The sequence below is a fragment of the Sphaerodactylus townsendi genome, linkage group LG07 (assembly GCF_021028975.2).
Source record: "Sphaerodactylus townsendi isolate TG3544 linkage group LG07, MPM_Stown_v2.3, whole genome shotgun sequence".
NCBI lineage: Eukaryota > Metazoa > Chordata > Lepidosauria > Squamata > Sphaerodactylidae > Sphaerodactylus > Sphaerodactylus townsendi.
Window position 1 is genome coordinate 94,667,171 of NC_059431.1, and position 121,896 is coordinate 94,789,066.

At 46.0% G+C, this 121,896-nt stretch overlaps 5 protein-coding genes across 6 annotated transcripts; 2 read left to right on the forward strand and 3 right to left on the reverse strand.

The window, feature by feature from the left end:
* Positions 1–1,856: 1,856 nt before the first annotated feature.
* Positions 1,857–16,775, reverse strand: LOC125436095 (NACHT, LRR and PYD domains-containing protein 3-like). The gene is made up of 7 exons (XM_048502714.1): positions 16,550–16,775; positions 14,033–14,448; positions 9,461–11,129; positions 6,911–7,081; positions 5,380–5,550; positions 3,359–3,529; positions 1,857–2,592 (listed from the first exon to the last, which is right to left on the reverse strand). Exons 2-7 carry the CDS (start codon positions 14,313–14,315, stop codon positions 2,463–2,465), a joined length of 2,595 nt encoding a protein of 864 aa, XP_048358671.1. The 5' UTR covers positions 14,316–14,448; positions 16,550–16,775; the 3' UTR covers positions 1,857–2,462.
* A 3,890-nt stretch (positions 16,776–20,665) lies between these two features.
* On the reverse strand, positions 20,666–27,585 carry DCTN3 (dynactin subunit 3). The gene is made up of 7 exons (XM_048504651.1): positions 27,418–27,585; positions 26,823–26,907; positions 24,911–24,997; positions 23,503–23,586; positions 22,149–22,207; positions 21,399–21,458; positions 20,666–21,116 (listed from the first exon to the last, which is right to left on the reverse strand). The coding sequence occupies exons 1-7, from the start codon at positions 27,514–27,516 to the stop codon at positions 21,027–21,029; spliced, it is 564 nt and encodes a 187-aa protein (XP_048360608.1). The 5' UTR covers positions 27,517–27,585; the 3' UTR covers positions 20,666–21,026.
* Positions 27,586–31,395: 3,810 nt separating this feature from the next.
* On the forward strand, positions 31,396–51,840 carry LOC125436105 (solute carrier family 25 member 36-like). The gene is made up of 7 exons (XM_048502734.1): positions 31,396–31,637; positions 44,174–44,350; positions 46,692–46,769; positions 47,205–47,305; positions 48,952–49,018; positions 50,076–50,359; positions 50,490–51,840. Exons 1-7 carry the CDS (start codon positions 31,597–31,599, stop codon positions 50,684–50,686), a joined length of 945 nt encoding a protein of 314 aa, XP_048358691.1. The 5' UTR covers positions 31,396–31,596; the 3' UTR covers positions 50,687–51,840.
* A 1,383-nt stretch (positions 51,841–53,223) lies between these two features.
* On the reverse strand, positions 53,224–94,375 carry CLSTN3 (calsyntenin 3). Of its 2 annotated transcripts, XM_048503234.1 has the most exons (18): positions 94,079–94,375; positions 87,223–87,345; positions 78,304–78,499; positions 76,859–77,067; positions 72,887–73,036; positions 71,102–71,287; positions 69,195–69,464; positions 66,803–66,915; positions 66,256–66,418; positions 63,651–63,707; positions 62,983–63,140; positions 62,648–62,796; positions 61,382–61,608; positions 59,718–59,888; positions 58,491–58,636; positions 58,250–58,385; positions 55,078–55,295; positions 53,224–54,470 (listed from the first exon to the last, which is right to left on the reverse strand). In XM_048503234.1, exons 1-18 carry the CDS (start codon positions 94,149–94,151, stop codon positions 54,303–54,305), a joined length of 2,913 nt encoding a protein of 970 aa, XP_048359191.1. In that variant the 5' UTR covers positions 94,152–94,375; the 3' UTR covers positions 53,224–54,302. The 2 variants fall into 2 exon arrangements, with proteins under 2 accessions (XP_048359191.1, XP_048359192.1); XM_048503235.1 differs by lacking the exon at positions 63,651–63,707.
* Positions 94,376–103,830: 9,455 nt separating this feature from the next.
* On the forward strand, positions 103,831–116,383 carry RBP5 (retinol binding protein 5). Its single transcript, XM_048503684.1, has 4 exons — positions 103,831–104,150; positions 105,415–105,593; positions 113,659–113,760; positions 116,186–116,383. The coding sequence occupies exons 1-4, from the start codon at positions 104,078–104,080 to the stop codon at positions 116,237–116,239; spliced, it is 408 nt and encodes a 135-aa protein (XP_048359641.1). The 5' UTR covers positions 103,831–104,077; the 3' UTR covers positions 116,240–116,383.
* The last annotated feature ends 5,513 nt before the right edge of the window (positions 116,384–121,896 follow it).

Sequence of the window (121,896 nt, forward strand, 5' to 3'; positions counted from 1 at the left end):
TGCGAAAGGCCCCATTCTTATTCAATTTCTTTATAAATGACTGTGTACAATTTATGGGAGACTCCTACTTTTTTTCCCTCCAGTTCTGGAAGGGAGACAGATACCAATACTCTTTTATATGCCTACCTACATGGCTGTCATGTCAATCACCAAAGTTAGAATGAAACGCACGCTGTCTAGATTAGCAATGTACTGCAACATCAATAAACTAAAATTAATGGCAGCAAGACAAAATAGTTGTCTTTGGAAGCAGAAATAAGAAACAAAACTGGAAAAATAGAGCACCAGCTGGTCGAAAGCAAACCTCTCCCATATAAATATTTAGGACTAACCTCTTCCAGGATTCTTTTATCCTGGAGGGCCCAAATAGGGAAAAAATTTTAGCGAACTCTGCCCGGTCCAATGGCTACTCATAGATTCGGTGTTCTCCAATTCTTAAAAGTGTTTCAGAGTAAAGTGCTGGCTAGGTACTGTAACGTGAGCAGAAATTCGGGGTTGGGGACATCGCCACAGTAGGAAAACTGGAACAGTCCAAAAACATCTTTCTGAGAAAGATTTTGGCCCTACTTCACCTCCACCTCACCCTCTGCTGTTCAATGGAAGTAGGATCATCCTCCATCAGGACTAGAATCCATGTAAGGATACTCTGTACTATAAAAAACCCTGGCAACCCTAAAGCCCAACCAATTAGTAAATCTGAGTTACAGACATGATGAGAGAACAATAGGTGGAAGGACCAAATTTCTCCCATACTAGCTCTCTATGAAATTCCTGACCTGGAAACTATTCATATATGGACGCCAGCAAAATTCATGGACTGGCTCTTATAGTAAAGGATGCTCATTAAGATAAACTAACTTGCTGCCATCCAGAAACATTCCCATGGTTCTCTCGTTAAAAAAGAACAAATATTATGCACAATATCTATCAAATCTCAAGGAAGCAAACCTAAGAAAATCATTCACTTCCCTGAGATATCAGACGTTTAAATCAGAACATTTACTGGGAGATTTGCTACAATTCAAGAGAGCTCCTCGGCATGTAGATGTAGCTTAAATCAGTGAGGACATAATACACTACACACTTCATTGTCCATTTTATTCTGCTATCCGTAACAAATATATCAATGATATCCTGTCAGGCCTGACAGGCAGTGAGGAGGAGAAAGTTTGCTTTCTGATGGCTGATGTGTATGCTGAGGTTACATCCAAAGTAGCAATATTTATGTTTCTACCCTGTTTCCCCGAATATAAGACATCCCCGGAAAATAAGACGTAGTAGAGATTTTGCTGAAGTGCAAAATATAAGGCATCCCCCAAAAGTAAGACGTGGCAAAGTTTTTGTTTGGAAGCATGCCTGACAAACAGAATACAGAAATATAAGACATCCCCTGAAAATAAGACACAGCACATCTTTGGGAGCAAAAATTAATATAAGACACTGTCTTATATTCGGGGAAACACGGTAGCAGCAAAAATCAGAGAAAGTTCAACTGATGTTCAAACCACAAAAGCTAAGTTGTAATAAAGGTGGTTAAAGATTCCTAAAATTATAATCCTGTTTTAACTAAATTTATGATATTCCGTTTAATGTTATATAACTGCATTGCTTCTGTACTCTAATGCTTGAAACTCTCATAACATGTTTTATACTTTTGTAATCTGAGGGGAGGAGGGCTTTGGCTGATGTATCTTTGTATGTGTATATGGCCTAAGGCTAATAAACACTGATTTGATTGATTGAACTCATTATTATTATGCTGTGTGGAATCAACCTCTGCCTGCCTAGTTCCAGGCAGAATAATAATCGTGTCAACCCTTAGGGCTTTTTCCATACAGGCAGTACATCATGCTATATTTTTAATTTAATTTTTAATTTAATCTCAGAATTGGAAGAGACCACTGTAGTCATCAAGTTGAACCACCTGCTAAAGCAGGAACTACAACTATAACTATCCCTTAGAAGTAGGTATCTTGTTGATGGTTAAAAACGCCCAACGATGAAAAAATCTACCACCTCACAAGGAATACTGTTCCAGTGTTAAGCGAACCTCTTCGTCAGGAAGTTCTTCCTCAAATTTAGACAAAATTGCCATTGCTGTACTTATATCCATTAGCCCGAGTCTTGTCATCCAACATGGCCATCCCATTCTTCGCATGGCATCCTTTTAGGTACTGGAAGTTGGTGATTCTATCGCCTTCCAAGCATCTCTTCCCCATCGTACAGATTCCTGGCTCCTTCAGCCTTTCCTAGTAGAACATCGTCTCCAAACCTCTCGTCAGCTTCATTGCCCTACACTGGACTCATTACAGCTTACTGACATCCTTCCTAAACGATGGTGCCCCTCATGTGAAAGAAGCAAATTGCCTCCTTTGTGCTTTTGGGAGGGTCAGAGATCACAGAAGACACCAGAACTGGTCCTTAGCTGCTATCAAGGGATCAGTAACACTTATGAATTCACCCTAGGAGTCTTCTCCTGGGAAAACTGGGAAACCAGGTGGGTAGTAGGAGACCAAGAGGAGCTCAGGATGTGTGGCACAAGCTGCCTGAAGCTTTTTCTTCGTGGTTTGATTGAGGAACTTCATTGTAAGCCTGGAAAGAAGAAACACCAATAGTAGGAAGCAGACATTCAACAACTTCCTAATGCCAAAAAGAGGCTGCAACTGGTTGCTACTTGTGCTACATAATTTTCCACACCAAGCATGATGCAAGTCAACTGTTGGCCATGCTCTTCAGGGGGAAATCTCCAAGGGCATTCACTGACACTATTTTCCAGAGACCTGGAAGTCCCCAGGAATATGCCCATAAGCAGAGGTGGGATCCAGCAGGTTCTCACAGGTTCCCGAGAGTAGGTTACTAATTATTTGTGTGTGCCGAGAGTGGGTTACTAATTGGTGATTTTGCCACGTGATTTTTGCCTTAGTTACGCCCCTCCTCTCAGCAGTAGCGCACAGAACTTGAAGCAATCTAGTAGGAGGTGCACCGGCGTGCATGGCAGCCTGTGCCTGCGTGCATTCGTTTCCCACCCAAGGACCGGCGCAGTGGCTGCGTCCTTGCCACAGCTCCGCCCAGGAATGCCCCACCCCTGGAATGCCCAGCCACACCCCCGTCGTGCCTCACCCAGCCCTACTGGCGCTATGCCACAGTTTGAATCCCACCACCATGGGAACCTGTTACTAAAATTTTTGGATCCCACCAAAAATTGGGCTGGCTGCCAGGCACGTCTGGGATTTCAACTGCCCTCAATGGACATGCCTTCCTAACAAGATGGGGCAGAGAGCAAACAAGGCCGCAGAGTCCTTTGCATAAGCAAAATGTAATCCACGTTACTATTAATATTAAGTGATACCACACTCACTCCAGTCTCTTCAGCCTGCAGCTCGGCTTCTTCAGTGCCGCACTCAGCTGCCTGACACCCTCGTCTCCCAGCTGGTTTTCACCCAGGCCCAGATCTGTCAGGGACTCACTGGTTCCCACGACGGAGGCCAAGCCCTCGCATACAGCATCTGTGAGCCCGCAGCTGTGCAACCTGCCAAGGAGGACTAGGACATGAGTGACCCTTCAGTGTTCACTGATTTCGGCTGGTGTGTTTGCAGATTGAGCACCTTCGATGGATGCTGGAAGGGCGCATGCCATCTGTGGGCCATGAAGGCTCGCCCCAGCATGAGCTGCTTGGAGATATTAATGCTGACCTACCAGAGAGGGTATCTTGACCTGGTTGACCCAGGCTAGCCTGAACTCATCAGATCATGGAAGCTAAGTAGGTTGGTCCTGGTTAGGACTTGGATAGAGAACCAGCAAGGAAGTCCACAGTTGCTGTGGAGAGGCAGACAAACTACCTGTCTCTTGCCTTCAAAACCATAAATTTGCTGTGACTGACAGTACTTTCCATCACCACCACCTGAAAGGGTAGTTGGGATGTTTACTGTTAAAGATCAAGTGGATGAAACAGGTGGAAATACCTACATAGCGGGAATCTCCTGTTACCATCCAGGAAGCAGAGACAAGCTCAGGGGCAGTGAAGGAGGAGAGATCAACCCTCGGCCCACTTGCATTTTGGGCCAAGCTTGCTAGTTGCGTTGGTAGCCTGCCTGTCTTCCATCACAGAATTTGAGGCAGATAACATCAGGGATGTCTGGCAAGCCTCCCCACAAAGCACTGACCAGACTCACAGTGCTTCATCTGACCCTGCTCTGAGATACGACAGCAAGTGACCTCATAAATAGATGCCACAGTACTTTTGAAAGGTGGAATTGCAAACACAGAGAGGCCACGGACCAGATACAGAGGCAGGGGAGGAGGGCATACCTGCTTCTCATGGGCCATTGTCCCTCAGTCTGAATTCTTGCTGGCTTGTAGGTTTTATTTGCTCACAAGGAAAAACAAATGGCATCTCCCTGGGTACCGATACGTTTCCCCACCAGTGGACAAATTACAGACCTGGCCAGTGAGTCTCTAAAGGTGAGCATTGATCTATCAGTCTAATGTCCAGTTTGGCCCTTGGTGTTGCCAACTTCTCAACTTGTCCTGCTCGTGTGCCTTCCACAGGGGAAGCTTTTCCCGAATATTTTTGCTCCTGAAGCTCTGGCAGGCAAGGTTGCTCTTCAAGGCTCAAGAGCAGCACAAAGCAGCTGACAACCTGGTGAGAAAGGTCTGGCACGCTGAGCAAAGGCGCATCTATACCAAGTTGCTTACATGGAAGCCCTCCACTGGATGGCACTAGGGCATCAGTTGAAGGGTTTGCAGAGCAGGTTGGTACCCCCATCCCGATTGTGGCTTTTGAGAGTGGACATATGCATTGCTAAGGCCTTTTCCGCACAGCACAGCATAGTATATGCCGATGCACCCCCGTGGGACCATTCGCATGGACGGTCCTGCTGGGTGCACCGCCCGTGGCGCAGCCTTTGCATAGGCTGCGCCACCCCCAAATGTCGCTTACCTCCTGTCATCTGCCATCACATTGTGGAGGCCAGGGGACACATACCCCTGGCCAGAGTGACACCGCTGGTGTTGGAGGCCAGGAGGCGTGTCCCCTGGCCTTCACAACGTGATATTCGGTGACAGGAGGGGAGAGGGCCAGGGAGGGAACGCCTGCTTCCACCCGGTGCCATTCACCCAGCACTGAATGGAAGCCATAGTTTGCAAAACATGGTTTGAAAGCACCGTTTCGGGGGGGGAGCGCTGCTGCATCGATTTGGCAGCGGCGCCTGTGCAAAGGCTCCCCTCCAAAACGGTGTTTTACCAGGCCGAAATCAACGGAAAGGGCCAAAGTGTCTTCTGGCTCTCACTCCAGGCCCTGTTCAATCAAGCAGACTGTATTTAACCCTCACTGCCCCCACCCCACAACCCCAAGAAGCCAGAAATGAGCAAGCCACATACAAGAGTCTTTGAAGCCTGGATTGTGGGCACTTCAGTCCTTCGCACAGTTGCCAGACTCCCAGATCTTCCAGGTGATTCCCTACCAGCTCCAGCTCCGTTAGGCACTGATTAAATACCAGAAACCGTGACAGGGACTCACATGCTGCAGCTGTAAGATTGCAACAATTCATCCTGCAAGAGACAAAGAACAGGTCAGGAAGGACACTTTGGCATTGGTAGCAAGTTGCTGTCAGGGAGCTGGGAAGAGCTAAGCCAGCTATAGAGCCCCATGGCGCAGAGTGATAAGCTGCAGTATTACTGTCAAAGCTCTACTGAGTTCGATCCCGATGAAACTTGGTTTCAGGTAGCAGGCTCAAGGTTGACTCAGCCCTTCAGCCTTCCGAGGTTGGTAAAAGGAGGACCCAGCTTGATAGAAGTAAAGTGCAGATGACTGGGGAAGGCCATGGCAACCCACTGTGTATACCTAGTCTGCCTAGTAAACATTGTGGTGTGACATCACCCCATAGGCCAGTAGTGACCCAGTGCTTGCACAAAGGATGTTATCTTTTTAAGCCAGCCCAATCTCATCACAGCTTGGAAGCTAAGCAGGATTGGCCCTGGTTAGCATTTGGATAGGAAACCATCCAGGGTTGCCACTCAGAGGCAGGCAACGGCCCTTTCTGCACAACCAAAATAAAACACTTTGAGGCAGGAAATAAAAGATTTCCTCCAAGGAGTTCTGCAATGTTTTTAACCCAGAACATTTTATTTCAAGCCTGAAAGTGTTTTATATGCATCCTCAACTTTAGTGATTCTTTTTCTGAAAACGTATTTAAAATGTTTTCACTTGCTGAGCGATCTCTTTAAAACGTTTCGTACGCTTCTCTGCAGTCCCTGGACTTCCTCCTCCCTACCATTTACAACACCACTGTAAGGTTGGACATATTCTAAATGGGTAGACAAATGATTTGCCTAAGGGCACATGGTAAATTTGTGGCGATGCTGAACTATGGAACTCCAAGATCAGGAAACCAGGAACATTGTGTAGCTGTTCATGTCTCCAGTACCCATGGGGATTTTCAGAGAGAGGAGACTGCTGTTATGTTTAATCTCTTTTTAAAAGGAGGTGCTTTTCAAGTGGGAAGTGAAAAGAAGCAGAACAAGACACAGTATCCCACGAAGTCTCCATGTCCAGAATCTGATAACACCCCCCCGCCCCGGAGTGTTTCATTGCTAAACTTTTTCAGGGGCATTTTATTTATATTCTTCATTCACAGTCTGCCTTTCCATGCTGAGTCTCAAGGCAGATTATGAAATATGAAACACAATCCCATAAAACAGCACAAGGCATCCAATTGACAGTGCAGCGTGACTAGAACAAACAGAAAACAATCCAAATAAACCAACCCCTGTCAAAGACATGGCATCCTATTATGCACAGAGGGGGATTGCAAAAGTAGAAGGCAACTCAGTACAAGCTAGGTGATTCTTTACAATTCAGACTGGGATAGATGACAATTTTCCTCTTTGATAGAAGCGACCGGTCACTTACCGGAGACTCTGAAGCTGACTACATGAGTGCATCAATCTGTCACACAAGCAAATCACACCCGAGTCACCCAAAGGATTGTCACCCAAGTCCAAAGTGGTCAGGCCCTGGTTTGTCTCCATAACTGAGGCAAGAGTTTCACATGCGGCAGTCGACAGTCCACAGCGATTTAGACTGGAAAAGTAGAAATGGGGCAGGGATAATACAAAAAGGGTAGCTTACTTATTGACACACTTAATTTACACCCTGCCTTTCTCTTCAACAGGGACGCAAATTGCTTACATCCTCCTTCATTTTATCCTCCCAGCAATCCTGTCAGGTAGCTTAGGCTATGAGTGCAGAACTGGCCCATAGTCACCTGGCTTACACGGGATCAGATTGACAAGTCTTTAAGGTACTTATCAAAGCAGCAAGAGTGTAGGCCTCTTCATCTATTTCCACCCAAAGGAATGCCCAGGTCTTATCAGAAGGGGGCAGTGGAAAGAACTGCTGTCATTCACCCCATTTTATAAAATATAAGCAATGCAGGAATGAAAAACACCTGGTTTATCTCCATCCTCAATGACACCCAAAGGTTTTCCTAGAGGCAACAAAGAAAAAGAGGTGGAGATTTGCAATCCTTCACACGCTTAGTTGAGAGGAAGTCGTACTCAACATAGTGCAGAGGTGGCCAACCTGTGGCACTCCAGATGTTCATGGACTACAACTCCCATCAGCCCCTGCCAGCATGGCCAATTGGCAGGGGCTGGTGGGAATTGCAGTCCATGAACATCTGGAGTGCCATAGGTTGGCCACCCCTGGCATAGTGGAAGTGACCTCTGAGCAGGCCTGCATAGAATTCTACTGCAATTCTCACTGATGGAGCAAAATGGCTTTAAACCTGCTGTTTTTGCATAGTCAGGGGAGAAGATGGATTCCCGTTTCAGTGAAAGTGGCCAAGCCACTTGGATTCCCAGTAGATTCAGCACATGTCAATCCAGTTGTACGCTTGTGACTGTCTGGCAGCCCCGCACACACTATGCACCTGCCTGTGCCAAAGGAGCTGGAGGTTAGCATGGATGGCCTTTTTCCTTCCAAGTGCTGAAGCCCTTGTGTCAGCCAATCTTGAGAGGTTATGTTGGAAACATTTACAGAAAATGGACATTTCCAACTCATGGATGCAAGCAAGAAACAATTTTAGCAGATTGAGATGAACCAGCCCACTGAGAGCAGAGCAGATCAGAGCAGGGTGGTAGTGGCGGGTGGAGTAATCTGGATTTCTATTTACAACACTGACTGGTTAGACACTCACAAACTGGCCTTAAAGCTGCAGCCCTCTTTTAATGCTTGTTCCTCTACAACTGGAAATAACAGCTACATTGCATCTGAAGATGGGGTTTTTTTACCTATAATGGCTCATAGCTATGGATAGACACGTGTTCTAATTCAACAAGTCTCTGAAACCTTCTAATCTACTAACGTCCTTTTTTTAAAAAAAGAAAAAGGAGCCATAGGCGGATTCCGCATGGCCAAAAACAGCGATGTGCGAACGGTATAAAACGGTTTAAAACAGTGTAAAAGGTTTTAAACGTTTTTAAATGGTGTAAAACGCTTTCACACTGTTTTTACACACTGTTTTTGGCCCATTCGGAATCTGCCATAGAGATGTAAAGGCCCAGGGACAAACAATCTATTCTGATTTTTCCATGAGGTATTTTTTTCAATTTTTCTGATGGGAAAAATAGGAAATTTGGGGGATCACTGCGAAAAACTGAGAGGATTTTTCTCTCATTGAAATGAGTGAAATGCATGTTAAGACAAAGTTTTATTCACTGAAAGGCCATTTACATGCTTGGGGTCTCCTTCACATTGAGCATACATTTCCTCCTGTTTGATTCTTGATTATGCACATGCTGTGCTCTCCATAGTTTTTGAAAGCTCTGAAAGTGTGACTTTTCCTCTCCCCTCGCAGGGAGAGTGAAGGGAGTCAGCATACATTTTTCCTTCTTCAGGTTTTCTTGTTCCTCCTTGCTTTCCCCCACCCACACCACAGCAGTTCCTCTTTGTGCCACCATTTCAGACAGATCAGAAGGGCTTTCTTTTTTCTTTGACAAAATTAACAAAAAATTGACAGGATCTAGCAAACTAACACTAGACCAAAGATGAGAGGGTAAAAAACCCAAATGGAGAAACAGCAAGGAAGCAGGGTGTCAGGGGCAAAATGGTGGATCACCTTGGCTAGGGAAACTTCACAAGCGAAGAACACCTGTGCAAATAAGAAACTGGAAAACCCCACTGTGAAGCAAACCGTGCATGCATAAATGACCAAAATATGCAGCAAGAAAAAACAATTTCCTCAATTTTAACAATGAAAATTTGGGGGATCACTAAAAAAAGTTTGTTTTTTTAAGGATGATTTTTATTTTCATGGTTTCAATATTTCTGGAAATCTTACATCTCTGGGCCAAAAGTACACTGATGAAAAATAGATAACCACTCATTCTGGACAGAAGGCACCATTCTGTCCCTAGAGACACCAAGAGGTTGCTGTGTGAATTTCCCCAACATACTTACTGAATGTCAGAAGATGTCAGCAGTCCGGGTAAAAGATGCTCAAGTCCTGCAGGGCCCAATAGATAGCCAGAGAGCCAAAGAGAGTGGGGAACGTCAGAAGCTGTCAGGCAAAAGCAAAGAGCTTCAAAATCCAGCTTGGTAGAGAGCTGATCTCGAAGATCCAGACTGTGAATGTGTCCCATCACCCTCTTGGCAAACTCAGTGTCCTCAGTTTCATACACACAGTGACACAATTCCATCAGGTTCTGCGGCCTCTTGAAATAATGATGCTTGGCTTCCTCTTCCACCCACCTCAACAATTCTGGCAAGAGTCCCTTCCTGTCTGCCTGACAGCTCCATGTTTTCTGAAGGGCACTCAGCCTCTTTGTGTTAGAGAGGCCAAAGAGGAAACGCAACAACATGAAGTAGTCACTGTGCTGCTGCTGCTTCCTGTGTCCCAAAACCTTATTCAGGTCTGTCAGAGGTGATGCAGGGTCCTCATCTTTCTCCAGAAGAAAGAACAAGGCTGCAAAGAATTCATGGAAACCTAAGTGAGTAAACTTATACATGGCTGTGCCGAAGACAGCTTGGTGGAGAACCCTGCCACTAGCAGAAAGGGCTTCCCATTCTGGGTGACTCAGGCCATGTGCTTTCAGCGTTTCTTCATCGAAGACCATCATCTTGTGGAGGATCCCGTCTTTGGCCAGGGAGCACAGGGCTTCCAGGTTGCTCGGTCTAAAGCAACCCTCAAGGCAATTAAACAGGAGCAGCATGTGAATTTCAGTGAGTGTTGCTGTCTCTGGGATAACGTTGAAGAGGCCGCTTTGCAGTTTCTTTCTGAAGATGGAACAGATAATCCAACAGACCACAGGAAGGCAGCACATGCTGAAAAGGGTTTCATTTCTCTGCATGATTTCGAAGGCTCCGGTGGCTTCTTCCTGGTTTCTGAAGTGGTGGTGGAAATACTCCTTCCTCTTAGATGGGCAAAACCCCAGAACTTCCACAAACTGTGGCTGCTTCAGGCTCAGCTGGAGGGATCTGAGAGCTGTGGGTCTTGAGGTCACGAGGAGGTGGCTCTTGGCGAGGAGTTTTTTCCCAAGCAGACCCAACAACAAGTCCTTGGGGGCCTGCTTTTTGTGCAGATCACTGCTCAGCGTCTCACTTGGGAGACTGGGATGCTTCAGTCCATCAAAACCATCCAGAATGACCAGGAGGCTCTCTTGGTTCATGAAGACGTCCTCTGTGAGAATTCCTGGAGGGCAGCTGCCAAGTATCAGGTCAACCACACTCATGGGCTGGCCAGTACAGTCTATTGCTCCACAAGGGATGTAGAAGACATAGTCAAACCTTTCCTGCCAAAGCTTGTCAAACGCCCAGTCCAGCATTATCTTCCACATGACTGTAGTTTTCCCCACTCCAGCAGGTCCCAGCAATACGACAGTTCGGGAGCTTTGACTCTGGGCATCCGAGACAAACAGACTTTCTAGGCTGACCTCAAGGAAGTCTTTGGGGTGAGCCTCCATCTCCTGGTGCTTCTGCTCATGTGCTGTCCCCTGTGGGCATGGAGTCCTTGTCAGAAGCAACTCTGTGTAGCTTTGGCGGAGACTCACCATTATGCCTCGGTGGATCGGCTGGTCCCATCTGCTCCCAAACGACTCCTGGATATGCTGTTTGTATTTCTTCCTGCAGTCTAGCAGAACCACACAGAAGAGGCAGTCGGGCACCTTTCCTCAGTCTTTCTGCTTCAGAGTAGCAAATTTAAGAGAGCTGGAGTGGTGCAGGTGAACTCTAATCTGGAGAACCAGTTTCCCCACTCCTCCACATCAGCAGCAGACTCTTATCTGGTGAACTGGATTTGTTTCCCCACTCCTACACATGAAGCCTGCTGGGTGACCATGGGCTACTCACAGTTCTCTCAGAACTCTCTCATCCCCACCTATTTCACAAGATGGCTGTTAATGGGGAGAGGAAGGAAAGTCAATTGTAAGCCACTTTGTGTTTCCTTAGAGGAGAGGAAGGGGAGTATAAATTGGTATAAATCCAAACTCTTCTTCTTAATATGTAAAGGTCAATTCTGCCAAGGAGTTCCAGGTGACATATGTGGTCTTTTCTTTCTAATTTATTCCTACAACAACCCTGTGAGGTAGATTAGGCTGGAAGAGAGAAAGAGTGTGTGTAACTGGCTTGACAAAAATGCTCATTAAAAGCTTACATTTCTGCAGCAAAGAAACCTATATTATTTGAAAAGAAGAAACTACTTAAGACTTGGATGTGTCTCTTTAATATGAATTTTTGCAAAATTTGGGACTTGGAGAAGGAAAGAAGAAGAAGAGGAGGAGGAGGAGTTTGGATTTATACCCCTCTTCCTCTCCTGAAAGGAGTCTCTAAGCGGCTTAGAATCACCTTCCTTTGCTCTCCCCACAACAAACACCTTATGAGGTTGGTGGGGCTGAGAGAGTTTGAAGAGAACTGTCACTGGCCCAAGCAGGCTTCATGTGGAGAAGCAGGGAATCAAATCAAAGTTCACCAGATAAGAGCCTGCCACTCACGAGAAGGAGTGGGGAATCAAACCTGGTTCTCCAGATTAGAATCCACTGCTCTTAACTACTACACCACGCTGGTTGGAAAGGAATTATTAGTTACTGGAGGCATTCTCTCTCTCTCTCAAAATTTCTGCATGTGTGTGTACTCTCTCATCTAGAGAAAGGACCATCAGACAAGCTCCAGAAGTTATATTTATACCGCTTTTTCTGTGGCTAATTTCATAAAAAGAAAAACATTGCCATCAGGCCTATGTGAAAGTCATACCCCTCAATATGATTGTTTCCTTCTTTCTTCTGGCATGACATGCAGAAGACAAGAGGCAAAGCATTTCCAGCAGAGATGGAACAACACCTGTTGAATTTCAACCTACCAGGCAACTGACTAAAAACAACAATCCTATTTAAATATCTGCATTCCTCCAACTGCACTAAAGTTCTTGAAGTAGTTAACAATCACAAAAGACCAGTAGCAGCCTGAGTATAATATACTTGGTAGTCAAATACACCCAACCCATTATTACCAATTCCTAACACAACCTCATGACACAACTATAATAACTGAACCACTAGCGCTGCCATCTTCCAGGAGGGGCCTGGAGTTTTCCTAAAATTATCTCCTTTGGAGAGATTTAGACTCCTTCAAAAACAACCTGCTGTTGGTCCCTGGTTCAAAAAGTATCCTGCCGTCCTCAGCTAGAGCCAGGGCCTTTTCCTCTTTGATTCCGGCCTGGTGGAACTCTCTGTCAAATGAGACCAGGGCCCTGCGGCACTTATCTTAATTCCACAGGGCCTATATGATGGAGCTATTCTGCAGGCCTACAGTTGAGGGCAGCAACAAGGAGTAATAGGTCTATCAGTGGCTCAGCTTCCACAGTGCAGGGTGGGAATAGACAGCCTGGGTGGCCGCCATTGGGGTCATGTGGGGCAGAAAATCACCCACACACTCCTCCTCCTTCCCCCCTTGCCCCACCTGGCCAGGCCTGGTGGAGGCTGCTGCGCGCATCCCTGCCCAGCCCCGCCAGGGCCAGCAGAGGCAGCTGTGTGCGCCCCTGCTCTGCCCCGCCCCGCCAGGGCTGGCAGAGACCACTGCACATGCCCCTGCCTGTCCCTACCTTCCAGAGCCGGCAGAGGCTGCTGCGCACACTTCCTCCCCACCCCGCCAGGCCCCGCCACCAGCTAAGGTAAGTGGGGTGTGGAGGGGCACGGGGGCCCTTGGGGGGGGGGCAGAAAACTCGGAGTCTGTCCTGGGCTCCATTTTCCCCAGCTATGCCCCTGAGGCCCATCTTGGCTTGCCCCTTCTCCTTTTTTTCCTTCTATTTTATTAAATTGGGGAGGGGGGGTCAGCACCATCTCTTTTTTGTTTATTAGATTATATTATTATTTTATATATTTTAAGAAATTGAATGGTATGAGTATTAAATCAAAACAACAGCAAGTGTTCTCCAAGTCTGCAGATATCTGTTCCTCTGGAGGAAATGGCTGCATAGACCGTAGACTCTATGGCATCCCAACCCCTGTCAAGCTTCCTTTCTTGCCTAAACACCACCTTCCCTAGGCCCCACCCCAAAATTTCCAGGGATTTATCAAACTGGATCCAGCCACCTTGCTAAACAGCAACCAACACACAACCATAATGCAGTAGAGGAAAAAGAGCAGAAAAGAAAACTGAAACAAGCAAATGCCCCCAAAGGTGCCGTGCCGAGAGAAAGGGGAGGTGTGGGACATCCACTGAGAAAACCCCACCCTTCACAGCTACCTGATTCCATTTTGTAGGTAGGAGGACCTGGGGGGATGAGATAGCAATCAAATCTACATGGGCGCAAGCTAAACTTACCAAACCTGAGGTGGAAAATCCCTGGAGATTTGGTGCTGGAGCTCCGGAAGGGTGGGCTTCAGGGAAGGACCTCAGCCGGGTGGAATGCTACAGAGTCCACCCTCTTTTGCCAGGTAAACTGCTCTCTGTCCTCCAGAGATCAGGTGCCATTCCATGAGAGCCCCCCCCCCCCCCCCCGAAGTGCCAAGGTCTGAGACCATCCAAACCCTCTCTTACCATTCCTTTTTGACTTCTGGAGCCTGGAGGCAGAACCCTGCAGGTTGATTGTCTTGAGGACCTCAATGGCCATGTCTCGGGCCCCCTCCTCTCCGTAGGCCTGAAGGAGCAACTGCACGGTGTCCACGGTGTCGGCGTCCCGCAACTGGCTCCACGGAATGGGGGCCTTCCCATCCATCTTCAGGAAGCAGAGCTTGTTTTTAAACCGCTTGAAGTTCTCCCCACGTAGGTCATCCAGGGCAAAAAGGAGTGCCTCTTCCACGGGCTGCAATGCCTCTTCCATTTTGCCTCAGAGGGCCTGTAAGATGGTGCAGGAGCAGACTTTTCAGGCTGACGGCTCTTCCTGCAGAGCTTCCCAGCGGGCACGTTCATTTGCCAACAACTTAACTTATTAACCAGAAAGCATTCGAGGGCAGCTAATGATCAACAGAAAAGCAAGCCATTGTGTCAAAACACACGCACTAAACTCATGTGCTGAATTAAACGGCAAAACACAGAAAGACATTATACGGTTGGTTACAGAGCATGTGCAATATAGCAAATGCTTAAAAATACATGAAACAGTTTAATATAAAGTGCAGCTAACATATAATGAACAACACTTCCAAGAATCTCAGCAATATAAGAATGTCCTTATGAGACATAGCAGTGCATTGTCAGTATTCCAATAAGTTCACAACCAACAAAGAATGTGAACTTTATTGGAATGTGAACTTTATATCGTTATATCATTCACATCCAACTAGAAATGTGAATATTGAAATCCTAGCAATACACTGCACTATCTTATAAGGATGTTCTTATATATTGTTGAGATTCTTGGAAGTGTTGTTTATAATCAATGTTTGTTAGCTGCGCTTTGTATTTAATTGTATAGTGTCTTTTTCTTTTTGCGTTGTGTGATTGCACTGTACTGAGTTTGCTCTTTTGTGTTAGACATTGAATTAAATGACAGACATGGTGAAAAGTACCAACATTATGAGGAGCTTTTAAAAGGGCATATTTACCCCTGGAGTAAGTTCAGGCGGGTGGTCCCCAGCGAGCCCAGCAACACTACAGGCTCTGCTTTATTTTATATTTTATTTTATTAGATTTTATATCCTGACCTTTCCCAGCACAATGCTGGGATCAGAGTGGCCTTGGTTACCAGCGGCCCATCAGGATCTATCCTGGTCAAAAGTAGGGCTGCCAACCTCCAGGTGGGGCCTGGAGATCTAGAATTATAACTGGTCTCCATACCACAGAGATCAGTTCCTATGGATAACATGGCTGCTTTGGAAGGTGGGCTGTGTGGCAATATACCTTGCTGGGGTCCTTCACCTCCCAAACACCCTGCTCTCCGCAGCCCCCCACCTCACCCCAGCTGGACCAATCTCCTGGAATTTCCCAGAGAAGTCAGCCTTCAGGAGGGACCTGGGGAGCCTCTAGAACAGTGGTGTCATTGATGCTGGCAGGGGATGATGGGAACTGAAGTCCATAACATCTGGAGGGCCGTGAGTTTGACACACCTATGGTCTACAGCAGGGATCTGCAACCTGCGGCTCTCCAGATGTTCATGAACTACAATTCCCATCAACCCCTGCCAGCATGGCCAATTGCTCATGCTGGCAGGGGATGATGGGAACTATAGTCCATAACATCTGGAGGGCCGCAAGTTTGACACTTGTGCTCTAGAATGACAGCTCATCTTCAGACTACCTGGAGAAAATGGATGCTCTGGGGGTTGGAATCTACGGCATTGCATCCCACTGAAGTCCCTGTCTTCTCCAGGCTCCACCCCCAAATCTCCGGGAGTTTCCCACTCTGGAGCTGGGAATCCTAGCATTCTGTGGGACCTTTAGCATTGGAAGAACACATTCTACCTATGCACTATGACCCTTTCTGTTCCTAGGGCCTGGAGATGTCCTAGAATTGTTACTGATCTCCAGACTACAAAGATCAGTTCCCCTCGAGAAAATGGATGCTTTGGAGGGTGGACTCTGAGGCACTGTATCCCACTGTCATTGTATTACACCATCCTGTCTTCACTGTACCCCAAGGATTGCATCCCACTGCCCTTGTCCTTCCCAAGCTCTATTCCCAAATATCCAGGAGTTTCCTAATCTGGATCTGTCAACTCTACTGCCTACCCACCACCTGTGGCAAGGGAGGGCCTAGCAATCCTAGAATATCCCAACCTGGGCTTGGCAACTGTAGTCAAACAGCCCTAGACCCTTCAGGGAGCCAAGCTGATGCTTCAACCTGGAGCAACACCCTCTCCATTGTCACCCTCATTAATAGGGTACTGCATGGCACCTGCCCACCCCTCATAGAACTGGGCAGAGTCCTTTGCACCCGACTGTGCCTCCCAGATCAGATCTGCTCCCATCCTTAATAGAAGCAATTGCTTCTTTGTGCTCATGCTCTCCCTTTCTGACAACACTAAGAAAAAACTATCGGAGCATCTTCTGTTGTGAAAGACCACACTAACATCCTCTTCTTAAAGGGTAAACAAAAGGACAAGGCACAATGGCTTACCACTCGCAGTGCCACTGACAAACGAACGACAGCACTCTCCCACGGCCTCCTTGCCAAGTCTGCAGCGCCTACTATAAGTCCTCAGGGGAAGCGAGTCTGTTCTTTTAATGGCACACTAACAGAAGCGAAAGCAAAATCCGCCTGCAGAATTACCCTTCAGCGGCCCCATATTTGGCAGCCCAGCTTGTGAGATAAAGGTCAAGGCCCCGCATTTCCTCCACAGGTCACAAATCTTCACATCCTGACTGCCCCTCTTCCATATCAGGACTTCATGAATGAATCAGCATTTGGCGCAGAACTGTTGGCTTTCAGGAGTATCACTGTCTCACAGTTAGACTTCAGGGTTTGAATTCGCATCTAAAAGATGCACAGAGACAAGAGACAAAATGTAGGCTAAAATCTCAAGCTAGGGAAGGCTGAACTAGTTGCCACCCAAGCCTGGCTACGTAACAGCACTGCTAATATTACAGGAGTTGAGAGAATTCAAAGTCCTTCTAGACTTGGGTCCCCCAAACCTTCATGGATAAAAATGAAAACACACATGTATAAATGAGTCTTGACTTTTATAATTTTCTAAGTTATATCTATCATAATTCTTATCTATCTATCTATCTTATCTATCATAATTCAAGTAATATAATTCTGCTAAGATTAGTCTTCTTTTCAAAATCAGAATAGATGAAATATCTGCTGCACATTAATTATATGAACAATGAATCAGTTTCCCTTCTTCTCAAAAACATATCTAGATAATAATATACTGAATTTATTTTACAACATCAATATCATATTTTAGTTAGCCTTTCTTCATTCTCCAAAAAAATGATTTAGACATTTCAGTACAATACAAGAAATATAATTTCCATTTCTCATTAAACTCCTGTTTTGGGTGTCTGTTTACACAACTAGAAAGTTTTGCCATTGTAGCACATTCTCTCATCTTCTCTGGGGTCCACCACCTTTTGGAGCTTGAGGGCACCTTTGGTTGCCAGGTAGAGCAAGCCACAAAATGGTTCCTGCAAATTATTATTTAGCTTTATTTCCTGCACTTTACAACAGTCTAATGGCAGGTTACAATAAAAGCCATAATAAAATCCCATACGACTGTAAAAACCACTATAAACCAATCCTAAAACCAATAAAACATTGTAGACTCTAAAACTCCCACCTCAACTAAAGTGGGAGGAGCACACAGGACACCTCGAGGTCTCCCCCCCGCCCATTCCAGTGGGGCGGAGAATCAGCCAAACACTTGGGTGAAGAGACCAGTCTTCACTAGGCACCAAAATTCCAGGAGAGTAGTTGCCTGGCGGGCCTCTAGTAGGAGGGCATTCCACAGTCCAGGGGCCACTGTTGAGAAGGCCCTGTAGGCTGCCTCTGCCCCCTTCACTTCTGAGGGGGTTGGGAAGCAAAGCGGGTCTCCCTCTCCGACTCGGGCAGGAATATATAGGTAGATGCTGATTACCTTCAGTCACATAGCAAAGATCTTTAAATTATGGTGTCAGCTGCTGCCCATGCAACATTTTAAAAAATCTGTATAGTCAATCAAATCTCTAGTGGTCAATTAGAAGTCTTGCTGGGCAAAAGCCCTAGTTGGCTGCACCTCCTTTCTAAAAATACTTAGTGGGCTCCAAGAAATATGTCACTAGATGTCATGGCACAGATGGGCATGATGTTGGGCACCCCTGTTCTAGAAAAACTCCTCTGTTGCGACGCAGGCCAAACAACCCCACCAGCTCACAGAGCATGCAGTGCAGTCTGTGGTGTTATACACCATGCATGAAGAGGCAATTCACTGAAGGTACCTTGAGGGGAAACAGCTTCATCAGACACAAGGAGGTCTCAGATCACACATCAAAAGTTTTAAAAGGGCTTCTTAAAGCACGTCTTAAGATGCTTGACTTTACTGGGCCTTGGGTTCAGGTCATGCCACAACAAATGTTAGTGCTTAGGATGCCACAGCACTCTCTGTTCAAGGTTTAAGCAATTTCTTTCAAGTAACCTTCAGGGATCTCTTGTCATCAGGAAAGAAGTGAAAGAATCCTCAAAAGTCAATTGACAATCTATATTAGGGTTGGTTTCCCCAGGTGAAACAGCCTTTTTGTTCGAGGAATTGCATGGGAAGTGATTACCATTTATGACAATGTACCAATCGCAGCCCTCCTCTCACACCTGTTGGCATGACAGACAACCTTCATTTCTCACTCTAAGGAGACCTGGCATGCTTAACAGAACTGAAAATAAAGGGTCAAGAACTAGGGCAAAAATAATACTAAAAGGGATTACAATTAGAAGTAGAGAAATTAATTGAATAGGTCAGTATGTAAAACTACAAGTAATTTGATATTTTCAGTTGTTCCACATTGCAATTTGCCACATCGTGGCTTTGACATATGCAATTTGGCATAAGAAATTAAATGGGATTTTGGGGGGAGTTTTGCAGAAGCTGCAGATGACACGTGAAGGCCAGCAGATGACACAGAGAAAGTTTAGAAACTCAGAAGTGCATAAAATATATGTATCGTATTGCATAACACCAACATATTTTCTTTTAATACCATAAAAATATAAAATTCCTTTTCAAAATTAAAAGAAAAACATCAGACTTTTCTGGTACAAAAAGAGGGCCAACATTTTTTTTCCTTGGATTTCCAGGTCATGGGAGCGGGGGGCGGTGCTTGCCCCTACTCCAGCAGTGTGCAAGGGATAACTGTATATTTATTTAAACTTATAGGCCGCCCTCCGCCGAAGGGCTCAGTGGGTTTTATATGAATAGCAGAATGTTAAGTGAAATAAGTAATATGGAAGGTTCTCTCTTAATTCTGTATGTTTTCACTGAATATTAAGATCTATTAAGATATTTCACAGATATATATTAATGTGATGTTTTTTCTTTTCTATAATTGCTTACTTTTGCATGTGTTGTTATAAATAAAATATGATTTTTTTAAAAAAGAACTGGGACAGACATATAACAGAGTTATGAACAACAGACAGTACTGCTACTGCTGCGTGGGCATTTCTTGTTCGACGTATTGCTGTGTGTCTGCAGGCTCCTTGTGCAAGTGTGCCACCTGATTTGTGACAAGCACCAGCATTCTGTAATGTTCTTCTCTTGAAGTCTGCATGCTCACGCAGTAAAAGAAAGACCACACATGCCTCTCCAGAGACAGTCACTTTTACAAACCATACGTTACGGGATTTGCTCTTTCAGATAAAACTTCACTTGGGTGGGATTTCAGACACTATCTAAACCGAGAAAGGCACTGACAACCCTCATTCCTCCCTCACTTTTCTAACTTCGTGGTGTTCTGGGGTCAAAGTAACTCTGAGGGGAAAAGACAATGCTTTGTGAAGATTCAAGTGTGAGAAAGAACAGCCCCATCTACATGTCCATCAAGGTCCAGTCTTGATACCTCCCACAAGGTATCATTCTCTTCCTACGGTGAGCAGACTGGGATGGATTGAGACAACTGACTAGTGCCAACAGCAGACCACTTGTTGGTGCTCTAGCTCACTCTGCAAAAGCCACATTCACAATAACCTTCCAGCAGAAGAACCTCATGTAAGCCACTTCAAGACTCCCTAGAGTTGAGAAAAGTGGGATATAACTCCAAACACTTCTTCTTTGCTGGTCTACAGGCCAGCAAGATCATACTGTGCGGGGGGGGGGGGGGGGCGGGGGGGGGAGTAAGTTAGATTCAGCAGCAGAAGGGGGAAATCAGTAGAACTGTCATGCTTGAATTGGTCCTGAGCCCTGGACACATGAGCGCTTTAGCCCTACAACCTGTCATGTCCTCCAAAATCTAAGGATTGCACCAGGGATGAACTCAGTTAGTGCACACAGAGGCATCGCTGGGGGTTGTCCCCTCACGTTGGAGTCTTAAGTTTGCACCTTCTAGAAATAATGCATAGTGTTCTTTTGGTAGCCAACAATGAAATGGCTTATGGAAGATCTACTCTCCCCAAAATTTCACGTCTGTTTTTGCTCATAACTTGCCCTGAACCTGCAGAATGGAGCAGGCTATGATTCCTAGGAACTAAGTTAAGCTGGAGAGTGGATCTCTTCACATCTGCAGTTCTGAGGTCCTGAGCGAAACAAAGGACATGGCAACATCAGGGGTAGACAAGATTTTATTGTGGTCCACAATGAATGGCAGCAAAACCAAGCAATCGTGCACTGCTTGTCAAAAGAAGAAACAAAATAAGTTACAAGAGAGAAAGGTGAGCAGATAATCATTTCAACTCCCTTTAAGGTCAAGAACGACTAGTGAGACAAGATGCTTTGTCTCACAGCCAGCCAGGGGTTTCCACCTGTTCAGCCAGGGCCCACAAGTATATAAGTGCAAGGAGCCACAGTAGAATGAAGTGGGCAGTTCAGAGTAGGGCTCTCTGGGCTCTCTTCTCTAGCTCACAAAAAGAAAAGCGTTGCATGAGGGTGCCAAGCAACCACAGACGACTCTGACGCGTATAGCCTTCACTCTGGCACAGGCTTCACTTGTTTAGCTGCTTCCAGCTGGGTTAGCATTTCATCCCATTGGACAAACTGTTTTGACAGGAGCAGTGTCTGGAGGAGAATTTTAAGGGAAAAAAGAGAGAGAAGGAGGCAAAGGGGAAGGAAAATGACCTGGCCAGATCATTGGTCAGGGCTGTGACCAAAGGCCGAGACAAATCAGCCACAGGTCAAAAGCCACAAAACGCACAGAAGAAATCAGAGCCAGCTGTGCTGGAGGAGGGGGGGGGTGTCACCTCCAATCTACCCACCTGCCCCTGAAAACAAAGCAGCCTCGCTACTGAACCCTGAGCACTCACATGCTCTTGCCAAAGGCACAGCAGTGAAAAAGGATACCATTCTGTTGTAATCTTCCAGGAGTAACCGGATATCCTCAGTCACAGCTCCACACTGGTCCTGCAACACCAAAAGAACTCTGTGAAATGTTTTTTCTGTCTTGGAAGCTTCCTGGTTTCCGTTATGGGGTGCTGCTAGCAGCTGAGGGAATGCTACTTTGTATGAGGAGAAAGGCCATTAATGGGCCTAGCCCTAGCCTGTGAGCAGATCCCCACCTGTAAAGAACACTGAGTGTTTGAGAATTCTTGCATGACTATTTATCATCCGGGTAGTACATCTCACCAGGATATTTCTAAATCAGAGGCTTGCATACCCTTCTTCTCGTCTTGCCCCAAGTGGGAAGAGGAGGGATTTGCCCATGGCCAGGAAAATGCAAACCCTGCCCTGCCCGCTTGTCCCCCCCCCCGGGAATGAAAGAGGCAAGGAATAGATGTAGGTAAGGGCAATAATAAATTCAGACAAAAGCAAGCCTGCTGGGTAACCTTGGGCCAGTCAGTTCTCTCAGAACTCTCTCAGCCCCACCTACCCCACAAGGTGCCCACTGTGGGAAGGGGAAGCGACTGTAAGCCGCTTTAAGACTTCTGAAGGTGGAGAAAAGCAAGGCATAAAAGCCTTCTCTTCCTCATTAGAACCAAGAACCAAGGCATGAGGATTGTGATCCTCAGAAGTGCAGTTTTCCAGTCAAAGCAGAAAGATAAATCTAGGCTGAAGAATGATTTTCTGCTATTCCAAAACACTTTGTCTACGTACCTGTTGCTGAATGTGGATCTGAGAAAGTCGCTGGAGTCTGGCAATGTGGTCAGGAGCAGCTGCAAACACCAAAGGGCAGATCAGGTTCTCAGGTCAGTGAACAAAATTCAAGTTTCAAAGGGGCTCACACTGAGATAAGAGGCCCCTCCCTTTTCAAACCATACAAACATTCTACACAGAATATTAACATGGGCAGCCCTTTCCGCAGTGCAAAACTGCTATAAAAATCAATGCTTAATCCATATTGTCATTACATAAAAGCAGTAAAGGTTTTCCAACATTTGTGAAAAGGAGAATTTGCTTCCATCTCTCAAGTGTACAAATGTGGTTAATTCAGGAAGTGTGATTATTTGCCAAGTCTTACAGATGCAAAGCATCATGGTCAGACTTTGGGCATTCCGATCATCATCAGCAATGAGCATCATCCACTCAGGGAGGGTTGGCCTATGGGGTAAAAGATTACAAGGACCCAGATCCAACCAAGCCTGTTGTGCCTGCAGACACTTTTTGAAAGACAACAAAGGATGGTGGCATAACCACAAAATGAATGTCACAGGAGTAGGACCCAATTACAAAGTGTCAGAGGCTGAGGTTATCAGTAACTTTCACTGTAATTCTTCAAGAAGAAGCTCCATTTAACAGGATGCTTGTAAAAATCTGAACAGTCCATTATCAGCTCTGCTGGGCAACAGTGCCACCTGGTTGTGGCTACTTTCTAAAAACACTTGGTGTGTGCCCATTAACAGGAAAGGGCACCCATGGACAACGTGTCAGGGACCCCTGTTCTAGGGCCCTCTGACTGCACAAAGCAGCACCTAAAGACTCCCCAGTCCATTAAAGTAGATGGTTTTGTGAGTCAGAGTCCACCATCTGGACCCTTTACCTATTCAAGCTCTTCATGCATCCAAGCCAGGGTGTAGAAGACGATGGAAGACAATGTGGGTTACTGTGTACTGAGCTACTGAAGTTTCTGTAGTTGAGAAATAATTGTGCCCTAGTGAGAAAGACGTGACGTGCTTTTTAAGAGTGCCAGCTTGGCGACAGGGCCAGTTCTCTATTATGAAAGAGCCTCTTTACTGGTGGAATGCCAGCTGTGCCCTGTTTTTAGAAGACACATAAACTGGGCTTGATGTAGAAACAAAAATAAGAGTAGATGATAGAACCTATTTGAATGTTAAGCTTCCCAAAGCAGCTTACAATTTGAAATTGTAACTTGTTCAAAATGCATGCATGGCTAAGCATGATCATCATGCTAACTTCTCGCTTTGTAAAAGTGCAACAGATATGCATCTTGGCCCCCAGACAGAAGCAGACATTCTGGCACTGTGATGGGGGAGAAAAGAGGGAGACTCACCTTTGATATGTGCACTGTCCAGGTAAGGCTTCAGGCTGTCCACCTGCTCCAGAAGTGCGGCTTGAGCCAGGATGGATTGCTCTTCTAGTTTAGGACAAAAGGACATGTGTAAGTGGAGGCAGGAGCAGAGAGTTACCTGAGCCATTTATCTGGCAGAGATCCTCTGCTGCCTAAGACTGAATGCAAAATACAAAGATGTATTGTTTAACACAGCAGGCCACAAGAAATGTGCAAGAATGCAGCTGAAAACAATTAGAAGCATGGCATTAAAAGGCCAAAGATTCCTTTACCACTTTTTAGCTGTGATATACCACACGGGGACTTGTGCTTCATTTACTATTACTATAATTACTTAAAAACAAAACTTTAGTAAAAAACTTTGGGGGGCTTTGCTTTTTTTCAGGGTTATCAGCTTTTATGTATTGGCTTCCTTTTTTTAGGGAGGTTGCCTTGCTTTCGGAGTCATCATACTTTCAAGTAAATGCTTTAAATAAATGTGTGTGGGCTCAGCTCCCTGTTGTGGCCTCTCTGGGCTGTGTGGTTGTGGTTTAGCTCCTAATGTTTTTCACGCATGTTTGGCTGGCATCTTCAGAGGCATGTTACGGTCACTGTGACATGCGTCTGAAGATGCCAGCCATAGATGCAGGCGGAACATTAGCAGCTAAAACTCCCAAACCACAGCCACGCAGACCAAAAAATCCACAACAGCCACTTGATTCTGGTCAGAAAAGCCATTAACAATACAGCGTACAGCTCCGTTGTAGGCCCTAACCTTAATTCTCAAAACCATTCAAAAAGCTACTTTCAAGAATCCTATGCAATGCCACATCCCTTTCTAAAACAATGTAATTTGCACTGATTTTAGCTGCGAAGGCCACAAATGCTGATGGCTCATGAGTTCCAAACACATTTGCAACCCTTCAGACTTTTAGTGGAAGCAATTTCCAGTAAGCCCAATAGAGGGTTTTGTTTTTTTTTGCATTTGCTTCCAATAATCCCAATTACGATCTAGTCGTTTTTGAGCCTGTGAGTACCTCTGGAATTCTAAGAGTGTGGTGGGTGCTCCCACAAAATGGCTGCTGCCGGGGGGGATTAGCCATAAAATGACTGCTGCAGTAAAGATCATTGTGCTGTGGTTGCAACTAATGCTAAAGTGATACTATTAAAAATATGCACAACCAATCAAAATTCCGGTTGCCAAATAGAGGTCTTGTTATGCAAAAGCCCCATCTAGCCCTACCAACATTCCATTTTAGAGATTTTTATCCTCTAGCTGGTGTCTTAGAACATCTCCAGTACCTGAACAACACATTTCCTTGCCAGCAGGCTACCCATACCAAGGTATAATTTTGAAAAAAATACCCCAACACTTAATCACTATAATATTTCTGACACTACGTGAAAATACCTGCCAAGATGAACTGCAACCTCATGGCATCTGGAACAGCCATACGATCGATGTACTGAGGATCCAAATATTTCATGACATCTTCAACTTCAATTGTTACCATAGCAGAAGAGACAGAAAATGGGAACTTCAGAATGTGACAGCAACGAAGCAGACATGCATCTCTACATAGAAGGCATCAGCACAGAGACTCTGAACACACTCAGCCAGGCTAAGGGCTTTTCCATGCAATTTATTTAAAATGTTTTAAGACAGGAAATAAAATGTTTTTTTTCCATGGACCAAATGGTTTTTACTCCCAAACATTTTATTTACAGCCTCAAAGTATTTTAAATGAATTGCCTTTTAAAATGATTCTCGGGCTGAAAAGTTTTGAAAATGACTTCAGTTGCTGTGCAATTTATTGACTAAGTTTCCCATGCTGCTTGCTTCTCTGAACTTCCTCCTTGGTGCCACCTTCTGAACTCTCTCAGTTCCCCCATCGCCTGTTTATATGCAGCATTTCTCTGTTCTTTTATGGGTGGGGGGGAGACAGTCTTTGAAGCACTCAGTATACAAGGAGTATAGAATGTAGCACAAGGCTGTGAAGCATCGATTCAACACACACACAAAAGGGAAAATCACACAACAGCATCCAGTAATCACTGAATGCAAACAAAAGGGGAGATTTAAAATATTTTTCAAAGAATCAAGAAAACATTTTACAAACCTTTTTAGGAGATTTGTGCAGAAAGGGCCTAAGAGTTGCATTGACCTTCGGCCAGGTCTCCCATATGGGAATTTCAACCACACATCTGTTACAAGGTTTGCTAAGAATTAAGATCACAGGGAAATGCCCTCCTGACTGTCCCAGCAATCAAAGAAGCTTGGTGGATGAGTGCATGGGAGAAGATCTTTTCAGTGGCAGCTCCCCCAGTTTGGAACAACCGCATTATGTATTTTTATGCATTCCATGTTACATATTTTATTTATATGGTAAGCTGCCTGGGAGTCCATAAGAAGGAATGACAGCTAATTTTATTTTATTTATTTATTTATTAAACTTGCTATACCGCCCTATCCCCAGAGGGCTCAGGGCGGTGAACAATACAAAATCATACAGAAAACATAAAAATTTTAAAACAAGTACATTCTAAAATAGGGGCCCACGAGGCCCATGTACCACCCTCTTCCAAAAAATGGGGGGTCCCAGTGATGTTAGGGGACCCTACTAGCAGGGGGGGGAAAGGTTTTAATGAAGGTTTTAAATACATTAGATTCATCGAACGCTTCAGAGAGCTTTATAATTATTACAGAGATTACAAATACGATAGTGACATTCTCAAGATGGCCCAAGCAGCATAAATGAGACAAAGTTCCATTATGGCCAAGATATTTCCTCTCCCTTATCTTTGCCCGAATGCCAGTGAAACACTGCATGTTTGCAATGAGATATTTACACTCACGGAAGTACAAGAAACTACCTTATACTGAATCAACCCTAAGTCCATCAAGATGAGCACTGTCTACTCTGACTGGGAGCTGCTCTCCAGGCTCTTAGATGGTAGACTTTCACATCGCCTACTACCAGGTTCCTTTAAGTGATAATACTGGAGGATGAATTTGGGACCTGCTGCATGTCAAGGAGATTCTCTACCACTGAGCTATAGCCCTTCCTCTAGAGTTAAGATTGCATTTATTTATCTCCTCAATTCAGGGAATTTTTCTATTATAAGATACTTTATATTCAATAAAAGTCATTACTAAAGTTGCTTTTATTAGAAACCATAATAATTCAACCCACAAACAGCTATTTCTTCACAATAGTTCACAATTGCAATCTTACATCTTCTCTTCTTTCAACTACTCTAGAAAGTTTTTCAACATGAAGAAAGTTTTACGTATTTAGGAAAACACATTACAGGACACTTACTTTTTTTGTAAAGGATTTTTACCCTCTCTCTTTTGCTTGCGATGTTTCCCAAAGCCACCTGCACTTTGACCAAACCATCTGCTATCTGGGGGGAAAAATGAGTCTCGGATTGACAGATGAACATATTAGCAGCATAAAGGGGACTTTGAACTGTGAACTGTGATTTCACCACAAGAAAATTCGGCAATGAACACAACACAAAAAGAGTTCTTAAATAACTGCTTTCACTTTGTGTCTCTTCAGAAGCAGGGAAAGTAAATTTACCTACAATGACCACTTTCCCTTTACAACAAAGCAGGTTATAATCCCGAACAAAAATACATGTTCTTTATTTATTTTGATTTCTAACCCGCCTTTTCCCCGTCAAGCCAGGCTCAGGACGGCTTACATCATATGTTACCATTAAAACCACATTACAGATGTTAAAATCTCGATACAAGAATTTTTAAAAAATGTTGGGCCAGTCTGCACTTCCATCACTACCTCGCAGGCTTGTTGTGAGAATAGAACGCAAGTAAGAAAAGCGCTGTAAGCCGCTTACGGGGTCCAACTGGGGCGGGGGGGAGGGTGTACATACAGCCTCCCTTTCTCGTACCTTCCTGGCATCCGCGGGTCCTCCCGGCGCCCCGAAGACGCGTTCTTCCAAGGCCTCCAGGCGCGTCTGCAGATGCTGTAGCTCCGCGGCCGCCGACATCTTAGCAACGCCCACCACCACCAAAAGTCTACAGGAAGAGGTATGAGCGGTAACACGGAGAGCCTCCGACGTAGTGGAAGATACCACTCTAGCGTCTACAGGCACCATAGAGATGTTGCCATCTATGAGAGGAGGGAGAAAACCGGAAGTTGTTTCGTTTCCCGGCGAGGGTTGCTATGGAGACGTCCGTCTGCTTCCGGTCAAGCCTTTCAAGGACCAGGCCTGGATGGAAAGCTGTCTGAGCCCGAGCCGAACGAAAGCCGATTCATTGGGTGAAGGAAACGGGAAAAGCGTGTCTGGCGCTTCCTGGGCAGTTCAAAATTGGGGGTGGGGTTGCCATCTTCCAGGTGTTGCCGGGAGTTCTCCCGGGACTACATCTGATCTCCAGAGGTGGTGAGAAGATAGCTGCTTTGGAGGATGGCGTTATACCTGCCTTCACTTCACTGCCAAGCCTGATCTCGTCATTTCTGGAAGCTATACAGGGTTAGCCCTGGTTAGTACAGTACTTGGATGGGAGACCACCATGAAGTCCAGGGCTGCTTTGCAGAGTTAGGCAATGGCAGACCACCTCTGTTTGTCTCTTCCCCTTACCTGGATGGCCCAGGTTAGCCCAGTCTCATCAAATCTTGGAAGCTAAGCAGGCTCAATGCTGGTTAAATCTTGGATGGGAAACCACCAAGGAAGTCCAGAGTCATGAGGCAGAGACAGGCAGTGCCGAACCACCTCTGAACCTCTCTTGCCTTGAAAACCCTATATTAGGATTCACCATAAATTTACTGCAACTTGATGACACTCACAGATGCACAGAAGTGTAATTACTTTTGCCTGATTCTTGGGTAGGAGACCGCCAAGGACGTCCAGAGTTGTGTTGCAGGGGCAGACACATGCCACCTCTAAATTTATTTTGCCCTTTTCTGGATGCCCCAGGCTAGCCTGATCTCGTTAGATCTTGGAAGCTAAATGGGTCAGCCCTGGCTAGTACTTGGATGGGAGACCATCAAGGAAGTCTAGTTGTGATGCAGGGGCTGATAATGGCAAGCCATCTCTAAATGTCTTTTTACCTGACCTGGATGGCCCAGGCTAGCCCAATGTCATCAGATCTTGGAAGCTAAGAGGATCACCCTGGGTTGCTGTGCAGTCAGCCAGTGGCGAACCACCTCTGTTCATCTCTTGCCTTGAAAGCCCAGTCATTTGTGACTTGACACCACTTTACACACACACACACATGCACCACCTCCTCCAGCCTCAAACACAGCTGCCCCTGTGGGTTTGTTCTCCCTGGGCTTCAATCATCACCCTGGCCAAGAGCTCTGCAGAGCTTGCACAATGGACAGATGACTCAAGAGGATAGAGATCCCAATAAAGCCTGTTTTCCTGATGTTCATTCATTGGTGTCCCACCACGCTCCCTAGTAGGGACCCTAAGTGGCTTACATCATTCTTCTCTCCTTCATTTTTTTAATCCTTACAACAACCTTGTGAGGTCAGTTAGGCTGAGAGAACCAGATCTGCAGGATCCTAGTCTGACACTTTTAACCACTACACCACACTGGCTCTATAACTGATAGGCAGAGATTTTTCCACAGTAGACCGTCTTCCTCGTCCTGTTCATCAGTCCTTTCCTGCGTTGTGGGAATGCATGCCACTGTGTCTTGTGTCCAGAGAATGGCTTTTGCAGTAGACAATTCGTAAGTTGTTTGAGTGAACATGGACCAATTCCTATTGGTTCATTGTTCTCTCAGACTGACCTACTTTCTAGGGCTGTTATGAGTATAAAATGTACCATGTATACCACCTTTAACTCCTTGGATGAAGGGTAGAAGACAAATGTGAGGAACAGATGCGTCCTTTGGGTCATTTATTATTCTTTCTCGCTATTCATGGAGTCAAAATATCCTGACAATGAACCCATCCTAACTGCCTTGTTTTATTCACACAACCACTTGAGTACATAATAACTTGGGCAGTTTCCTGGTCCCAAGCTGTGCCAGTCAACCTATGACTCATCTGTGTGTGTGAGCGATGCACCCACTTTACTTTTTGGGCATCATTGCATTTGCTGCATTATTCTGCAGGGTAAAAGGAAGAATTCATGGAGCCCTGTATAGTATCTTTACCTAAGACTCACTGGGTATCAGATTTTAATGTTGTATGGGTTTGATTTTTAATTTTTTATAATAAATATAATATAAAATAAAGAAAGCCTTCGGTCTAGTGGTGTATGTGCATGTCCAAGCAAATCAACAGATGGCGATCTTGAGCTGCCACTGGCAAAGCTATTTCCCAAGTTCCCCACACTGCAATAGTTATGAGAACAGGCCCAAATGTCACAATTTGATGACCCAGATTACCTTAATGCTGAAAATCCTCTTGTGGGTTGGAGAGCAGAAGAATACTACTACTTGCTTAATTTATTCTCTGCCTTTCTCCTCAACGGTTTGCGTCATTCTGGGCTTTTCCATTTGAGCCTCACAACAACCCTCTGAGGTAGATTAGGAGTGTGCAACATGAGGGAGTGTGTAACTGGCCCCAGGTCACCCCACAAGCTTTTGGTACAGAGTTGGGATTTGAACCTAGGCTTCCTAGATTTGACACTAATTTCTTTAAATAGAGATTATGATGTGGTTTATTTTTCAGAGCTAGAACTGTGACTGTGGTCCCTTTTTATAGCTGATAAACAGCATAGGGAAGGAGGTGTTTGGAGGAGTTGCTGTTGCAAAGCCTGGTTCTGTGTCTGAGGGTCTTGGCCTGCACTTCCTGAAGATGGAGCTTTGACATTAGGGGGTTACAGTTTTGCCCCTTCCCCTTCCTGCAGAGCTGCTGTGGTGTGCCACTTTAGGGATACAGTCAACCCACTCTGGTCCACCAGATTCTAATCTCAGACTGAGCTTTGACTGGAGCACCTACAATGCCCACATCAGTGGTGGGATTCAAATAATGTAACAACTGGTTCTGCAGAAGTGGTGCGAACCTGCTGGATCCCACCACTGGCCCACATGCTGCTTTTGTGTCTCTTATCAGACAGAGCCAGCATCACCCTTTTCCCCATCCCCGTCCTACCCTGCAGGGGATGACTCCCCGCCCTATTACTTGTTCTGTCCTGAAGATCAATATGTCTGCCCCTACCAAGGAGACTCAGGATGAACTGGTTGCTTCGAGCCAGAACTGACTGGGGATGTGAAAATGAAGATGAGTTCTGTTTCATCAGGGGAGCAGGGGTGGGCTTTCCCTTCCCCACCCCTAAGATGGTGTCATTCTGCAAACCTCTGAAGGGAGAAAAATGAAACTCTGCACATAGTCAGTTGTTGGTTAAACAGTTGGGTGAAAGGCTGGCTGGGGAAGGAAGGACCCATTTCCAGTGGGAGGCAGGCAAACATGCCTATTCTTCCAGCAAGGTCCTTTATCTTTTCCACAAGCAGCGCAACAAAATAATGGGGACTTGTAGGCTGGGTGAGGACAACAGGGTTATCTGAAGTGACTCCTCCCACTAAGGTGGAGGCTCCTCCCAGCAAAGAAGTGCAGTTGCCTGAAAGTAGCACTCTGTTGATAAAAACATTTTTGAGTCATGTGAAATAAAATTTTCACGCTTATGCAAACATAAGCATCTTGAAGTCTAATAGACACCTAGCCTCAGGACAGGATTCCTCGAGTGGGGAAGTTGGTAACTCTAACAACAACCCTGAAGGGTGGGTCGACTGAGAGAAAGACTGGCCCACTGCCCGCAGCAAACTAACCAAACTTGGCAACAACAAGGATCTGAAAACCATTCCACCGTCCCACACCGCCCTCTCCTGGGCTTGATGCTCACAACTGATGAGCCGGGTGGCAAAGGCTGGAGGGAGGGTTTGCCAACGGCCTTGAACCGCCGGGCACCGCTGAGCTGCGTGCCAAACGACTGGGAGCTGCGGAGAGGCGGGCTGTGCGCGGAGAGGAGGAGGAGCGAAGGCGACCTCACCCAGCCCCTGGCGCGCCCCTGTCTTTTTCTGCCATTCCCCCGACGGGGCGCGCAAAGTTTGGAACCGCCCCGGAGAGCCGGCTGCAGGGAGACGCCACTTCTGCAGGGGAAAAGGACGCCGGAGGGATGGCTAGTCGGAGCACTGCGCTGCACCTCGTGGCCGGCGGGTGAGTGTCTCCTCTGCAGCCAGGTTGCAGCCCAGCCTACTCTTTCAAGTTAGTCAGATGCAACCCTCAATAACAGGCAGTACCAGTTGTATTGTGCTCTTTCCCACTTGTCCCTGCCTTCAATGCAGTTGGCGGGAAACGAGAGAAAATGTTTTTGTTGTGCTTTGTGGAGAGATAATCTAGGAACATTTGGCCTTTCTGATAGAAAGTGGCAGCAGATTTCAGATCAGTCGCTGCTGTTGCAGGTTTCGTGCTGCTCCTGGTTCAGGATTAGGACCACTTCCCGTATCACTTTCTCACTCACTGCCATGGGAACTTTTTGACTGACTGCCTGCATGTGTTGGAGTGGCTTTATTATACCTGCATCCCAGCATTTTATCGATCATACTTCCAGTATTTTTTTAAAAAACCTTCACTTTGTAAAGTAGGGCATTATTAGTATTATTGTAGATGGGAAACCGAGGCTAGAAGAATATAATTGTGTGTGGTGTTGCATAAGTCCAAGCATATTTACTCAGAAGTAAATCCTCTGGAGTCCCATTCTCTACTTGGTATGAACAGGGTGTAGCTTCCATTTGTTATAGGGGCAAAATTTCAACCTGGGACTTCCCAGTTCACCCATGAAGTACTTTCGCCACACCAGTTCTGTGTGCACATGTCTGGTCTGGGTCGAATAACAATATTTTTTCCTCTGGGACTTGTGCACTTATGGGATTGCTTTAAAAATTGCTACATGTACCAAGAATATTTTGCTAAAATTATGACAAACTTTTGAAATGGCTACAGAACGACTGCTCAATGGCTTTAAACTTTTGAAATGGCTACAGAACGACTGCTCAAGTTGATGTCATCTTTTTTTTTAATGTGGATTTTCTTAGAGCAGGTGAGATAGTCCATACATGCATTGACTTGTCTATTACCAAAGAGATGCAACTTTGAGATCTGAGGCAAGATTGAGATGCAGAGTGCAGAATTATTGGGGAAATACATCAAACTCTGCTTGATCCACTTGCTGGGTAGGCCTGTTCATGGCCATGCACTGTTTACATTCTAATTATAATATTTAGCATGGGGGGATGCTTTGAGAGGGACTTTGCAGCAAGAGAATGGCAAGCAGTGAAAGGGTTAAACAGAAAATTACTCTCCTGTAGTCTCTCCACCTCCAGTCCAGGCTCAAGAGCTGTCACATACACAAAAACAGCATCTTTGCTTGTCATTTCCAGTGGACAGCCCATACGGCTATCCTGAAAGGGATGCTTTTGGTTTTAGGATATTTCTTTTCCTTCAAGCAAATCTCTTTGGAGCTGGGGAAATACTACTTATCTTAGCTCTAGTAGGCAGGCACCATCCAGAAGGAAGTGATAAATTAGGTGAGTGGGCTAAGAAATGGCAAATGCAGTTCAATGTAGCAAAATGCAAAGTGATGCACATAGGGGCAAAAAATCCAAACTTCACATACAAGCTACAAGGGTCAGTGCTATCAGTCACAGACCAGGAAAGGGATTTGGGCGTCTTAGTTGATAGTTCCATGGGAATGTCAACTCAATGCATGGCAGCTGTGAAAAAGGCAAACTCTATGCTGGGATCATTAGGAAAGGAATTGAGAATAAAACTGCAAAGATTGTCATGCCCTTATATAAAGCAGTGGTGCGACCGCACTTGGAGTACTGTGTCCAGTTCTGGTTGCCGCATCTCAAAAAGGATATTGAGGAGATAGAAAAAGTGCAGAGAAGGGCAACAAGGATGATTGAGGGACTGGAGCACCTTCCCTATGAGGAAAGGCTGCAGCGTTTGGGACTCTTTAGTTTGGAGAGGAGACGGCTGAGGGGGGATATGATTGAAGTCTATAAAAAATTAGCCATGAGGAGGTAGAAAAGAAATGTTGTAGACAGAGATAGAATTTTTCTCTCTTTCTCACAATACTAGAACCAGGGGGCATTCATTGAAAATGCTGGGGGGAAGAATTAGGACTAATAAAAGGAAACACTTCTTCACGTAACATGTGATTGGTGTTTGGAATATGCTGCCACAGGAGGTGGTGATGGCCACTAACCTGGATAGCTTTAAAAGGGGCTTGGACAGATTTTTGGAGGAGAAGTCGATTTATGGCTACCAATCTTGATCCTCTCTGATCTGAGATTGCAAATGCCTTAACAGACCAGGTGCTCAGGAGCAACAGCCGCAGAAGGACATTGCTTTCACATCCTGCATGTGAGCTCCCAAAGGCACCTGGTGGGCCACTGCGAGTAGCAGAGAGCTGGACTAGATGGACTCTGGTCTGATCCAGCTGGCTTGTTCTTATGTTCTTAAGTAGTCCTACCTACATTCCATTGAACTGAATGGGAACTACATGGAGAGCCCCATGGCACAGAGTGGTGAACTGCAGTACTGCAGTCTGAGCTCTGCTCACGTCACGACCAGAATTCAATCTGGACAGATGTTGGTTTTCAGGTACCCGGCTCAGAGTCTGCTCCTTCCGAGGTTGATAAAATATGTTCCCAGCTAGCTGGAAGTATGGTACAGGTGACTGGTGAATGTCACAGCAAACCACCCAGTAAACATAGTCTGCCTAATAAATGTCGTGCTCTGCTGTCATCCCATGGGTCAGTAATGACCTGATGTTTGCACAGGAGACTACCTTTAACCTTTTACATAAGAATCAAGATTTCTTCTCGTCTGTGCAAGGGAACTTCCCACTGTGTTGTGCCCCATGCACTTCATAAATATGATATGAGTTGTGATGAGAGGACAGGAATTCTGGGCAACTCTTGAGTTTCTGATGTAGAGTAACTTGCCTTCCTTTCTCCCACCCTCTTCCCACTAGTTGTTACTGTTCTGTGAACATGTTTTTGATTAGGTGTAGTCTGTGTAGAGCAGTGGATTCTAATCTGGAGAACCAGGTTTGACTCCCCACTCTTCCCCATGAGTGGCAGACTCTTATCTGGCAAACTGGATTTGTTTCCTTGTTCCTCCACATGAAGCCTGCTGGCTGCCCTTGTGCTAGTCACAATTTTTATCAGACTTTCTCAGCCCCACCTTCCTTACAAGGTGTCTATTGTGGGGAGAGGAAGGGAAGGAGTCTGTAAGCCGCTTTGAGTCTCCTTACAAAAGAGAAAGGTATAAAATCCAAGCTCCTCCTCCTCCTCTTGCTTGATGAAGGGCTTTTCCCCCTTAATTGTTTAGAAAGTCTCTCATAATTTTGGTGTTCAGCTTATGCAGGCAGTAAATGTCTCTAGTATTGTAGGTTTTTTCGTAAACAAAAAATGCATAGGGTGTGTGTGCATGTTCTTCTCCATACAATGGGAGGGGCAATATCATGCATCTGACAGGATTTTGAAAGTAAAATAAAAGAGTTTTTTCTCCTCAGTGCCCCCCGCTTGGCCAACACCAATTAAATTTAATATCATACTGAAGCAGGCTCCATTACCTGGTGTGGATAAGCCTGAAGGATGACTGGTGATTGACAGGAGGGGCCCTTATTCAAAGCCCTTCTCTGATCCCAAATTCTCCACAGAAATATTCATGTTCCTTCTCATAGTAGTGGAGAGGGTAAGATTAGGGTCATGTTTATCTCACAGTTCCATGCAGGTGTAGTGAATGTGTGCGGAACCAGTTGTGTGATTCAGCTTTATGAACATCTCAGCTAGTTAAAAGAGCAAGATACTAGCCCTTGTGGCTCCGAAAGAGTGCTCTGAGGTGCATAGGAAAGGTCTGTTGAAAACATAGAAGCCATACGTATGGCTTTATTAGAACTTCAGTGGTGTATGTGTATACTAGGAGATGAGTATTCATAGCTTTGTCATATTTGTTTTCCCTTCTCAGAGCTCTCAAAGGTTATCTAAAATTAGCTAAATAAGAAAAAGTGGTCACATTTGCATAATTTATGCCAGCTGCAGAATACAGGCTTGCTAGTCACAAGGTTTTGATTACCTGGGTGCAGAATTCTAGCTTGTGTGTGTGTGCATGTGTGATGGTAGATGTGGTGGAAAGTACCCATCAAGTCACAACTAAATTATGGTGATCCCATAGGGTTTTCAAGGCAAGAGATGTTTGTAGATGGTTTGCCCCTGCCTGCCTCCACGTGGACTAGAGTTCTGAAAGAACTGGGACTAACCCAAGGTACATACAGAAATTGGGGTTATTTCATTCTAATATCAGTAGCAGAGATCCCTTGGAGATTTGGAGTTAGCTTTTCTTTGGGTTTCCTCTGGGATTCCATTCATATTTTTATTTTTGATTGATTTACTCAATTTGATAAACCGCTCTACCCCCGAAGGGCTCAGAACAGTGTACATGCCAAACAGGAAAACAATAAATTACAACTAAAAAGAAAGAACAAATCAAATAACCCCAATAAAATACAATAAAATCAGTAGCAACAATGACCCACCCATAGTTAGATCATAATCAGGAGTGATTCAAGACAGCATGTGTTGTGCCTGTCTAGTTTACAGTATTTTCAAAGCAAAAATGTACAAGGCTGGTTTGACATTCAGGAGGACAAAATCTCTGTTTTTGGCTCTTCTTCCTTCAGTTCCTGTAAACAGAACAGGGGATGGAAAAAGTGAGCCCTCATGTAAGGTTGACAGGCGTCAGCGTAAGAGGTCTGTCATTAAAGAGGTGGTGGAGTGGAATGTACCCACCTCAGCCTACATAAAAAGATACCTAGTACACTTTAATCTGTGAGCTGAACAGCACCCAGAGGCAGATAACAGTGAGAGAGCTTAAGTCAGGCTGGGAGCTTCACCGTTGTCTCCAGTCTAAATTCCGCAGGGGTTGAGAAGCACAGGTGGATCAAGAAGGAAGGATTTTTCATTGTTTCTCAGGGAACAGCTCCTTGGAAAAAGAAGGATAACTAGGTGGCTTTTTTTCTGCTGTCCATACGAAAAAGAATTGGTATATCCACTAGAAACAGTTTCCTTGTTGCTGCCATGAGGAAAAACTGCCCCTTTGTTCTCTTACAGTGAACAGAGGGACAGTTTTCCCTTGTGGCAGTAAATATTTTTCTCTTTAAAAAGAGAACAGGTGCTGTAGAGCGGGATAGGACGGTGAAATAAAGGATTTAATTAGAGTTACCAAATTGTGAGCGGGACCTGGAGTTTTCCTGAAGTTACCGCTGATCTTCAGACTACAGAGATTGGTTCCCCTGGGGCACAGGTGTCAAACTCGCAGCCCTCCAGATGTTATGGACTACATTTCCCATCCTCCCCTGCCATCATCATGCTGGCAGGGGATGATGGGAACTGTAGTCCATAACATCTGGAGGGCTGCGAGTTTGACACCTGTGCCCTGGGGAAACAGCTGCTTCTCAGAGTGGACTCTATGGCACCACATCACCGCTGAGCTGCCTCCTTTATCCAAACTCTGCCTTCTCCAGGCCTCCAAATTGACAGCGTTTTCTCAGCCCAGAGTTGGCAGCCGTAGATTTGTGTCAAAGCCAATTTTCCAAACTTGGGACATGACTTAGAGCCAAGGTAAGTACAATGAGAGAATTGAAAGGGTAAAAATAGTCCCTGGGCAAGCACCTGGTGACCCATGGGGTGTCGTCACTTCACGATGTTTAGTAGGCAGACTATGTTTATGGGGTGGTTTGTCATTGCCTTCTCCAGTTGTCTTCACTTTACTCCCAGACAGCTAGGTACTCACTTTACCAACCTCAGAAGGATGGAAGGCTGAGTCAACTTTGAGCTGGCAACATGAAACTGATTGTAGTCAGGTTGTAATCAGAGTTTCGATTGCAGTACTGCCGTTTACCACTGCACCACAGGGCTCCTATGAATGAGAGAATCACTGTGGATTTATTCACATGGTTCTCACATTCTCATGGAATTGGGGAATCTGTATGAGTATGTGTTTTGAAAGAGGCAAAATTATGTGTGTAAGGGGAGTTTAGCACTGGGTCGTCCTCTGTTCCTCATCTACTGTGCTCCGTTGGAAGCATTTTCCTTCCAGCTTGATAGGCTTCCAGTCTTGGAGACAGGCAGGAAGTGAAATCTTTCAAATGATGCTCAAAGTACAGTATGTCAGGGCTGAAACTTAGCTGCTCTCAACAACAGTTCCTATTTTCTGTTTTTTAAAATTATTTCCATCTGCACTTTTCACATTGAGGACATGGTAATAAATAGATGTGGCTGCCCTGTCATATCAGCTCTTTTAGGCCTTCTCTCAAACAGCAGATTTGATCTGATTGTTACCCCTTCAGACAGAGGCTTACCTGTCTGAAAGTCCCTCTATTTTTTTTAAAAAATGTGAACATAGAAAACTGGCCCGAAGGTTCAGCTGGAGTCCCTTCTCCCCAACATCGTGTTTTCTGCTTGGATGATTTTTGTGTGTATGTGTGTCTGGAGAACTATCCAGTTGTTTCACCTTAGAAATAGTTTTTGCTGTTTTGGAGAAGTATTTGTTCCAGAAGAGAAAAGAAAGAATGACATGACTTAATGCCATTTGAATAACTGATGCTGTTTCTTTGCAGCTGTGATCCTAGTTTTGTTCAGTCACTATAGGTCAGAGCTGTCAACTAGGCAGTTCTCCCTTCCCTTCTCACGGGGACTCTGACCTGGTTTCTTAGCATTATTGAGTTTCCCATTTTGGGGACTTGACATACTATTTGTTTCATCTCCTGGAACACCCACTGCTACTTAGCAGAGACTTTGGCTAGTGATTCTGAGAAGCATCCCCGCTCTCCCCATAAGGAATGTACTTATTTTATTTTGTACATTTCTCTCTTGCTGTGCAGGGAACTGGCTTGAGATTGCTCACGGGAGGAGGGTAGAAGGAAGAAAGGAAGTAAAATACGAATACAGATTTGAAATAATAAATCAATGCGACAATGAAAAAGAATTCAATAAAAAATAACTGTCCTGTTGTTAAAATCAGCAATCTGTAAAAGGCTGCAGCTTTTTCCATAAAAGCTGGCTATAAAAGTTTCAGCAGAGAAAGGTGGGGTGGGAACGGGAAGCAGGTCCACATCACTCATGCAAGAAAGATAGGGAAATCTAGTTACTCATCTGAATGAATACAAATGTTTTAGCTGGGTTCCTAAATGCTTGGTACCGGGCAAGTATGATTGATTGGTCAGGGCTTTAGAAGGGAGCACCATTCCTTTGAATTGCGCCCACTAACAAATGGACAACCTGGGCAGATCTGCTGGGCAGTAGCTGCTAGAATTTGGGACCACTTGGATGCTTCTGCATAGTTTTCAATGGCAAACCAACATAAATCACAATACAGTAATCTTGTTTGGATATGGTTGAAACATGATCATTGCACCAAATTGTGCCTTTGATGAAATGGCTACACTAGGCATATCTGTCAAAGTTGATAACGTGCTCTATATCATGGAGGAGATATGAACCTCCTATTGTTGGCTACAAAGCTCCTAGCTTGCAACCCTGCTCTTTCAGGGGCAACCCAGCTTCCTCCAGGACAGGACACCTTATTTCTCAACCATCTTTATCGTTGACCAAAAGCATCTTAAACTTGTTCAAATTGAGTTTCAGTTTATTGGTCCTCGTCCATCCTATTACTTTTTCCAGCTATTTGTTCACAGACCTACCTGGCTCAGATGTTAGGGAGCAGCAGACTTAGGTGGCATGTGTGCATGGAGCTTTGCTTCATATTGTATTCTTTTTCATTTGATACCTTCACCCCCCAACATACCTTTCCAGCCTTGGAATTCAAACAGACGAGTAAGAAGCAGGTGCCTCCTTTCCTTTGTCCATAGCCCAACATCTCAGACTTCTGGAGGTGGGAACTGTTTCTAAACAACCTGTGATGTTTTGCCACACTACTTTCCCTCTCCCCAGCATAAGACACAGAAATCTCATATCACAAGGTTACAATTTGGTACTTAGAAATCAATGGCTCTGCTCAGCAGCAGGCTGTGTCTCATGGCAATTTCACACATTACAAGGCGGCAAACCCAGCCTTGCCATCAAGCTGCCCAGCACCTCATTTCCTTGCTCATCCTATTCTCCCTTCTGGCCTTGTAGCCCACCTGTAAGATAGTTGAGACCCACTTTTTGGGTTCTGCCCCATTGTTTGAGAACCACTTGTGTGTAGTGCTGCATTGAAATGCATTTACTTCTTTATATCCCACTTTGCTCCCCAATTAGATTCAAAGCAGCTTAGAACTTGCCTTATCCTTCCTTAGAACTTGGTTTACCATTTTCTCACAACACTAGCCCTGGAAGGTAGGCAAGGCTGAGAGTTTATGATGGGCCCAGTGTCATCGAGCAAGCTTCCATGGTAGATGTGGGAATTTGAACCGAGACCTTCCAGGATTCTAGTCTGACACTCTGCTCACTACACTACACCAGCTCTCACTGAGTCACTGGCTTTCACACTGGCTAATTGCAGCGTGAGTGCAGGATACGTGTGTTTTCATGCCCACTTGCTCCCTATATGACACCCCTTGGACCCACCATGTCCCTGAAGAGACACACCTGTAAAGTAGGGAGGAAAAAATCAGACCCCTCTCAGAGTCCTTGGACACAGTCCCAGGAAATCACAATCATCTCCCCTCCCCTCAGCATCTCTGTTTGCGTAAGTGAATATTTGTACAATTTGCCTAGTGGGTTATGCAAGAACTAGGCTTCTAGACCAACATACCAAGGGACCTTTGGTCTCCCCTCTGCAATTTCTGGTGATGAAACCACCTGACACAATAGCATGGAAGTATTGGGGGGGGGGGGTTAGGTCTGAGAGGTGAGCTAGAAATTGCAGCCGCTCCCCTCCCCAAATTAGCAGCTTGTTTTAAATCACTATGAGAAATACAGCACTTTCTGTCTTCCTCTGCAACTTCTTCTGTGTCCTTTGGCTTTTTAAAATGATTTTCCCATCCTCACTTCCCTCTGGGGCCCCACTGCCCCCTAGGTTCCCTGAGGCTTTAGCTGTGTTGTGGCATATTCCCTGTTTAGTATAGCTGTGTAAAGAGCGTGGGGCTCTTGCCTCTCCCTTACACCCTTCTCACTATGCCACTGTCTGTGCCCCCCTATATTCTTTGTAGGCTTGAGCTGGATAGCCCAGGCTAGCCTGATCTCACCAGATCTCAGAGGCTAAGCAGGGTCAGCCCTGGCAAGTATTTGGATGGGAGACCTCCAAGGAATAACATGGTTGTGATGCTGAGGTAGGAATGGCAAACCACCTCAGAACATCTCTCACCTTAAAAACCCAAGGGGTTGCAATAAGAAAGCTGTGACTTCGTGGCACCACCCCACCCCACCCTAAGCCTTTGTAAAATGCATATTGGGAGGACTGTAGTTACTGAAATCTCTCCTTAGATGTATGGTTTGAGTGTCAGAATTGTAAAGACTGAAAAGGGCTACCAAAGTATCTTTTCAAGGACAGGCTGAGAAACTCAACCTTGTCTGTTATGTGGGGCAAGAAGAAGGTAGGATTGCAATATCTGGAGATTTGGGGAGTTGGTGCCAGGGGGTGGTGGGGTTTGGGGAGGAGCCTCTGTGGCATATAATACCATGGAGTCCGCTTTATGATGCAGCCATTTCCTCCAGGGGATCTGATCTCTGTTGTCTGGAGCCCTATTGTAATACAGGAAGATCTCCAGACATCACTCAGGTATTGGCAACACTAGAAGAAGGTGACGGTTGGGACCAAGGGACAATTTGCAGACTGCCCAAAAGGCACCGGGCTTTGGCATCCAAGGAAATCACTAACAAGGGAACAGAATGCATCAGAGCAGCCCTAGCATCCAAAGTCCAAAGTGGCTCTCATGGACTTTAGATCTTTGGACATCTCTGTTGGGAGCACATGGGAGACCAGTCGTCATTACGTTAATCAGTTGCAACTTTGGAGGGTGTGTGAGTGTGACGCACAACCAGGCAGTGACCCAATGCTAGGGAGAGGGCAGGTGGTGGGGGTGGGAGCCATTGCCCCACTTTGGCTGTGACCTTGCTACGCAGACTCCCAGTTTACGCAATCAGTCGTGTTGCTGTAATAATCCTGAATCAGCAGACATCTCTGCTTCAATTAATTAATAGGATCCATCTGGAAGTTGACGTGAGTTGAGTCAGCAGGCGTGTGGGCAGACTAGGGGCCTTTGACTTATCTCAAGGTCGGTAATCTTGTAAAGAGTACTGCAATATTATCCTTGGTGGGTAAAAGTTACAACTGCATTTATTTCATTTAAGGTCTGCTTCAAGATGGCTCAGATTGATGAAAGTAGCTCAGTGTGAGAATCTCTACCTCCCTCTACTTCTGAAGAATTGCTAGCACAGTGGTCTCTAACCTTGCTGAGTTTGCGGACACTTCTAGAATGTTCAGAACAGGTGCTGAACAGCACCACAAAATGGCCACCATGGAGGGGGCAGGGCTCAGGTCAAATGAAATTTTTAGAATTTATGTATGAATATATTTATACACCACCTTTCGCTCCGAATGGAAGTAGGGCTACCCTCCATCAAGACAAGAATCCATGTAAGAATACTTTTGTATCATAAAACCTTGGCAACTCTAAAGTCCAACCAATTAGTAAATCTGAGCTATAGACACATGACGAGAACAAACGGGGGAGGATCAAATTTCTCCCATATTAGCTCTTTACAAAATTTCTGATCTGAAAACTATTCATAGATGGGATGCTAGCAAAATTCTATAGTAGAGATGCGCTACAAGACAAACAACTTGCTTCCACTCAGAAATACTCCCTATGGTTCTCCTGCGTCAAAAAGAATAAATGTTATGCACAATTCTCACAAATCTCAAGGAAGCAAACCTAAGGAAATCATTCACTACCCTGAGATATCAGACGTTTAAATCAGAACAATTACTGGGGAGATATGCTAAAACACCAAAAGAGCTACATGTATGCAAATGTAGTTTAAATCAGAGTGACGACATAATACACTACACACTTCATTGCCCTTTTTACTCTGCTATCCGCAACAAATATATCAATGATATCCTGTCAGGCCTGACAAGAATTGCTAGGAAGAGAAAGTTTGCTTTCTGATGGCGGACGTGTATCCTGAGGTTACATTTAAAGTAGCGATATTCATGTTTTTAGCAGCGAAAATCAGATAACGTTTAACTGATGTTCAAAACATACAAGCTAAGTTGTAATAAAGGTGGTTAAAAAACACCTTTATAATTACAATCGGATCCTGCTGTGTGTGGATATATGATACTTGCTTTGGTGGTTTAACACTATTGGAACTGTGGTGTTTCTACACTCTAAAGAGAAAATGAGAAAATCCTCACAATGTGTTTTATATTTTTGTAAACTGTGGGGAGTGGGGCTATGGTTGAAGTATCTGTTTACATGTTTATGGCCTGTAGCTAATAAACATTGAATTGATATACCCCACCTTTCCTCTTGGGTCAGTGTTGAAAGATTCCACAAAATGTTGGAAGCGAGATTTCAAAAGGCACTGAGGTGATGGAGGCCACTGTCTCGGCACGAAGTACCCCCTATAGACAGAAAGGCCTAAGCCAGTGGTGGTGAACCTTTGGCACTCCAGATGTTGGCCATGCTGGCAGGGGCTGATGGGAATTGTAGTCCATAACATCTGGAGTGCCAAAGGTTCGCCACCACGGGCCTAAGCCCTTCCTGGGCTCTGGTGATGATCGGCGCTTTATTTTGGGGGAAAGTGGCATCAGGAAACACACTGGAGGTCTGCTCTTGGGCATCATGTTGGGGGTCACTGGGTTAGCTGATGATGCAGCCTGAGGGTGATGAATCTGGTGAGAAATAATGTTCTCTTTTCCTCTGCTTCTGCAGAGCTGCTGGCCTTTGCTGAATTCCTCAGAGCAACTTCTGGCAGTCAACCGTTGTGTCTGAAGGCCATTTCCCACATAACACTTCCAATAAACCTGTGCTACCACTGAAAGCCTTGACTCTGACAAATGTATTTGTATGATGTATATGCTTTCAAATATCGGTACCTGTTTGCCACATGTTTAACTTTTCAACAAATGTAATGTGCAAAGTGTCCCAAAACATTATGGAACGGACTTTATAATTTATTTATTTTATTCATTTGTTTCATTTGTACCCCATCTTGCTACCCACCAAGGGTCTAAAGTAGCTCACATAATTCTCCTCCACTCCATTTTATCCTCACAACGATCATCCTGTGAGGTAGATTATGCTGAGAGTGTATGACTGGGCCCAAGATCACCCAGCTAGCTTTCATGGCAGAGTAGGGATTTGAACCTTTGAGCCTGCATAGTTAAGAGCAGGTGGACTCTTATTTGGTGAACCAGATTTGTTTCCTTGCTCCTACACAAGACGCCTGCTGGGTGACTTTGGGCTGGTCATGGTTCTCTCAGAACTTTCTCAGCCCCACCCAACTCACAAGGTGTCTGTTGCAGGGAGAGGAAGGGAAAAGGATTTTGTAAGCCACCTTTCAGGAGAAAAAGGTGGGGTATAAATCCAAACTTTCTTCTCACAGATCCTAGTCTGGCACTCTGAACTCAACCGTACTGGCTTTGTTATGTGAGAATAACAAAATCCTGATGGTAATCTCTGAAACACAACTAAGCAGGCTGTGATGAACATCCTCTCTTTCTCTTCCCAGATTTGGTGGCACAGTGGGAGCCATTTTGACGTGCCCATTGGAAGTGGTGAAGACCCGCCTGCAGTCGTCCTCGTTGCTCCTGAGGCCCCTTTATCTACCTGCGGTGCAGCTGCAGGGAGTGACTGGGGCACTGATCCGCCCATGTCTCCAATCAGTAGGAGTGCTTGAGCTGCTGAGGTGAGTGGGGAAGAGACAGTTCATATAGGAACATGGCCATGAGGGAACACAAGGCTGGGCGGGAAAGCTGAAGTCAGTTTAGCAAAGTCAATTTGAGCAAAGTCAATTTGAAGTCAGTTTGAGCAAAGAAGCCTGAGGAGGGAAAATGGTGGCAACACAGAGCTGGCATTCATTCCCTTACCCAAGGCTTCTAAAAGTAAACAATCAGGAAGGTGCTGATTTGTCTAGAGTTGCCAACTAGTTATTTGGGGGAGGAACATCGGAACATCTGAAGAACCTTGCTGGATCAGACCAGTGGTCCATCTAGTCCACCATCCTGTCTTGGGGAGTGGCCACTACAATAAAACCATAACCTGGATAACATATAGTTAAAATAAGCCAGTATTCTGTGTATACTTTAATCATGTATAAATGAGAACTATTCCTTTAAGAGTGCATAGAATTTGCAACGAGCACATGTAAAAGTACATTTATTTGTAGTGAATTATATGCATTCTTTAAGGGATAGTTCTCATTTATACATTATTAAAGCAAGTTTGTTAGGATATACACAGAAAAGCGATTTATTTTAATTATATGATAGCCCATTACAGTTTTGTTGGGTGCAGTTTCCATCATATACAGTAACGCCTCATATTGTAGCACAGGCGGAGCTACAAGGAGGCCGGGGGGTGCGCGTTGCACCAGGCACGCACCTGGGGGAGAGCAAAAATTCCAGGTTTGTTTTTTGTATTTTTAGTGTTTTCAGTTTTTGGCCTGCAGGGGGTGCACTTTTTAGGCTGGCAGCATCAAAATTTCAGGGAGTTTTCGGGGGACTCTTTCGATAATACCACCCAAGTTAGGTGAGGTTTGGTTTGGGGGTCCAAAGTTATGGACTCCCAAAGGGGATGCCCCTCATCCCCCAATGGGAGCCAATAGGAGATGGGGGCTACATAACTTTGGATCCCCTGAACCAAACTTCACCAAACCTGGCTGATATCATCAGGATAGTGTCCTAAAGATACCCTGAAATTTCGATGCTGCTAGCCTAAAAACTGCGACTCCTGCAGGCCAAAAACTGAAAAAAACACTAACAAGTACAAAAAACACAAACGAACATTGGGGGGGGGAGAGCAAAACTCAGATTTTGCACCAAGCTCCATTTTCCCTAGCTACACCTCTGTACTGTAGTTATTATCAGGCAGTAGTCAACTACTTCCTTTGGAGGACGGACAACAGGGGGTAGAAGCAGAGGCCTTTCCCTGATATTTCCTCCTGGCACTGGGATACAAAGGTTGGCTGCCTCTGAATGTGGATGTTCCCTGTAGTCACCATGGCTAGTAGCTGCCGATAGACCTCTCCTCCATCAGTTTGCCTAACCCCTTTTGAAACTGTCTATGCCTTTGGCCATCACTGCATCATCTGGCAGCGAATTCCAATTCCACCTTGGGAATGTGGTGTTTGGGGTAGGGAGGGACCTCAGCAGGGTATAATGCCACAGAATCCATTCTCCACAGAGTCCAAGCAGCCATTTTCTGCAGCGAACTGATCTCTGTAGTTCCTGGAGATCTTTAAGCCACACTTGGAGGTTTACATTCCTTGCATCTGTCCTGCTTTTGCATATTTTAAGAACAGGGTAAGGAATGCTCTTGACTTCTCCTAGAACAGTGATGGTGAACCTTTTCAAGACCAAGTGCCCAAACTGCAACCCAAAACCCAAAATTGCAAAGTGCCAACATGGCAATTTAACCTGAATGCTGAGGTGCGCATTACTCAGGAGTAAGCTTGGTGATAGTCGGTGGCTTTGCTTTGAAGCAACTATGTAACGCTTCAAATGGGTGAATCACGACCCTAGGAGGGTTTAAAAGCAAGCCCCATTCCCAGCAACTGAGCTTACTCCCAGGTAAAGGATTGTGTTAGTTCTTCCCATGAAAATCAGTGGGGTTTAACAGCACTTAACAGGGTTACCTACATGTCGTGCCCAGCGGCCCAGGTTAGCCTAGATGTGTGTGTGGGGATTTTCCAAACACCCCCGCCCCATGACGAACTCTGTGCATGCGTGCCCACAGAGTGGGCTCTGAGTGTCACCCGTGCCATAGGTTCGCCACCATTGCCCTAGAAAGATCACATTCATTATAGAATTCGTGTGAAGATCTGTCTCATTTTTATTCAGTCCTCTCCCCCCTCCCCCTCCGAAAGTCAGGGTGACAGGTATTGTTTTCCCCTCCTCCCTGTTATCCTTACAACAGCCTGATCAGGCTTATATCCTGCAGGGAGGAGGAAGATTGAAAGACTGACTTTCAGATAGGTATTTGTTCTGGCCCTTTGACTTCTGATCCACTTCTTCCTTCTCCTTCCATAGAACCATTCTTGAAAAAGAAGGAATCCGCTCACTCTTCCGTGGCTTGGGGCCTAACCTTATTGGAGTTGCTCCTTCCAGGTAAGCATGCCTAGAAAAGACTTCACCTGATTCTCTAGATTCAAGTTCCATGGGGATTCTGGCCAAAATCAGCTCTTACAAGGTCCCTCTTCCTCAAAGGTAGAAGGAGCATCTCCTAAAAAGAAGAGGAGCTACGGTCATTCAGGATCTTTGGGTTATACTGGCCCCCAGTGGCCAGAGAGTGGGATTGTGCCTGATAACTGAGTAATGTCCTGGTATTTTCATTTGAACTCTTAAATGGCTTTGAGACTCTTTCACTGCATCTGAGGAAAAGAGTCCACATAATTCATTCCGGTACATTTATTGTACTTATCTCCCCTCAGCAGCTTCCAAAGAATCACAAAAATATCATTTAGGCAACCAAAGAAATAAAAATATACAGTACAACTCTAACTCCTGGGATAATGAATGATCATGTTTCTGCTCTTCTTACAGGGCTGTTTATTTTGCTGCATATTCAGGGGCGAAGGAAAAGCTCAACATGGTGCTTGTGCCCGAGTCCAAGAAAGTTCATATGTTTTCTGCAGCTTGTGCAGGTAAATACTCGCTCTCCATTGGATATTGCACTATGTTGTCTGTGGGCTGCTTCACATGTTGCACACTGAGCATTAGAAACAGGGCTATATTTCCCTTGCGCATGCACACACCCACACTTGTATAGGTATTCAGCGGAGGCAAATATGTTGGTGGTCTCCCGCCCCGCTATGATGCAGCTGGCCTCTACCAGGGCTTTTACGGCTCTGGCCCCTGCCTGGTGGAACGCTCTTTCTCCAGCTGTCAGAGCCCTGCGGGACCTTGGGAAGTTCCACAAGGCCTGCAAAACTGAGCTGTTCCACCGGGCTCTTGGGGGGGCTGGCCGCTGAGTTACCGCCCCTCCCTGATGCCCTATGTACCATCTGTCTTTCTCCGGCAATTTGCTGGTCCCCTCCCAGGGGTAGGACCAGATGTCATCCACCAAATTGTGGGTGGGTTGTATTGCTGCTACTGATTTTATTGATTTTATGTATTTTAATAATGTCATTTGATGTTTCTTCTGTCTTGTTTATTTATGACTTGTACACCACTCTGAGCCCTCCGGGGAGAGCGGTTTATTAAATTGAATATATAAATAAATGAATATATTAAATAAAATATATAAATAAATAAAATAAAATGTCTTATATTTTAGGTTGACCTCAGCTTCATCCTTTCTGCTTTAAGTGTTAAGGAAGGGGGCTGTAGGCTGACCCAGGTTTCCCCACTCCTCAAACAATTTCCCGCTTCCACACTTCCTCCCCTGCTCTGAATCAGTGGAGTTCCAGGAGGAAAAAATTGTGTGGGACAACAGTGTAGACACCATGATCTCATCTTCATGGTGTCTGAGATCCCTCCCCCCCTTCAGATTCTGCCCTGAAATGGTTCCAGCAATTGCCAGAGGAGGCCTGGCAAACATAGCGGCCAGCAGAAGCTGTGGCTGGTTTCTCAATTAAAAACGTGTGAATCACACACTAGCAGAGGTGGGTGCTTAAGACTACCCAAAGGAAATGAATGGGAAAGATAAACTTGCAGTTTTCTTCAACATTGGCCTGAATTACACAAGAGGTTTCTCTCACAGGTGGGTTATCCTGGAATTACACCTGATCTCCAGATGTCAGAGATCAGTTCCCCTGGAGTAGGGGACTGCAACCTGCGGCTCTCCAGATGTTCATGGACTACAATTCCCATCAGCCCCTGCCAGCATGGCCAATTGTAGTCCATGAACATCTGGAGAGCCGCAGGTTGCAGACCCCTGCCCTGGAGAAAATGGCTGTGGTGGAAGGTAGACTCTAAGGTCCTCCCAATCATGTCCTCCTCAGGCTCCACCCCCAAATCTCCAGGAATTTCCCTAACCCAGAGTTGGCAAATCTATCTATCCATGTATTGTGGTCTTGGTCCAAATTGGCCCATGTAGCACTTAAGGAAACAGGTAACCGTCAGCTCCGGGCTGGCTGCGGGGAATACATGGAAAAGCCCTGACCCAACTCACTGGAGAAACATGTTGTGTAGTTCAGATCTTGGATCAGATCATCCCAAAAGGGGTAGATTGTGCCCTGGTTTTTATTGGCAGAGAATCCCAGAATGAGACCTTCAGTCTTGCATTAACAATTAGCCACACCATTTCACAGAGAGACCTTTGCCTTCCTCTTCCCCCTCCTTCTCACAGGAGTCACTTCGGCTACCTTGACCAACCCCATTTGGCTGGTGAAGACTAGGATGCAGCTGGAAGCCAGGTAAGGGAAGTAGGACCTGTACTTTCTGAGGCGCCCATAAAGGGACTTCCTTGTCAGGCTGTAAAACTTGCGGAAACCAGCAGGTTGTGTGAAGACCACCTGCACAAGGGAGGGATGCGATTTGCAAGGATGTACAGTTATCCCTTCCACATCACAGGGATTAGGGGCACTGTGCCCCCCATGATCTGGAAATCTGCATAAAAATGTTTGGTCCTTCCTTTGTACCAGAGAAGGTCTGAATTTTCTCTTTCTCTTTTATTTTAAAATTTAAAAATAAATGGTGTATATGATGGTATTAAAAATAAAATCTGTTGCTATTATATAATACCATAGATACACTTTACGCATTTCTGAGTTGCTAAACTTTTGTGTCGTCTGTGGGTTCTGCAAAACTCCCCCCAAAATTCCCATTTAATTCCTTCTGCTGACCTGCGGAATATCAAAACTGCAATGGGCTAAGTCACAGCGTGGAAGGGATAACTGTACATGTCCCAAGATTCGCGTTATCGCTATGTTTTTTGACCCTTGTTTTTGATGTTTGTAGTATGATGTTTTGATTGCTGATATTGTTATTATCCTGTTGTGCACTGCCCTGAGCCTTTTGTGGGAGGGAGGTATATAAACTAAACATGCCGAACATACCACACCTTTCCATGAAAGTATAGCACTGGGCACCAGGCACAGAATTCAGCTGCCTTGAAGCTTGGACTTCTTTCCTTCAATTCCCACCCTTCCTTTCTTCTGAAGAGAAGCTTAACATTTTGCCAGGCAATGCCTGCAGTTTCTAGGGCTCAAGTCATCACTGACTGAAGTTTCCAGTGATAGGAAAGCAGGGTTTCATGCCTTGTATAGCTCCTTGCTCCCCCCACACACACACAATGGAATCAATTGCAAAATTTGCAAAATAAGAAAAAACATGCAAAGATGCTTTCTGGGCCAGAACTTGTAGTAGGTTTGTGAGTTTGGTTCTCCTCTTACTTCAGAATACACACAAACTTTGGTTCCAGGTCAAGTCAAGGCGGAATGTTCCTAACTACTCTTGCTTTATTCTCTGCAGGGCCAAAGGGGAGGCGCGTGGCAGTGCTCTTCAATGCGCCATGCGAGTTTACCACACTGAGGGTCTGCGAGGGTTTTACCGTGGGATTTCGGCCTCGTATGCAGGAGTCTCTGAAACGGTCATCCATTTTGTTATCTATGAGGCGCTGAAGCAACAGCTGAGAGAATGCCAGCCGTTTTTGTCTCCATCCTTCATCTTCCCACCCAACAGCCAGGACTTCTTGGGGCTGATGGGAGCAGCTGCAATCTCAAAAACCTGTGCCTCGTGCATGGCTTATCCACATGGTATGCTGCTCAGAGTTCTGTAATTTCTTCCACATTCATCCAGCCAGAGTTGAGGGACTTCCCTGACAGCCAGATATCTTTCCCATACTTTTGAAAATTGTTTCATCTCCTCCCTTTCTTTTCTCTCCAGAGGTCATCCGGACACGACTACGAGAGGAGGGCTCACGTTACCGCTCCTTCGTGCAAACTCTGCAGCTTGTGGTCAGAGAAGAGGGTCCCTCAGCTCTTTACCGCGGGCTTCTGGCCCACCTGATCCGTCAGATCCCCAACGCAGCTATCGTCATGGTCACCTACGAATTGACTATTCACTTGGCAACAAAAATGTGACCACCTTCCCTTCCCGGTGATTGGCCAATGGATTGGCTAATGTCTGTAAATGCATCTAGGGAAATGCAGTACCTTCACAGTAGACATGTTTTCCCAGTCTGTGATTGGACACCGACTGCCATACAGGAAAGATCTAATGACTGGTAGCTTCTGTCTGTGTTCTTGAGACTTGATAACTGAAGGATGTTTTCCACTGCACAGGACCTCAAGCTGCCTCAAGGCATCATGGGAAGATGTAACATCTAAATCAGAGAGATGATGAGCTTGCCAAGCAGAAGCAGCAATGTGGAGGTGTATATGTCAGAAAAGGACCTTAAGTCCCACTCAGCAGGCATACTGTCTTTCTAGGATTGGCCTCCAACGTGCTGGTCAATGCAGAGGTTATGTGCTACTACTTAGTTTGGGGCCCTGGCCAAGCTGGTCAAAAATCACAATTTCTACAGAGAACAAGCAGTGGAGAAATTCTGCAAGGAGCAGCTTTATGCAGAAGTGTGAATGACGCTCTTTTACACTGGCATCGCTCTGTGACCAGAACCTGACTCTAAAGCATTTCCTTCCTGCTTCAGCAAAGGCCTGAAAATGTTCTTTCTCAACCACGTGAGCCTTTGGCAAGGCAACTGCCCCACCACCACCACCACCCCCCCGAAGGCAACCAGAATGTCTGTCCTTCCAAATTCATGCTCCCCATCTGCTCCTTGCTGATGGAGGTAACTGTGCATCAGGCAGTTTGCAGCTGAGCAGAGAGAGAGAACCAAACTCCTCTGCTGTAAAGCCCCCAGCTGATATAGCAGCTTCAGTTTGCATTGCCTGTGGCCTGAACTACAGATGTTTCATTTGCAGAGCTCATCTTCCTCCTAAACAAGAGGGTAAAGAGCCAAGTGAATGGGCATAACTGGTAGGATACCTTTGATGTGGGGGTGGGGAGGGGAGGGGAAGAGAAGGGAAGGGAAGGGAAGGGAAGGCTGCACAGCGGCAGTACAGAAAGTCACTTGCAGCTGAAATGTGGCCTAGCGTGTGTGGATTTCTGGCTCCACCTGACAGAAAAAATATTGAAACATTTCATTTTTAGATATACTGAAATTCTATGTTTTAAGTTATATATTAATATATTTGTACGATTTCATATTATTGTATTAAAACACAAGTGCTGAAGAGCTGCTTTTTTCTGAAGACACTTTTGTCAGAAAGAAAAGAAGAGTTTGAATTTATACCCTGCCTTTCTCCCTTGTAAGGAGACTCAAGGCAGCTTACAAACTCCTTCCCTTCCTCTCCCCACAACACCTTGTGAGTAGGTGGGGCTGAGAGTGTTTGTAGAGAACTTTGAGTAGCCCAGGGTCACCTATCAGGCTTCATGTGGAGCAGGGGTCTGCAACCTGCGGCTCTCCAGATGTTCGTGGACTACAAATCCCATCAGCCCCTGCCAGCATGGCCAAGGGGCTGATGGGATTTGTAGTCCATGAACATCTGGAGAGCCACAGGTTGCAGACCCCTGGTTTGGAGGAACAAGGAAGTCAAACCCAGTTTTCCAGATTAGAGTCCACCTGCTCTTACAGTCCACACCACTATACAGTGCTAACTCTGGGCCCGGAATGTGATGGCCGAAATTTCTACATCAATAGACAGTGTCCTCTGCCTGAAAACGTTCTTCCTCAACCACCTACAGCCACACTTACTCCTATCCTTGGCATGAGCCTTAAACTTCAGGGAGCCTCAAAGCTTACCTGGCCTTCGAGTGATGGTTGCTTTGAGGTGGGAACCACTTGTCAATCAGAAGCATCGCAGGACAAGGGCACTGCTCACTCCCAAAACATGGGGCAGGTGCCACATTGGGAAGCCATAGGTGGCTCCCAGGACAAAGCATCAGCAGTTTACTGTGAGTGCCCACCTTGAGAACATAAGAAAGAGCCTGCTGGATCAGACCAGAGTCCATCTAGTCCAGCACTCTGCTACTCGCAGTGGCCCACCAGATGCCTTTGGGAGCACACATGCAGGACGTGAAAGCAATGGCCTTCTGCTGCTCCCACTGCTCCCAAGCACCTGGTCAGCTTAGGCATTTGCAATCTCAGATCAAGGACGATTACCTTGGGGCCTTGAGGGCCAACTCCAGTTCAGGTCACAGCCTGACCCTTTCATATCTTGGTAGCGGTCTATTAGACACCAGACAGGAACAATAGACCTTGCTTGCTTGGGGAAGGCCAGCAGCTCAGTGCTTGGCACGCAGAAGGTCCCAGCTTCATTCTCCAGCATCTCCAGATAAAAGGATCAGGCAGAAGGTGATATGAAAGACCTCCGTCTCAGACCCCAAACAGCGGCTGCCGGTCTGAGTAGACAACACTGACCTTGACGGACCAAGGGTCTGATTCCATGTTCATTGGAGTCCAAACTGTCTGCCATCTAGGAAAGAGTTAAGAACCCCCCCTCTCCCCGCCCCCCATCACCAGCTTTATCCTCTTCCCTGTTTTCTGGCACCAGGCAGAGCCATTGAGAGCCTGAAGCTACAGCCGTCTTCAAAAGAAGAGTCCTCAACACTCCGGGCGTTACTTTTTAAAACCCTTTTTATTTTAAAATCTGCTCCACTTCTCCACGTCGGGCCCCCCCCCCTTCACTTGTTATTTATTTTAATATTATTGACAATTTTACAAAGCGACACAAGCTGTGGATTTTTTTTTGCATCAAACAAGAAAACAAGAATAAACCTCAAATGACAACATTGAAAAAATATACAATATATATATATAGAATCTTGGGGACGCTGACGGACCCGATTTGTCCTCCCCACCCGCAAGCTTCCCTCCAGTCTCTCTGTGTACCTCTGCTGCTTATCATGCCAACCCCAGCTTACCCTTCTATGGTAGGGTGAGGAGTTCAGGCTGGGGATGGAAATGTGGGGTAGGGTGGGGAGATGCCCCATGTATTCGAGCAAGTTGAGGAGGCGGAGGCTCTTCTGCCGGGATGTGCCATGGGCCAAGGTGAGCCTACTGTGTACGGCACAGTGTAGTGCCTGCCTCAAGAGGTGGGTTTGAGACATTGGAAGGGGTGACTGTTGACATCTGACCTGTGAGACATGATCCCCAATATTACTTTTGTGCAGCTCCAGGTTGGGAAAGTCTTAAGAGATTTAGGGGCGGAGCCTGTGGATGGCAGCATTTTGGGGGGGGGGGGACACCTCAGCAGGGTATAATGCCATACAGCCCAGCCTCCAGAGCAGCCATCTCCTCCAATGAAAATGACCTCTTGGCTGGACATGAGTTATAATTCTGGGAGACCTCTAGATGGGCAACCTGGAGGTTGGCAACCCTGTCTGTTTCAAGGGGGCTTGCACATGAGCACTCCCGGGGCGGGGGGAGGGATTCTATCCCTGTGGAATTAGTGGGAGGAGAAAGGTGCTATCCCGGGCTGTGCACTCGAGGCGCCAACGCTCCTTAGGGGTGGCCTTCGCCATACTTAGAAGAGAGAGGTCTGGAAAGAAGCAGGGCAGGGAGTGGGGAAAAGGGCAAAAAAAGTGAAAAGATGTGGGAGCAGGCCCCCCTCCCCAAATATTAACCATAAGCAGGCCCACCCTCCCTCCCTCTTTGTGGATGTTCCACTTCTCCTGCCCTCCATCCATCACACTCTTCTAATAGCGGCAGGGAATGTCACGCTTGCTCACAATGTGCTGGTCGTCGGTGGCATCGCTGCCCGGAGAGTCAGGGGACTCGGCGTCACTGCTGTCCTCTTCTTCCAAGGCCTCTCTGCCTTTACACTCAGTGACCTCCGCCGCTTGCTCCTGGCAGCTCTGGTATGACTGTCATGGGGCAGGAAAGGGTAGAGAGTAAGAAAGAAAGGTCAGGGACTATCCATCTTGGATTCTTCCTCTTCCTGCCCTCCCAGAGACAGGGACAGATTCCAAAAATAGTGAATATAGAAAGAAATCACTTTTTTTTGCCGTTTTTAAGAAAACTGGAATTTGGGGTCGGGAGAAACTGAGTTATTTATATGCCACGCTTGTTTTACTGCTTTAGCGACACCAAATAAATCATTTAGAACTTATTTATGGCAATTGAAGTGTAAATGCCTTGCAGCATTTACAGGTCTCCCTGCTAACTTCTTAGGAGTAAAAATGTGAATAGAATGCCAGAAAAAGGGACGCAAACTGTTATACTACACAAGATCTTAGTGCATGTCTTTATTCTTCCTATCTCTGAGGCAGGGGAAAAATGCATTAGAAAATGCATTTTAAATTCCCACTCTCTTGGGGGGGGGGGATCATACTAGTGTGCTTTTTTCAGTGCTCCCCTAAATTTCAGTTTCTCAACGGGAAAAATGGAATGAAAAACAATCTGAGTTTTTCTGGGTTCCTCCCCTGGGCCTTCGCATTGCTCCCCTCCTGTCCGTCAACCTCCTCTACTCACCTCCATGGGGTTGACGATGATGGTGAGAGCAGAGTCATCCCAGAACATCTCGCTTTCATTGCCCCTGGCACCACCTTGGCTCCCCGCAGCCTCCCCCGCGCATTCCTGCCCATCCCCACGCCGGTGCAAGGAGTGGATGCGCAAGACGCCCAAGATCACCATCAGGGCCAGGAAGCCCACGCACACCACGATGATGATGGTGGCAGCACTCGGGACCACTGCAGGAAAGAGGGGGGGATATGCACTTAGTCACAGCAGAGGAGTCTTGTTTTGCACACCAGTAGTCCAGAGGCATATTAGGGGGAAATGGTGCCTGGAGACAACCCCTCCTCCAGGTGCCCCCTGCACCCCACCCCTTGCGCTTGGGGTCATGGCTCAGGGGTGCCAAGCCCCACCGGCCTGCACGGAGACTGGAGCTCGGGGGTAGGGGCACCCGCTGCTGAGCCCTGCCCCAGCCTCCATGCAGGCTAAGTCCCATCCCTGGCCTCCATGCAGGCCAGTAGGGCAAAAGCCAGACTGCACGGAGACCAGGGGTGGAGCCCAGCAGTGGCAGGCAGCCCAGCAGATGCCTGGAGCACACACCTTTTGGTCATGTGGGTGAGGTGCCTGGCGCCCCCCATGTGACCAAAAGGTATGCGTCCATGGAAATGGGGTGACCCCAGGTCCCTATAGGCTGTATGCCTCTGCAGTAGTCTCAGGTACAACCACCAGCTTCACCAGTTAAAGGATCTAGGGTAGCAAGGCTAGGAAAGACACCCAAGGCCCAACCAGAGTAGGCTCTTTATCGACCACTGGTCTGACGCCACATGAGGCAGAGTCAAGAGTAAATGACTCTTTTGCATAATGTAGGCTGGCAATTATTTTTTTTTTTTGCCAACATGGAGACCCTGTAGGGTTTTGAAGGCAAAGAGACACTCAGTGGGTTGCCATTGTCCACCTCTCTGTACCCTGGACTTCCTTAATGGTCTTCTGTCCAAGTACTAACCGGGGCGAATCCTTCTTAAGGTCTAAGATCTGACAAGATCTTGGAAAAAGCGCACTCCAGAAAAACTATCGCTTCCCATCTGCCAAGTACAGGGTTTTTTGTACTTTCAAAAAGGGTTCCACAGCTTTGTGGAGGACACAGCCTATCAACAGCTTCATCAATCCTCACATTCAAAGCACAGTCGCCCAACCAGAGAAGCTCTCCTTCTCCCGCTCCCTGTGAACCAGGCTTCCTACAGTCAGGAGTGGAAGGGAAGTTTTGGCCTCAACAACATTCCCACCTGCAGCCCTTTTCCATACAAGGGAATAAGAAACATTCACTTAAACTAAGCGCTTGGAGATGGCACTGGGGGCCAAGACTAAATGATTCCCTGAAGCAGTGGAGAAGCACCGCTTCCTCACCTGCCAAGCCCTATAGTCTGGGTTCTCTTTCTTGACCATGCTGGGAAATGGAAACATAAATGTAAATTATGTCGGCGTCTTGTGTCACATTTCTGTAAATTAGTGCAAAGTAGAATGGTTTTAGATACTATATACTGGTTTATATTGTATGGTATGTTGTTAACCGCACCGAGCCTGGAAGGGGAGAGGCGGTATAGAAATTAAATGAATGAATGATATCATTTCCTTTCCATTTAAAATGAATGCACACATGAACACTTCTCCCTAAAGTGCTGTTATGTACTTTAATGAGATGTCCTGAAGGGAAGCGCCTCTGGCAGTAGATTCGGGAGGCTGCAGCCACCACAGGCCAGCTGACTGCCGCCTTGACCTTCACTCATCCCTCAACCTCTTTCCACAATCATGAGCAAGCTGTGCAAGCCAGTTCGGTGACTCTTCAGAGACTCCTTCTTGTTCAGCTGCCTCTTCCAGTTACCAGTTGCCGGGGCGACCAAAATGGCCGCTGAACTCTCACAAAAAGGAGGAATCATGCGAGAGTTCTGGATGCTCTGGAGGCTTGTTTGCATAGTTTGCTGTGCAGATTTTCAAGAGAGGCAGGGTAAAGCAGCAAAGAAGTGGGACAGTGGGTTATAAATCCAATGAATGAATTAATGAGTGAATAAATGAAGCACAAAAGATTGACTCCTACCAAGGGCAGTGATTGCTGTTTTCTACAGCTACTGCAACCAACGATCAAATGGGACAAGGAAGGGTAAATGGCGGCAAACATTGCTACCACTTTCTCAGGCAATGAAAGATAAATGAGCCACGGTTGTCAGCCTCAGCCATGACCTTGCTTGGGTTTCACCTAGCTTCCAAGAGGCTACTAAGGACTGATGTCACACTCAATATTCCCTAGAATAATTCCCTCTGTAATAGGAAACCCCTACAATGGCACACATGGCTCTGGTCTCTCTCATTCCATCGCACTGTGAACAGAATGTAAATCAGAAGGGCCAGTTTGATGCAATTTGTTACTCCAAGTAATCTATAGACATCAGCGTGTGGGTCCATGCTGCCACTGGTTTAGTCAAACCTTTGTTTCATCTGGTGGTGGCAGCATGGGCCCAGAAAGTGATTTCAGTCACCTCCCAAACCAATAGTGGAGCTTGGGTGTACTGGACTAGGGACATCGGGATACCCATATCCCTGGGCGCACGCCTTTTGGTCACCAGGGGAGCGGGCGGGCGCTGGATGCCCCCCACATGACAAAATGGTGTGCGCCCACCCACTGCAGCACCCCACCCCCTCTTCCGGCCTGCATCTGCCCTCCCCAGGCCATGGCAAGAGCAGCAGCCGGCCTCCAGGGATGTGCAGGAGGGGTGGGGCACAGCAGCGGGCAGCAGCAGCACTCCCCCCAGGGCTCCCTACAGCCCGGTTTCTGCCCTCCCCAGAACCTGGGGAGAGCAGCAGTCAGCCTCCAGGGATGTGCTTTCACAAGCACGGAGCCCAGGGAAGCGGGACTCAGGGGTGTGGCCCTGCCCCCAAGCACCCATTCCACCCTCTGTGCTTTTAAAAGCACTTCCCTGAAGGCTGGTTCCTGCTCTCCCCAGCCTCTGGGGAGGGGCAGAAGCTGGGATGCAGGGAGCGAGGGGGACCCAGGGGGTGCCCGGAGAAGGAGTTGTCTCCAGGTGCCATTTCCCCCCATACGTCTCTGGTAGAGCTCCTAAGGCACACCGACACCTCTTCACTGTGTTGCCCCAATGTCGCTTAACTAGGAAAACTGGCCCCATCAATCGGTACGTACTGGAGTTGCGGTGAACGTTAGCCAGGCTGTGGCCGGAGAGTTCTGGAGGCAGGTGGTGGCCACGGTGCATGAACTGCTGGGAACTCATGATGTGGTTGGGGTGAGCAGCTCGGTTCATGTTATGGAGGACATTCACCTGAGGAGAGACGTTTACACTCCTGAGTTCAGGCAGGTCCCATTGACTGCTACTGTGCTCATCGAGGTCTGAATTCCTACATGCGTCACTGTGACAGGCTTTTACCTCAACGGTGAACTCATTGCTGGAGTAACGGCCATTCATCTCAGTGCACGAAAGGCGGAATTTCCTTTCATAAAGGGCAGCACCATGGCGGGTGCAATATGCCACCTGCCGAAGGATCTCTTCAAACACAGCAATGCTCTCCACACCTACAGACAAAAAGGAGAAGTCAGGACTGAAAAGAAATGAAAAAAGTTTCAGGCTTGTGGAATTTGGGCCTGGATATGGGACAGTATCCAACTGAGGCAACTCTGGTTTTTCATCTGTCTGGCCTCCCCCTCCTTTTCTCTCTTGTTCTGAACTTTTTATTGCAATTATACTACCGCCACAGGGTTAAATGGGTATTGTAAACAGGTTCTTAAATGTGCTCATTGCATTATGGTCATCATTTTATGTTCTTTTAGACTATTGGAAGCTGCCACCCTGAGCCATGAGGGAAGGGTGGCATATAAAACTAATCAAGCCAAAACTAATAAAACATATAAAACTAACAAAACCAAACTTAAACTAAAATAAACTGTGGGTCGAAAGCAGAGGTGTCCAACTCTGACGCTATAGATGTTCATGGACTACAATTCCCATCAGTCCCTGGGGCTGATGGGAATTGTAGTCTATGAACATCTGAAGCGCCAGAGTTGGACACCCTGTCTAAAGCAATGGGACATGGAGGTCATGAGTCATAAGATGCCAACAGGTCATTTCTCCACTGTGAAGCAGCATAGCAATGGCTCAGAATGGAGTAGACAGGTTCTAAACCCAGGTTTGGGAGTGGGAAGAGGAAGAAGCAACCTTGTGGGGGGGGGGGGGGACTAAAGTGAATGGCAATGGGTGAGGAAAGAGTTAAATACTCCCCCTTCATTCTCCAGGCCAAATCACCCACTTCCCTCCATGGAGGGATGCAAAGGCCTCTTCACACCTACTCTGTCTGACTCTCAGTTTATTTTCTTGCAGCTAAAATAACTTCCAGCATTGGAGAAAAGCACCTGGGAATACAGACTGCAGTGAAGTAATTTGGGGAGTGAGGAAGAACTGGCACCCTTATTTTGCCGTCCAACTCCAATCCAGCCACACAACTCCAATCCAGGCACAATTTGGTTAAAATGCATGGGACTGCTGGTTCTGATGGACCAGAGACCCATCAGTTGGGAGACTGGGACTTTGCAGTGCCTATCACTTAGGTGACTCCGGAAGGATGCCAGAAAAAGAGAGAACAGCCCCAAAAGGGCACACCTGTGATCGAGAGGTAGGCCGAGGTGTTGATGAGATCCAGTCCTCGCTGCCGCAGGGAAGCCCCATCCAAGAGCAGGTACTCCCGCTCCGGGTCCAGGTCTTCTCCAACCAGTGAGATCTCACAACCGTCCAGATTGTGGACAATCTCGTCGGACATCCGGGTATCTGCCACTGTGAGAAAGAGAAGGCGGAATGAATGAAAATGGGCCAATGGAGATGACACAGCTACATGACACTAAGAGCCACAGGGTGGCCCAATTCTGATCAGAACTGTGTCAAGGAAAGAGGGCTTTGACCCTTTCCAATATGCAGTGGCCCCAGTGAGTACACTATTTTGTCCATTAGGAGAGCACTCAGATACTGGTACACCTTGGCTGTCAGATCAAAGCAAGTAGTGCCCTGAATCATCAAAACTGATGTTTGTGGTTTCACAATATAATTTGAGGAGGACTTAGTTAAAGCAAGGCCTCATATTAGAACTCCACCATCTCAGTAATTAGAATTCAGTGTTTTAAAGTGTTCAAAACAATGGATTATGGTAATAAGAATAGGGCTGCTTTTGAATAATGCACTGTCAACACGTTGTAGCATTTAGGTGAATATCAAAACCTTTAATCTTGATTTGGTACTCAACTTGGGAGTCAGAGCAGCTGGCAGAACACTGGTTATATAATTTGCATAAAGCAAATTATAGTAGTCTAACTTGGAGGTGACCATTGCATGGATCACTGTGGCTAGATCGGGGCAAGACAGATAGGGCAACAGCTGTGAAGATGGAAAAATGGCACTCTGCCTGTATTTATGACCTGGGCCTCCATAGAAAAGAAGGTATCCGAAATTACACCCAGGCTCGTGATGCTTGGTTCTGGTTTTAATGTCACCCTATTCAAGGTTGGAAGCCGGTGACCCAATCCTGGGTCTCCCCAGCCCAGCCACAGGACTTCAATCTTAGATTAATTAAGTTTCAGCTGGCTCAACCATTTCACCATAGCCTTCAGACTATTGGCCAATGTATCTGGGATGGGATCCAGCCAGCCATCAATCAGCAGATATAGCTGTATGTCAACTGCATACTGATGACACTGCAGACTAGTTGGGCAAGTGGCCGCATATAGATGTTAAATAATATTGGGGAGAGGATCGCCCCTTGTGGGATTCTACCTACCAGGGGGTATTGTGGAGAAGCCCCTTGCACTACCCCCTGTACCAGATCCTTTAGGAATGAGACCAACCACCATAAGACTGTCCCATGTTTACCAGAATCGGTTAGGTGGTGGGTCAAAAGGTTCACTGTGTCAAACGCTGCTGAAAGACTGAATAATAACAGCAGCACTGACCCACCTTAATCCAGTCATCTATAGAGGTTGTCTGTGAGGGCAAACAGTTCTTGCTCTGCTATTGGCATAAGGATGCATTAGACTGTCAAGACCTGTCTTTATACTTGCCCCTGTACCCTGTTCATAATTTAGAACACACAGTGCATGTTGTATATTTTGTAAAGCTTGTGGCAAAAAACAAGGTGAAGTGTGATATGGGGATGGAGCATTGCTTCAGTCCAGGATTGCTGAGGCTGGCATGTTATACTTCTAGTGAGATAGATTCCTGTTCCTCCATACCCCCCTTGTCCACAGGCCATAAGTTCTCCTTCAAAGTACCCCAATCACCTGTGCCATGCCAGCTCTCGTCCTTCTTGGCCTCCACCTGATGCGAAATGGAGCAAGAAATCTGGAGGTCAGGGAATAGAGGAACCCCCTCGGGTCCTTCAAAGTCAGAGGCAGGCCGGGCGAAGTGGGAATTGCCACTCAGCAAGATCTGAGGTGCATCAGGCTGAAGTACCACCACATAGCCCTCTACGTCTGGAATGGAGACGCAGGATTCCTCGCTGAAGCACCTAATGGAAGACAGATACCGAAAAAAGGGGGGAAAAACAGTCTTGGAAAACTCAGGTCTCTCTTAGGTTATGAACACCTGGAAACATCCTTAATTGGTGGATCACAACATGGGAGCACTCTGCTTTGAGTGTTTCATGCCTAACCATGTTATGAGAATTGGACCACTGCCTTTGGGAGACCACCTAATGACTTACAAGGCAGAGATAAGATCCAAAGTGGGGACATCCTGAATGCTGTTTCTACAACAAGCTCATGTGCCATGAAGTACAACACTGTTTGACAGCCAGATGTGATCCTCACAGAAGTTGGAAGTTCCATCATCACCAAACAGAATGAGAGATGCTATATACTAGGTGGACATCTTTACTGGCCAATTGCTCTTCTATCGGTGCTGAGGAACACACTCAGATGAAAATGACTACACTCTTCCATCAACTGTATCTCTTATCCAGGGCTGATGGAGTACTAGGGCTGAGACGTTCGAATGTATCAGTTAAGGGGCTGAGCTGAGAACCAGGATGCTCTTGGTCCGGATCACAATTCTGTCATGAACTCACTTGACAGCCTTTCGGGCAAACCCCTCTTCTTCCATCTGCAATATGGTGGTAATACCAACCTACCCTTTAAGACTATTGTTATGAGGGTAAGAGTATCAGGCTACGGTGTGTAAAATCCCCAAAGAACCACACAAATGATTACTATCCGCAACACAGTAATATTTGTTTGAAACAAAGGAAGTCCATCACATTTAGTTTTGCCATTCTCCACTCAGTTGTGTGTTTATTTAGATCACACTGTCCTTGAGGTAGAGCCTTCTTATGTCACTCTGCCCATTGTAAGCCACCTTGGTTTATTGTCTATGGCCAGAAAGGCAGGATACAAAACGTTTTAATACAATAAAACTATGTACGTTGATGGCACTGCTGTTATAAGCAACATAATCATTTTTGGTATTCTGAGCAAGAAACTAAGAGCAAAGAGTAGTCCTGGGACACAGCAGCAGACTGGCTGCAATGCTGGTGAAGTGGCATGACTCACTTGACGGTAGTGGTGAGCTTGAGGGGTCGGACCCCTGGCGTGGCAAAGCGCAGCAAGTTCATGTAGGCCACGTGCTGGATTGCGTGGTTGAAGGTTTCGACGTCATCCCCTTCCAAAGTGAGAAGAGACTGGGAAGGGTTAACGTGAACCTGTCAGGAAAGAAGGTGAAGTCAGGTTCCTGACTAGGCTTCAGCTCAGAAGTTAAGAGACACACAGGAGAACAGAAGGAGATTCTACAGTAGGCAGGAGCAGCCACAGTCCCAGGGAGCAACGCCAAAGGTGCTAGCAGGGGAGAAAGGAAGGCCATGCTGGCAGAGGGCGGGGGGAGGGTATACCTTCATCCCTTTGCCCAGGCTGTCAAAGTCACTGTAATCCAGCCCCTCGCGACAGGCATAGAGGCACTCAATCACCTCCCGGCTCTCCAGGCTGCCGGGGCGTGCCGTGAAGCCAGCCAGGTAACCGTGGAAGTAGTGGTGGATCGGCAGAGGGTCTCCTGTGGCAATACAGGAGGAGGGATGGTGTGAGAGACAGGTGAAGTGAAAAGGGAGAAAAAGAACAAAAAACAACAGAGGAGGAGATTAAATCATGTGGGTGGAGGGAGAGGTGGCAAAAGAAGGAAGCAGGGAAAGGAAGTCTTGGAAGCGCAGCCAGCCAAAAACAGAGGCAGTGGCATAGATGTTGGAAGGCGTGAGGAAAGTATGCAGGCCCCATTGCATCCTTGTAGCTTCTGAAAGGGTTTCCAGAAGAACAATTCCTCAAAAGACAACCTGGGAAAAAGCAACTGCGACTGGCAAATGGTGGCAAGCCCCCAAAAGAGTACTGTTTTGACAAAACATCTTGAATACAGGAACATAAACCTCATTCTGTCCCCTCTTCCAAATGGCCACGTTATCAGGGCGCCAAGACTTTTTCCCAGTGATGAAAAAGGGAGGGTCATATGGGATAAATGTCATGCATGAAAGGGGATGAGAAAGATGCCCAGTGAAGGGACAGTATTGTATACCTTGCCCCATATCTGTGGAGTTTTCATTCCCTTTCATTTTGTCTTTGTTCTTCTCCTCTGCAAGCAAGCAAACATACTAGGATGAAACCCAGAGCATTGAACAAAAGTCGCTTGCGAGCCGAAGAAGATGGCACGCCTGGGGTTATCACGCTGTGGGGTTTTTGTTCCCACACGCGGCTCATTAGCAAAGGATGCAGCCAGGCAGTCACAGCTCAGAGGCTCCATCTTTGGTCTGGGAAATAAAACGTAGGACTTTAATTGCTGGCTGGCACCGCAGGGTTTAAGGCGGCGAAGATGAAGCCTGCTTTCTAGGCTGGGTTTCCTGGAAACCAGAAGCTTATTTCTGCATACAGGTGTTAACTAGCTTTGAATAAACAGATAGTGGTTGTTGCATTTTTCTTGATTAGATTTAAATTTCACAAAATTACATTTCACCCTGTAGAACTTAGCCTGCTCATCTGTTTTTTTCATACTTCCTCCATTCTGCAAAAAAAATGACAGAATAGTAAGAAATCCATGCCCTGCATCTGAAGAAACAGTCCCCAGTCCATGAATTACAGCAACCTCGAATTCACCCAGGAAGAGATGGACAGAGGTGGTTTGCCATTGCCTGCCTCTATGTAGTAACCCTGAACCTCTTTTGTGATCCCGCATCCAAGCACTAGACCATTTGTACTTCTGGGACGACTGGGTCTTGCCAAGAGGGTGGTAATCCTATACCTGTTATTTACCAAGAACCGATTTATCCAGGTCAATACTGTGTTTGCCAGTGCCAGTGGCCTTGCTGGGCTGTGTCAGAACCATGTTGGCACAGCAGCTGGTAGAAACACACTGAGCTACGTGAGAACCGATCCATATCTTAACCCAGAAAAAAATCCCCACAAACATTAGTTCCTGTTTCCCAGTATTAGAACAGTAAAAATGATGGCAGAATTCAGGGAATGTTTTCTTTTTCAAATGTGTTCTTTGTCCCCCTCTTCCCACACTATTCCCCTCCTTGAGAAAAGAATCTGTCAGTGAGAATAGGCTGTGAGTGGAGGATGACTTGGTCCTCCCTGAAAAGTGGGACTTGAACTGAGGCTTTTCAAACTGATCTTAGCTCATGAGGAGAGTTTTATGGGAGAATATGCTCTCCAAACAAACAGGTTCCAGGCTGCTTCATACTTAATAGGCCGAAGTCTGAATGTTGAACTTGGCCAGGAGACACATAGGAAGCCGCTGAGCTGCTTTAACATGGATGTGCCTTGTTAGTTAACATCAGGGATAATTCTGGCTGAGGCATTTTGTACTGGTGGGATTCCACTTCTGAATGGTATTCAAAGGTACCACAACCATGGTTATGAATTTGGCAAAGCCAAAATGAAAAAAGGGAGGTGATTTAAGTAAGCCACAAAGTGGACCCTAAATAATACTGAATTTCTTTGGCATTATTTGGGCTACTTCAGCTCTGCCACCATGTTAAAAAAAACTGGAGGGAGGGAGAAAATCCCCCCTCCCCCTCATTTACCTGCTGGGTGACTAGGACTTAAAAGGCAGCAGGCAGAACAGAGCTGAATGCTGGGCTCAACTTGGCCAGGTTGTCACCATCTCCAAAGTCCACATGGGCTTGGAGGCAGCAGGCTTCGCAGAGCTGAACTGTGGACTCAGCTGAGCTGGGATGGACATGGAGTCCACGGGCAGCTAGAATTTTTGAGGGGTTGGATTTAACAGACACCCCCCCCCCCCATTTTTTTTAATATCTGAAGGAAAACTCTCCCCCTGCCCACACTGAATAAACTGGAAAAAATGGTGAACACCCCAAACCATAACCATGTTCAGTGCATTACACTAGTGCAGGGGTCTGCAACCTGTGGCTCTCCAGATGTTCATGGACTACAAATCCCATCAGCTCCTGCCAGCATGGCCAATTGAGATTTGTAGTCAGCATGGCTGATGGGATTTGTAGTCCATGAACATCTGGAGAGCCGCAGGTTGCAGACCCTTGCACTAGTCTAACCTAGAGGCCACTAGGGGCTCGGGTACATATCAGGATTATTTATTTAGCCATTTTTGATGGATTCACTTTTCCAGTGGCTACCCAGAATCCTGGCATGCCTATCCTTGAGATTTGGGGCAGGGTGGGGGGAAGCATGAGAGGATGGAGTTTTAGAAGGAGACAGAACTCAGCAGGGATGTGATGTCATAAAGCAGCCATTTCTTTCAGGGAAACTGACCCCTAGAAGCCAATTGTAATTCCAGGAGATCTTCAGCCCCCACCTGGAGTTTGACTACCTCAGGCATGTCCTGCTACTGAAATACATTTGACGCTGAGTCTATAAGCATTCCAGCAGAGAACAAAATACTTTTAACTCATATTTTACCTTTGAAAAACTTCTTGTGAGCCTCCTGGCCACTTCAATAATGGCTTTGTGAGTTATACGCTGTCAAGTAGCTTCTGACTTACAGTCATCCCATGAATTAATTAACTCCAAAACATCCCATCACTGACAGCCTTGCTCAGTCCTTTCAAATTGAAGGCTGTGGCTCTCTGTTCTCTGATACTGGTAAGAGGATTTCAATCTAATGATCCCCCTCATCTTCATATAATCTGCTGAGAAGCACTCACCAGCCCAGCAGGCACCGATTATGAGAGAAGGCTCCAGCCTTGGAGGGTGGATGAGGCCATTGTCATGGATGAGAGCGGGATCATAGGAGACCCCGTCCACGTAAAGCGTCACAGTGGGGAACTCCAAGTTGAGAGCATAGTGGTGCCATTCGTCATCGCAGACCTGCACTCAGCAGAACGAAAGGGAGGGAACTTTCACTCCATATGCGAAAGCAAAAGACATGTACGAGAAAGAGGATAAGGAAGAAGAACCATTTGGATTTATATCCCGCCTTTCTCTCCTGAAAGGAGACTCAAAGGGGCTACAAACTCCTTTCCCTTCCCTTCTCCATAACATTGTGAGCGGGGCTGAGAGTTCTGAACAAACTATTACTAGTCCAAGGTCACCCAGCTGGCTTCACGTGAAGAAGCAGGGAAACAAATCCGGATCACCAGATAAGAGCCCGTTGCTCATGTGGAGGAGCAGGGAATCAAACCCAGTTCTACAGATTAGAGTCTACCGCTCTTAACCACTACGCCATGTTGACCCTTTTTTTCTTCACCTCACCTGTTCCAGTTTCCAGAGGAACTTGACAGGTCTTGAACTCTCCAGCAGTGGCCAGTAGAGGAAAGCAATTCGACAGCCATGCACAGCCAAGGAATAATGGGAGTATCCGTCCTCTGTACAAGGACAGAAAAGTGACACTGAATTAAGCAACTGCAGACGCCTGACCTGGTATACTTCTCTTCATAACACTCCAGAGACAATCCCTACTTCTAAAATCTGTTCCCGTTAGAACACTGCTCTTATTTTGTGCCATTTTTGGTGGAGATTTTCAAGAAGACTGTTTTTAAAAAGTGCAGGAATTCTTTCTCTTTGGTCTCTATGAGATAAACATCTAATTTGGTACGGAAGAACTGATTCATCTGAATTCTTGTTAACATGCTTATAAATTCAAACATGGGGACCCAAAATACCAGAGCACTGCTTCTATTCCACACCCACACACCACCACCCCTCCCCCCCAGTCATATGCAAAATGCTGCTGAATATGCCTGATTTGCAGGCATTCTAGGATAAATTCTGCCACATCTGTTGTGGGATTAAGCATTCTAAACTATTAGCATCAGAATATACTGTATGACAGACTGCATAGTAAACACAGTAAATGAGAAGGCTGTGAGCAAAGGGATTTATTTATTTGACTATTTACCCTTGTACGTCAAGGCAGCTTACAAATCTAAAATCACAATTCCAAATACAAAAACATAAAATACAGCAAAGCTCCCATGAAAATGCCTCCAAAGTTTTGCTCCAGAAAGGCCTGCAGTTCTTTTCCTCACTTTACTAGAAAAGAAGGACCCCAAGTCTCATTCAAGGTTTTCACAGGGTGACCTCCTCACTCAGTTTATAGCACCAAGGGGCTCCTCCTTGGTAGCCAGGCTGCAATAGACCTATGTTGACCTCATACCAAACTAGCTTCAGCCTCCTGAGGCCACCTCTGTTCTACCCCTTGAGACCGCTAGACAAATTACTTTGAGGACAAACTAACACTAGTTTGTGGGATTACTCTGAGGACAAACTAACACTAACACTACCTTATTGTGTGTTGTTGTTATGGCAACATCAGCATTTCTGTCTGGCTCTACTGTCTTCAGAATTGCTTGGCTTCTCTGTAACAGGTTCATTGGACCAGGAGCTGCTCCGCCTAGCCCTACTGTACCAGTTCAAGGGGTCTCTGAGCCCCATACAAACCAATTCCTTCTTATATTTGGGAGCATAGGATATAAGATACATCAGGGATCTCCAACCTTTCTCAGCCTGTGGGCATATTTAGAATTCTGACATGGCATGAAGGTCACAGCAACAAAATGGCTGCCGCAAAATGGCTGCCACAGGAAGCAGAACTGGCAACAAAAAGGTTGCCACAGCGTAACTTCAGTAACACAGTGTAGATCCTTCTGTTGCAGTGGCAGTTGCTGCCAAAGCAACCATTCAAAAAATCTGCACAGTCAATCAAATCTCCAGTAGTCAATAAGAAACTCTATCTAGCCCCACTTCCTAAAAACACATGAGAGGCACCAGAAAAGGGGTCAGCAGCCACCACTGCATCCATGGAGGGAACTTCTGAAATAAGTCTTTCAAAGTTATTAGCCTACACAACTTTTTGCTAACTTGTCAGTTTACAATAAACAAATGCAAGAGAATTGTGGCATGTCAACAACAACAACAAAAATAAACTCTTTCAGTTTGAAGAAACTACAGTATTTGCTTATCTGGAGACAATACTCAGAACAGGCAATTAGGTAAGAAACTGTTTTCAAACTTGTTCTATAGAAAGAACGTTTGTACACAACGTTTCTTATGTTTAATGATTTCTGAGGTAAAAAGGCTGGTCTTTAGCTACATAACTGTTCTTATAAAGTGGTGAACAAAGCTACATTCTGCTTGTTACTCCACTAACAGAATCTTATAGAAATATACCTGTTGCCCTTCACTTGGCACAGGGTTTTATTTTGTTTTCAGTATATACACAGGACAGATCTGCAAGAATCTACCAAGGGCTCCTTCCTTATTTAGTGAGAAGACTTGGTAAAGAACAGACCACAAGGTGCTTCCACAGCAGAACATAACCAGTTTAGAGCCACGCTGTGTTCCTTTTTTAAAACGGGACCATCTGTTTTTGCAAAACAGTCACAGTCTGACAAGATTTTCAAAACGCTAAGACAGGCCATAATTAGCAGCAATTCACAAGTTTAAAAGATTGTCTGCTGCCGCATACAAGGGTGTTTCCCACAGGGCTGAACAGGCACAGCTGGCCCATTGAGCTGGATTTACAGCATCCTCTCTTCAGAGAGGGTCCCCAAAGCATGATTTCTTCTTGCCTCTGCCCCCGCAATGACCTAAATCTGGCCCCAAGGACAATCTGTCCTGCTCAGGGAAGGAAAAAAGGTCTTACCGCTCTGCATGGTGCTGCAAATCACCGTCTCCTCCTCCCGTTTCCCTTTGCTGGGTGTCACACCATGTTTCATCCACAGGGAGAGGGTGAAATGGTCGCTCAGCCCTTCAAGAGACCCAGTCCCGCTGCCCATCGGCACCTGGGTCGCTTGACTCCCATTGAACCAGTAGATGAGACTGCTATCCTGGCTGTAATGGACCGAGAGCCGTGCTGTCCAGTTGGCAGTGGGACCAGGAACAGGCAGGAGGTCTACCTCACCTGTGGCAGCACCTGTGAGGCAGTGGAAGAAAACCAGAGAGGGGAGAGCAGTCAGACCAGAATGCGTCCTTCTGAAGAACCATGAACTGTGCCTCTCATTGGAACAAGAAGAGAAGAAGAAGAGTTTGGATTTATATCCCCCCTTTCTCTCCTGTAGGAGACTCAAAGGGGCTTACATTCTCCTTGCCCTTCCCCCCTCACAACAAATACCCTGTGAGGTAGGTGGGGCTGAGAGAGCTCCGAGAAGCTGTGACTAGCCCAAGGTCACCCAGCTGGCGTGCGTGGGAGTGTACAAGCTAATCTGAATTCCCCAGATAAGCCTCCACAGCTCAGGTGGCAGAGCCGAGAATCAAACCCGGTTCTTCCAGATTAGATACACGAGCTCTTAACCTCCTACGCCACTGCACAAGGCGAAACAAGACATTCATGAATGCATTTGCATATCACATTTTTGTATTCAGTTGCAACTTAAAGTGATGCCTCCATTTTCTCACAACAATCCTGTCAGTAGGCCAGGCTGAAAGTTCACACTGCATGTTTCCATGGTAGAAAGGGGGATTCCAGCCCACATCTCCCAAGATCTCCTCCACCACTCTATTCACTGCTCAACACTGGCTCTCATCTTAGTGTTTGGTGTGGAAAATCAGTATGGCACACTTACTCTTTCCAAGCTAGAAACCAAAAGGTCGAGAGAAAAGAGGAATTTCTTTTACAAAAAAAGACATATTTTATTGCGCACTGCCAGATAACTAAAATTAAAAAATTGTCATATTAAAACTCAAATTAAGTATATATTCCAATATAAGCATTTCCAGTGTTATATACTTATATAGTCAGAAGTTAATGGCCTGCCCTATAGATTCCACTCAGAAGAAAAAACGGTCCTCTGACATTTAGAATACTTAATTGTATCTCTATTGGGATCTATTATTTATTATAGATGCAAATGCGAACCTCCTAAACTGAATAAGAATTTCTACTTTAAGAATTCATGTTAAAAATCTTGTTTGTGTGTGCATTATACTGACTTCTGAAGAAGACTCTTTTTGCATCGAAACATGTCAGATCTCTTCTGATATTTGATATGTGTAAACATTCCTGATTATTTAAGAGTATAACACTGGAAGGGCTTATATTGGTGAATACATTTAATTTGAGTTTTAATGTGGCCTGTTTTTAATTTGAGTTATCTGGCACTGTGCAATAAAATGCGTATTGTCTTTTTTGTTTAAAAAAAATATCTTTCTCTTGACATTTACTCCTCCCTCCAATTATCGCAGGGATACCAACCACTAGGAACAGCCCCTATGAAATCTCCTCTTAAATGGGAAGAAGCTTTACAGTGATCTTACAGAACTCCCATACATTTCAATAAAGATTTGTGAGGTAAAAGCTTTCCCAAGGACCAACCTCCATCAGTCAGATCTATCCAATCCCACTTCTGCCACCTGACTTTGCCACCTGACAGAACTACCTCTGGCTAGTGAAAGTGCGTAAAGCCCAAGGTTAACACCTTGTTCTTGCTGAGAAAAAGGGTTATGAAGGTAAGTTGCACTGAATCTGGAACAGCTGCACAAAAATTGGCCTCCCTCTCCCCTTATCCCTTCAGTTCCCCTCCAACCCAAGCTGGTCATGAAGAGAATACGCACCACAGAGTTTACGCAGAGACTTCTCAGAGTAATTGTCACGATCACAACCTTTGGCCACGTGATTGGTCTGCAGCTCCACAGTGGCCTGGATATTCCACAGGGGCTCATCACAAGTCTCCAGATGGATGTTGGGGAAAAGTGCAAGGCTGCCTGTACCAGGAGTATATTCTATCCTCTTACTCCAACCTGTTAAGAGAGTTTTAAAAGGAGTAAATGGGAGCTAGGACCTGGATCTACACTACGTACAGATCAAAGAATCAGCCACGGACTCAGCAAATGAGAGTGAATGAGAGTAGTCCAGTTGTGGAGGAAAATCAATCCACCACATTTTATTAATTTATTACATCTTCCCCTGGTCTTTCTCCAAGGTCAGAACAGTGTGCGCAATCTCTTCTTCCCTTTCATCCACATGATCTCTGAGCCACAATAAATAGACCCAAAGTCACACTGTGACTTTCACAGCTGAACAGGGATTTGAAACCAGTTCTACCAGGTTCAGTTTAACAATCTCTCCTCTCCACCATACTGGTTCTTTAGATAAAATTCAGGTCAGACTTCAGGTCAGACTGGCAGCCCTGATTAGCAGGTATGGGGGAATTGATAGCCATTTGAATTATCTTCAAATGCACTATTTTCTACAAGTAATATGGGAATATATCTGCAGCATTCTTGCTGTGAACCTGCCTACCAAGAGGAAACATGAAACTGTGCTCTGCTGTTCCTCAAAAGCCACCATGCTAAAGATTCAAAGGAATTATGAGGCTGCCGTTCCAAGCGGAATCACACCCTTCCAAGCCAATTGACGTCTACAGTCATAGAATGGCAGTTTAGGGCAGTGTGTTAAGCAAAAAATGCTGCATGCTTTGGATTATTTTGAAGTTTCATTGTCATGGCTACTTCCGTGCCACCATCAAAGCTCCTGGTGCTTCAAAGTGTAATATAAACAAAGAAAAAAATTATCTGTCCTCAGGAGCTTACAACTGAAGTATGAATGTATTAGGAACTGCAATCTTTAGTCAATTAAGTGGGCTGATTTAGCATTTTATCCATTAAAAAGGTGCCCTTTCTGACTCTAGCAATGGACATTTTAGCACTATTAATTGTTTAATACAAAAATATATGCAAGTATGCAGCCGGTGCCATCTTTGAAGAGATGTCACATGGGTAAAGTACTCAGATGTTATCCATCTGTTGTAACACCTTTGTGCATCACTTAAAAATCAAGGGATAAGCCCTCATTTTTAATTTGATACAAGAGGGCCCCAGAATTCTTGCAAAGGGGAAGTCCTATCCCTCAAATCGTAGACCCATGCCATGGGGAACAACAGTGTTTTGGAGCTTCTCTGGCCCCAGAGTAGCTCCCGGCATCTGCTGTAGCCAGGGCCAGAAGGGATCCCTTCAGCAGCACCCACCCCATCTCTCATGAAAGGGGACAAGGCCATTGATTGGTGAAGCCTGCGGCCACAACATGTAAAAGCTGCTCTTTTTAAATCAAGGGGAATTGAAACAGCCCATGTATTTTTAAAAAACGTTCAGATTTTTCTGCAAACCAGGGGAGTATCCTGTGATTCCAATCCATGGATATAAGTATCTGCAGGAGGAGGGGGAGGGGGGGTGTCAAATGTTGCTATAACACAGATTTAAGTTGATACATGCAAGGCCAGGAAATAAGTCTTCACACAAAGAAGAGAGGAAGATTAAAAGGGCGAAGGACTAGAATAATACACCTATGGAATCATGGAATGAAAGCAAGAGAGAGAAGCACATGGAAAGGGGGTCACCTACCCTGCCAACTGGGCTTGCAGGTGGGCTTCACCTGAATCTCCACTTCAGCATCGTCAAAGGCCCGCTTCTTGCCACAATCGTAGGCCGTCACTGTGAACTTATAGAGGCGTTCTCCACTGTACTGTAATTTCTCTGTGTTTTCAATGTTCCCTGGTAGGAAACAGAAAGATCATACAGTGAGGACCAAGGCAAAAGTTAACACCAGAAGTTCTATGATGGGCATTCTCAAGCATTTAGTTTCTTTCTGTTTAGTGAAAGACCCACTTTGGGGACCATGTTGTAGGAAGACTGAGATTAACTTGTTCAATTTAAAAAAGGAGGCAAGGAGAACAGTGTAAACTTTGGGTTTCTGCTGGAGAGAAAGATGGGATAGAAACGATGTAAATAAATCCTGGAGAACATTGTGGCGGGCTACCTTCAGGAGGCCCTTAGGAGCACAATTTGGTCTTTCCCTCAACCACGCTACTCTGTGTTATAGATTACCAATGTGGGCCTGGAATTTTTCCAGAATTACTTGTTGACTACAGAAATGCATGGAGGAAATGACAGCCCCAAAAAGCACACTCTATGGGATACTACAGTGTCAGGGAGAAACAGAAGTTACATCAGATCCAGGCTGAGTTCCTTCCTTCCACAAACTCCACCCTGCCCAGGCACCCGCCTCAAATCTCTAGAAATTTCCTGACCAACTATCTAGCTGAGGAGAGCAGTTCGGTTTCTGGCCTTGCACCACTACGTTTGCTCTTCTGAATCCACCTGTGTTATGACGGGTCTCTCTTTAGCTTGTGCAGTCTGCCCCTTTCCCTCACATGCATACGTACTTGGTATGGTCAGTTCCTCCTCCTGTCAATCAAAGTCCCTTTTCACACACACACCCAAATGTCCCAGCTCCCTCCCATCATAGTTGAGTAAAATTCCAGACAAGTGGAAAGTGCCCCACCAATCCTTCTTTCTTGGGCAACATAAGGACCCAAACTGCAGGAACAGAGTCCAGTAATGGGTGGTTTATGAGGACCAATGAGTGGGGCTGAAGTGAACGATGGGGCTTACAGGTTTCATTACATGCTCTTTTAACTTGCCTGCATAATTCCAACAATGGCAAATTGGGTAATACCTCTCTTCCCCCACAGCTATGGCATAAGGACAAGCTGAGAACCAACTGGCATTGAATGTCAACACTCCATCTGTTTCTACCCTTTTCTACTCAGTGCCTCAGGAGCTACCTGTGGCTCTTCTGAGCACTCTTCCTCAAAATGGCACCCACCCCATCTCTCATGAAAGGGGACAAGGCCATTGATTGGTGAAGCCTGTAGTAGGCAGATGGTTCATGGCTTGAAGCAGCTGCCACTGGAGAGACTGGAAGGCAGATAAGCTTGGGAGCCCCTCTGAACTGTGGGCCTTTTGCCAGGGATGGAAATAAATAATTTGTCCTTTCCAATAACACCCCCCAAAACCTTCTCCACAGCCTGGGCACACTCATCCCAGCACCCGAGTGATTGCCGGAAGAACCACAAGATGGCCATGGAGAGAGGGAGGTTTTAACTCTCCTTTTTCCAAAACCAGGGTGCTCTCCCTCAGCTACCTTGACTATTTCACTGTCTCACCAGACTTGCTGTACCTCATGCTGAAGACAGAAGTGGAAAGCAGAAAGGGAAGTCTTTCCATTCACTCCAGAGACTCAAGGGCTAGCCACTGTTCAACAGTGATGGGGACAGGCAACCCTGCAAGCTCAGAAATAATCTGGTAATATAAAAAGTTGTAGTTATATCCTGAATATTAACAATTATATTTTACCTCATAGTATGAATGTGTTTGGTGGGGTGGCACATGAGACACACAGTAGTCATGTGGCTTGGTTGGTTGATGGCAATTGTGAAAATGGCTCTCTGCAAATTGCAGAGTGAATATCACTGCTTTAAGCTGCGATTTAAATATTATGTGGTTCTCATATTCGTAGGGTCTCTGCTTGTGTTTCTGCAGTGAGGAGAACATGTAACCATAAACATCCAGGGGCCCTGATCAGCCACATGTCAATCACATGTTGTGATGCGTTACCTTCCCTCCAGCCATGTCACACTTGCTGTAGAATAACACAAACAATTCAGCACAAAGTGTGACAGTGCACCAATGGCAGCTTCACACTTTATTGTTTAATCAGTGTATGCCTCAATTGTGTGTGTGTGTTTTAAAAGTATGATAAATGGGTTGACAACTCACCCAGTGTGGTAGGCCAAGCCTAATGTGTTCTGGGATTTTTGTGCCCTTAGAGATCCCAGCAATTTTTCATTCTTGATTCTCGAGCATGTGAGAATCCTGAGAATTTGGTTTGTTTGTTGCGGGGTTTTTAATAATCTGTTTTGACACACTACACTCTGCCTGAGTCAGGACTGTCTCCACAGTTTGATAAAGGTGTGAACTATCTCAGCAATACCTGGGACTCCTCAGCCACTACATGTGTTAAATAGACAGAAGAAGTAGAAGAGGAGGAGGAGGAGGAGTTTGGATTTATACCCCCCTTTCTCTCCTGTAAAGAGGCTCAAAGGGGCTTACAAACTCTTTTCCCTTCCTCTTCCCACAATAGACACCTTGTGAGGTAGGTGGGATTGAGAGAGTTTGGAAGAACTGTGACTAGCCCAAGGTCACCCAGCAGGAATGTAGGAGTGCGGAAGCAAATCTGGTTCAGCGGATAAGATTCCGCTACTCAGGTGGAGTAGGGCATCAAACCTGGTTCTCCAAATTAGTGTCCACCTGCTCTTAACACTACACCATGCTGACTCTCAAGTGTGCAAAACTAGCTAGAGAGATTTATAGTGGCAACTCCCAAGAATGCAAAACTAGCTAGGGAGATTCCCAGTGGCAACTGCTATGAGACTACGACTTTTTAAAATAACTACTTTGTTCTTCTTAAATCTTACACACCCTTGTCCCTGTATTTATAGTGATCAATATAAATACCTGACTAGTGGGGATCCACTGATGTGCATCTGAAGCCCATGGAACTTGATGCAGAAATAAATGCTAGTTTTTAAGGTGGACCAAGACTCCTGTTTATTAAGGGCCTCACTTTGCTGCCCTATACACGCTCAGTCTGGCAACCCAGTTTGTATTGAAATATTTGTGCATCCACATAGAGGCATTGTAACCACTTGCCAACTAGCACTGAGAAATGCAATAACACTTGAGATATCCCTGAACAGTCTCCTGGCCCTTTTTGCTGGTTTTAACTGAAAAACAGAATTGGAAGGGGCAATCTGGAATAGACAGGAAGTTAGGGACTGTGTATCACTACTTAACCCCTTCCCCTCCTTACCATTCCACTCAGAAATCACCCCACTAAGCTTGTTTTCTCAGCCATGTAGGAAAAAAATATGGAGTCCTTAAATCAATTCCTTTGTAGGAGAAAAAACAAGCTTGAGAACAGCCATTTTGAGGACAAATTGTGGTGTATTGGGGGGGGGGGGTATTCATTCATTTATTTCATTTATACCCCCAGCTTTCTCCCCAATGGAAACTGACCCAAAGCAATTCACTTTGTTCTCCTCTCGTCCATTTTATCCTCACAACATCCTTGTAAGTTAGGTCAGGACAAGAGTGTTTGACTGACCCAGAATCATCCTGCAAGCTTCCTTGGCAGAATTGGCATTCGAATCTGGGTCTACCAGATCATCACCCAGAAAGCTTCCATGGCAAAATGAGGATTTGAATCTGAGTCTCCCAGACTGAAGTCCAGCACTCTAACCACTACCCCACACTGGCTTGAGAGCTATGCCTTGCTTATTGGTCCTCCAGAACCACAGGCAGCTCCCCCAAAGCTTCTTTCCAGTTTCTTTTTAAAAAGCAGAGTTCAAGCTGCCCCTAGTTTGGCCCTAAGAATTATATCAGTTTCATAATTCATAACTCTTTATGCTCCTCAGTGCTACCTTCCAATTTCTGAGACATTTCTGGTAGTCAAAGGTCACTTTCTATCCTCACCGTCATTGTCGATCAGAAAGGGGACATTGGGAGTCAGGATCTCATAGTAGCAGATCTGGCTGTACTGAGGAGAGCAGTCGCCGTCAATGGCTTCCACACGTAGAATGCGGTCATAGAGCTTCCCTTCTGTGACTGCCACACGATACAGCTTCTCCACAAAAACAGGAGCAAACTCATTGACGTCATTCACTCGAACATGCACTGTGGCCCTGGCAAAGGGGAAAAGAGCAGTGAACAGATGATCCACAATATCTAGAGAAGAGGCCTGTCTGGAGGGTCACACATCCTGGTCCCCAATCCTGCAAATGTAATGACTGTCTGGGGCTACTCAGAGGTGGCAGCCCTGTGTATTCTCAGAGGCATTCTATATAAACATGTTTCATGGCTTGGCTCTTAAACAGATTCCAGGGCTGAGTTGTAGCACCTCTGACTGAGTCCAGCACCTACACTTATGGAAAATCTCAAACTATACTTCAGAGTGGGTTCATAATTTCCCCAGGTTTGTATTTCCCTACAAATCCATCCCCCACTCCACAAAAAAAATGGGAAGGGGAAAGAGATCTTCCACGTCTGCCAATAGCTTCTTGGGCAATGCCCACCGAGTCAGATGATAAGACAGCATACACACATGTCGAAATCCCCCAGAACCTGGCCAGAGCTGGTATAAAGCACTGCTCAAAAGAATGAGATTTGACCATTCACATCTCACTTGGCCATACCCAAAGACTTGTTGGAGTTATTTATCTGCACTATCTTGGCCATAAGATAGTACTCTGGTATTAGTTAGTAAGGGCAAAACTACACACTACAAAGGAATTATACCACTCTCCCAATCCCATGTCCCCCTTTTGTGAACAAAGGGGTTCTCGCCCCCCCCCCCCAACATCTAGGACAGGCCTTTTCAGGGAAGAACCAATGGTTACATAAGGAGGTTAAGTCCCCATAGATCATCTCTTTTCTTGAATTTGCAAATTTGGTAATAATGTACAACCTAATGTGAAATTTAATTTCAAGATATGCAAAACATCTGAAGGATTTAAAAAAATGCTATCATTACTATTATCTTAGTTGTAAGCCACAATGAGTAGGTCTTTGGAGAGGCTGCATACATTTTTTCCCAAGTATAATCATTTTCATCATCAATAATAACAACCACAAAACAACAATAACAATACTACACTGTCCACTTTAACTTTATCTACCAAGTAAGAAAAGACTGGCACCTCTAAGTAGTAGCTACATTAAAAGCATACACAGTAAAGGAAAATTATGTATTTTAAAAAACAGCAAACTGTGATCCAATGTGCTGGACTATCTATTTCCTGAATGTTTATGTGTGGCTCAGTTCAGGCCTCTGTCCCACACAGTATTGCCCTAAAGAGTTAGGGTTCAAAATCTTATGAGGAAATACCAAGAATACCAAGCCTATGACACGTCAGTCTTACTTGTGGGATTTTTTGGTATTTGCGCCGTCTGGTCCTTCACCACAGTCATAGGCCTGGATGGTGAATGTGTGCTCCTTATGGGCCTCACAGTCCACTGGTTCTTTAGCCCGAATCAGTCCTTCACCTGTGGCTTTGTCCAAGATCACTGCTTCAAAGGGGACCCCAGCCCCATGGATCCGGAATCCACAGATCTCCCCTGTGTTATAAAAGGGTTAAAGGTTTTAACCAATTAATGTTTGTTCATAGGCTATGGGTTGGGGGTGGAAAATTCCAACCGCAAGATGAAAGCATATGATAAAAAGTGAATAGACCAAAACAAGTGTCTGAGAGTTATAACGAAAGTCACAAGGCTGTGTAGACATAAACCGCAAGCAGTAGAAATAAACTGCAAGCAAAGAGCAGGGGGGTTGCATAAAAGAGGCATGTATAATTAGCTAATGCATATTAACTGTTATGTTCCAGTATGAATAAGAGGCGTTGATAATGATCATGGGAATGTATGTAAGTGGGGAAGAGGTTTGCTATATGTGGGGTAGGGGGCGTCTTTGTATGTAATAGGCGTTCTGGAAAGTTGTACCTTCTGATTTCCTTGACAAATGGAAAGAGGGAGTGGGGCCATTGTGTCACGGGAGATAAGGGAAATATAAACTACTGTAATCTCTATGCTGCTTCAGGTAGAACAGGAAACACCACCTGCTCTGCTTCCCTTATTAATAAAGCTGCTTGAATTCTGACCACTGGGTTCGATTATTTGGTTCTCCTGAACCTGATAGGGCAGTGGTGGCGAATCTTTGGCACTCCAGATGTTATATAAGCATTTCCATTACAGCCAATTGGCCATGCTGGCAGGGGCTGATGGGAATTGTGGTCCATAACATCTGGAGTGCCAAAGGTTCGCCACCACGGTGATAGGGTAGGTTGCAGAAAGTCTCTTGAGAGCCTGCTAGAGCAGGTGACTGAGAGTATTTATAACACCTGGTACCCCAGAAAAAGGAAGCACAAGGTGGAGGGAAAAAGGAATGTGAAGAAAAGACCCGTGTAGGAGAACACCACTTTTGCTGTTGGCCACCCACCATCGACTCTTCCTCCCTTATGCCAGAGGTAGCCTTACAAAGTCTAAGTAGGGGCCATATAGGCAGAAAATGTTGAGCACTATGAAGGTCAGCAGAATGAAAGATCCAAGCCAGAATTAACTGGGAAGATCTCCTGCACAAGTCCCAGTGAAACAGGTGAGAGAGTTTTGCAAAGGTCCTGTCAATCTGACAGTGATGTAGCTAGGGTGGGTTTGGGGGGGACTTGGCACCAGGTGCCACTCCCAATGGTAATGTGGAGGGCGCATTGCACACCACTGTAACCGCACCGCTTCCCTGAACTCCCTGCTGAGTTTGGGGAAGGGTGCAGTTGGTCACAACCAGTAGGGCTGGCCCTACCCCCAAGCTCCATGTGGAGCTGGGAGAAGGGTCAGCCGGGCTCCCTCCCCAAACTCTACATGATGTTTGGGAGCAGGGAGGGCTGTTCGATGCTGGCTTCAGATGGCCTGGGTCCAGCTTTAAACTACGGGCTCACTCAGACCAAGATCAAATTGAGCCTCTGAGCTCAAAGGCTCTAGTTTTATACTGTTGGCTAGAGTCAGGTGGCTAAAGTCAAACTTTAAACTGCAATCAGGAGTTCGGGAAGGGGCGCAGCTGAGAGGTGAGGCACAGCAAGGGGGGCAGTGTCCAGGTGCTGTTTTCCTCAGCTATGCCCCTGGAAACTGAACAAGATTTATACAGGAAGATCTTGCTGGATTGGGATCCATGTTAATGAGGAGGAGTATAAGATTCCTGTGAATTTTCCACCCAAGGCACCAAGTATTTTTAGCCAGTAAGCATACCAAGTTCCCTTTTACAGTGGAAGACTTCCTGCCCTCTGCCTCCCACTACTTGAGAGGGCAGTGAGGAGGGAAATGGGTTGGTGCAACTTCGCATCCAGGAAATAACTAGAAGTGGCATCATCATGTTGGCATGGCACTCTAGAATTCACCAAAATATTTATTCTGCGGTGTCACACTGACACAGTGACATCAATTCCAGTTAGAGGGTTAGGACTCTCAGCAATCCCTCCCCCTGGTCCTGATGGTGCTTTAATGGCCAACAGGGGGGACTGGGGGAGCATAAACGTTGTGGTAGCATACCATGCCACTTTCAGTGAAAACCTGGAAATGGTGTCACATCGTTGTGAGGTCCCGACATCAGGATGTCACTTCCACTTTCTCACCAGAATTGACACTGTGGACCAGTTCAATGCCAGCACACCTGTTCTAGCTCCCCAATACCTCTCAGGGGTGCCACCTGGCATTCTTACTTCCAGTAGGGTATTCATGTCTCTGCTGGTGCTCCAGCAGCCATCAGGAGAAAGAAAATATATATATATATTAATTCCCATTGTCATTTGTGGGTTTTTCTGGAAGCAACATCACATCATCACTATCAGCCATCCTCCCATGTTTCTGCCATACAGTCTCAGCAACCCTAAATTTTGGTTATTGCTAGGTGTGACATCTCACCATTTGTGCAAAATCATTCCCCACCCCCTACATCCCTTCCACCTACTTTGGCCAGGCCAGCCTCTCATGAACAGCCTCTAGTTTTCTACCTCACATAAAATGGTTACCACAGGAAAGCCAATTGAAACTGCACCCATGAGGTGACTGCTTCATATATCCTCACATAGATCAACCATCAACACAGGATTCCCCTCAACAGCATTTATTTTTTAAAAATCCTGTTAGCAGTTCACAGTGGTATTTAGTAAAGCCACAGCAATAGGTGGGGCCTGGAGTTCTTATGGAATTACAATGATTTTCACACTACAGAGATCAGTTCCCTCAAAGAAAATGGCTGCTTTGAAGGGTGGACTTTATGACATCATACCCTGCTGAGGTCCCTCATATCCCCAACCTTCACCCTTCTCAGGCTCTACCCCTGAAATCTCCAGGAAATTCCCAATATAGAGTTGGCTAGACTAGGACTGATTTTGCCACAGATTGTCACGTATGAAGAGGAAGAATGACCCCAAGGGTCACTAATGCCTCTATCTGCAGTTCCTAAGGAGATTTCCTTGCCCATGGCTTCAGATGCCTTCTCACAAATGCCTTCCAATTTGGGATCTGGCCTTCACCACCATGCTAGTCCCAGAGGCAGCAGGAGTCATGATGAACTTGCCAGAGTGATTGTCTTACAGCCAGGATGTGAACCCATAACCCAGATCAGCGCTGGCGCTACCACACTCAGTTATCAGAAAGGGAAAAAAACACAGTCCCCGTGGGTTATTCTAGGGTCAAATTACACGTTTCACTGGAGAGCCATTATTGCATCAGGAAAACAGTACGAGGGAGTGCTAAATCTCCCTTGCCCAAGGCTATAGTTTCAGTCTGAATTAGCCCCATTTGAAAAACCACACTGAGAAATCCTGCTACAGCAAATCATACCCAGACACTGGTTCTGTGTCTAGTAGGGATGCCAAACTCCACATGGGGCCTTGAGATCTCTAGAAATTACAATTGATCCCCAGAATGAAGGGACTGGTTCCCCCAGAGTCAGCAGCCCTAATCTCTGGCCCATCAGTGTGCTGACTTGGGATTTCCACTGCATCCTCTGCTACAGCGGCCTGCAGACCATAGTCGAGAGCAGTGTTGCCCAACCTGTGGGTTGTGAAGCCTCGGAAAGTGGGCCACAGGCCAGCACTCCCTAATGGCTGGTCTTGCCCATTACAGCCTCTTTCTTTCCTCACTAGTTTCTCACATTTTCATCCCTCCCTCTAGTAAGATAGTAGTTGTTGAAAGGAGCGGAAGGGAGGTTGGAGTGTAAATGGAAGTTGTTCAGCAGACCAAGGAAAAGCTAGAGGCTATTAAGAGGGCTGTGGATGCATGAACTGTGTCTCAGGGGTACTCCTTCAGCACCTCCACCTCTTGCCCAGTCCCTTGCAGTGCCTCAGCGCCCTTCACCTGCTACGGGAGATATGCTGAGCCAAGTTCCTCCCTTCCACCCTCTTCACTTCCATCTGCTATCTTTGCATACCTCCTTAACCCAGTGCCCTCAAACACCCCTCCTCAAACTCCAGCTCTGTCCCAGCTGGAAGAAGAAAAAGAGTTGAACTCCCACTTGCTTGCACCTCTTTGTGTGATGTTTGTTGGCTTCTCAGAAATATCTGGTCGGGCACTACAAAAAATGGATGGGAACCAAGGTCATAGTTTGCCAAAGGCAGCGAAAAACCTGGATGGGTCAGCATGCATAGTAAATCTGGACTTGTGGGTCAACATACCCAAAAGGTTGGGGACCACTGCTTTAGAGACAAATGTAGCCCAGAACAGAACCAAGCACAACTCTTTTTAAAAAATCTCTGATCTAAGGTATGTTGTAGGGGTCGATGGAATGCTGGACAAGGAGGAGGAGGAGGAGAGTTGGATTTATACCCCCCCCCCTTTCTCTCCTGCAAAGAGACTCAAAAGGGCTTACAAACTCCTTTCCCTTCCCCCCTCACAACAAACACCCTGTGAGGTAGGTGGGGCTGAGAGTGCTCAGAAGAACTGTGACTAGGCCAAGGTCACTCAGCTGGCGTGTGTGGGAATGCACAGGCTAGACTGAATTCCCCAGATAAGCCTCCACAGCTCAGGCAGCAGAGCGGGGAATCAAACCCGGTTCCTCCAGATTAGAGTACACCTGCTCTTAACCACTACGCCACTGCTGCTCCTGTGTATATTTATTACTTCATGTGAGACTCTGCGAGTGCATGTGTTGTTTCCAAATGAAGGGCTCACAACAACCAGTGTAGAAACTTTAAATCTGCCTGTCAATTATCAGTAATGTTAAATAGTCCATTTTCAGTTTTGTCAACAGGTGTTTGTACACTGGCTTTTTATTGAGCTCTCGCTCTGCACTTTGACAAGAAAAAGAAAAAGAAAGAACGGGTTTTATACCTTGCTTTTTCTCTACCTCTAATGAGTCTCAAAGCAGTTTACAGTTGCCTTTCCTTCCTCTCCCCAAAACAGACCCCTTGTGAGGTAGGTGGGGCTGAGAGAGTTCTGAAAGAACTGTGACTAGCCCAAGGCCCCCCCCCCCAGCAGGGTTGATGTGGAGGAGCGGGGAAACAAACATGGTTCACCAGATTAGAGTCCGCAGCTCCTAACCACTACCCCTAGCTCTATTGGGCATCTATCCCACAGGCATTTCCCCCCACAGAGGCAGCAGGAAACCTTGGCAGAGCCATTCCCAAACTACACAGTGGAGGGAGTAATTACATAAGATCCGGGGGACACATGGCCAGTTCTCTCAACTTCTTTGCGTTTACTTAGAAGCCATGTGGCAGAAATGGCGCATGTACCCTTGTGCTATCTCCTCAGTAGAAATTAGTCTCATCTCCACGGAGGGAGAAAGGGACCCCTTACCCTCTTGCAACATACTTCCCAGCAGGATTGGGCCCCCATGGCATTTTCCAAAGTTAAAAAGCAATCTCAAAAAAGGGCACTGCTCCATGAATGCAAATCGTCATTTATTTATCTATTGATTTACTTCATTTATTGTCCACCTTTCTTGTTGCGTCTCAAGGCAGATTAGAGTGATAAAAATAGTGTCATAAAGGCCATACACACAAGGAACAACGCAGTAAAAGCTCACTATGCAATTAATGAATACCGAAATAAAAATACCGAAATAAAAAGAAACAGTATAATACGTCTCATAAACTGGATTTCACAAATGGAGAACAACGATCCAATAAACTGGATTTTGCAATTAGAGAACAGTGAAATAAAACATGGTACAATATATCCAGTAAACACTATAGGATAAAAGGGGGAAGAAAGGAAAGCTGCCTAAAATTTTCACAGGCAATTAAAATTAGGATCCTATTACCCTTTATGGAAAGTGCCCCTTCCTTCAGAACCGGTTTTCCACATCACTGTTCCTTTTATAAAAAATACTCTCCTGAACACACTGGTTTCTTTCCTCCAGCTTATTGGTCTGATTTAGTACAGGGCAAATTTATGTGTTCATGTGAGCAACTAAATCAGGGGTATCAAACATGTAGCCAGGGGAGGCCAAATCCCTTGAGGGGGTTTATTCAGCCCAAGAGCCAGCTGAGGCATCTGCTCCTTGCTCCAGATCTGGTCTGGCAAACTGGATTTACCATGCTAGATTGAGAATGTGTGTGTGTAGGGGGGGGTGTCTTGGCTGATATAGGCCCGATAAGCCCTCACAAGGCAGACACTCCAGCCCACTGTGGGCTCACCAGTTCAGCCCCCGCCCCATCCTGTGATGTTCTGGGGTCAGCCAAGGCAACCCCCCTCCCCAGGGTCAGCTGGACCAAGTCACATTTATGTTATATCCAGCCCTCATAACAAATAAGTTCAACATCCCTAGTCTAAATTCTCCTTGAGGGGCGGGGGGGAGGTGAAATTCTAGATTCAGATTTGAACACTGACTTTAGATAAAAACTTGCTCATTGATGCAGAAAAACAATCAAATGTACTGATGTTGTGGTCATTTTTCCAGATAATTAACAGTGCAACTCTAAGGAGAGTTATTCCAGACTATCCCCATTCATTTCAATGGGCTTACACTGGAGTAACTCTCTTTAGGATTGCACTATAATCTGGAAGCAGAGTCTGAATTTTCTTGATTTTATTGTTAGTGGTTTTAATTTTTGTGAGTTTACATTAATTTATATCTGAATGTTTACATGGTTCTGTAAACATTGGAAACTGCCCCGAGTCAATATTGGGAGGGGCAATATATAAACCTAATAAAATAAAATAAACAGAAATTATTCAGTCGGATTTAAGTTTCTGCTGTGGAACATGGAATACGAAGAAGGTATTTTGATACTGGTCACAAGTAAGCCTGCAGAAGTGTATGACTAAGGTCAGCCCACAAACATCTTTGCTCTGAGAGATAATAGGGAAGTCAGATCTCAAGACAAGGACTGTGCAAGATGGCAAAATTCCCTAAATTTTAGACGAAGAGCTCAAGCTCAAGGCCACTGCTTGTCAGAGCACAGCCTGGAGGTGAATTTTTTAAAAAGAGATTACAAGCTTTCCCTCCTTTCCATGCAGAATTACTACCCTCTTTCCTGAGTGTCTTCATAAACAGATTATGCTTGTAGCAACATTCACCTCACGCGGTCACCCTCAACCCAGCCCCCACAAACTAAAACTAGAAGGACACTGCATAAGAAAAAGGTGATTTAAATTTTAGAATGGGGAAAGAAAGCTAGGAATGGTATCCGCAGAAAAATTACTTGCCCTCTGGCATCTGGCTCCTCACCCTCAGGTTTAACTCTTTTCTCTGAAGACCTAGAGAAAGAGACTGGACGTGGCAACTTTAGCTCTAACTCTGGGCCGAAACAAATTCTGGACTACATGTATAAGGAGGCCTGGCCCCTCCAAGACGTTCCAGGCCCCTCCCAGGGATATCTAGATTTCATTGGAAGTAAGGGCACAATCTAGTAACTTGCAGATTCCTTTCCTCGCCATCTCATGGACACTGTTCTATGCATGGGTTCTTTTCTGTCAAACACCCTCCCCCTCTCTCTCAGACACAGAACTATTAATGCGCATTGCTTGTATAGGGTATGGATGGAATCGTCCATGGATATCCATGGGGGCAAAGAGGGGCTCTTGTCCCCCAATCCTAAATTTATTGTTCTGCATCAGGTAATCTGCAGTTATAATTAATAGACTTTGTATTTCTCCCCCCCCCCCCCAAAAAAAATAATTGTTTATGTGGACACCCTGATGATCATTCTGTCAATCTCTGGCCCTTATATTAGTACAGAAAATGAAATACTGGCAGTATTTCTACCCAGTTGCTAAAGAACAAGCCAGCCCTGCCTTCCACTTCCAGTGTCCTCAGTAATGAGTGCAGGATTAAGATGACTGACAAGCATGCAGATTCTTTGTGTGCATGCTTTTAAACAATGTTATTAAAATTGAATTTTACTTCAGTAGACTTAAAGAGTGCGTTAACTGTGCGATCTTAAGTGCATACACTAAGAATTAAGTCCCACTGAGTTGGGTGGGAAGAACTTCCTTAATAAGCAGACATACAATTACAGCCCAAATAATTTCAAATTAAAGGCTATTTGGATTTAGGATATGACTGTTTCCCATTGAGTCATTGTATTATATAGTGTGGTGGTCTCTAATCTGCAGAGTTGGGTTTGACTACCCACGCCTCCACATGAGCAGACTCTTCGTTGGTGAACTGGATTTGTTTCCCTCTCCTCAACCTGAAGCCTACTGCGTGACCTTGGGCCAGTCACAGTTCTTCAGAGCTCTCTCAGCCCCGCCTACCTCACAAACTGTCTGTTGTGAAGAGAGGAAGGGAAGGAATTTGTAAGCCACTTTGAGACTCTTTACAGGAGAGAAAGGATGGGGTATAAATCCAAACTCTTCTTCTCCTTCTTCTCTCAGCCCCATCTACTTCGCAAGGTGTCTGTTGTGGGGAGAGGAAGAGGAGTTTCTAACCTGATTCGAGACTCTTTACAGGACAGAAAGGCGAGGGCATAAATCCAAACTCTTCTTCTTCTTCTATTTTCCTCACTATTGATCATCCCAGCCTGAACTATATCTGCCTACAGGAATAGGTTTGAAGCAAGCAGAGGTGGTAGTGGGTTGCCAACCTGGGTTGGGAAATTCCTGGAGGTTTTGGGGGTGGAGCCTGGGGAGGGCAGATCTTGGGAAAAGAAAGGACCTCATTATAATGCCATAATATTCACTCTTCAAAGCAGCCATTTTCTCCAGAGGAAGTGATCTTTGTGGCCTGGAGATCAGTGGCAATTCCAGGAAATCTCCAGGCCCCACCTAGGGGCTTGGTAGCCATGACCCCATATCTCTTCTCTTTCCCCGGCCTCTTTGCTGCCTCCACTTACTCACCCACATACCTGCATAGCGCAACGGAGCATCCTTATCCAGAGCAAAGAGGGGTGGGTTCAGCAGGACGGTGTTGTCATTCTCCATGACGATGCCCTGATACTCTGCTTCAATCCAGGGCTTGTGCTTGTTGGCTAAGAGGATACAGAGTGCAAAAAGGTTGTGGGAAGACAAGAATAGGATCGGTCACATCTTGGATCCAGCAACACAAGAATGGAAAGATACAAACGGTTAAGCACGATTCCACATAATACAAGTGCTGAGGCAACAAAAAGCTCTTCCAAATATCTTTTAAACAGGCTAGAATGGGGCAATGGAAAGCACAGCTGGTAGTTTGAATGATTTTAATTTGTGTTTGTAAACCTTTTTTGAAAGAAATACCTTGATTGCAAAGACGAGATAGTAGGGGTACAATTGCTTTCACCATAAGGCAAGCAGGGGGTGAGGACTAATTTTAGCAAAGGCACTTGTGAATGCTGAAATCTTCCAAGGGATCAAACCCATTGGCTGGCTGGTATTCAAAAGATCCTTCCCCACAAAACCTCCTTCTCCCTTGCCTCAGATACCTGATCACTATTTCTATCTTTCACCCTGGCTGCTGACTGCTACCCAAAGCCCCCAAGACAAACACTCTTCTGGGCCTCAGTCAGATACCCTGAAACACTGCATATAAAAACAGACCACACCACTGGTCCTTGGCTTCTCACTGTAGCCAAGATCCCCAGAATTTTTTATTCGTAGTTATTCCCCAAGGGTTTGTGTCTCACAAGAACACACAAAACACTGCTGGGAGGGGGGAGTTTTGAATAAGACTGCAATTCTATATACATAGATCTGATAGCATTCAGTGGGGCTCATGGATATCCTTACTTTAATCTCTCTGTATACCTACACACATAGAAATGCTTTTTTACTGATAAAAAGTGCCAATAGTTGTATATAAGGTGGCACTGATTTCCACCAGTTCCCCCCTCAGGTCTTGGCAGAGCTCTGCCTCCAGGTGCTGGTATCCAGTACCAGTGAGAGCCGCCACAGAAAAGCCTAATGTGCTTATATGTGTGCACATACAAAGTCCCTCAGAACATTTTACACTGAACCATCGAAAAAAGGCATCATTTCAGTAACATATAAATCACCACAAAGCCCAACCAATGTCCTACATTTTAAGATCCCAGGTATTCTGGCAGGTGAGGATTTAAGTACTCTGGAGTTTTCAGCCCTGCACTTAAAAATAAATGCTTAAGAGATGCAGAGGAGAAATCTGGAGAGCGCTCCGGAGAGCAAAATCTGTTTGTTTTGACACAAAAGGAAGATTGGAAACCAAACGCCTGATGGCTCCACACAGCAGAACAGCCTTGGCAGGTAAGCGGGGCACTCAAGATGCATGAATTTCCTCTCACATAAGCAAACAAAGACAGGCCCCTGTCACAAACAGCTTGCCCCCTAAAAGCCTAAAAATACTCTGCACTATCATTGCCCTTATGCTCTCCCCACCCACCCACCCCACTCACTGCCTGACTCCTGCTGAACAGATATAACCTGGGAATTTCGTGCTCAGAATTTAATTTGTGGTTGTGCAGGGGCCCCATGTGGATCAGGACTGCAGTGAGCACAGGATAGGGAGAAGGGAATTAAGTCTTCCTGCTGTGTCATTTTCCAACGTTTCCAGGGAACCATCCCAGTTTACTGATTGGCTTCATGTAAATTTCTCCAATGGGACACATAGGGGCTCCCAAGGGCTATTTCAGGCCAGGAACATGGTTCAGGGGAAAGACTCGAGTCCCCATATCCTGCCCGCTGTAGTACGGACCCAAATCGGGCTCCTTCACACCTGGAAATTAAGTTCCAAGCTCAGAACTGCCAATACACATCCACTGAATAGGACAAGGAGGGGAATGAGACAGAAGCCGGAGGACCACAAGGACATGTCATGTATAGTTTAGCCCCAAATCCTGATAGCGGAAGAGAATGCAAAGGGAATGGAGGAAGATGTAACAGTAAAATGGGCATGAATAAAAAGGGATCTCATGACATTTTAAACAGAACAGAACTTCATTCCAGCACAAACTTCCATGGACTAGAGCCCCACTGGAAAACATAAAGTGGAACAATATTTTGTTTGCCCACATAGTACCACAGACTCATATATTTTTGTTGCAAGACATTAATATGGCTACTCCTCTAGAATTGTGAGAAGCCTGTGAGTGCCCACAGTGAAATCTTCAGGGTTTGTTTGGGCTGGGGACAAGGATTTGGGGTTATACCAAAGGCATACTTTCCTCCTCCAAAATCCCAGATATGCCCTCCTGAAACATTCTTACATGATCTTCCTGCATTTCCACCCAGGGCTCTGAATCTCTTTTCACGAACTCGGCCCATGCCACATTCCCACTGGCCCCTCCCAGTGCCCACCACGTTAATCCCCCTGGCTGGAGTCAAGCCAAACTCAACATTGAGGCAGCAGCCGGCAGGAGGCTCCGAAAAAATGTCACAGGCCCAGAAATAGCAAATTAATCTTTATCGTACAACCTCCAGGGCAGGGAAAGAAACAGAGGGTGGGTGGGTGGGTGGGTGAGGGCAGAGAGAGAAAGCCAGAGAAGAAAAATCATTATAAATTAACACTCGGTTCCCAACAACCAATCCCTGATAAAGTGGGTCTTGGGGATTAAATCACAATGGCCTACTTACAACCCAAGCTTATCGTCCACAGATATATGGCTCAGTCCATTCACAAGCAGGGTACGTAATGACTATCTACAAAAATCTGACCACTGAGGCTCCCAGAATCCTGGGACTGGCTGGCTGGGGAGAGAAGACTTTCAGCAAGTACAACTTGAAGGTATCAACATCTTTCAGGGAACATCCTCACGTAAGAACCTGTCCTCTACACTCCCTGGCCTCATGACATTAAACTGCCATTCATAACGAGCCTTTGACAACCGGGCCAGTTCAACCTTGTCAGTTGTTCCTGTGAGATTCACTCAAAAGGGTGGTCCACTAAGAGGCAGGCTTATATTGAGAGGATGGGGGAATCACCAAGAGGGAGATTTGGGAAGACATCAAGGGGAGCAAAGGAGGGAAAATCCCTTGTGACCCACAAGGCACAGTTCAGAAGAAAGTGCCTGGACAAACACTATTTGAGACTCATGCACAGGAAAATATTCTGATTGGTGGTGCATCTGGTGTTAATGAATGGGAAGGAGATGGCATTTCAGTCACTCAGTCTTTATTACGATCATAGACCAGAATAAGGTAAATAAAATAAAAATAAAAGGATAAGATGTATCAGAATAGTAAATATGCATCTAAAAAGAAAAAAAACCTCCTGGTGAAAGAAAATTGGGAACACAAAAAGGTATGGGAACATAAAGGAGATAGAATACAGTTTAAATACTAAAGGGAAATAAAAACTTTAAAAGTATTTTAAAAATTACAAAAGGGGGTAGGCATAGGTGAACAATAAAATTGGTAAATTGAAGGCTTTTGAATTTTTGAAGGCATCTGACACTCCGAGCCTTGCATTGGGCCAGATGTCACAGGATTCACAGCCAAACCAGGCAGCCAAGTTGTGAACCAGTTCCCTCCATGACAGCCAGTGTGGTATAGTAGTTCTAGAGTGTTGGACTAGGATGTGGAAGACCCAAGTTCGAATCCCCACTCAGCCATGGAAACTTTCTGGGTGACCTTGGGCTGGTCACACCCTCTCAACATAACCAACCTCACAGATTTGTTGTAAAGATAAAATGCAAGAAAAGAGAACAATTGGAGGTTTTAAAACACAGACTGGATGGCCATCTGTCAGGAGTGCTGTGTGTATTTCTGTATGGCAAGGGGTGGGGCTCAATGGCCCTTGTGGTCTCTTCCAACTCTATGATTCTATAATGCAGCTTGACCCCCCAAAAAGTGTCTTGGTGATTACAAGAAGAGTAGCAACACGTACATGGCCCTCACTTAGATCTGGGAGGCCCAGGTTTGACACACACACACACACACACCCAAAGCTTGCTGGGTGACCTTGAGACAGTCACTTTCCTCATATCCTACTTAACAGGGTGGCTGTTGTGGAGATAAGATGGAGAGGGACAAACACTATTGCAAGGTGCTTCAGGGGTTCAGAGCAGGAAGAAGAGGCTGAAGCCTGGGCCAAGGCAAAAGCTGAAAAACTTTGTGTTGACAAATGGAGTTCCTACGGGAGCTTAGCTGGCTTCATCATGTGGCTGAAAATTCATGGGCACTGGGGCCAGACAAAGGCATGGTGAGGCCCAAAGTGGAAATCCAAACAGCGCCTCCTCCTTCCCACTAATTATCATGGGACACCAGGAGCAGACTTATCACGACCCCTTAGGGGTTTCAAGACGTTCAACGTTGCTTTGCTGTTGCCTGCCTCCATGTCACACCCCTGGCATTCCTTGGAGGACTCCCATCCATATCCTAGTATTTGAGAGTCTGTGACACAGCAAGGTCAAGCAGCAAGTTTCCATTGCAGAGTAGGAATCTGAACCTAGGTTTCCCAGGTCCTAGTCTGACACCTTAACCACTATACCATGCTGGCTCCCTGCCATTCAGCTTAGACCTGGGCCATGGAGCCTCTGGCAACACAGTTGATTGCTTGCTGTTGACTGCCATTGAGCATCTAAAGCAGAGGCCCCAGTACATTTAGGGGCCCACCTCTGTGGACCACAACATATCACCAGAAGTTTGCCTGAAGTGTGCCATCTCTTTCGCAACTCCCATTCACTTCCATGAGCCTTGCATGGAGGAGCTTCCTGGTGGATTGTGCTCTGGGGGTCCCACCTCATCAGCCTTCACAACATCTAAAATTTACTAGGGACTTCCCAACAGAGGAGGCGGCTTTGCAATTTGGAACCAGACCTGAAGCAGATGGAGAGAGCAGACAGAGAGTAAATCTGCAAGGACTTCTTCCATACAGTGAATAAGCCATTTGTTGACTTCACCATCACAAGATCCAGTGATGACAACTGTTTTTGCTGGCAGATGCTTTAAAATTGGCTTAAACGTAGCCATGACATAAAGCAAAGTCAGGTCTGTCATTCTCTCATCTCCAGAGCTCTCTTCCAGGAAAGCTAACTCAAACCTCCATGCATAGAGGCAGTATACCTTTGAGAACTAGCTGCTAGGGACAAAAATAAAGGAAGGCAAGCCTGAATGAGAGAGAGACGTAGGACTCGCACATCCTACTTGTGAGCTTCCAGAAGCATCCAGGCAGCCTCTGTGGGAAACAAGACATTGGACCAAAGGGGCAGTGGCCGATCCAGCAAAACAGCTGTTCTTTTCTTGCATATATTTGGTCGCAGATGCTTAAGGCACAAGAGAGCAAGCAGTGTGTCGTGAAAAGTTGCTGTTTGTGGCTGTGGTTGCAGATAGCCAAGCATACAAAATTGCAGGGGGGGATGGAGTTCCGATCCCAGGAGCCTGAGATGCACAACATCTAATGGAATTGTGGGGGGTGGGGTGTTCGTGGGGGGTGGGGTTGCCTGTGGATTCAGAGAAGTGGGCAAGAGAACCACACAGCATAGATCTATGGCAGGTCGTGCCCATTTTGCTCACAGCGTTTCAAGGTGGTTTGTACACATACTTGCAACCAATCCAGCAACGCATCTTTTATCCCTTCTGGTTTCTCATCAGTACATAGCCAGTATCAGTTGCCAACGACTTGTTCTTCCCCCCCTCATCTCATAAAGCAAAAGCCCCCCCCCCCCACCACTAGCATTTTTCAAGTCCTGCTGGTAACCTTTGTTTTGGTCCTGGCCCAACCCCACAAAAGGGGGAGTTGTTCGGTGCAAACTACACCCTGTTGCTGGGGCAACGATCAGATGGCAGAGAAAGAAAATCCTTCCATCTGCCACTTGAAGAGTCCGTGGTGGTATCTTGAGAAGAGGCCCTTTGGCAAGCTCCCCCTCATGGAGAGGCGCCCAGAAACGCCAAAACCACCCACTAGTGGCGCCTGGGAGGGGGAAAGGGGAATATTTATTCCACTCTTATCTGCAAAAGCATCAAGACACACAGAATCCTAATGCGGCTGCAGCATAGTTCCCCTGCAACGCCCCCCTCGCATTCTGAGGGGTGGTAAAAGCAGCACCTACTCCTTCGCCCTCCTGCCCTGCTGCTGCTGCACACCGGAGGCAGGTGGGAAGAAAAGGTTTCTCTCCTGTTTCAGCCTTTTCCTCTCTTTGCCGTCTTCCAGTAGCTGGTCCCTCCAAAGATCTCGCCCCTGTGCCCTCCCGACACCTCGCGCTCACTCCTCTTCATGTGTGCAGCCATGCCCGCGTGTGTCTGTGCACGCGTGTTCCCACAGCCGTGCTCAGAATGCTGAAGCCCCTCCAGGGTCGCATTGGCCCCGTTCAGCAGCGCCCCCCCTCCCTCCTGCGCGCAATCGATTATAGATCCCTCCATAATTAATCAGACGGAGAAGGCAGCCTAGGCATGGGACCCGAGGGCGCAAACAGGCAGGGGAATGGGGGATCGGGCATCTTCCTGGGTGTGCAGCAGCGGGAGACCGAGGGCGAGGGGGCAGCGGCAGGGCGGTGGGGGCTGCAAGGAGCCCCCTGGCGCTTGGAGAAGAGCTCTCGCAATCGGCGGGTTCCTTCTGGAGAAGCGGAGAACGAAGTGGGGAAGAGGCAGAAACAGGAGCGCAAAACAGAAAGGGGTTTTTGAAGGGGGGGAGGAAGAAGGGTCCTGAAGCCCCCTCCCCGCAGAGGAGCAGGTGCGGAGCGACACAAGGGAGGAGCGGGGAGAGCCCAGCCCAGCGCCGGGATGGGACGGATCGGGGAAGGGGCGCGCGTCGGCGGGGCGAAGCTCGGCCGGCCAGCGCCCGGGGTTGCAGGGGGCGCTCCCGGGCCCACTCACCTTTGTTGCCCAGGGCGCAGGCGAGGAGGAGGAGGCCGAGAGGGAGGCAGGCGAGGGGCTGCCTCCAGCCCATCTTGCCGGAGCCCGACGGGCGGGGAGCGAGCCTCTTGGGCGCCGAGGGTGCCTCGCCGCGCTGGTCGGAGGAGGAGGAGGAGGGCGCGGGCTGGACGGCTCTCCGAGCAAGGCTGTCCGGGCACCCGCCTCGTCGTCCCTGGCCGGCTGGCTCCCACCGGCTGCCCGCTCTCGGCTGCCTGCCCCAGCCCGGCCCAACCCAGCCCAGCCCCTCTACTGCAGCATGATGTCAGCAGCGCCCGGCTCTGATTGACGGGCGCCAGCAGCCAATGCGAGGGGCGGGGGCGCCAGGTGCTGCAGAAGCGGGAGGGGTCCCCGAAGGCGGGTCGGGCTCCAGGTCTCCCCCCCCACACACACACATATACAAACACACACCCCGCTTCCACGCCATGCTTGCTGCGAGGGGGGTGGGAACGCTAGTGGGCGTCGAAAGGAACTTTCCAGGGACTTTGGGGGAGTTGGGGAGGGGGAGAATGAGGCTCCTTGCCCTTTCCCAGTGTCTGGCGCTGGGGTGGAGTCAGGGGAAAAGAACCCCCATGCATTCCTCATCCCCCCACATACACACCCAGACACACTATGTATATACAACTCAGCCCCCTCCCCTCCGCATCCCACCAGGTCCCCAGACCTGCACCGCACAAACAGATCACACAGAAAGTACACCCCACAAAGACCACCTCGCAGGGACATCCCCACCATTCAAACAACCCTGCCCCTCCCCATTCACACCTATAAAGCATGCACAGATCACAAATAGTGCCTCCACCTACCTACTACACTCCCCCATTCCATCTGTCACTTGACCCTCAATTCACACACACACACACACACACACACACACACACACACACACACACCCCAAACTTGGGTTGCCAGTCTCCAGGTGAGGCCTTGTGTTCTTTCAGATTACAACTTTTCTCCAGACTACAGAGATAATTTCTTCAGAGGTGGCCACAATGGCATGACATTCCTACTGAACTCCTGTCCTTTCCACAAATTCTGCCATCCCTCCCAGGCTCTGCCCTCAAATCCCCAGGTGTTTCCCAACCCAAGACTGGTAGCCCTACTAAACACCATACCATCACACAAAAGCACACACCAAATATATTCCACATAGACACATCAACATTCCCCTCCAACATGTCCTACTGGGATCAAGAGAAGCACTGCTGGTCAAGACACATTCTGCTTTGTTCTGGGCAGCATCAAGTCATTACTGTCAGGAGGAAGAAGAGTTCAGAGTTATACTCCACTTTTCTCAACCAGAAGGAGTCTTAAAGCATCCTCCCCTTCCTCTTCCTACAACAGACACATTGTGAGGAAGGTGGAATTGAGAGAGTTCAGAGAGAACTGTGACTAGCCCAAGGTCACCCAGCAGGCTTTATGTGGAGGAGCGGGGGTGAAACCCAGTTTACCAGATCAGAATCTACTGCTCATGTGGAGGAGTGGGGAATCAAGCCTGGTTCTCCAGGTGAGAGTCCACCTCTCTTCACCATGATACCACCAAAGCCACAAGCACATCCAAACTGGGGTGTTATGGGTTTTCTGGGCTGTATGGCCGTGTTCCAGTAGCATTTTCTCCTGACATTTTGCCTGCATCTGTGGCTGGCATAATGCAGGCAAAATGTCAGGAAAAAATGCTACTGGAACACGGCCATACAGCCCAGAAAATCCACACACCCCAATTGATTCCAGCCGTGAAAGCCTTCGACAATAAATCCAGACTAGTTCTGATGGTTCTCCTGCTTCCTAGGGATCAGAACATCAGCATGATGGAAGTTCATGGCAGCTGGTTGGGAAATCCTGAAAAGTGGGCAGATGTGCCAGCAATGGGCTTGGTGCTGCATAAAGCAAAGAACTGCTTCTTGCATCCATGTGCCCTGCTCAATATTTCCTCACAGACAGACAGCATACTGTAGTGGTTTAGACTGCAGGAAATATAAGGATCTGGGAGACTTTGAGCCAATCATGTTCTCCCTGCCAAACCTACTTCTCAGGGTTGTTGTTAAGATAAAATGGGCACAAAACAGCCATGTTAAGCTGCTCTGAGCTCCTTGGAGAGATGGCAAGATTAAAAAATACTGGAACAAACTGTCTGAAACTAGCACGGGATTCAATTCTTTCTGCATCTCAGATCGGCTTGAAAATAGCTGTAAAAGCTAATATACGGGAATGCTCAAGACTTGGGAACTGCCTCCTCTTAAAATATATTCTTGGTGTGACTCCACCAAAAAACAACAACAACCATCCTCCTTGATGTCGGATCCACGTCGGCACATGTACATCACTTGTCATGGTCCTGTGATGTATTATGTCCATAGTCATAATACAGGGAGAAAGTTTGAGCCAAGAGATTTTACTGCACCAAGTGATCTCAAACAACTGCAGAGGAACATGGGATGGTGATGAAAGAAACCACTTCAGACTGAGGTGCTGTGTGGGATTACCTTTTCTTTTTACACAGGGGCATTCCAGAACCTATTAGGACATAGCAAAGTCTGCCCAAGATCATTTCTCACTGATGTTCTGGCTGTTTCAATATAGGAAGCTTATTTGCCTCCCCATTCCCACAGGAGGGAGCAGCAAGTCCAAGAGACATTCCCCTAGCTGTAGGAAATGGTGCAATCCAGCAGGATCCAACCACATCATTCTGAGTAGATCTTGCCCCATATTGACCCTCTCCTCCATTGGTGCCAATGAAGACTAACAGCATCATCCTTAGCAAGTCTACTTGAGCGTATTCAATGGGGCTTCCTCCCAGAAAGGTCTGTTTGGGATGTCACTGTAAGATTCTTTGTGACCCTCAGACTCTCCAAGAAGCCACTGGGATTGCTTGTGGAGCCAGACCAGCATGGTGATAAACCCTGCACAGAGTGTGATGCTCTAAAGTAAAATACAAAAGAAATGAGTGGGAGAATGCAAGATATTTTTTACAGATGGGAAAGTGACCAGTTTAGAGAATTTTCTTCTCCCTCTGCCTTCATACCACATTGTTTATCATTTTGATATTGGGCATACTGTACTACATTTCTTTCATTATTCTTCAACTGTGCTGTTCACTTATTTACAGTAAATCAAACAATAGCCCCATATTGGCAAATCCGGGGGACACTATCAGAATTTTTTTTTTTGAAAAACTGGTATCACTAGATCAAGTTCACTAATTCTGTTTAATAAATTAAAGTTTTAATTTGATTTTGAATAGATGTGCAGTTAATTGTTACTGTTTTGAAGTTTATTGTCATTATCTTCCTCAGTGAGTCATGCAAACCACTTTTTTGAAGAATGCTTTTTACAGGGTCGGATTGGGAGCATTGGGGAAGAGTTTGTGGAAACAAAGGGGCAGTGGCCCCCCAAAAGTTTGGGAGCCATTGCTCTAAAGAGCCTTCATTGGTGTCTCCCATTCCCATACCAACACTGCTTAGCTTCCAAGATGTGATGGGATCAGGCTATACCAGGCTGCCTTCCTTCCTTTTACCTGTATAACCTGCTTTTATTGCATTTTTCATTGTACACCTTAAACTGGTCTTTACTTCATTGTTTTTTAAACTCTGTAATTCACCTCGAGTCTATCCGGCATGCACGTAGGTAAGGGGCGGGGGGTTTCTCGGGTTTGAAAAAACCCCACATTCATGTCCGAAGCTCCGCCCACCCGTTTGTGGGTTTTAAAAACATTTTAGTGCTTTTTTCGGTGTTCAGCCTTCAGGGGGTGCATTGTTTGGGCTAGCAGCACCAAACTTTCAGGGATTGCTTGGGGGGGCTCTCCTGATGATACTACCCAGATTTGGTGAGGTTTGGTTCAGGGGGGTCCAAAGTTATGGACTCCCAAAGGGAGTGCCCCATCCTCCATTGTTTCCAATGGGAGCTAATAGAAGATGGGGGCTATACCTTTGAGGGTCCATAACTTTGGACCCCTGAACCAAACTTCACCAAACCTGGGTGGTATCATTAGGAGAGTCTCTTATTGAGTACCTACCAAGGTTTTGTGAAGAAGTTTGTTGAATCCAGGGGGGGTCCAAAGCTATGGACTCCCAAAGGGAGTGCCCCATCCTCCATTGTTTTCAATGGGAGCTAATAGAAGATGGGGGCTACACCTTTGAGGGTCCATAACTTTGGACCCCCAGAACCAAACTTCACCAAACCTGGGTGGTATCATTAGGAGAGACTCCTAAAGATACCCTACGAAAGTTTGGTGCTTCTAGCTTAACAGTTGCACCCTGACGGCAGGCACCCCCCAAATTTCCCCCAGATTCTCCTTTTAAGAAAGTCCACCCTTGGCATGGATTTAAAGGGAGAATCTGAGGTCCTCAGTTTAGAAGAAGAAGAAGAGTTTGGATTTATAGCCTCCCTTTCTCTCCTGTAGGAGACTCAAAGGGGCTTACAATCCTCCCCTTGCCCTTGCTCCCTCTGACAAGCAAACACCCTGGCAAAGAGGTGGGTGGGGCTGAGAGAGCTCCAGCTGTGGCCTTAAAGGAGTCACCCAGCTGGCATGTCTGGGAGTGCACAGGCTAATCTGAATTCCCCAGATAAGTCGTCACAGTTCAAATGGCAGAGCAGGGAAACCCGGTTCCTCCAGATTAGAATGCACCTGCTCTTAACCACTACACCACATTGAAAGTGATGCTGTTTCAGGGTGGGGCATAATCCACCCCAAAACAGCATCACTTTCAATGTTGTTTAACTAGGGACCCCAGATTCTCCCTTTAAGGTGGATTTAAAAGGAGAATTTGGGCCCTCTAGTTTAAACACCATTGAAAGTGATGCTGTTTGGGGGTGGATTCCAGCATCACAGCAGCTGCCCGGGGGGTCCCCGCAAAACTCAGATTTTGCATCAGGCTCCATTTTCCCTCTATGCCTCTGCCCAGAGGGGCAGGGCAGGGCAGGGGAGTCTGCCATCCCCAACCTTGGAGAGCTGCTTTTATAAGCACTAGGCCAGGGGTGGGGCTTGGGAAGGCGTGGCCATGCCCTAGGGGCAGGTGGGGGTGTGGCCCCACCCCCGAACCTCCCCCCATTAAAAATCTATACCTATGTCCCTGCTCTCAGGCACTAAATGAAGGAAATAATTAAGTCTTGGGGCAACTGAGGTGTTACATAAGTCATCAAGCTCAGTCATCAAATCTAGAAAAGGCTTTGATGAAGTAGGGTGTCTTGAAGAGGATTTGAAGGGCCGTTTGCCCCTGAAGGCAGAGCATGCAGGGAATCAGGTGTGGTGGTGGAATGTGTGAATAGACACTGGCTAATATTGAAAGCTCTGCCTCTAGTGTTGCATTCATGCCTGGAGCCCTCGTTCACAAATGCAGCCATCAAATGATGTGAATAAATGCATGTGTGAATCAGCCTGAATATATTGGCACACCAGAAACAGGGTGACTCAGTTCCAGACAGAAACAATAGAATGGAAGCTGACACAGAGGTGGTCTGTATACCAGTGTATGCCAGTATACAGTATGCTGGTGTGTTGTATACTGACTTTACCTCAGCTACACAATTGATGACTAGGACAAACCATTACCTGTCAGTCTCAAACACGCACACACAAAATGGGGCTAATCAGGTCCATCGTAACTGAAATAATATATGGGATGGACTTCAAAAGTGCTATACATAATCTTGAGACAAGCAAGGTTCAATGTTTACAGTGGAAGAACACATAGATACTTAAAAATATATATCTCAACAATTTTATCAGGAAAGGATTGTAACAGCACAACCTGACCAAGCACCATTTTAAATCTGCATCCCTGCCCAGCTTTTCACCCACACAAAGTAATGGATTAATACCAGTGGTGGGATTCAAATAATATAACAACTGGTTCCGGTGGTGGGATTCAAATAATTTAACAACTGGTTGTTTACAAGCACCATTTTAACAACTGGTTCTGCCAAAGTGGTACGAACCTGCTGAATTCCACCACTGATTAAGACTGAGCATGGCCTGAAACACAGTTTTCCCCCTCCTTCCACCCTCCCCTGCTGCGTGAGTGTATTTTTAACATGAGCATAAGTTGCTCAGATCTTGGAAATCTGTGCACTGTGTTGTATTATTTTGGTGGTCCTAATATGGAACCACTGGACAGTGTGAGCCAGCATGGTTAAGGCTGATGGCCTGGTCACCCAATTTAGGGTGTTTGTCTGTCTGTCCAGGTGAGGACAAAGAGGCCTCAGCAAGGAAAGATACAGAGGTTTACTGTCCGTACAGAGAACAGTCCAACAGAGACCAGAGTTTATGCTCTCGAGGTGTCCCCAAAAATAAAAAAAACAGTTTAGACAACTATGGAAAGTCACAGTAGAGACTAATATGTTTGCATATGACCAGTGTCTATTAATTAAGATAAGGATAACCATTTGAAAAGAATCTCCGGACAGGCTCTGCCTTCTACCATTGGGATCTGCGGCGAGAGTGAAAGTTCTGCTGACCTCTTTTGAGAAGCTAAATATAAATCACCTTTTGCTGCAGGAAATCAAACCAGAACCCACTGGAGCTAAAACAGAAAGGGTGACCAGGGGAATCAAAATTTAAGAAGAACAGAGCAGAAGAGGTGGTGGCTGTCTTTCAAAGCAATAGCTCCATAAACAATCCCTTCCATTGTTGGAGATAGGGGTACAGGGCCCCCCGCAATCTAGAAATCAGTGAAAACATTTTTGCCCTCCCTTCGTACCACAGCAGAAATCTGAATTTTTAATTTTATTTTAATGTGTCTATATTTATGGTATTAAAAGAGCATATGCTGACATTATACAATACTATACAATACTATACAATACTATACAATACAATACACATTTTATTCATTTCTGAGTTTCTAAACATTTTCTGTATTGTTTGCTGGCCTTCGTGTGTTATCTGTGGCTTCTGAAAAACTCCCCAAAAATTCCCATTTAATTTTTATGCTGACCCACAATATATCAAAACTACAATGGGGAAAGTCATGATGTGGAAGAGACAACTGTAAACAGGGTCACAGGAATGCTACCATTTAATTGAGAGTTGAAGGTTAACCAAAATAATGAAAAGGCAGTCTTTCCATTATCTACTTAGCACAATCATTTATGTGAGTTTTGATTTGATTTGTCGAAGGCTCTCACAGCTGGATTCAACTGGTTGTTGTGGGTTTTTCGGACTGTGTGGCTGTGGTCTGGTAGATCTTGTTCCTAATGTTTCACCTGCATCTGTGGCTGGCATCTTCAGAGGTGTATCACAGAAAGAAGTCCACACAGTCCGGAAAACCCCCAACAACCAGTTAATTTGATTTCTTCCACCCCACTCCATCGGATTAGGATCTGGGATACCCTGGTTCAAATGCCTACACTGCCATGAAAACTTTCTAGGTAACCTTGGTCCAGTTGCACACTTCCTTCCTGGCAAGCATTTGGATGGGAACCCTCCAAGAAATACCAGGGAAATCACACCGAGGCAGGAAGGTGAAGCCTCTCTTGCCTTGAAAACCCAGCGAGTTGCCCTAAGTCAGTTGGTATCAACTACTGGCAGAGGCATAGCTACAATGGGGGTGCAGAAAATTTGGGCTCATTTCCATTTTTTGAGTATTTTTAGTGTTTTTATGTTGTCAGCCAGCAGGGGGCGCAGTTTTTAGGCTAGCAGCACCAAAATTTCAGGCTATCGTCAGGTGACACTCCTGATGATACCAGCCAGGTTTGGTGAAGGTTGGTCCAGGGGTCCAAAGTTATGGGTTCCCAAAGAGGGTGCCCCATCCCCCACTGTTCCCAATGGGAGCTAATAGTAGATAGGGCTACCCTTTTGAGAGTCCATAACTTTGGACCCCCTGAACCAAACTTCACAAAACCTAGGTGATACCATCAGGATAGTTTCCTGCTGATACCACCCAGGTTTGGTGAAGGTTGGTTCAGGGGGTCCAAAGTTATGGAACCCCCAAAGGGGTGACCCCTTCCCCCATTGTTTCTAATGGGAGCTGATAGTAGATGGGGCTACCCTTTTGAGGGTCCATAACTTCACTAAACCTGGGTGGTATCAGAAGGAGAGTCTCCTGAAGATATCCTAAAATTTTATTTTATATTATTATTTTATTTTTATATTTATTTATATTTATATTTTATAGTTATATAATATAATATTTTATATTATAATGTTATAATATTAAATATTTTATATTTATTTTAAAGACCAGCTTAAACATTGCTCCCCTGCCAGGCACCCTCAATTTTTCCTCATTTGGAGTGGATTTAAAGGGAGAATGTGGGCTCCCTAGATTTAAAAAAAACCTCTGAAAGTATTGTTGAAGGCTTTCAAGACCAGATTCAACTGGTTATTGTGAGTTTTACAGGCTGTGTGGCTGTGGTCTGGTAGATCTTGTTCCTAACATTTCGCCTGCATCTGTGGCTGGTATCTTCAGAGGTATCACAGAGAGAAGTCTGTTATAAGAGAAGTCTGGACACAGTGTATAACAGACTTATCTCTGTGATACACTTCTGAAGATGCCCAGTAACAGATTGCGAAGCGAGAACGGTAGGAACAAAGGTCCTGAAGACCAAGGCTCTCTGGCGTCGAAGCACAACAACCAATATTGAAAAGTAATGATGCTGTTAGCAGAGTGGGTGGGGAATCTACCCTAAAACAGCATCACTTTCAATGTTGTTTAAACTAGGGAGCCCAGAGCCTCCCTTTAAGGTGAATCTTGGCTCCCTAATTTAAACAATATTGAAAGCGATCCTGTTTTGGGGTAGATTATCCCTTTAAGTGGGATTTAAAAGGAGAATCTGGACTCCCTAGTTTAAACAACATTGAAAATTATGTTGTTTCAGGGTGGATTCTCCCCCACCCCCAACAGCATCTCTTTCAATGTTGTTTAAACTAGGGAGCCCAGAGTTTCTCTTTAAGATGGATTTAAAAGGAGATCTGGGCTCTCTAGTTTAAACAACAAAGTGATGCTGTTTCAGGGTGGATTCCCGCCTTCAAAAAATAGCATCACTTTCAATGTTGTTTAAACTAGGGAGCCCTGGGTGTGTTCGGATTTGTGTGTTGGGGCATGTTCTATAATGTGATGGTGACTTTGAGATGACCTGGTGCAAAAAAAATGTTGTTTCCAGTGCTTGATGGGGGAGGGTGGCCGCCCATGCCCCCCCCCCCCGCAAAACTCAGATTTTTGTCATGGGCTCCATTTTCCCTAGCTACACCTCTGACTACCGGTACCCCGTTCTTTTTGCTCTCCCCTGTCCTTCGTATAGTGAGGACGGATAACCAGATATGGAGATATGTAGTATTGGTTAACCAATCGTTGTTTTATTGCCATCAACAGTTTATTGCCAATTTGCCATCAATAGTTTTTTTTTACATTTCTGTATGTATCGTATTTTAATCTTTGCAAACCGCTGTGAGCCCAATCCAAGAAAATAAAATAGACACATTGTGATTCGATGGTGGAAAAAAAAAAAAGTAAACCAGGTAAACCCTTTTAGTAAAAAGTAAAAGTAAACCCTTTTACTCAGGACCGCCGGCAACTCCTCACTGTTTGCGGGATGGGGGTTTGCTCGCTTGTCACGCGAAGTTCACCCGGTTCAAGCAGGGACAACCCCGGGCGAGCCTCTCCCGCTACAAAGAAACCTCGATCTGGAGGCGAGGCAGGAAAGGAAAGAAAAGAGAGGCGGGCCTGAAAGGGACCTCCCACCCCGGCCCGGACGCCCCCCAGCCCCGTCGCCAGAACGCAGGGCCCTCCCCCCTTTCCCCGGAGACCAGCGACTTTTACGGCAGCGGGAACTCCTCTGTGCCGCTGCGGCGCTATATAAACCCCTCGACGGGCTTCCCTGGTCAGTAGCCAGACGCGGGGAGCGCAAAGCTGCTCTCTATTCCTTGCCGCGCCGCATCCACACGTGCTCCTGAACGCGCGTCTGGACCGCGTTGCCTCTTTTCCCTCTACACTTTGCGGTCCGTTCCTTCGCCTTCTCCTCCCCGAGATGCCGCCCAATCTCACCGGTTACTACCAGTTCGTCTCCCAGGATAACATGGAGAATTACCTCCGTGTCTTAGGTAAGCAACTCCCTCCTCCCCACCCGCGCTCTGCCTTTTGTCTTCTCCGCTTTGTTAGGTCTCTGTGGCCGCCTTGAACTCCCGACAGCAGCACCGATGCTAGCCTGAAAGAGATTTTTTGCTATCGTTACCTGCCTCTGAGTGTGTGCAGAAGACTCACCTATCATCAATAATCTGGAAGCAGGGATGGCAGGGCAGCGAGATCTTGAGGCAGGTTTAAAACTCTGGTGAAGATAACTGTAGCAGTGCTGCTTGACATTTTTTGTAATGCTTTCAAAGTGTTTCGCATACCCTATAACTGCAATCTTATATTAGATTTACACTCTTACATTTATTCATTTTATCCCCACCATCCCTTCCTTGGGTTGGAGTGCATAATTTTTCTTCTCCATTTTACTCTCACATTTATCCTGTGAGGTAGGCAAGGCAGAGAGAATAAGTGATCCTCAGTTGTCCAGCCAACTTCATAGCATAATAGGGATCTGAACCCAAGACTCTGCAGCTCTAGTCCAGCACTCAATTGCATTTCTTACAATTCCTCTAACCGCTATGCAATGCTGTCTTCCATACTGCTGATGGAGCAAAGAGCTGAGGTAGAGAGCTGTGCTCCATCTGCAGTTGGAATGCATAGTGGTTAAGGAGTAACTGTGTTTAAAGAGTTTTTTTTAACGTACTGATTTGTGTTAGACTCCTAATCTCTACTAGCCAGCGTAGCGTAGTAGCTAAGAGCAGTGGACTCTAATCTGGAGAACCAGGTTTCATTCCCCACTCCACATGAATGGCGGACTCTAATCTGGTGAACTGGATTCATTTCCCTGCTCCTAAACATGAAACCTGCTAGATGACTTTGGGCTAGTCACAGTTCTCTCTGAATTCTCTCAGCCCCACCTACCTCACAACCTGTGTTGCAGGGAGAAGAAGGGAAAGGAGTTTGTAAGCTGTCTTGAGTCTCCTTACAGGAGAGAAAACCAGGGTATACATCCAGACTCATCTTTTGCTGTTATACTGCTGGCCAAGCATAATTCTCAAAATAAATACCTGTAATTGTTTTGTTTAGGGGCTGTGAGTCGAATCTCTGCCCGCCTTCTTTACCACAGGCGGTAAACACCAGGGTGGTTATGAAGCAGGGAAATAGCAGGTTAAGGGACACAGCTACTGTTGTTTATTTTTTACTTATTTATTTAATTTATAATCTGTCTTCTCTCCCTCCCCCACCCCAATTCCTTCCTCTGTTCTGCTTAAATTCTTCCTCCCTTCCATTTAGACATCAATGTTGCTCTGAGGAAACTGGTTTGCCTCCTAAAGCCAGACAAGGAGATCATACACCATGGGAACCACATGACCATCCGCACATTAACTTCGCTTCGAAACTACATCATGGACTTTGACTTGGGGAGTGAGTTTGAAGAGGACTTGGGGCCGGTGGACGGGCGCAAGTGCCAGGTGAGAGACTTCATCCTGTCTAGTTGGACAGAGGGAACAGGACTAGTTCATTCCCCACCCACCCCTCCTTAGGGGTGGGTGCAAAATAATGTGTTTTTAAACCACTTTCACAACTGTTTGCAAGTGGATTTTGCTACTCCGCACAGCTTCAAAGAGCATTGAAAGCAGTTTGAAAGTGCATTATTCTGCATGTGCAGAATGAGCCTTTGAGAATGGAACTGAGTAGCCGAAATGATTTTAGATGTATCAGTTCTTGTCCTTGAGTTGTTCCTAAGGTTGCCAACGCCAGGTTGAGATATTCCAGAAGTAGTTTTGTAGGGTGGGATTTGGGGAGGGATCCCAGCAGGATATTATCCTAAAGACTCCACCCTCCAAAGGAGCCATTTTCTCCAGGGGAATTGATCTCTGGAGTCTGGAGATCACTGTAGTTCTGGGAATTCTCCAGACACTGCCCAGAGGCTGACCGCCCTAATTCAGCTGAATTCAAAGCCTGGGTTTCTGTACATCTGCAAAGTGGAAAGAATCTCATCCATACTTAACTGTCTATCACATTTTTATCCCATCCTTTTTTTCAAGGTCCTTCGGATGATATAGTGTTCTTTAGTATCCTCCCAGCAACCCTGTGAGGTGGGTTTGGTTCAGAGTTTGTCACTGGCCTAACACAACCCAGTGAGCTTATAGGGGCATTCTGAACCGGAGTCTCTTCAGTCCAACACTCTGACTCAATGGTTCCCAATCTGGAGTCGACGTACCTCCAAAGGTATTCACCAGAGTACGCAAATAATACTCAATGGTTTTGCTAACATGGAGGTACAATTTTACGGAAATGGGTTGCTGTGGGATATGTGAGTGCAAAAAGTCTGGGAACCACTGCTCTAACTGCCACACAACAGCCATAATGGTGTCATGGTGCAAAAAAATGAGATGCGAGTGGTCTATTCCTATGAACACAGGGAAGGATGTATTATGGTAAGCTGTAGTGACCATACTCAAAAGGAGGTTATGCTGGGCTGTGGAAATCCCAGCTTACCAATTCCCACTAGCATTCTTTTTTCTCAGCAACACTACTGACCTGAGTAGACAGCTTGTGCTTGTCATTGTGGTTCATGAAGCTGGGTTGACTCATAACCGACATCTGGTTGAAATGCACCAAACTGCCCAGCCCTATTCTTGCAGTTGAAGGCAACCAAATCTGGATGTTTATTGAACTTAGGGCCACCCTATATGGTTGGAGGACTGCACTCAGCTTTGTGGAGCTGAAATTATACCTCTGTTTTATTAATCCACCAATAACCTGAACCCTGTCTATGTCCCATCTGAGAGCTCTGCAAAATGATGTGTTGTGAACAGAAAGTTCTTCTCACATAACCAAAACGGTTTTAAATGCTTAGCCCTGCAGCTCCAATCCAGTAGTGAAAAATTCCTTACCTGCATATTGAATTGCAGATTACTTTGTTGGTAGAGAAGGAGTGGTGCTCCTCTTACCGTCAGGAGGAAAGTTTGAGTGGCAGTGTGCTGTAGTGGTTGGATTAGAACTGGGGAGGCCAAATTTAAATCCCCACCTGTCATGAAACTTAATGGATAACCTTGGGCCAGTAATTTTGTCTCAGCTTCACATGCCCTGGAGTGTTGTTGTGATGATAAAATGGCAGATGAGAAAGCCATGTACGCTTCCCTGGGGAACTTGGAGGAAGGGCTAGATCAGGGGCGTCCAACTCTGGCGCCCGAGATGTTCATGGTCTACGATTCCCATTGACCATGCAGGCAGGGACTGTAGGGAACATTTGGGGCGCCAGAGTTGGACACCCCTGTGCTAGATAAAAACGGCACAAATGAAATGAATTTTTTAGTAAATAGACTGTATCAAAGATCTGTTGCTTTCCAAGTATTTCTACTGCCTACTTCAAGTGACAGGATTTCACATATATTCTTTTGATAATTCTAGAAACAACAGTCTTGTATGGCTGGCCAGTGTTATCCCCATATTGCAGATGGCAAGTGGGATTGAGGCCAAGACAATGAGGCTACTCAGTAAGCTCAAGGAATGTATATCCAGATATTAAATAATAGAAATCCAATTCTTGACCATGCTGAATTTGATCGTTAAATGTGACAGGAGGTGATTATCAGAAATGGTAGTTATTCTTTGAAAGGATTCATGGAGGAGTCTATCAATAGCTATTAGCCATGATGACTAAAGGGAATCTCCACATCCAGAGGCCCTCAATAAAGAGGCATCAGCAGGGAAGGCCTTGTCTTCTGTACCTTGTTTGCTGGCCCTCCAGGGCAACTAGTTGACCACTGTGAAATGGGATTCTGGACCAGATGGTCTGTCCCAGTGGGCTGCCTCTTTCATGCATATGTTGACAAGCTATGTGTTTTTCACAGTTGTGTAAAGGGAGAGAGAGTGACTTCAGAAAGTTAATTGACAGGGGTGTCTTCCAGCCAGAAAAATTAGCAGATCTTTGTGCTGAAGAGGTTCATTTTAACCAGCTTTTATGTGACCAATATTTTCACTTTCAGTCCATTATGGTGCTGAAGGCTTTCTTGTAACCATCATGTACGAGCAGAAATTAGTTTGCTTGTTAGTCTGTTTTCCAGTGCTTGGCCTGTCGGCTTGGACAAAGATTTAGCCTGAATTCTCTAAAGGCAAGCATTGCAGGGGGGAAGAGAAGCAGAAGAGAAGCAGAGGCTCCCCTGCACAATGGGGAGCATACCTGAAAGAGACAAATGTTTTTTTTCTGGTATCATGTTGAATCCCAGCGTGAGAGAGAATAGAGGCAAAGCACCCCCACCATAAACAGCATGCATCTCCAAGGAGCAGAAGAAAGAGGTATCGGTTGTACTCAATGAAAGGAAGGCAGACTGACTGCTACTGATGGGGGGAGGACAGAGACAATTGCCCCCACACACACACACACATACCCAAAAGGCACTCAAAAAGTGAGGAAGGATCTGAAATCACAGTGAAGGAGGAAAAGGAGGGTTTTTTTTAAAGTCAGGAATGATATGGGGAACATCCTGATTTTATGTATAGGTTTTGTACACATGTACAGGCAGTGTGTGTGGGGTGGTGGTCTATTTTTAAATAAAACCACAGCTTGTGGGTGAGGGTTGCTCAGTGGCTTTCAGTACTTTCTTCCCTGCCCATTTACTGTGCGGTATCCAAATCAGGCTTAAGAGACACCTCAGGTTTTGTATGTATCCTGGCTTTGTTTTTAAAGAGATAACCTTGGGGATCTTGGGAAAGAAGGAAAGAACCCTCAGTGTCAACATACCTCTCTTTGCAGGAGAGGGTGTTAATTGCCCTTCAATAGGGGGTGCTTCCTTCTACCTGACTGAAATATGGCAGGGAAGGACCGTGAAGATATCCCAATTTGGGAAGGGTCCTAACTTGCATGGCCCATGCTAAGCTGATCTTGCCAGATCGCAGAAGCTAAGCAGAGTCAGCCCTATTTAGTACTTGAATGGGAGCCCACCAAGGAAGACAAAGGTTGCTACATGGAGGAAGGCTATGGCAAACCACTCTGTTCATGTCTTGCCATGAAAACCCTATAAGGTTACCATAGATGGGGTGCAAGTTGATGGTATTTTCCACCAGAAACAATTTGGGGAAGAACTGTGGCTCCACTGTAGAGCAACAGCTTTGCATGCGGAAAGTACCAGGTTAAATTCCTGGCCTCTCTAGTTAAAAGATCTGATAGGAGGTGGTGAGAAAGACCTCTTCACCTGAGACACAGAAGAGCCATTTGCAGATACAGTGGTCAGTACTTCTCTGAGAGACTGGGGGGTCTGACCTAGAAGAAGCCAACTTAATGTGAAATGTGTTTCCCTCTGAAGGTAACAGAACAAACAGAAAACATGTACAATCAACGAACAAAATTATAAAATGATGGAAAATCCAGGGTGAGTTAATATGCAGAGTGAGCTTTTGACATGAGCACTTGGCAGCTGGTAGGTGTATCTCTTGGAGAGCAGCATGGGTTCAGGGGCCGCGTCAGACATTTTTGCATCTGAGGTGAACATTTGGTTTGGGCTGGGAGCTCCTTTTGACCAGGACTGGGTGCTGGAGGCAGAGAAGTTGCTGCCATTCTGCCAAACCCCAGAAGCTGTTATCGAAAACAACAGTTTCACATTCCTTTAGGGCAGAGTCAGCTCTGAGAAGCTTTGGTGATTTTTTTTTCAAACCTTTCTTTTTTATTTTTAAAGCAGCAGTAGGATAAAACAGAGCATCTGGTCACCAAAGACACAATTTCTAGGTCTTCTGTATTATTTTTGTAGCTTTCTTCCTATTTTCAGTTCATAGTACACAAGCATGGTTTGGGGAGAGGGAGTTGCGACACTACTGGCAATAGCCAATCAGGGCGTTGGGGCCATCTCATTCCATAATAGCAATTTGCAACATGAATGGATGCAGTGGGTTGCATTCAGCGGGGGGGTTTCACTCAGCCTTCTCCTTCATTCTACTTCATTACAACCCCCATCAATGGGTCTTTGATCCTTGAGACCCCCAACGTAGCCACCTTTGTGGTCAGAAGGGGCCTCGTGCTTCTTTTTTCCTAGCATAAAAATTGGTTGAATTCAACCCATTGCCTGTGAGGGGAAGTTTGTGTTGTTGTTGCTGGGAAAACATGTTTGTACAAAATAATTTGATTAGTTTTATCATTTCAGATTTTATCAGTAGGAGAATTATACCTCATCTTTCCATTTAAAAATATCTGAGGCAGCATGCACAATTTAAAAAAAAGCTAGGGTTGCCAATCTCCAGATGGTAGCTGGAGATCTCCCAATATTTCAACTGATCTCCAGCCAACAGAGACCAATTCACCTGGAGAAAATGGAAGGTGGATTCTGTGGCATTATACACCAATGGAAGCCCCTCCTCTCCCAAATCCCACCCTCAGGCTCCGTTTCCAAAATCTCCAGGTAGTTTCCAACCCGGAGCTGGCAAACCTCACAGCACAGCAGTGATGCACTAGAGATTTATTATTCCATTTTTATTTTATTTTATTCTATTTATAGGCTGCCCTTCCCCCTGCGAGCTCAGTTCAGCTTCCATTGCAGGACAATAACAATAAAACCAATGCTAAATCCCAATATAGTCTATAACTATCTACAACCGCTCAATGTTAGAAGACTAACAGTTAAAACAGAGATAGGTTCTCTGTGCTATACTAAACAAAAATAAAAGTGGGGAAGAGGAAGAAAGAGACCCGCTAGATCATAGGTGTCAAACTTGTGGCCCTCCAGATGTTATGGACTACACTTCCCATCATCCCCTGCCCGCATGATGCTGGCAGAGGATGATGGGAACTGTAGTCCATAACATCTGGGGGGCCAAAGGAAGCCTGGACACCCAAAGCCAGGATGGAATACCGTGGACACCCCTACCACAGACCGGGTGGAACAGCTTTATCTCACAGGTCCCAAGGAATTGTGTCAAGTCCCATTGAAATCCGGAAGTCCCATCTAAAGACACAGCAGCCACCAGGCTGGGGCCAGGGCTAAAAACACCCTCACCTTGGTTGAGGACAGCCATATAGCTTTTGGGCCAGGAATCACCAGTAAGTTGCTGGCTGAGGGCAACGCTCAGGGAACGTTAACAAGAGAGGCTGTCCCACAGATACAGTGGCCCCAGACAGCTTAGGGCTTTAAAGATCCCCAAACCAGCAGGCTAACAACAACAAAGATTCACAGAACTGTGCCCGAAATAGCTGCCGTCAATAGAAGAAAATAAAACAAGCCTCCACATGAAAGTCAGAAGCAACATCTTGCTGGGGAGTGCTTAGATACCATGAGGCAAAGGACTGTGGTGTCTGTGAGTTTATTGCACAAAAGCCAATTGCATCGGAAAGCCTGTGGGAGTGAGATTCTGCTGCCTTTGATTGCAGGAAGCTGATCAACAAAGATATACCTTAAAATAGGGGGATGGAAAAATGTATCCTAAAGTAAGGTGTACCCAGGAGAAAAGGGAACACAAATAAACTGAAGTCAGGGCTGTATCTTCAATCAAGCCCCCAAGCTTGGGGTGGTACAAGGTGCTGACGCTCTATAGGTCTCAGTCTGATGCCTGCCATTAGTGGCATGGGGAGGGGTGATTGGCATTCCCTCCTCCTTATTCCCAGCCTACTCTACCACCAGCTGGGAATAAGTGCAGCTTTTGCAGCTTATTGGCTTGGATCTGGCTGGTGTTTGCTTAAGAGGTGTTAGGTCCACCTTTCTCCAGGCAAGTGAGATAGCAGACTCAACCTGCGCGCATACTCCATCAAAAAATCTTCCTTGTCTGTTTCTTTGGGAGAGACATTGGCTATAACAACCCCTTTTGTTACCGTGAAGGAAAAAATAAAATAAAATTTACAACAGAGTGTAATCCATCAAAAAATAGAATATTTCTGGCCTGAAATCCGAGGCTACAGTTACCCAGGATTTTTTTTGTTGATGTCTTCAGTCAGCAGAGGCTGAGGTTGCTATGGTTTGGGCGAGCTGTGTGGTTGTTTTTCAGGGGAAGATTCTAATTTCTACCAGCCTGGCCACTTGACATGCTTTTTCTAGCAGACTCGGGAAGCTGTTTGTTTGTTATTCGGTTATTGTCAAAGGTACAGAACAGCATGTTTTCCACTTGCATCTTGGCCAGTCTTGAGTTGAAAGAAGTCAGGATGTCTATCACAGGACAGCTTGAACATTTGCCATTTGGAGGCAGACCTCGGGGCCTTTGAGGAGTCATGGGGCAATTTGACCCCCTCTCCCCCCAAAAAATCTCCCCTCCAAGAGACTGTAATCTCTCAGAGCCCTGACTAGACCACCTTCTCTCCCCTCTCCTTAATAAAAAATAATCTTGTCTCTGAGCATTCAGTCCTCAACATTAAGTGTTCTTGGGGCTTATCTCATCAGACCAGTTCTTTGTACGTTCGGCCCCCTTTAGTTATTCTACTAAATCATATTTTCCTGTTTCTCTGGGAGCTCCCTTCCTTGTCAGTGGGTGGCCCCAACACACGATGCTTTTTTGATTGCCGCAGGCCCAGCTAATTTACTATTTTAATACCAATTGATGATTTGGTAAGTAAATATCTCCCGCCTTCCTCTTTAGTTCCTGTTTATGAACTGATCTCTTAGAGGCAATGAAATAATTTAAAAAGGAGGCCTAATAGGACCCACCAAACTATTTCTTTTGAGACCCGATGAACAGAATTGAGAAATTAAGGCTCATCCTTGGAAACTTATTTTCAGCCTGATGAGTCAGTTTTAACCAGCAAATAAGGGTGAGCCTGTTTTTATTTCCCTTGATTCTCACCTTCCTTTTCGACCCCTCATAAAACTAAACCCTCTCAGGATGCTGAAAATAGCATTCTGAAGCATATTCAGAAACAATTCTGACCTCAGCAATAAACTTCCCAGGCTTCAGCTCCACAGAGTACCTGTGGGTATAATTTAGTTTCCAGGATGTCTAAAACTGGAATGACTTGGGACACGTCCCCTGTAGTCCTACAAATTTTCAGAACAGAGTAACAAAGCCTTCCATTTTGTTAGCTTCACTTGATTCAAATCTCCATTCCAACTGCCCCAAAATGGAATTCCTAGAACTTGGCAAGTCTTCATTTGTATTGCGCTTTTGAGTGCTCCCCTAATTCCATGTACATGGCCTTTTTTTTTGTTATTGACAGAGGCATTGTAAAATAGGTTAGCAGCTTCATTCCCATAGTGCACATCGGAAGCAGAGAAATGGAAGTTTGCTTTAGACCATCTGCCAGGTTCATGGTGGGGTTTAAATATGAAACTGAGACTTCCTCAACCATAGCTCAGGGCCAACTCAAATATACTCTGGGAGTTCTGTAGTCAGGGCTCGGGGGGGAGGGGGAATGGGTTTTAACTATTTCTGGAAACTGTGGATACAGAACTACCAGCATGGATCTGATCCCTTCGCCACTATTTACGCTAGGTTTCAAACCAGTCCTGTTTTGTAGGAACTGGTCCATTTGGGCATGGTGTAGCCTTCTGCAATTGAAGGCAGTTTCCTTTTTAGCTGAAGCTGTCTCCTCTTTCTCTGTGCCCCTCCTTTTTTTTCCAGACTGTTGTCGACTGGAAGGGAGATGAGTTGGTGTGCGAACAGCGAGGAGAGAAAAAGAATCGGGGCTGGAAACACTGGCTTGAAGGGGACCGGCTGCATCTGGTGAGAAGGGAAGCTGTGGAAGATAATGTGCACAGAATGGGACAGCCCCCCTCTACCTCCCCTTGAGAAATTTAAGCTAGGCCCCATGAGTTATGTGTGTCTTTGCTGGGGGCAACAGCCTGCAGTGCAAAAACATCCCTCCCAAGAGTTCAAAAGTTGACTTGGCTGAGCTCAGTAGCAATCCACCCTTTGTCACATCCTTTCCTTGTAATTTGACCCCTCCCCACCCCACTGCTCAGTGAAAGGAAGGGAAGACAGAATCCATCAAAACACAACAGTCTCATATATGATGTTCTTCCTAGAACCCAATGAGTATCCGCAGAGGTGAAGCAGGGTCTTGTGCATGAGTTTCCTCTGTCACTAGTTCAGAAATTCTCAAAGATGCTCTGATGTGGATGCCTGCAGACAGAGATGAAAGGGACATGGCGGGGTGGGAGAGGCAGTCGGAGAGCGAAACGAAGGAACAGGCCTGAGGGTTTGAAAAGCAAGGCATGAATCTTCAGCTTGTATTCAGGCACAGCATCTGCAAGTCATTGGCAGTCGGAGTGCCGTTCTTTGTAGAATTATGCCCTTTTAGGCCCGTTGACTTCAGTCTATTCAGAAGGGGCAAAACTTTGCTTGCTGAGGAGGCAATAGATTTTTGGATTGGTAAGCAGGAAGTTTGCCACTTTGAATGGTTGCTTGCGGGGGGGGGGGAGGGCAGGGGAGAAAAACAAATATTTTAGAAAGGGGACCTACTAGAACTTGCCTAACTATTTCTTTTGAGACCCCTATGAACAGAATTGAGAAATTAAGACTAATCCCTGGAAACTCATTTTCAGCCTGATGGGTGAGTTTTAAGCAGCAAAGAAGGATGGGCATGTTCTTATTTTCCTTGATTTTCACCTCCCTAGTCAACCCCTTATAAAACTAAACCCTCTCGGGGTGCCGAAAATAGCATTCTGAAGCATGTTCAGAAACAATTCCGACCTCGGCAATAAACTTCCCAGGTTTCAGCTCCACAGAGTACCTGTGGGTATAATTTCCAGGGGAGTGTGGGGAGCGCAGGGGAATGAAAAACAAACCTAAATATTTCAGGGGACAACCCCCTCCCTCCTAAATTGTATTTTAACAGGCTACAAAATGTTGATCCAAAGAGATAATGTATTATTTGAAACATCACCTTAAAATATAAGGCCTCTATAAAATACAATGGTACACCACAGCTTGAATCGATAAAACTAAGTCAGCTTTGATTATACGCCCACAACCATTGTGTAGTAAGAGCCCACATTCATTTACAAAAGCATGTGTTGAAGTACATCTTCCCTTGCTAAAAAGCCCATACAAAAAAACTTGGGTTTGCTGGGGCAAATGCGTTTTCTGAAACTATAGACCTGCACAAATATAACTTCAAGAAGGAAAGCTGACTGCCTTCCCAGTGCAGAAGCCAAACAGAAAATGTTGTGGTGGTGTGCAGTGATTTGGAACAAACCTCTTCCTGGTCTGTAGAGAGAATCTTCGGCCCAGTGGTCCAAAGTGAAGATAGTTAAGTGGAAGTCCCCAACCTGATCCCTGGGATGGCATCTGAAGGGGAATGTGCATTCTGAGGGAAACTACACGTGACAGTGTCCATGAGTCTGACCAATGCCATTTAAAGTTATGTCAAAAATGCCACTAGGGTCCTATCCTGATTGAGCCTACAAGTTGAGGCACTTTTATTCTCCCCTCCTGTGCATTTTCATATGCCAAAACAGCTGGAGGAGGCTACAGTTGTTTCAACACTTGAAAAAGTGTAGAGCGTGCGGAGAAAGAGCCTCAGCCGGCTGCACTGTGGGGCCAATCAGGCGTGACTCTTCACAGCATTTTAAAAGCACTTTAAAATGGCAGCAGTGTCCAGAGGTCAGACCCATTGACGTCTTCACATCCACTTTGGCCCTGAGCAAAGTACTTCGGATGGTAGCTGGGGAGCATAACAGCAGAGTTTCTTCAAAGCCAGACAGGAAACAAAGGCGGAGGAATTGGATCATGTCCTAGAGTATTTTCTCAGGAATCACCTATGTCCACTTCAGAACACAAGTGATTGATTATTCTTTCGGCGCAGATAATATCTCTGATTATCAGGAGGGATAAAAATATCCTCAACACAAGATCCTAAAATAAACAGCCTTTTCCGCTTTAACCTTTGATTTATTCAAGAGCGGGTTGCTAAATCTTGCTGTGAATCTCCCTCTTCACCAACTGGAAAAAAATAGTCTTATACTGAAAAGAGTCTTTCATGCACAGTTCTTGCTGAAGTGCAAAAATACAAAAAGGTTTATGGTAGCCCATGTATGTTTGCTATTATTATCTTAAATTAGTTTAAGCATCATCTGGGGGAAATCCCCCCCCCCCCCGTCCAGATCTTTAGACCTTTTTGAACTGGTGTCCCTTTCTCATCTCCTAGCGCATGACAGCGGAGGATGAAGTCTGTGTCCAGGTTTTCCAGAAAGTGAAGTGAAACTCCGGACAACCCAGTACCCACCTGGTACCAAACACTGACTTCAGGATGCAGTGGGCATTAGAGCCCGGATATGAAGGTTGTGCATTCATCACAACTTGCCCCAAACCTTACTTTTCAGAATAAAATAATCCAGGTGGCTGACATCTTGAGGTCATTGTGTTTCTGTTAATTGTCTTCTGTGCTGGTGTATTCTTGATTGAATTCACAAGTTACATACATTCTGCCTGTATGTGCATACATCCATTTGTAAGGAAGAACCAACACACATTCACTTAACAAATGAAATTGAAGAATGGGACCTGGATAAATGTGTGGTTTCAGTCGCATGTTCATCTGTACATGTGCTGAACGTGACATAAAACTCACTCAGCCTGTGAGTATAAAAAAAATCAAAGATACATGGATTGTACATGCCTTCGCTGTAACTTGTAAACTGAGTTAAGATATTGGGCTACAGATCTTCTACCCCCCATTTTACTGTGGTGGCAAACAGATTATTCACGGCTTCTTATGTGATTCAGTGCCCCTGTATCTCCCCTACCCAAATCCATGGACACAGAAAATTGGTGTTTTAGGGAGAAAAGTCTTTTCCACATGGGTTCTTTGCCCCATTTGGGTGTTATGCTAATAGGGAAGAACATTTTTCCCCTGCTTCACCACAGCATTATGGTACTTCTGTGCACTCCTTGCTTCTCTGATTTTTCCCACACCTGCTTTGCTGCGATGTTTTGGGATAGATTGAAGTAAAGCCAGGTGGCTCCGATGCTTATATTTTGTGTCTGTATTCCACTTTACTCTGTAGTGAGGACCCAAAGCAGCTTACATGCTTCTCGACTCCATTGTTCCTCAAAATAGCCCTGTAAGGTACAGTAGGTTGGCTGAGAGTGGGTTACTGTCCCAAGGTGACCCATCCAGCTTCCGTGGTGGTGTGAGAAGTCAAACCTGAGTCTCCCAGGTCTTAGTCTGATACTCTAATTTGCACCCATGAGAATAGGAAAGTTCAGATTCCCAGTCCTGTCCACATCACTGCCATTTTCCATGTCTCAGTCTCCTACCCCAAACATTTCTCCCCCTTCTATCTGAATGCTTTGTGGTAAAAAACAAAGAACAGCAATTGACATTGTTTCAGCATTATAATTGTATTACAATCTGTCAGTTCTCTGAATTGCCAGCTTTCTTTTTTTAAGTATCCCTTTTGTTGGGAGACAAACCCTTTCCCCTTATATCTCCATAACAAAAAGGGTTACAAATTTACTTTTAAAAAATGAAAGCTGACGAGGAGCACTCTGACAGATGGATTTTTGTAATGTGATAACACTGCAATAATCTGTCATTTGTTTTAAAAAGCCTTCCAAATCCCCTAATGGCATGTGGGGAATAACCACCATAGGGGGCTATGCAGAGGCGTATGGTGGGAAAATGGTGACTGGAGACAGCTGTTCTCCGGGCATCCCACCCCCCTAACGTTCAGGGGGGTGGGGCTTAGGGGGGGGTCTGTATCTTCTTCTCCACCAGTCCTACTTGGCTTCCAAGGTCTGGTGAGATGGTGCTATTCTGTGTCACCTCCTCTTCCCTGCAGGCAACTGAAGCAGGTGAAATGTGGGCAAACTTGCCACATGGCATTCCCGTGGCCACAGCAGTTCATCAAAAGTCGCAGCAGTAACGGGAACCGCACAACCTTGTGAAAACAGCTCTTGGTTACAACCCTTCTTTAGCAATACCAGTTCTCTACATGGAAAGGGCATTTTTGTTCAGAGGAACATTCCACCCATCACATGTACAGCTCCCCCCACCTTCAGCTCCCAGTTTCACCAACTAGACCTCTGTCTACCATGCCACACAGATTCAGAGCTTCTTTTTATTCATAACTGCCCTTTGTTACCATACCGCCCTGGAATAGCGGGGGGAGTGCTTATTCACAGGTATCCCTGCCCATGTGCCAGCCTAAAGGGTGATGCTGACGTTGCAGAGATGGAACCCATTCTCTGGCAATAGAGGATGTCTACCTACAAAGAACTTTCAGGAATTTTTTCTTTTTTCTTTTCCTTTCTGTTCTCATGCTCTCAGCTTGCTTGCCATAGCAGCACATTTTCAGCTCTATAGCCAAAGAAGAATGTGTCCTCAACACAATACAATAGCCCTGTTGAATGGATACTAATTTCCAGTCACAAGACGACCCCTGATGACATTGCCTCCCCGATTATCTCAACCCAGATACTCCCTTCTGTAACTAACTTCTCCTGACCACCTTACAATACACTCTATTGTTTCTCAAGCAATCCATCTGGACACCTCCCAAAGGTGGTCCTGACACCCCTAAATATGGGTAATATATATATAATCCCATACCCCTTTCTATTCCAAACCTGTTTTCCAACCTATTTATATCTTAGGAACTCTTTGTACATGTGTTTATTACATTGAATCAAGTGCTTGTGAACCTCTTATCCCTACAATGAAGACTGTCAAATTTGCATTATATTCATCTCTGTGGATTTTCTTCCAAGAGCTGATCTTTGTATACATTGGTATTAAAGATTCCCTACCCAGCCTCTTGCAATATTAATAAGCAGTCTGCTCTGAGCTGATTTTCCCTACATTATTGAGAGACTGTGTCTCCATCCTGAGTAACACCTTCAGCTTCCCCAATGCTTGCAGTATTGACTCAATGCCAAGGTTCGTGCTCAGGAAAGATGTCCTGACGTGCCCTCAGTCTGCCCTTCTTGACATCCTTTGGAAATCTAGGAGGAAAGCCTTTTTTCTTGTTTTTGTAAACCAAAAAAGCCACAGAGAAGATAGTTTCTGTTAGCTAGAAGTACTTTTGGAAGGGGATATTTTTGCGGTGTGTGGGGCAGGCGGGAGGAGAGTACATTGGGACAGCTGATCTTCTGGGAGGGGACAATTCAGAGACAGAGGCCTGGCAAAAGAGAAGGCAGGGTTGGGGGGACCACAGCTTTAATTGGCAGCGGGCCATCCTTTCAGAATAAGAGTCTGGGCATCCCAGGCAGAGCAGAGGGTGGAGCCTGTCCTCACAAAAGAGATTCTCTGCACCCAAGCACAAATCCCTGGACTGAACTAAGCCCTGCAACCCTGTGGCTGAAGGGGAGGGGAGGGCAGACAATGTGCTATAACCCCTCCCCTGCCCACACATTCCCATGAAGGCTGATAAAATCCTGGTTTTGGTAGGAGGCTAAAATCGTGTGCATCTTCAGAGGGAAGCACTGGGGTTCAAGAGGAAGAAAAATAGATTTTTAAATCCCACTTTTCTCTAACTAAGGGGTCTCAAAGTAGTTTACAATTGCCTTCCTTTCCCCTGTCTACAACAAGCACCTTGTGAGGTAGGCGGGGCTGAGACAGTTCTGAGAAAAGAAGAAGCTTGGATTTATCCTCCACTGTATGGAGACTCAAGGTGGCTTACAAACTCTTTTCCCTTCCTCTCCCCACAACAGACACCTTGTGAGGTAGGTGGAACTGAGAGAGTTCTGAGAGAACTGTGACTGGCCCAAGTTACCCTTCAGGTGTAGGAGTTTGGGAAACAAACCTGGTTCACCAGATCAGAGTGAGGAATCAAATGTGGCTCTCCAGATTACAGTCCACCTGCTCTTAACCACCATACCACACTGGCCAGAATTGTGACTGGCAGAAAGTCACCCAGCAGACTTCATACTTAGGAGTGGGGAAATAAAACTGGTTCACCAGCTTAGAGCCTGCTGCTCCTGCAGATGAATGGGGATCCAACCTGGTTCTCCAGATTAAAGTCCACCACTCTTAACCATGCTGGCAGTGTCATGTGGACTCTCACCTCGCAAACCAGTTCAGAGCAGTACAAAACCCCTCTGCAAAACAAAAGGGTATGGTGGTTTTTCTCAGCCTGCTGCTGAAGGTTTCCTTTGGCAGGATGAATGTTTGTGCAGGTAGTTCTTTGTCAGAATTGCTCTGGGGGCGAGGAGGGCTGTTTGAGCTCCCTTTCAAATGGCAAATGCAGCAGTCATGCCTCAGTGGACAGAGCATGCTAGAAGGTTCCAGGTTCCATTCCCAGCATCTCCTGTTAAAAGGGGCCAGGGGGTAAAAGGCCCATGCTTGAGAACCTGGAGAGCCGCTGTCAGTCTGAGAGGACAATATTGTCCTAGATGAATCGGCGGTCTGATCCAGTATAAGGTGCTTTCAGATTTTAGCACTTTACAAAAGAGAAGCAAACCTGATTGTGATTATCCCCTTGAAAGGAATAACTGTTTTGGAGAAGCGATGCATTTCTTCCTGGCCTTCCAATTCAGAGTTTTCACGCCCCCCTCATTTAGTGATGCACATCTGTTCCCAGAAGGTCCTTCTGCTCATTTCTAGCTTGCTGTGGCCTTAGCATCCACATCTGCCCACTAGCACTTGTATGTAGGAGTTGCATGACAGCCTCGAGCACTACCAGTTGGGGTGCTGCCTGTAGGAAAGGAGGTTATCTCCTAGAATGCATTAATCACCTGATGGTGATTAATCACCTGATGGTGATTAATGGCAGATATAACAAGCATCAGCTGTGGGCTAGGAAGATCAGATAACTGAGGAGGACATCAAGGCTGGGGATCATCTTTGCTAAAATGTGATCAGAGGTTTGGCTTCTTAAGGACTATTATCCAGTCTCACCTAAAGCAGTGATGGCGAACCTTTTCGAGACCGAGTGCCCAAACTGCAACCCAAAACCCACTTATTTATCGCAAAGTGCCAACACGGCAATTTAACCTGAATACTGAGGTTTTAGTTTTGGAAAAATGGTTGGCTCTGAGGTGTGCGTTACTCGGGAGTAAGCTTGGTGGTAGTTGTTGGCTTTGCTTTGAAGCAACTGTGCAACTCTTCCAATGGGTGAATCATGACCCTAGGAGGGTTTGCTCAGAAGAAAGCCCACTGCCAGCAACTGAGCTTACTCCCAGGTAAAGAATCGTGTTTTAGTTCTTTGCATGAAAATCAGTGGGGTTTAACAGCGCTTAACAGGGTTACCTATGCTGCTTCCCCAAAACTAGGTCTTAGGTTTAATGCTAATAATCGAGCCCAGCGGCCCAGGCCAGCCTAGATGGGGGGGGGGGGGCGATTTCCCCTCCATATGATGAACTCTGTTTGTGCGTGCCCACAGAGAGGCCTCTGAGTGCCACCTCTGGCACCCATGCCATAGGTTCGCCATCACTGACCTAAAGAGACTTCCTTTGGTTCCTGAATAAAAAAGCTATTGGACTTTCTTAACATCTTGCAGCTGGGAGCTTTCTTGTGTTGTTTTATTCTGTCTGGAGGAGGGAACCCCTACAGAATAGATTATTTCTTTGGAAGCCTGGGAGAAAGCTTGCAAGAGAAGTCAGCAAGCCATTTGTTATCTGGCATGCAAAGCTACCGAGAGGCCAGAACGACATCACAGGCTCATACAGCACTGCACACATATCACCAAATCTGGCAATATGGCAGTATACAGAGATGTATCTGGCCACATCTGTAATTTTAAAAAAAACTCCCCCCCCCCACCACAATTCACAGAACAAGCCAATGCATATGAAAGTTAATCATTCAAGGCACCATGGAGAGACAAAGAGGAAGGAAATGAAACATTAAGAATTGCCAGAGGGGCATAAGGAAGATCACTGATGCAGACAGATGAATCGTAATTATAAGATTTTGTT

Coding starts and splice junctions, on each gene's coding strand:
- DCTN3 (XM_048504651.1), bottom strand. CDS start 27,516: ATGTCGGCGGCCGCGGAGCTACAGCATCTGCAGACGCGCCTGGAGGCC. Junction 24,998..26,822: donor AAAAATCCTTTACAAAAAAA/GTAAGTGTCCTG, acceptor TAACAATTGAAG/TTGAAGATGTCATGAAATAT. Junction 21,117..21,398: donor TGGAAGATTACAACAGAATG/GTATCCTTTTTC, acceptor ATTCTCCTCCAG/ACACTGCTCCTGTCAAAACA.
- RBP5 (XM_048503684.1), top strand. CDS start 104,078: ATGCCGCCCAATCTCACCGGTTACTACCAGTTCGTCTCCCAGGATAAC. Junction 104,151..105,414: donor GAATTACCTCCGTGTCTTAG/GTAAGCAACTCC, acceptor CCTTCCATTTAG/ACATCAATGTTGCTCTGAGG. Junction 105,594..113,658: donor TGGACGGGCGCAAGTGCCAG/GTGAGAGACTTC, acceptor TTTTTTTTCCAG/ACTGTTGTCGACTGGAAGGG.
- CLSTN3 (XM_048503234.1), bottom strand. CDS start 94,151: ATGGGCTGGAGGCAGCCCCTCGCCTGCCTCCCTCTCGGCCTCCTCCTC. Junction 63,141..63,650: donor CTCCACAGATATGGGGCAAG/GTATACAATACT, acceptor GTATTGCCACAG/GAGACCCTCTGCCGATCCAC. Junction 55,296..58,249: donor TAACGTTCACCGCAACTCCA/GTACGTACCGAT, acceptor TCTTTCCTGCAG/TGGTCCCGAGTGCTGCCACC.
- LOC125436105 (XM_048502734.1), top strand. CDS start 31,597: ATGGCTAGTCGGAGCACTGCGCTGCACCTCGTGGCCGGCGG. Junction 47,306..48,951: donor GTTTTCTGCAGCTTGTGCAG/GTAAATACTCGC, acceptor TCCTTCTCACAG/GAGTCACTTCGGCTACCTTG. Junction 49,019..50,075: donor AGGATGCAGCTGGAAGCCAG/GTAAGGGAAGTA, acceptor TATTCTCTGCAG/GGCCAAAGGGGAGGCGCGTG.
- LOC125436095 (XM_048502714.1), bottom strand. CDS start 14,315: ATGGAAGAGGCATTGCAGCCCGTGGAAGAGGCACTCCTTTTTGCCCTG. Junction 7,082..9,460: donor CTGACATCTTCTGACATTCA/GTAAGTATGTTG, acceptor CTACTTTTCCAG/TCTAAATCGCTGTGGACTGT. Junction 3,530..5,379: donor TCCAGGCTTCAAAGACTCTT/GTATGTGGCTTG, acceptor CCTCCTTGGCAG/GTTGCACAGCTGCGGGCTCA.